Below are 144,179 nucleotides of genomic sequence, written 5' to 3' on the forward strand. Positions count from 1 at the left end.
TATTTTAGAAGCTCACATGCCATCTTTTTACATTTTCTTATGGATAAGTAATACTTAGTAATTGATTATATTTTTTACTAAAATAAGTCATGACTTAGTTTGGTTTTTAGATCTTTCTGAATTTTATAATTTTGAAGATGGAGAGTCTATCTTTTCATGCACTGTGAAACAGAGTCTCAGAGAGTCCCAAAAGTTATGTAGAAAACTTTCAGTTTGGAGAATGAGGGATACAGACAAGCATGGAAGTAATTGCATCTAATTTCTTGCATAGATGTTTTATGAATAGGATGCATGGTACTTTGGTTTGCCAAATTTGAATGCAGTGCTTTTAAGATGTGCGGCTCTATCCTCTCAGATTCTAAACACATTAGCAGGTATCAACACAAATTCTAATTTATGAATAAAAATTAGTTAAACAATACTTTAAAATAAAATTGAAAACTAGATTATAATAAAAATTCTGCATTTAAGTGCACATTTTAATGAAATTAAATTAAATTAAAGTATCTCTTAATACAAGCGGGATATTCCAGGTGACCATCAATACACCTTGTACGAAATGATTGATTTCACGTTGATGGAGAATATCTATATTTATACACAAATTCAACTGTGTCCCCTGATGAAGAATAAAGCTTTTGATGTTCTTTCCATCTTAAGGTTATGTGATATCTTTCCATGATTTCTTCTGATATTACACATGCATCTGAAAAAAATAAATGAGTATAATATATTAAGTTAGATATGAGTCTTTTACCAAGACTTTGGAGTTTTCAAGTAGAATGTTTTTAATATTTCAGAAAGTCTTCCTGAAAACTCTTCCTGAACAAATTCTGTGTGAATACCAGATAGATTAAAATAAAGTTAAAGTAGTAAATGATGTAAGAATTAGGTGGTTAATTTGTGATAATTATATTTTATTACCAATTCTTAAGATCATTTATCATATTAAGAGCTTGGTGTTTTAGAGTGTAAAACCATTATGGTATTATGGCTGATCTTGTTTTTCTTTTTTGGACTGGAGATTGAAACCAGGGACACTTTATCCCTGAACTACATCCACATTCCTTTCTTTTATTATTATTGTTAGAAAAGGTCTCATTAAATTATTGAGACTTGCCTTAAAATAGTGATCATCCTGCCTCAGGATCCCATGTTTCTGGGATTACAAGAGTGCACTATCATGACTGGCTGGTTTTTCTTTAATTAAAATATTGGTCAAAAGCCTAGGGATATAGCTCTGTTGGTAGAGTTCTTGCCTTACATGCGCAAGCCCTGTGTTCCATCTCCATCCTCACAAAAAAAAAAAAAAAGAAAGAAAAGAAATATTGGTTAAATGCTACAAATTTTCAGTTATATAATGTATAAGATAGAGAGGGTGTCACATACATAAGCAGTATAAAAGACTAATGAAACTGTTGGGAGTCGCCCTGACTCAAAAGACTAACTTCCCCATCCCCTGAGAAGAGCCGTACAATGGTGAGCCGTGCTGGCTCACATGATCCTTACCCACCAATCAGACTTAGCCCTGTTGGCTCACATGATCCTTACCCACCAATTAGACTAGCCCTGCTGGCTTACATGATCCTTACCCACCAATCAGACTAGCCCTGCTGGCTCACATGATCGTTACCCACCAATCAGACTAGCCTGCTGGCTCACATGATCCTTACCCACCAATCAGACTAGCCCTGCTGACCCACATGATCCTTACTCACCAATCAGAAAGCACCCCATGCCAACTGTCAAACCCTTCAACCTTTAAACTGTCATAATTGTCAAACCACCCCCGGCTCTATAAATATGCAGAGCTGTTCCTCAATAAACATGCATTTTCTCTGATGACAAGCCTTGTTCGTTCTTTCAGAAACAAAAAGTTGGTTATCATAAAAGGTAAGAGCAATGAACATACCTTTAATAAGACTAACCAAGAAAAAGAGATGACTCAAACAAAATAAGAGAGGGAAAAAAAAAGACATTACAACCAATACCTCAGAAATACAAAGAGTCATTAGGGATTATTATGAGAAAATGTATGCCAACAAATTAGAGAACCTAGAAGGAATTTATAAATTTTTAGACACATAGATTTTACCAAAATTAAACCATGAAAACATATAAACCAGAAGAGATCAATAATGAATAATGAGATTGAATCAGTAATAAAAAGTTGAGGAAAGCCCATGACTAGATGCCTTTACTGATTAATTCTTTGAAATCTTTAAAGAAGAACAAATTCAATTTCTTTTAAATTTGTTGTGAAGATTTGAAAGAGAGAGAATCATTCCCAGCCCATTCCTTGAGGCTAGCATTACCCTGGTACCATAGCAACAAGAACACAAGATAAAAGAAACTGTAGACTAATAACCTAATGGACATAGATGTAAAATTTCTCAATAAAATATGAGTAAATCTGAATGTGATTCAACAGAGAATCATAAAAATTATTTACCATAATCAAATTGGTTCCATCCCAGAGATGCAAGGATGGTTCAACATATTCAGATCAATAAACATAATACATCCCATTAACAGATGAAGGATAAAAATCATGTGATTAATAGATATAGAAAATGCATTTGAATAATTTTAATATCACTTCCTGATAAACGTCCTGAGTAAATAAGGTTTGGGAAGATCATACCTCAGCATCATAAAGACCATACAAGACATAGCCATAGGCAATATACTGGAAATGAGAAAAGTTAAAAACATTTTCTCTAATATCAGGAACAAGGGTATCTATTCTCCCTGCTCTTATTCAGTAAAGTAAAAGAAATTTTAGTCAGAATAGTGAAATAAGAGAAATAAAGGGCATACAAATTGAAAGGAGAGAAGTCAAATTATTTGTGTCTGCAGATGATATGTTTAAATATATATATATATATATATATATATATATATATATATAAACCCAAAGATTCCACTAAAAGACTATTAGAATGGATAAAGTCATTAAGGTAGCAAGATACAAATCAATATACAAAAATCAGTGAGATTTTTATACACCAATAATGAATGTGCTGAGAACCAAATAATAAAAACAATCTCATTCACTAATCTTTACAACAGCAAACAAAACAGCAAAGAACAAAAGACATCTACCACACACTGATTAAGGAAATTGAAGAAGATACAAAATAAATAAGAAACTTTCCATGCTCATGGATCAGAAGAATTAGTGCTGGTAATAATACCTTAAGCATATATTCTTTCAGCAATAATACCTTAAGCAATTTACAGATTAAAAGCCATTCCCATTAAAATATGAAAGATATTCTTCACAGAACTAGAGAAGAAAATTCTAAAATTCATATGGAAGCACAAAAGACCCTGAAGAGCTAATGAAATCTTGAGAAAAAAATAAATACACAAAGGCTGTAAGCATCACAATAACTTATTTCAAGATATACTACAGTACCATAGCAACCAAAACAGCATAGTATTTGCATAAGAATAGATACAATGACCAATGCTACAGAATAGAGACACACTCTCCTTCTCTCTCTCTCTCTGTATGTGTGTGTATACATATATATGTGTATTTATAGATAGATAGATATAGATATATCCATGCATCTATATCTGCTGATTCTTAACAAAGTTTCCAAAAAAGTTTCCAAAAAAGAAAACATTTGGTAAAGGACCACCTCTTCAATAAATGATGCTAAAAATGGATATCCACATACAGATGATTGAATTTTGATTCCTCTTTCCATGTACAAAATTAAATTCAAAATGCACACAGACTTAAATGTAAAACCTGAAAACTCTAAAACTACTAGGAGAAAATATGGAGAAATAAGAAACTGGTTCAAGCAACAATTTTCTGGATAGAACCACAAAAACACAAGAAACAAAAGCAAAAATTGACAAAGTTGATATATTAAATTGAAAAACCTTCTGCACAGCTAAAGAAACAGTCAAGAGAATGAGACGAGCCATGGAATGGGAAAAAGACTTGCCAGCTATGCGTCTCACAAAGGGTTAATACCTAGAATGTATAATGACCTCAAAAAAACTAAAAACAAGCAATCCAATTAAACATTGGACAAATGATTTGTGAATAGACATATCTCAAAGAAGTACAAACAGTCAAAAATACATGAAAAAAAACCCCACTCAATATCATTAGCCATCAGGGAAATCAAGATAAAAACTACAATGAGATACCATATCGCTCCAGTTAGAAGGTCTATTATTAACAATAAACCCTAAAATTAATAAATGTTTGTGACGATGTGAGAGAAAAAGAACACTTACACTCTCTTGGTGGGAATTTAAATTGGTAGGATCATTATAGAGAGCAGAAGTTTTCTCAAAAAACTTAAATTAGATATGCTCTATGACCCAGCTATCCTCCTTCTGAGTACATATCCACAGGAAAAGAAATCAGCATACCAAAGGGATATCTGCATGCCCATGCAGTGTTACTCACAGTAGCTAAGATACTGAATGAGAACATGTGGTTATCAATAGATTAGGAAATAAAAACAATGTAGTATATTTACACAATGGGAATATTATTCTGCTACAAAGAAGAATTGGCTCTTGACACTTACAGCAAAATGGATAGAACTGGAGGATATTATGTTAAGCAAAATAGGCCAGACACAGAAAGATAAGACCCATATATTCTCTCTCATATCTGGAATATTAAAAAGGGTGACCTGAATGTAGAATAGTGACCAATAGAGGTTGAGAAGGGATATAGGGTGGGTAAATAGAGGTTGGATATGATCATGCTGAGTGTATGCATATATAGAAATATCACACTGACTCCCATTAATAAGGGCAACTATTACATGCTAATAAAAATTTATATATATATATATATAATTGTATTTATTAATTATTTTAAAATAAAAGTGACTTATTAATCTTTATTTCCTCACACATGAATATTTGGTAGAGAAGCATTCCACAGAATATTCCTTTTTTAATATGTGAATTATTGCTATTTTACACAGAAAAGTATCATACTCAAGGTGCTGATTTTCCCAGGTCCCATGAGATTACTGAAGTACTTACGTAAACATTTTGGCGGGTTTGACCACTCTCCATTTCTACATGTTACTGTCTTGCTACCCTCAAGTTGATATAAGGATTGGCCCTGATATTCAACTGATGAACCCGTAGGATATACTGGTAATGGGAATGAAGTGAGGTCTCCATTGTCAATAGGTGGAGGAGGCCCACATTTTCCTATGGAATCTGGAAAAAATATCATTTTATTTATGAGAGAACAAATCAAAATACAGGATAAAATTAAAGCCAGCACAAACATCACTCTAGAGAGCATCAAGATTTCATGATTTCTGGTAACAAATGATTGCTCACAGAAATCTTAATCACAGAAAATGAGAGTTACATTTTAAGCTCTTCTTTTCATTTCACTGAAGGCGCATATAAACCATCAACAAATGTGTCTGCTTTATAGTGATTCAATACTAAAAAATGTGTCAATATATAAATGCTGAACAGGTAGATAGTGAGGACAAACTAAGAAAGTTTCTTATTATATAGGACATTACACAGTATTTATTGTGTCCCTTCTGACTTCTTTTTAATTTTCCTTTTTATTACAAAAGAAATGAAAACTCCTTGAAAAAAGTTCAAAGGAAGTAAATTTGTAGAAAATAATAGGGAAATATTGCCTTCCTAATCTGGACAAGATGAGTAAAAATCATTGTCACCTATTCCTTTTTTTCAGGTTTTGTATGTTGGAGTTTTTTAAAAATATTGATTTGTTATGTATGACAGCAGAATACATTACAATTCATATGACACATATAGAGAATAATTTTTCATATCTCTATATACAAAGTAGAGTCACACCATTCTTGTCCTCATACATGTACTTAGGGTAATGATGTCCATCTCTTTCCACAGTCTTTCCTATCCCCAAGACCCCTCCCTTCCCCTTTTGCTAAGCATTATTTATAATCTTGGACATAATAAATTTTAAATGCCAATATAAGAAGACTCTAGAAGGTACAGAGAATTCACTCTGGCTAGGAACTTCAGGACTCAAGGAATGGCAAATAGGTTGTTATATGAGTTCACTTTGGGGCTCTTGTGTGTTCTAGATGGAGCACTGGAGAAGGTTGGTAATCTCAGAAATGATATCAAGTAGAGATAAATAAGGAAAAGCTCATGCAGAGTCTCATCCCTTTAACCTAAGGACAAGGAAGGGAGCGGCCTTGCTAGTCTAAGAGATCTTTAAAACAATACATGACCTAATCTAGAGAAAATCATAAAAACATCATAAGGCACTGATGACCAGAGACCACCCACATATAGGGGTGGCAGAACAGATCCTGTATGCCTGTAGAGGCTGAATGAGAAACCTGGACTTAAATTCAGCATGGCTGTAATGGAGAACTACTGAACAGGAAATTTAAATAAAATGGGGGAGTCTCAAATGTAATACCTAAAATATTAAGTGTAAAATTAAAAATTACTCATCAATTTAAGGATCAGAAACATTAACAAACAAAAAAGATAATAAAAGAGAATACTGATGTGATAAAGATATCGATAGTCAATGTTTCTTAAAAGCTCAGTAGGGTTTAGAACAGATAAATATAACAAAAACAAAACAAAATGTCTCACTGTACAGACTGAACAGTTTGAGGATGACAGAAGGATAAATCCATGCACTTCAAGATATAACAACATAAATTACCCAGTGTGAAAATAGACTGAAAAAATCAATCAATGAATCAAACTTCAGAGACCTTTAGAGGAAAAGAAAATGTTGGAGAAAGAAGGAAGAAAGGATAATTGAGTTATCAAATAAATGGACAAACTAAGGAGGAAAAAGTCTATTTTATATTCTTCCTTTTAGCAATTAAGTATCATTTTCTCGCCCCTGTAATTGCTAAAAGTAAGAATATATAATATAATAGACTTTTCCTCCTCAGTTTGTTCATTTATGTTTATTTATGTTTGATGTTTAAAAGAAAATTATATCATTTGGTAACAATGTTCACTGTATAAACAGGAAATACTAAAGGGTAAATGGATTTAAATGGAAGCAAGCTTCTCATGTTTTGATTGAAAATGAAATGCCATTACTAGTAGAGTGGTAAGTTGCAAATATATTATGTATATATTGTAATTCCTAAAGCAACATATTTAAAAAGAAAGGTAGTGGGATAAGCTATCATAGAGATACACTCAAAACCAGGAAGATAAATCAAAATGAAATTCTTTTAAACTGTTCCCTGAAAATAATGGAAGAGATCAGAAACAAGAATGAGAAATAGAGAAAATAAACAAATAAAACAAGAAACAAAAAGCCCAATATTTATTTTAAATATAAATGATCTAAATATACTAGAGGAAAGAGCAAGTAGGGCAAGATAGATACGTAAAGGAGATCTAATTCTGTGGTTTACATAAAACTGACTTCACCATTAGCCAAAGGTAGAATCAAAGTAAAGTGAGAGAAAATAAATTAGGAAAAATTAATTTTTAAAAATAGAAATGGATGATATAATATCTCCATTATTCATTTCCTGAATTCTGAATATTAGAATGCTGATGACCTAATATCCAAACTTATTTTTATAAATATAGTGATTCCCTGGCTGGCCTCAGCCACATATTTTCAAATATACTCTATATACTGAAGATGCCCAAATGTATATTTATATTCTATGATCAGTCTTCAATGACCTATTTTCTGTTTCTCAAAGTAGATATCTCTTGGAGTTGTCAAAATGTACTGAGTGTCTTAACTTTTAAGATGAGGAATTTTCTCAGATTGTAACTGTTCTATTAATCTGGTTAAATGTGTCTTGAAAAAATACACCATATTTCTTAGTTCATTTTGCCAGAAAATAAATCTTTAGCAATATCATATTTTTTGCATTTGAAAAAATATAATCCCTAAGAATGACTTGACTTTATTTTTATCAACATATTTTACTCACGTTATGTCCTCAAGCAAAGAAAAATTAGAAAATATGATCTTCTACCTTTGCACTGAGGTGGCTCTGTACAAGTTCCATTTAGACACATCACTTCTACTTCCCCAAATATTTCAAAAGGTTTGATACATTCATAACGTACTCTCTCACCAGATGGATACTTAAGCATCTGGTTTGATATTATATTAGCATTTTCCACTTTGGGTGGATTCACACAGGAAATATCTGAATAGAAAGAAAAGAAAGTATCTCCACCTAGTGTTCATTTTGAGTAGCTAAACAATGAATAAGATTCTGAACACATTTTAAATAGGATTGAAGATTAATAAGATACTTTGTCATGAAGAACTTTTCTGATTTTAATAAATTCACATGTAATACAAGGAAAAGAAGATATAGCAATAATTTTTTGTCAGAGCTAACCTTTCATGCCTTTAAATCTCTTCGCTATCCTTCACTAGAACATTGATAGATATTTTATCCCCTTAAAAGCCACTGAGAATGAAATATTTCCCCTTGAGTTGAGTACAACAAATATTACAAAGTCCATAAGTGCAACATGAATTTTAAAATTCAACAAAAAATAAGAGTAACAAGATTATGTAGCATCATTCTTTGGTATACAATTATCTTGCTCTTTAATTAACATTTTAGCCTCTTAAAAACTGAAAGATGCATCTCTTTAGAGAATAAGAATTAAAAACATAGTTTGAAGAATAATTTGTTATTCTTAAAACACAGTTTAAAGATGTTATGTACAACTATAATGCACCAATAAAAGCAAAAAAATTGTTAAGTAAATCTTTAAGAAAGAGGCAGATTATCAATTAAAAAAACTAAAGATGTGGGAAAGTAACAGAAAAGTACAACTATATTTATAGAAACATAGCTTTTAAAATTTATTTATAAGTGCTTTTGGATACTATGATAAACTATGTGTAATTCCTCAGAGAGTTTTAGGTGCATGGTTAGTAATAACAGACTATAGCAATGGTTCCCAAATTGAGGAGTATGTAAAATCCTTTGGGGAACTTGATGAATAATTTCAAGTCATATCTCAAGATTATTTTTTCCAGTAGGCCTAAGGTGACCTCAGGAATTTTCATTTGAATTCATAAAAATCTGTTCAAAATTTGATGCTGCTGGTCTTGGGACCACACTCTGAGAACTCTTTGGTATACATTGAACTGTGAGATTAACCACTATATATTTAATTCCAACCTAAATAATTAGATTATTTCTAATCTTAAACTTACTTTGTCTTGGCCTGAAAATTAACTTATACACATTTTTAAGAATGGTATAGAAAATTTAATATTTTATAAGACACTATACATAAATTTATAATGCCATCAATGTACCTTTGCACATTGGCTTTCCTATCCATTTGCCATTAATACATGTTATAGTATTGGACCCTTCCACTTGGTAAAATTTTGGACATCTGTAAGTCACTTGATCTCCTGACTTATATGATTCTTTCCTTTCTCCTAAAAGCGTGGCATCATCAAAGTTGGGTAAATTAAAACAATCTGTTCCTGAAAGAAAAAAACATGTATTTGTTCACTAAATTAAAAAATGTAATATTTAATAGTAAAATATTCTAAAATAATACTTAGCTACCTATAGAACCAATGAATAATGAATAATATACTTCTTACACCTTGGCAAAATATGATGTTTTGACTTCAATTGAACTGTTCTAAATTTATCAAACATATAAGATAGGAATGATGCTTGAAGAAATATTAGTAGTTCTAATGCTTTAGATCAGATTTTTACATTCAAATTATTATTTTTTTGCCCACACTTGCCACAGGTAAATTTATGTATTTCTACTTTTGGCTTCTGCAAATGTGAATTATTTACAATAATTATTTCAAAGTTTTATGAAATATGTATTTTGTAGTGAGATTGGTGATGAACTGAGCATGAGATGGATGAGTAGGGGCCAGTTTCTCTAGGAACAGAGAGAGATAAGAATTCTGAGAATGTACATTAGAGGATGCTAAATGTTTACACAAAATGATGTGACAATGAAACAATTTGGCTCTTACTGTCAAACATTTTTTAATTACTAGGTTATAATTCTCTGCCAGACTCAAGAAACTTCAGGTACCTTGTAAAATTCTAGAATAACAGCTTACTTTTTTATTTGTACCACTTATACGTTGAATGAGGGAATCTATCACACAGATTATAAAATTAAATACACTGTACTTATGCATTCTGGTGGGGAAGACCATTTTCCTCCTAAACATTTTATAAATGCAGGTCCATCAATCCCAAAACCTTCAGAACAATTGTAAATAACTTCTTGTCCATATGGGTACCTGTCTAACTCATGAGACATAACACCATTAGGAATGGAAGGTGGATGTTCACAAGGAAGTCCTAAAAAATAAAATAATGAAAGGATGAATCCATGTTTTACAACTCAGAAATTCAATTTTATAGGTCAATTTTGATATTTAACAGTTTTTGAATAGAAATAATAATAAATAAGCTATTATAAAGTCACAGCGAATGTGCATAAAGGCTTCTTAAGTCCACCTTTCTCATGTATGTCCACCTCTCAAACAGTAAAAACATGAGCAAGAAATTGAAATAAAAAATGTTGATGCTTTTAAGAGATCACCAGAGCTTCTCTAATCAACCATGAGTGAAAAACAGAAACATACTCAGAATTAATAACATTGAATAAATTGATGAGATGGATTTACCAAGTATTGTAAGACATCAGAAAGAACACTTTAAGAAAAACAATTTTAAAATATTTAAAATCTTGTTTGCAAAGCAAACACTACAAGTTACATAAATTTAAATTCACTACATGTTATATTCTTTTAAAAAGAAATGCCAAATTAAAAAGTAACTCTATAAAGAACCAATAAAATTAATAAAATAGGATTGATTCAATAATGCAATAGTATTTTAATCATAAAGTATTAAAATGATTAAATACATATGATAATCTATATTATTCTAAACCCTGACTTTGACAAAAGCATATTATATTCAATTATTTGTACTCTCAATTATTTAAGTATTTGTATTCTCAAATCAGAATTCGAGTTTTCATGCAGTCCTCACCTACACACCGAGGTGGAGGACTCCATTTGCCCATGTAGCATGTTATCTCATCCTCCTCAGAGGCTGTGAAACCATCTTCACAAATATAATTCAGTTTAGTGCCATGTGCATACTGTCTGGATTCAATTGCTTCTTTCCTTTCTTCTGAAGATCTAGATGGACTAATTCTTCCATGGTCTATGTCAGGTGGTTGAGAACATGAAAGTTTTTCTGTATGAAAAACAGAAATCAAAGGGTCAGACATAAATAAAACGTTTAAATTAAAACTAAAAGCAAATACTATTTAAGCCTGTCATCAAAACATCTATGCTATCCTCTTGCCCAAATCTCCCTTGATTTGTGTCTCTTATATGAAAAAATTCATAAATAGGAGTTTATCTGCTAGTTACATAATATCCCAAAGTGTTTCCAATTTTGTTGACAGAAATGAAAGATGGTGACTGGTTTATGAACCTAGATCATAACTTACAGTTTCAGGATCAAGTGTAATAGATAGAGAAATAGAAAAGGTACTCATCTTTTTCATTTACATAAAGCAGAGGGGATTATTAACTTCAACTGAAAGCATGTTATAAAGCAAATTGCACAGTACTGACCAACACAGTGTGGTATTGACTGCCATCTTCCATTTTTGCACACAATTTCTTCTGCTTCCTTAATCAGATAATTTTCTTTGCAAAGAACAGATACTTTTTCTCCATCCTGATATTTCACTGTGGTTTTCATATCTTCAGCATTGGGAATCTGAGGCGGAGGTGGGCAGAAGTTTATCTCACTTCTAGAAAATATTAAAATTAGACTTCTTGAATAAAAAATACTAATTTACATATATTAAAATACTTTACAAAAAATAGAAAATGAATCAGCTATTCCACTCCTTGTTTCTTATCCAAAAGAACTAAAATAAGCATGCAATAGTGATACAGCCACACCCATGTTTATAGTAGTACAATGCACAATAGCCAAGTTATGGAACCAGTCCAGATGCACATTCCACAGATGAGTGGGTAAAGAAAATGAGGCATATATACACAATGGAATTTAAAACAACTATAAAGAAGATGATATGCATTGCTGATAAAAGGATGGAACTGGAGAACATCATGCTAAGCGAAATAAGCACACTCAGAAAGTCAAGGGTCAAATGTTGTCACGGTTTGAAGTGTCCCCCAAAAGCTCATGTGTGACACAATGCAGGAAGGTTTAGTGGAGAAATGGTTGGGTTATGAAAGTCTTGACTTAATCAGTTTATTAATACCCTGATGGGATTAAAGACTGATGGCTGAAGGCAGATAGGCTATGTCTGGAGGAGGTGGGTCATTGGGGGAGGCTTGTCTTTGGATTATATATTTTGTATCTGATGAATGGACTCTCTTTCTGCTTCCAGATCATTATGTGAATGACTTTTCTGTGCCACACTCTTCTGCCAGGATGTTTTGCCTCTCTTTGAGCCCCAAGGAATGGAGGCAGCCTTCTGTGGACTCAGACTGCTGAAACCATGGGCCCTCTGAATAAACTTTTCCTCCCAAACCATTGTTGTGATCTGGTCTTTCAGTTGCAGTAGCAAAAAAGCTAAAACAAATGTTTTCTCTCATAATGCAGAAGCTAGAAAAAAATAAGGAAAAAAGGTGAGGAGGGATGAAAATAGAAGAGAGATCAGTGAAGTAGAGGAAGAGTATTGAAATGGAAGAAGGAGCAACAGGAAATGGAAGGAATGGTGGAATGAAATTGACCAAACTCTCTTAGGTGCATATATGAATATAAAAAAGTACATTTCACCTTTGTGCATATGTATAAAGAAATAATTTTTAAAACTCTAGATAAATAGAAGGAAGACCAGGAGAGTAGGACAAAAGGAACCAGAGGAGGAAGGAGAAAAGGGAAAGGGAAAGTACTAGGGACTGAAAGGAGCAAATTATATTCTAGGCTTGTGTAATTACATCAAAATGAATCATCATATTGTGTATAACTATAAAGTACCAATAAAAAATTAATTGTGATATTTGCTATAAGGTTAATAGTCAAATTGTTTTTATGATAGTCAACTATCTACCTGTTAAAATATTGTTAAAGGAACATGGTTAAAAAATAAATGGCCATTGCTATTTTTATATTTTATGCTTCCCAAGTAATTCTTTTTGGTCAGAAAATTACTGGGGTCATGCAAATTATATGATCTGAAATTAGCCAGTCCTGTAAGCATGATGACAGTGTCTGTATCACACAGATCTGTTGCAGACCTGAAAGAGCATCACTGTCACTCTCTTGTTTGAAGTAATGGCTATACTTTAATCTTCTGATTTGTTAATTGTGAGGCTGACTAATTTTAATATTTTGGAGGGAGATAAAAATTTCTGTGGACAATATAGTTCAAAGCTGCCTGTCATTATAGAAAATTTGGGGGTCATTAGAGCACATTTCTCATTGAGTAACTGATAAAACGATCTTCAAAATTACACATATTCATCTTTGGTTTTATAATCATCTTCCTAATGCTTAGGGGAAATGGGAAAGGTGAGGATTTAGGTATTAAGGGGACAGATTTATGTTTTCAGGTAGACAGTGACAGGTGGCTGGGTGTGCTTGCTGCTTCCTTTAATCCCTTGCCCTGCATAGCCAAATTTTCTTTGATTTCATGTGAAAGCCATCCATTAACGGAAAAAAGAGAAACATAGCTAATACTTTAATGAAAAAATTGTAGCAGTTTGATAGAAATCTCTACTGTCTGCAAAAGAGATACAGGTTCTTCAATCTCCTGATGGAATGAAGTGGGGGAATGCTGCTATTTGTTGTTTTTAAATGGGGAAAATAATAAGAAAAAGGAGCATTATTTACAGAATATTTTTCTTTCAATTTAAATAATGATAGTGATGACATACAATAGATTGTGAGATAAAGACTTCTAGTCATAATTGCATAGATTACTGAAAGAAGAACTTAGTCAAAATGTTTCTCCTGTTATTTATATACAGTTTCAAAGTGGCAATTATAGCTTATCCTGTTTAAAGAAAAAAAAAAAAAAGAAAAGAAAAGGTCCCAAATGCCATATTTTCCTCCATCAAAATGGTTAAAGACAGGTTTGCATATTTTGCCAAATGAGCCAGTGGGGAAAATGGTATCTGGGTTTCTGCTCTTAAATGGTCCCACTTGACTCTAATTACATGGTGATACTGAATCCATCCAGGAGGATGCTATGTACAGTCATATTGTATTACATTGAGGGACTAAGAGCTTAAGAGACCCTCCCTCCAATTAAAGCAATATGAAGGGACCCAGAATCCTCATTCTCAGGTTAAGTAACCAACTTGAGTTTTCACTCTAACTTTTCCAACATTTCTGTTTTAAATGAAGTAAAGGAAAAAATATAAGGAGGAAATAAAAGAGGTTGGGCAATGCATAATTATATACAGGTTTCATTTTAAATACTCTTCCCTGATGACAATTCAAGTTCCACACATAAAGTGAGACAATTGATATCTTTTTTGACAGTATTTAAGAAAAAAATTCATGATTCAAAATAGCATAATATAAGACCTTTTCTAGTTAGTGCTTAGGTTTATGCTAGGTATCAAAAGTTCTTTCATCTTCATAGATGCAGGTAAAATACACAAGACTTCTTGGTCAGAGATAAATCATTCATGGCCCAGCAGGCAATATGGTCCTCCAGTTCCATGTAGCAGGTGATATTAAATGGACCCAGGTGGATGCCATTTACACAATATGTGTCACTGTAAAGAACATTGAGCTAAGAGACAACCTCTCCTGACCCTAAATGTTATAAGATGGCTACTGGGAAACTTACCCCAAAGGGAGGCTGTATTTTTATTTTGCTTTTAGAAAACAAATCTACCCTCTATTCCAGAGTGAAACACTATCTCTATTTTTTCAAAGTTCTTTGCTCTATAAACAACTTTGAACAAAAGCCATCACTTTTACAGGTATATAAAGCAGGACAGACTCTTGAAGAATCATCTCTTAACACTAGAACACACACACACACACACACACACACACACACGTAGACTCATACACATGATATATATGGTATACATATATGACGTGTGCATGGTAAATATAAGTATTCCATAGAGCAAGTTCATAATTCTTTACATATTTTTTAGATGTAAAGAAACACTATTAACTGAACATCTTGTCTAATTAAAGGGATAGTGACCTTTCATTTTACTCAATAACCCATTTCTGCTCAACCAGTAGATTAATTGCCACAATAAATAGGGAGAAATGTATGTATTTTGTGATGCTGGGGTCTAGAAACAAGGCCCTTTGACTTTTTATATTACTTCCACCAGAATTAAAGAAGCTCCTGTACTGTTGCTCTCCTCATAATTTGCCTTCTTACCAATTACATCATGTTGTTTAAACAAGTGGGCAAAATGGTGGCCAATGAAGCAGTATGATTTTTTCTCCCTTCAAACACACCACTTGCTAAATGTAATTATAACCTTGGGAAATACAGTTAAAAAGATGTTGAATTAAATTGAGCTCTGAAAATTGTTCACCTCATGATTCCTTCTGATTACATCTTGGCATAATTCCATCAGGTTTCAATATGCAATTTAGGGATAACGTATAATTGGTATTGGAACCATTGTGACTTCTCTACATTTAAATGGGAGGCCCTATCTTATCAGTAATAACTATAATAACTCTGCTAAATAGGTTGTATGATTTAGCTGCTCATTAGTAAATTATTTTTCAGCAGGAATATCTTACCTTTATATATTTGATTCAAATTTTAAGGAGGAAATTTATTAACAAGACAAGTGTTTACAAGGAGACTTTTAAAACAGATATTATAGTCAGGTCCTAATCAGACAATAATTTACCAAGGTATTCAATTCAAGAGCTTATTGTAATTAAGTATTATTTCCAGGAAAACTTTATCCATAAGAGGCATTTTAAAGATAAGCAATGAGGTTTAGGCCCATGGTATCAAAATACCAGAAAATGGACATGTCTACCTCTATTTCATTACACATTTTTTTGATGTGTTTCTTGGGAGAAAGCCTTTTGGTATTAAAAAAATTACTGCAAATCAGCCCAGTAGACATTGGTACCCACCAGCAGTGAAGAGTGCTAAGCACTGGTGTGTTGAGATTAATATACTCACTTGAATAAAAACTAAAAGGAGACTCTCTAGAGAAATAAATTTGGAGAAAAGCTGGTTTAAGTAAGTTTTCACAGGAGTCCTACTGAAAAATAAATTCAGGATCTGAGAGGTTCCACTATAAATAAATTTGCTTTCTCAATGTCTTTCAAACTGGATCACTGATTCCTCTTATTTGGTAATGGTCTTTACACTTGGGGATGTCCTGAACACTCCCAAATGACTTCTTCATTCCACCAGGATGCCCAGGATTGTAGTCCTAAGTGCCTTTGTGTCTTCAGATATTGACTAAAACCATCTATTCATTTGGACTATTCAGCACTCAGTATTCATACTAGTTCTCAGGCCTCAGGTGCATCTGAAGAAACATAGCTCGGTATGAAAGATGGAAGAGGTGACCTGAGGGACTAAGGGTTTCAGAGAAATGGTAGTGATGTCAGAGAATACATGGTAGCTATTTAGAGGTCATTGATTCTGAACCCTTATTTTCCACATCTTGACATCCTCATCTTTAAAATAATAGTAAGGCCCTCTTTGTGTGTCTATCATAAAGATTAACAACATAAATGTAGTTTGGAATCTCCACAAATAGCACTTGGCACAATTATTATTATTTCAATTTTCAAAAATTGTTTCTGGGTGTGGTATGATATTGGATCAGGTATTTTTTTCCCCTAAAATGTACTATGACTTTAGGATTTTGTGACACTTATATAATGCAGTGTGAATAAATGAGCCTGCACTGCATCTACCACCGGACAACATATTCACATACTTTAATTCCTATGGTAATTAGCACTGAATTTCATTATGTTTGTTTAGCTAATTTAATGGTGTTTTTGAGATACCATGTAGCAGATATTTCTCTGATAGAGGCATCAGCAGGTAAAAAAGAAAAAAAAAATCTCTGCATGCAGACAGCTTATATTTTAAATTATAAGCAAGCTCTTGTACTTTTAGTAAAAGCAAAGAGAAAATTACAGAAAATTGTAAAAGTCGCTTAACAATAGTATGTGAACAAGACAAATGTGATACACTAAAACTAAACAAGCCCTGATGTTTTTTCCCCCATTTTTTTTTTTTTTATTGGCGCCTTACAGTTGTGCTTATTGATGGGATTTGTTGTTAGCCCTGATGTTTCTTAAAAGAAGTTTGGCTCGATTTTTTGTCAGAGAGTTGGGAATGATAGATTATCTGTAAGAATGTGACTATAACTAAACTTCTAGTTTTAAGATGGAACTATATATATACATATATATACATATATATATATAAATTACTATATACTTATTTTTCTATTGTAGATACATTTCATTTGAGCTTTTAATCCATTCTTAGGAGAGAGATTATATATGATTCATTCCATTGTACATGTTTGAACCCAGGCTTGAGCAGAGCTGCGTGTGTCAACAGAGACCAGCAGCTTGAGTTAGCAGAGGGAAGAGAGAGACTGGATCTGATCCCTAGTCAAGGTTCCTTGCTACCTCTGACTGTGAAAGGACAGTGGTAATGTTTTCCTTAACAGGCAATTGAAGCAAATCATGACTATTGCTGATTTTCAGCATGCATAAAATCTAAACATTCTTCCAAGGATTGTTTTTTTTTTTCCTGAAAAGAGAAGATAATATTTAAAGTGAAATACTGAGAATGAGAAACAGGTTAAGGTTGTAAAGTCTTCTGTTTTATGTTGCAAATTATTGTTTTATTATTTTTTTATACTGGGGATATTTGAACCCAGGGACACTTTACAGATTTACCACTGAGCTACACCCCCAGTTCTTTCTAATTTTTATTTTGAGACAGAGTCTTGCTAATTATTTAGGGCTTCAATAAGTTGCTGAGGCTTGTACTTGTGTTCCTCCTGCCTCAGCCTCCTAAGTCTCTGGGATTGCAGGTATGTGCCACCATGCCTGGCTAAGGTCTCTTTTGATGGGCTAAAACCTGGGTCCAAATCACAGTTCTACTACTGAACTTCATTTATCTTCTTCAAGCATCCTTGTAAATCCACAATGGTGATAATGATATCTGTTTTATGGTTTAGTTTTGAGATTTAAGTGAGATCATGCAAAAATATGACAGTCTTATATTAACTATTGTTTTCCCCCTTTGAATGTAACTAAGCAAATCAAATGGTGTTCAACAAAATTCTCAATCTGATAGATACCTTATTTCATGCTGCTTTGCACGAAGTTTACTTCGAAGAAGTTTAATGTTCATAAAGAAATATCAAATATTGGTAATATTAACAAATCCTTAAACTTTGCATGGGTGAGATAAAGAGATAATACAAGGAAGTCTGTTTTAAACACAGCTTCTTCCATTTGTCTGCTAAGTTTGGTATTTACATATGTGCATAGAATAAATTCTCAAACCTTCTATCTTTCATAGATCCTCTTAAGAAGAATTCACCTAGTAGAAGGATAATAAAGCAGATCATTCCTTAATTGATTTACCTTAACATGTCAGCCCTAATTTAATTAATACCCAGGAAGAGAGGAGTAACAGAAAGAGAAAACAGGAGGGAGTCTGCAGAATGTAACAGGATTGGTTTTAGGCCTGAATATGAAGGAAAGGAACTTATCTTCCAGAGGATGCTCTGGTGGCAAAGGACAGGATCCTAATTTACAGAGTTTGCAAGGAAATCATCCTGATGATTTTGTCCAAGGATAATGACAAGGCATTCTATCCTGGGAGTGACCTTCAATTATCGCTGTAGTAATTATTACTAGGGTGGGGCTGGAAAGGGCAGGGATTGCAGGGAGTGTGGCTTCTCCAGGGAAACAATCTTAGAGGGCTCTCTGGGTTGTATGGGGTGGTTTTGGAATGCATGCCTTTTAAGGAGGGAGGGAGGGGTGGTCTTTAAGAAGTCGTGAGAGCAGAATTGCTCATTTCAAAAGATAGTATCTTGAGAGGATTTTTTTTTTTAAGTTTAGCTTTATGGAAAGTAATGTAGCAGCATTCAGCAGCACATAATGATCTCAGGATCCAGGCATCTTAGGGTCATAGCCTAGTTATGTCACTTCCTAACAGTGTGATTTTGAGTACATTCTTAAATGTGTTCCAAATAATAATGTTTACGTCATAAGGTTTCCTAATGATCTCATAAGACAATTTAGTATCGTGGAACACAATATATGTGTATGTGTACTGGTTATTCTTGTCTACCCCTACACTAGGTTAGAAGGCCTTAAAGTAACACAGCTTGTTATTTTTTGCACTGCCTTGTTTAATCTTCATGTCTCCTGAAGTAAAAAGTTCAGGTGGAATTTCTTCCCCGACAAATCAGCAAACTGGGATTCCAAAAGATTTAGTTGTTTGCTGTTTTGGTCCATTTAGACTATTATAACAAAATATTTAGCCTGGGTAAGTCAAACAACTTGTATTTCCAAAGACTGGGAAATTTAAGATCAAGATTTCCAGTTGGAAATCAGCATATATTCTAATGTTCAAGTTGCCTCATTACTCAATGTAATGAGGGCCTGTTTTGCACCTACATGCACCTTCTGGGTGTCCACACACACAGCCAGAGGTGGAAACACACCGATGTCCTTTTCTTTTTGAGGACATTAATGCCCTTCCCAAAGTCTTGCCTCTTAATACTATCACATTGGAGATGAAGTTTCTACCTATTCATTTTGGAGGGACACCAACATTCACACCACAGCACTTTCCCAGGTTGCCTGGTTGCTAATCAATGAAAGGTCTGGTCTTTCTACTTTAAAATTCTCTTTAGCAGGTCATGCATTTACCATTGTCATGAGTGATGATTTATCATAGGACACATATTTCACAAAATTAGCAGATGAATGATACAGCAAAGACTATGGAATCAAAGGAAGGTAGGCTACAATAACCAATGAAGGGACTGTGGGAAAAATTCAGGGAATAAGTACTACTGATAGATTTGGATCTTGATAGGCTCTTTTGGGGAATAATGAAGCCTTGCATCTTGGCTGGTTCATCAATGCAGACTTAAAATAGCTTTATCAGCTAAAATTATAAAATAATTTACATATAATTAAAATATATATAATAAAGGAGACTGTATATTACCTAATGTTTAGTTTCCACATATCTAGAAACATTCAATTACCTGTTTTGTTTTTAGCAAGTTTAAACGGAAGGAATCAGCATATATTCTAATGTTCAAGTTGCCTCATTACTCAATGTAAATTGCCTGCCCTCAACAATTATGGAAGATATTAGGCACAGAAAGACAGGAAGAAAATTAAGTCAGTACTGCAAAAAGAAATATTGCCGTTTCTATAGCTTTTACTAATGTCACTTTGAAAAATCTCAAATATCTATTTTCCTCTTCAATTATTAAAAACAATACGCTCATGAGACGTAGTACATTAGTTTTGAATTTTGTCTCATGCTGTTTGGTATTGGGAGATGCTGCTCTAATTATTCGAGGCAATAACTTGGCCCTTCAATATTTTTCTTTTCACTTTTTACACTCTGATGGTGATTTATAAATGCTCAGATATAATTACTAAAATCTTTTTTTATATATTTAAAAATAATTGAAAATAGTGAAGTGACTTCTAGAAAACTCTTTAATTTAAACATAAAAGCTTTATATTGAAATTAAAATTTCCACATCATTCTAAAGCTATAGACATATAAACTGTGGAAGAGGAAATGCAAATTTTTAACGAAGAACAAAATACTTGGCAACGTGGGCTATGTTATTTTAGAAGTAGACGTTAAAACAGATCCAATCAAATAAATGTACTAAATTTTGTCCCAGTTAAATTTTAATTAGTGATAAGATTGCTTTTTATTATTACAAAGGAAATACTGCATAAAATTTATGTTCTTATAACTGCTGTGCTCAAAAACATGTAAAAGTCAAAGCCTCTTTTTATTGTTTCCCAAATAAAATCTGTATCATCTGGAGAAGGATCATGCTACTTTCACTGCTTACTATATTTTGCCACTAGATATCAGCCACCAGAATGTCTGATGCAACATTCCAGGAAGATAAATACAATGCTAAAGACAATCATTCCTAACTATGTTTAGATTATGATTTCTTTTGAGGCGCTCATGGAAAATTTGCCTCTGTTTTCAGAAGAACGAGCATACGTATGTTCTACAGATCCTAAGTTAACTAGAGAAGTTATTTTTGCCAAAAGAAATTTGCCTTGTGACTTAATTGATTTAGTCAGCATCTATCTGAAGAGTGCTCTCTCTCTCTCTCTCTGGAAACTGGGAGGAATTAGTTTTACATTCTGTGTTGGCCAGTGTGGTAGGACGGAGGGCACAGCCCTTGACAGCCCTTGGCGGGAGGTGCTTATGAGGGGGGACTCATGAAGATATACAGGGGATGGGGTTGTTAAGTGGGCTAATAAAGGATGTGGAAGCACCGTTGACCAGAAGTAGCTGTATTCTGTCCCTCAGCCTGAGGTGGAGGAAAGAGCCTGGGGGAAGATGTGGGACTAGATGATGTCTATTGGTTTTTCAACGCCTTCCTCCTTTATGTGAATGCCAGGGCAGAGATCCCATCTATTAGAGGAGAACCTTCACCTTGAAAGACAAAGCCCAAATAATACAACAAAAACAGAGGACATAGATGACTTAGGGAACAGGGAAACTTACATAAACAGAGAGTCCTACAATTAGTCATGTTATCCAGGTGGTAATAGAAAATTTTGTATCCACTAAATAAGAACGGGGTGGGGGGGTATCCAAATGAATAATAAGCGTAAGAAAAAGTTCTCAAAACTAAAACTGACAGCTGACATTTAAACAAGAAAGCATGAAGAAGAAGAAGACTACCACTAAATAGGGAAGAGAGGTGGGAGGGAAAAAGAGGGAGAAGGGGAGTTGCATGGAAGATGGAAGGAGAACCTCATTATTATACAGAACACATATATGATGTTGTAATGAGAAAAAGGAAAAAAAAAGTGTGTCACATTAGATTGCATAGAGAAAAAGGATGGGAGAGGAGGGGAGGAGTAAGAAGGAGAGGAAGGGCAGCAGAATAGAATAGACAATATGATGGATGTATGTGCATTCCATGTATGTATTATATGTCAAAATTCATTCTGCTGTCATGTATGACTAAAAAAAATAAAGAATTAAAAAAAAAGCCAAAAAAAAAAAAAGGAAGCATGAAGAATGCTGAGTAAATCTCTTCAAAGTAGAGGAAAATAGAAAAAAAAAAGGAGAGAGAAAAAAGAAAATGTGGGAAATTTGGACACAGACACTCAGAGGAAGACCACCATATGAACTTCAAAGTAGAAATAGGAGAGAGATAGCTGTAAGCCAGGGAATGCCACAGAGTCCAGAAAAACCACCAGAGACCTGGAGGTGAAGGGTAGGGGGAGGGCATGATAGATAGCCTTCAAAAGCTATCCAAATCTTGACCTCAGATTTCTAGCCTCCAGTATCATGAGATGATAAATTTTTCTTGGTATTTTGTTATGGAGGCTGTGGAAAACCAATACAAGTGTGTGTGTGTGTGTGTGTGTGTGTGTGTGTGTGTGTATAATACATATCAATACACACATAATAATACATATCAATTTAATTAATGAATTTATTAATCTAAAGAGTTTCCAACTACTATTCTACTATTTCTATTCTTCTTTTATATTTTCCTGAGTTTTACTTCACTTTGATTATTTTCATTTTCTTTATTTACAATGGTCCTATCCATGAAATTGTTTCATCTTGCCAATTAAACATTCATTTTAATTTTTTCAATTGTAATTTTAAATTTTCTGCTCATTATTTCTATGAAGACTGTTTCTCCTGGATGCAATATTAAATATCTATATTTTTGCCATGAAAATTTAATTCATCCAACAATTTTAACCCTATGTAGTTTTATCCATGCTGATTATATTTTATGCTTATTTCTACCAATGATATTCACTTTTTTTAAATGAATAACTGTGGTTAGCTCTATTATGAGAAAATTGTAAGAAATTCTATGAAACAGAATTAGAAAGGGGGGAGGGGTACAGAGCAATGACAGAGAAAGCCAAAAGACAGTTAAGACAATCAGATGCACACAGAGAGACACATCCAAACACAGACAGTGACGGAAGCCAAGAGCTAAGTTTTCAAATGCCTATTCAAAACGCTCTTGGGATCAATCACTTGCTTCAAAAGTTTTTACACAGAGTAAAAACTTTGGCTCTACAAAAGGTAGAGCATATATAGCAATCATATTTAACAAGACGTGTCAATCTTTATATTTTAGATCTACTAAAGAGTACACTTTATATGCTTGGAAATCATGAGATGCAGGAAGCCAAGTTTAATTTTTCTTACACACACCATGAAAGTCCCATGGAGGACGTGGCATTGCCAAGAGAATTCTACCTATAGCAGTAGATCATGGGATTCTCAGAAAGAACAGGGATTTCCAGTGTTTGTTGTTTACAAGTGAGGAGACCAAACTCTCTGACAGGTTGAGGTGGCTTTCAATATACATGGAGAGAGAACCATTCAGTTGGGAACAAAACATCATAATCAGCTTTTTCTGGATTCTTGTTGGCTAGTTGTGTTTCCCTACACCTCATCCCTCCTCAGCTGTGTCTTACCCAAGACACAATTCGGTTATTGTTAATTCTAGTCTGAATCAGGAATGCTTTTATTTTCAAAATGTTAAAAATTGTTGTTACAGCTGTTTGGATCTCAGATTGATCCAGTTCGTGAAGTTCCTCTTAAACTTTAAAAGTTCTTTTTGCTAGTGTAAGCCCTTGAAGGAAAATTTATTGGGTTTTCAATATTGACACATACTCACTCTGAGGGGAAAGTTTTAACCATCTCTAAATTTTGAGATCAATGACAAAATAAACAGAATATGGGATGAAATATAGATAGGATTGATCCTGGAATGCTTTATTAAATGGATATTTTTCCTTCGTTTTAAATCTACAAAAGTTTACCTTTAAAGAGCAATGATTCCGAAATGACAAAAGAAAGGACTCCATTCCTCCTGGGTTCTAGAGTGACAGTTCATTTTGCCTCTTGAGTCTGAAATAGCCAATTTCATGCACAATTCATTCAAACTTAACTTCCACAGCAGACAGGCATTTTCATTGTTTCCTCTTCTCTATATAATAAGCTAAAAGAAAAAGCAAATAGGTTAATTATCTTCAGATCTACTGCAATAGTTTTGCAATGGGATATTGAACAATTTTTCAGATCAGGATATCAGCAACTTTTCTTCTCTATCATATGATTTGGATTGATAGATCCAAATTTCCACATTTGGCAGGTGCCACTTGTTTCATACACACACACAACCTGTCCAACTCCCAAACCTGAAGCATTTGTTTTCTTTTTTGGGAGGTAACTCATCTTTACCTCCTTTTTGGTGAGTCTAGAGAGATGTATCAAAAATATATTTCTGCATTTTTTTGCTCTTTAAAACAAAAAGAAGAAAACCCCCAGCAGTATAAAAGTTATACAGTTTCACTGCTAAAAAAATATTGTTATTATTTTCATGGGGAGTGTAATTTAGTTAAGAAACAAAATCAAAGATGGGTTATAGGGAGATGGTAAAGTGTAGTCTTTTATCTCTATCTCTGGCTTTGTGATGTAGCCTCAGGAAACGTCTCCTTAGTTTCAGCTCCCTTTTTCTATAAAGTGAAGGAATTGGAGATGATAATTTCTAAAGTCCAATTTAATCAACTTAATTAAATGGTACTAGTTATTCTGTTCTTTCCAGGCAAAGCGGTCACGAGCTTGACAGCTATTAGCTTGGCTGATTCATATTCACTGTGTCCTCTAAGAAAGGAGGAGACAGAAAGTGAAAACTAATACAACCATTTTCTTGCAATTCTCAGTGGTACAGCCACAGCAACCGGCTGCCACTGATCTCTGCTTTTCCTCCTGGTGCAGTACTGGTGTAAATCTGTGAGTGGCGGGGATATTCCTCATGGTCTTCCCAAGACTTAGTGACGTGCAATAGTCAATTGATTCTTAGTAGAGACATTTTTATCTTTCAAGTAGATTTAACCTGGCATTTTGTCATATTGATAATAGAAAGCAAAAAGAGAGAAGAATGAAAATGTATTATCTCAGGTGTGATGTGAATTGCTGACATTCTCACTGTGCTGAAAAGGGAGGCAGGGGGACACCTGGTAAGCAGCAGGGAACTTCTTCAACTATCTTGACAACTTGCTACTTTGACAGTTTCTAGGGAGTCCCAGCTGTGACCAGGGTAAGCAGGATGGTGTCACTTTGACACGGCAGCTGCCCTTTTGGCAAGCAGAGTTCTGTGCAAGACAAAATGTGTGCCATTTCAAAGAGGGACTGCTTTACGACAATACCAGAACCTCCAGGTCTTCAGTAAGTTGACTGACAAAAATGAAGTCTTAATTCACTGTTTGGGAGAACTAGAACTACCACGTGGCTATGAATTTCTCTTTGATTTGACCAGAAATCGAGGGAATCCAAAGCTGAAACAGATGTGTGGTCAGCCAGATGTTGGGCTGTTTTCTTCCTTTTTTTTAGATCATATATGAGTTCATAGTTTTATAAACCTATTCAAAATTAAAAGACAAAGAAGGTGATTCATCTTCACCTACAAAAGAGATTGCTAGACCAGAGTTGAGCATTGTCTTTCGGCAGCTTAGGAAAGGCATGACAATCCCAATTCTTTAAACCTATAAATATTGAGGAAGGACAGGAGGCATTTAATAGAGTAGAAGAGAGTACTACAATGAGAAATAAATGTTTAGAGCCTAGCGATTATATCAGGAATAATGACATGACATTAAAAGCTCTAAAATGGAATGTGCTCCTGAGGAAGGTTGTGCAAACCTTACTCTTGCCAAGTTTGCCATCCAATTCAGAAAATGGAACGTAATGGATCATGTAATACAAGAAAAGCAGATTTGTAGGCAATATCATAAAGAGCAGATTATTTGACTCTCGACTTTATGACTGGCGCCTACTCCTGACAAACATCGCCTTGAGTCCTTTCATCTCTAGTTTTAATCTCTGGTTCTTGCTTGGGGCCATCACAGTAGGTGACTTGCTCTTCTCAAACTGACCTCATGATTGCTACAGATCATGTCCATTTTCCCTCCAGGCTTTTGCGGACTTAAAAACTTAAACTTTTATCCCGTGTCTCTCTAAAATGTTACATAATAGATAGTGAAGTGGGAATGATTGATGGTGCATGATGTGTGATTTTAATGAGGACCTCCTGCATAGCAAGCTAATGCCAGGAGCCATGATTCTCTGAGAGGAAACTGTGGATACTGCTAGGTTAGTAGTAACTAAAGCCTCCCTGGCACTCTTCAATCCAGAAGACCTGCCGTAGGTAACCAGTCCTGCACATTGTTTCCTGTAAGGGCTTAATTTATTAGCTAGACTTTTCAACTCTCACCCTAGCTTATTGGGTATGTTAATAAAACAAAGCTTAGTAATAAGCATGGGATTCCCCTATTGAGAGAAAGAAATACTAGGGAAAACCATATCAGTGTGGGCTAGAGATGGATACTTTATATGTTTGTGATTTTCCTGCTTGGACACTTCCTTTGTTGATAGCCACTGGGGCACAAGTTCCTCGCTTTCCATTTGACTCTTCCTCTCTATTTATGCTGAATTTAATATAGTTAACATGAGAAGATATTTAGTTCCCAGAGGGAAATTTGTAAGGAATATCAATATAGCCAACTCTAGCTGAAATTATGGGTTTCTATGTTGTATGGCATGGAAAATAATCATATTATCTTCCTTTCAGGTAGGGCTTTTATCATAAAGCTTATGTAAACAAATTCATCATGAACTGTATTGACAAATGGATGAATTAATGATGACTCAACATAAAACCTCATTCTGACGTGAGGTATATAAAACTGTTCTTTCTTCACAGTTTTGCTGAGGATGGGACACTAAAAGCAACTAATATTCCCAGGGACCGACATTTCAATGTCATTGTTCCCTCAACAGATATGGGCTTGACAATTATGTGCTCATTTTTGGTAGAGAGTAGCTTGTAGCTACAGGAAAGAAAGTGACCCTGAGGAAGCTGATAACAGCACATTCGTTGGATGTTTTCTAAGAATAAGCTGCGCATTGAAGCAGTTGCTTAGTGACACTTTCTTTATATAGTTGAAGATTTATCAAAAAAGCTATGCACAAATTGTTATAGAGCAAGTAGTAATAGAAGAGTGAATCTTATACATGTTGATTTAAAACTTAAATAAGATAATAGCAACAGTGAAGAGAGATGGAATTGTGAAAATACAGAGGCTTTAAGGTCATCGGAACTCCATACAATTTTTAGAAATCTGTAAATGTAATAGATTTTATACAAAGCCAAGGTTCAACCATTCCCAGAGATATTGACTATCAAGATTCCAGAATTCAAGTTTAACCTTCAGCATCTAGTTTTGATAGTTAAATGTTATTTACCTGAAAACTGCCCGTTTTGAAACGCTCTCCTAAGATATTATTAGGGTAGCAGAGAAGCCACTGGAATAATTGCTTCCGAATCTGTCCCGATGGAGAAGGCTTCTGCTGTGAGTTTGGGTTTGGAGCTTAAAATGACCTAGGTAAGTTCCATCAAAGGGACGGAATGTGCCCTTCAACCATCTTTCCAGGAGAGGAAAGGGAACACTTTCACGAGAAGAAAAAGAACATTAGATTTTCAAGTAAGGCATCTCATGACTTCCCTGTGGTTTCCAGAGGAAGCAGATTCTTCTTTCAATGAGGAAATCCATCTCTCCCTTGAAATTGGTTGAGGAGGATTCAAAATGGGAAACTTCTTTTGTATTAATTGTTCATATTGAAGAGCCCTAAACTTTTAGAAAGATATTTCTACTCTTCTAAAGGAATACTTTCACTGTACTAGTTTGCTAGGGTTGCCATAGCAAAATACCTAGGAAAGGGCAACTTAAAGCAAGTGGTTTGTTTTCTCGTGGTTATGCAGGCTGCAAGCACAAAATCAAAGTGTCGCAAGGTGGGTTCTCCCGAGGCCCCTCTCCTCAGCTGGCAGATGGCTGCCTTCTTGCGGTGTCTTCAGACAGCCTTTTCCAAGGACATGGACCTCCCTAGGGCCTCTTTTGTGTCCCAATCCCTTATTCCTCTAGGAACAACAATCAGATGGGTTTAGGGCCCACCCCAATAAACAAGTTTCAACTTAATTACTTTATTAAAGGTCCTGTATTCAAATACACTCACATTGTGTGACACAGGGTGTTATATTTTTGCACTATATAACTTTTGAGGTAGCATAATCCAGGCTATACCAAGCCCTTTTTCTACTAATAAAGGGAAAAATAAAAAGTAATTTTATCCAGAGCTAATTAGAAATTAGAGCTCTTTGATATCTGCCACTTTCAGAAGTTAAGATTTTCAAACACGTATAAGGAAAAATTAGCTGCTTAGTCCCCCCGCCCCCACTTTTCTATATTCGACTAATTCTAATTCTACTAAATTCCCTTGAAAGATTTAAAACATTTCCCTTCAGGGAATATTTGAATACTAAACCCTTCCAGACCCAGAGACGCTTAGAACCTGGAAGGATTCTGATGCTCATTTTTAATGTAGCATTACAGTGAATTTTAAAAGGAAGATGAAATAATAGTTCTTGTTTGTTTGAGAAGTAAAGACAATATGAAGATAAGATCTAGGGAAAAAGAGTGAGGGAGGGAAATAAAACATTAGAAACTCAGGTGCTCATTCCAGGGGATTTGGGGAGAGAGAGGCGATCCTCCTCAAGACCAAGGTAATAATAGATCTAGAAAAAAATCACCTTAGGAAGCTGACAATATTTATTCTCACCAACACCTGATGATGAGCATCTTCAAAGGCAAGTTATTAGTTTAGGCCTTATTAATAGTGATAGGAAATGTCATATCCATCTATTCCTAGGTCAATATAACCACTCTCCATTAAAGACTGATTATTGGGATTTAGTACATGGGCCTGCTCATCTCCCTACGATGCTCAGTGCCCCTGTGTGTCACCAGGGAAGTGATTCTCTCGGATGGAGTCAGAGCAATGGAGAAAAACACTTGGCCCAACTCTGGGCTGTGATGTGAGATCAAAGCCGGAGAACTCACTTCCCAGTTGTGTGGTTAGGGTGTTCCCAGGGGACTTGAGATTTCATGAGGAACTAGAAGAAACTGGAACTTGCTAGGATATTGTACTACTTAGTACTGTGTCCTGGACAAAATCAGTATTACTGTCCGTTCTTAGAGTATTTCATGTTGGCTTTAGCTACGTGAGGAGTGAGAGGACCTAAGAGCTAATTCAGTGTGTGTAGGTGTGTGTTTGAGGCTACTTTCCATCTACTTATCCTCTCACACACTTACATGTGGAATTTAGAGTCTTAGGACTTTGAGACTCTCCAACTGCCGGCTAGTTGCCGTTAGTGGGAGTTTAGCAGCTATGAAACAAATCTAGTTGCTCCTGGTATTGCATTTTGGTATCATGTAACTGGGATTAATGTTCGTTATATAGAGCCAAACTGCAGTAGTGGCTAGATGAATTATTTTAGTATAGTATCTGAGCAATAACAAGGCTCCTTGATGATTTATCTTTCTTGCCTAGCCCAAATCAGAGACAGAAAAGCAGGTAAATTGAATGACATTAGTTCTGATGACATTGGGATAATACTAGCAAAACAGGAAGTGTGGGCTCCATTATATCTTTTGCTATGGGAAAACGTCTCCACATGTTTGACCTTTTGTATAAATATTTCTAGTTGGGGGCAAGCTTCAGAGAGGATAAAAAGAAGTTTTAGATTGCTCAACTCCAATTTTTGCTAAGGTACTTTGAAGAGCAAGCAGCCCTAGAATTCCCCCACCCTCACTGCCGTCTAGATAGATGCTGGCTGAATGTTTTACACTGGTAACTGGATAACCCAGAACATTCGCTCAGCTTTTCCTGTCAGTGCTTCTGATAAGAAAAACTATCCCAATCTTTTCCCAAAAGGTCAGGATCTGCCAAAATTGAGAACAAAAACAGTTTCTCTGAGCACAAGTTGAGAGCTATTAACTTATAGCACAAGGTTATGAGGAGGAACAAGTAGAAGAGGATAGGGAGAGGTAGAGGAAACAGGAAGAGAGTAGTCTAGAAGAAAGTTCTGGTTTGCACAATTCCAGGGGCAGCATTAACTACCTATGTACATGTGACTCTGGTGCACAACCTCGTGAAGTAAGAAATGTGAATGGCGCCCCTAGAAGTGCCCATGAGTTTGGGCTGGGAATCTAAGGTCATGGAAGGGAAGGTTTTTTTTCCCTTTTTCTCACAATAAAATATGCACATTCCATATTAATTGACAGTGTGGAGGAATCTCAAAAATACTGAAAGAAGCTTATGTAAAAGGGTTCCTAGATCTACATGAAGATCAAGAAGGTGGCACACAGTAATCCTAGCCAAGTGGGAGGTTGAAGCGGGAGGATTGCAAGTTTAAAGCCAGCCTCAGTAATTTAGCGAGGCCTTAAGCAACTTAGCCAGACCCTGTCTCAAAATAAAAAAGGGATGTGGCTTGGTGGTTAAGCACCCCTGGATTCAACCCCTGGTACCAAAAAAAAAAAAAAAAAAAAAAGAAAGAAAGAAAGAAGAAGGGGGAAAAATTAAAATAAAACACATAAGTATATCTGTTTGAAAAACAACCTCTAAGGAATTCTGTTCTTGAAACTATTAAACATTTTAGTAATAAGGAATGAACTCCAATAGTGAAATATGGCAGGATCAAGCACCACAACAATCCTTGTGTTGTAGTCCTCTGCTTCTAAAGCCCAGATATGGGGAAATAATTATTTATTGAAAGAGACTCATGTGTTAGAGCTTCAATCAATCAATAAACAAACATTACTGCATACTATTTATGAAACTAAGTACAATAAATTATTTTGTGGAAAATGCTTTGGAAATAAAGAATTTTTATTTGATGAATTAAAGAGCTTAGTTAACATATAGGGTCAAGGCAACAAGGATGGGTGCAGTACTAGAGGGATGGATAGGTAGCTCTTAAATATCCCAAGTTCTTTCATAGAACTTGGTGTTGAAAACATCAACAGTATAAATTATGTTAAAGTACATGTCATGGAGTTAAAGATCTATCTGTCCTCTGTTCCAAGATCATCAATCCATGGAGATCACTCATGAATAATCAATTGGCAGATGAGCTAGACTGGAGAGCACAATATGGCTCAATTTGCACATCTGATACCTTGGTGGGAGGCTGGAAAGCAGGGCTCCAGATGAATGGTTTTCCAGAACACCTTAATCTGGTGGCATCTTTAGCACAGCAATCTCAGAGTAGTCCAACTTTTTACATGGTGGCTTAGGGATTTCAAGGACAATGTTCCAAAACAACCATGAGGAAACTGAAAGAAATATATATATTTAGCTTCAAAAAATAAGATCTGTTAATTTCCACTGAATTTTATTGGTTAAACTTGTCACTAAATCCAAATCAAAGTAAAGAAGTGGAGATTTAGAATCCACTTTTCTATGAAAGAAGTTCCTAAGTATTTAGTCTGCTACAAAATGTTATCCATAAAAAGATGTAATTCAGTAGAAGTGAGAGATTGAATGAAGCTCAAGATACCTTTAATATTACTAACCACTCTTTACCTCCTAACTTAAAAAAAATCTTATTTGCATAGCACGTAGAAGAAAGTTTTGAACAACTTGATTATCTTCTTGTAAATGTTGTATTAGAAAATTTGGTTCCTATTTCAGTATTTATAGGATACTTGGATTTTAGGATTGAGTAAGACCTTAGAGGTGATGCTTGATTCCTGGATTCAGTTGCCATCTCAGTTAGCACTAACTGTAGGTATCAGTCTTAAGCACTAGTAAAGGAAAGCCAGCCAGCATCTGTGATGATTGCCCATTTTTTTCCTGCCCTCATTAAATGGCAATATGCATGGGTAGGACTCATAAACCACCACTGCCTTTGACAGGTTTGCTTTAGGAATAGACTTATTTTGTGACTTCAGCAATAGATCTTCAAATAGCTTAGGGACAGAGGCTGTGATCTGAAGTTTAAGAAGCCTACTTCTGGAAAGCTTAGTTGTGATATATTTGAGACTCAGTGGGGGTGCTAAAGTACCCTGCAGTCACTAAAAGAATAGTCACATTTTTGGAAACAGATGGCAGAATTGATGGTAAGACTATGTAGAAACTCATCTGTGATGAATAATGAGACAAAGTTTTTAATGAAGAGAATAAAAAGAACTGGTGGTTAGACAGAGTTATTGGTGTACTGAGAGGAGGCAGGAAAAAGAAAAAGATAAAGACAGAGATGCTGTAGAGGTGGAGGCACATGGGTTCTATGGAAATATAGGTTATATAGGATAATACATTTGCCTCAAGTTCTCTTTGGGATGAGATGAGGTATAAGGTTAATGACAACTAAAAATAAATCGTGTAACTCAGAAAGACACACTGACATGAAGAAATGTTGACAAAGGAATAGGGCTTTCCTATCAGTCATGCATATGATATAATACTTCCCCACCCCTGCCATTCATTGAAGACATCCTATGAACACAGAAGGACTCATCTACTTTAGGCACTTTCAGGAATAAGGAAGGCTATTAATTAATGGATGACCAAAGGTATTATATGGAGACTAGGATGAAAGAGATTCAGCAATCTGAGTAAAAATACATTAAGACACAGCTCACAGATAGACACACCTGCACCACTTTTTCTTCTTATGACATACCTACCCTGGAGTCTTTTAGGATTTTGCCACTAAAGCCATGTTAAACTGTATTTCATTTTAGTATCATATGAAAACTTTGCCTTCGGGTATTTGCTTCATAAATCATATTAAACTTATCATAAGGTAGATTTTAGCTCAAAGACTGCAGACTCCTTGCTTTTGGCTTACTTTTAGTAGTAACAGAACTGTCTGTTGCTATTAGCTAACAATTACTTGAAAGGCTTAATACACCTTAAAAAATAATTGCAAGAATAGCTGTTAATGTCCTGTTTCAACAGATTATTAATGATTACATAAGCAATAAGGCATTCACATAGTATAACTCCTTACTTAATTTTTCAGGCACAGCTAATATTTTTAATGGTAGATGGTAGAAATAAATGAATCATTCAACTTAAAATAATTTTTAAACTTCATTGAAACTCCATTATTGAAAGATATGTTCAGTTTTACTTTTTTATTGAAATCTAAAAATGAAATTCTGTAAACACTGAAATACTTTTTCATCAAGAATTTAGAAATTTTTACATAATTTTATTTTTGGCTATTTAAATTTTTTCCACATTTTTAATTGGCATATTATAATTATACACAATGGTGGGATTTGTTGTTCCTTGTGCCCATGATATAACAATATAATTTGACCAATATCATTCCCCAGTATTTCCCTTTCCCGCCTTTCCTCCCTCCCCTACGTCCCTATTCTCAACTCTGTTGATCTCCCTTTGGTTTTTACGAGAATCCCCCTCCCCCATCTTTTCCTTTTTCCTCTCTAGCTTCCACATACAAGAGAAAACATATGACCTTTGACTTTCTGAGTTTGGCTTATTTTGCTTAATATAATATTCTTAAGTTCCATGCATTTTCCTGCAAATGACATAATTTCATTCTTTATGACTGAATAAAACTGCATTGTGTGTGTGTATATATATATATACACGAGCCACCATGTCTGCTCCAAAATCATTCTTGACTTTTGTGCAGAGTGAGAGATAAGGATCTAGTCGTATTTTTCTACATGTGGATGGCCAATTTGTCCAGCACCATTTGTTGAAAAGACTGTCTTTTCTCCAATGTATGTTATTGACACCTTTGTCAAAGATCAGATGATTGTAACTGTATGGATTTGTCCCTGTGTCTTCTATTCTGTACCATTGATCTATATGTCTGTTTTTATGCCAGTGCCATGCAGTTTTTGTTACTATAGCTCTGTAGTATAAGTTATAATTAGGTATTGTGATGCCTCCAGCATTGCTTCCATGGCTTACAATTTGCTTTGGCCATTCTGGGCCTTTTGTTCTTCCAAATGAATGTTAGGACTGTTTTTTTCTAGTTCTGTGAGGAATGTCATTAGTATTTTGATGGTGACTGCATTACAATATTAATTGTCTATCCATGAACATGGGAGATTTTCCCGTCTTCTTGTGTCTTCTTAAATTTTTTTCCTTGGTATTCTATGGTTTTCATTGTACAAATTTTTCACCTCCTTGGTTAGATTTATTCCCAGGTATTTTATTTTTTTGAGCCTATTGTAAATGGGATCTTTTTCCTGATTTTCTGAGCAGATTCATTATTGGTGTATAGAAAAGCTACTGATTTTTGTATGTTAATTTTGTAACCTACTATATCGCTGAATTTGTTTACTAGCTCTAGCCGTCCTTTGGTGGAGTTTTTTTGAATCTGCTAAGTATGGGGTCATATCATCTACAAACATTGATAATTTGACTTTTTATTTTTCAATTTTTATCCTTTATATTCTCTTCTCTTGCCTAATTGCTCTGGGTAGAATTTCTAGTACTATATTGAATAGGAGCAGTGAGAATGTTATCCTTGTCTTTTTCCAGATTTTAAAACAAAATGACTTTAGTTTTTCCCTGTTCCTTTTAATGTTGGCTTAAGTTTTCTCATATATGCCCTTTGTGATGTTGAGGTAAGTCCCTTTTATCCCTAGTTTCTTCAGTGTTCTTATGAAAAGTTGCTGAATTTTGCTGAAGAAAGCTTTCTCTGCATCTATTGAGATAATGATGTGGGGTTTTTTTGGTCCTTAATTCTATTCATATGATGAATTACACTTATTGATTTGCATATGTTAAACCATCCTTATAATCATGGAATAAAACTGAACTTGGTCATGATGTACAATCTTCTTAATATGTTGTTGAATATGATTTGCTAACATTTTAAGAATTTTTACATCTAAGTTCATCAAGAATACTGATCTGTAGTTTTCTTTCCTGGATGTGTCCTTGTCTGATGTTGGTATAAACGTGCTACTGGATGATCATTGCCTATGCCTACCTATCCTTCTTTTTGTTTATTCTTAGACTGTGTGCCTGTCAGAGAGATCAAAGACTAGGGACTGTTAACTCTCTTTCTCTCATTGCTCACCAAACTACCAACTGGGGTGATGTACAACTGAAGCTGATTGAAATAGTTTTCAGCCTCCCTTCTCACCATTGTAAGGTAGGACAGGATAGAAAGTGCTGTGGATTGGAGTTTTGTTCATATATACCAGATGGATGCACTCCCAGGGTGAGACTGCTGCCAAATTCTCAGTGGGGAGTTCTGGTGGCTGGGGCTTTGCTCTAACCAGGCCTTTGAGACTTCACTGGGTGGTATCTGCTCTGGAGAGATTAGGTCCACATACCCTTAGGACTGTGCAGATGCTGATTTCTGCTTGGAGTCTGAATCTCAGAAACCTTAGGAGATTGCTACCCACAGGGCAGGAGAACCAGCCCTCTGTAGGCTTCTCACACTCCACTGCCCATGAACTCAGCCTTCCCAGGCTCAGTCCCCAAGTGTAATCACACATCCCTGTTACAGTCTTCCAACATTTTGCAGCTGGTCTTGTGGTACCAGACTCAAAGGGAAAGCAATCGCACTCCCTGCTGTCCTCTAACTTGAATCCGCTGGGTACCATCTTCTCTGTGTCTCTTTCACATTCTCTTAAGTACATACTAAGCCACACGCTTTCTGTGGTGGTATGGTAATATTTGCTAGGATCTCCTGGGCTTCCACAGCAGCAAACTGCCCGCCTGACCTCCTCAGGGTAGCTTCCTGCCTCAGGAATCATCTCCACTTGATGATTGAGACACACAGACCACTGTTTGGTGCAGCTGCTGGATCAGCTAGGTTCAGGTTGCTTTTCTGCTCTCCAGGCTTTTCCATGCCAAATTTGTTCATTGTGTTTCTTTCTGTTTGTGTTTCCCCTCCGCTCTGTGGTAAACCAGTGCCATTTTTGCTGCTGCAGCAACCAGCATGGCTCCAATCTATTCCTTCTTGTGCTTTGTTTAGTGCACCTGCATTTCAAGTCTCTATGAGTTTCTGATGATGAATTTCAATTTCACTTTCACTCACTTCTCTGAGAAGTAGTGCTTCTGCTGCTTGAATCCTGATCCACAGAGCAACTGGAAATGCCCCCTTCCTCAGATCTACCATCTTGAATCTCTACGGTCTCTGGTCTCTTTAACATTACAAAACAAAACAAAAAAACCCCACTGCTAATCTGCTAATACACATCTTGGTCCACTTGTTCATGATGATCATATATGAGAACTGATTTAGCTCTAGGATGTAGGTTGTGTACCAGTGCAGAGAGTATATGATTATAAATTGAGAAAAAATTACAGGTAGAACAGATTATATATCTTTGTAGAGAAGGCAAACCTCTTTTATTGCTTTTAAAACAGAAAAAAATAAAATTTCCCTACATAGAATTCTGAGATCAAACACAAAAAAGCATGCGTGTTAAAGATAAATGCCAAAATGTCAAATGAGATCAATTCACACTTTGTCAAAGTATCACCTATTATTGAAGCAGTTTTTAAAGCTCTATTTTCTCAACTTGATACTAAATGACACATTGTCAAATCAAAACAGGAAATGTCAGGTGGTAATAAGATACAAATTGTCCTGTTATTGGACACTTAACTAAATTATAAAGGACTGCCAAAGACCTAATATTTATGGTTTATTATGAGCTAAAGTTGAGAGATGAAGTGCCAGGTTACTCAAGGTAAGCAGCCTCCAAGATGACCCCAGGAGATTTTTGATTTTTGGTATTCGTGTACTTGTGTATTTCCCTCCTACAGAGAGGGAAAGTAAGTAATAAGATATTGCAAATAAGGAGGAGCGTGGCTTCTAAAGCTATTTTATAAAACAGACTGAACCTCTGATTTGGTTCTCTTAGACCATGAGCTCTGTGGACTAAGCCAGATGCCAAGTCATAAGAACATTTAAACAGTCCTCAAAAGGTGTTCTCATGGGAAGGAACCGAGACTTTCTGAGAGTAGCCTTGCCATAATCCATTTTGGAAGTAGATCCTCCAGCCTCAGTCAAGCCTTCAGAAGATTGCAACTTGATCCACATCTTATTGTAATCTAAGAATCTGTAGAGAAACAGAAATTACTAGCTATGGTAACTCTTGAATTCATGACTCAAAGAAACTATGTGAGACTATAAATGTGTGTGTGTGTGTGTGTGTGTGTGTGTTTTAGTGCCAAATTTTGGAAAATGTTCTATACTTCATTTGCTAACTACACTTTGATGTTATAGTGTAAACTATAAAATAAAAGTACACATTGATGTTATAGGACTAAATCTAACACTTATTGGTGAGACAGCATTGAGATTAATATTTGATTAGGTCTGAAAAAGTTATATACATATGCATTCATTTTAATAAATTAGAAATTATAATTAAGTAACCTCTAGAATCTTTTTTAGATACAATTGATATGAATCTTTCTGAATCTATGAGACTGTGAATATTGGGTTAATCAGGTTCAATTATCTGACATGACTATTGATGAAAGACTAGCTGTTTATTCATAGTAATTTATTCTTATTTGAAACTTAAGATTGCTCAAAAGATAATAGACTTTTAAAGAGTAGAATTAGCAAGAAAACTTATGCTGGAATCATTTTATAATTCACACATCTATTGTGGAAGATAAAATATAATAATTATAATATATATGACCTATTGATTAGAGGTAATGGAAAATGAGTTAAAATAAGAAACGATTCTTAATTCTGGACGCATCTTTGAACCATGTGGAGAATTGGTTAAAAATACTAATGCTAGAACTTCACCTAAGACCAATCAAATCAGAATGTATTGTAAGGGAATGAAGTAATAATACTTCATAGATAATTCCCATTTACAGCCAACATTGAGAACAGATCAAGCACTTCTGGGGAGTTGGAGAGATGTTGGAGAGAGATATATTGAAGAGTCAGTCCACTGTGGATAGAAAGTAAGGGAACTCAAAAACTCTGCAGGGGACCTTCCCATGAGAGGAGGGACCACTGGTCCTGGCCATTCAGTTCATCAACCTAGGACTATCCAATTGCCTTTTAAAGTCAAATAGCTAATTAAGTTCTCAGCCAGAGTAGGGAGGAAAGCCCGAGGGAGTAGTTCTCACCTGACCTACTATTTTTAAATTAAATGTTATAAATTAAACTGAGAAAGTGCCAGAAGTTCAATGTACAGAAGAACATATAGTGGTGTGGGTAGGTGATAGTGTACTGCCAGAGTATTGAGAAATTTATTCATATGAAACTGAAAAAAAAATTGATTAGCTCTTATGGAGTAATTTGGGAAACATTTTAGGAATTTATTTTTTAACCACAATATAAAAACATAAAAGGTACATATGTCAGCCTTAACACTTAGTATGTAGGTGTAAAAGCCTAGTAACTTTGCAAATACCTTAAGAGGTAAGCCCTTCATAAACTAAAAATAAAGCACAATGCCATTCAAAAATCAAGAAATAACTTACAAAAGATTTTCAACATAAAACATAAATAACCCATACATCATAAGAAGAATAGATTGTGCCCATAAAGTATGGGCAAAAGACACAAGTTGGCAATTTAGAAAAAAAATACAAATGACTAATAAATAAATGAGAAGATATTTACTCTCATAAATAAATTTTAAAATCTCATCTGTAGGATTAGTGAATTTTAAAATAACTATGTTAATAATATATGTTCCTTCCATTAACTTATAAGGAGTTAAGTCTTTCTACTGAAGAAAATTTTACCAATCTGTATCACATTTCATATGTGCAAACATACTTAAATGTAAAATTCTACTCATTTAAAAATTATAAGTGGATAAGCTATCTCCAAGGAAGTTCATTCCATCATTGCTAAAATGCAATTTAAAATGTTCCAAATGATATTAAAAGGGGCCTTCATACTATGTAATAAGACATCTATGAGACAGGCATGAGAGCAAAGCAGATTTATAGAATGAAATAACTTGGGGCATTCATAATATTGTTATAGTTAATATTAGTTGGACCTACTAACAAAGGGATGAAGATCCAAGCAATATCTAAATCATGGGTAGTGGGTATACTAATGGACAATGGCCAGGCTACTATACGTAGACTTCTCATTACAACCTATGAGCAAATGGTCTGAGAAGACACCCCACATCCTCTTCAGGTCTACACCATAGTTAGAGACAGTGAAATACATTTTGCTAACCAGTAGCATTATATCCCTGCGTTTAATTAGATCTCCTCCTATTTCTCCATGCCCACAGCCTCCAATCAGAGCATACCTAAAACTTCTTTCATTTCTACTACAAAGCTTTTTCACTCCTCCGCATGCCTTTGAGTTTTTGCCAAAAGCAAGTAATAGTGTCTGAATCACTTGCTAAAGTAAATTCTAAATAAATAGCCCTTGTTTGGTCTCACTTGGGCAGTCTTTCATTATTTCCATGTTATCAATAATAGAATATAAATTGTGTGAGTCTTTGTGTGAGAAAGATCTCTTTCTGAGAAAGATCTCTTTCTGAGTATATGCCTGGGGATGTATATGAAGGTAGACACTTGTTAAGCTTGATTATCTCTGGGAGATGAACTGTAGGGCTATTTTTATTTTATAGTAATTTTTATTTGATTTTTTTTCTATGAGCACATAACATTTGGGTAAATAGAAATAAATCCATTTTAAGTTCACAAATGGGTTTTCATGGTCAGTCAGTTTTCTGTTCATGTGGTAAAATAACTGAGATAAACAACTTATAAGGAAGAAAGGTTTATTTTGGTTCCCAGTGGCAGAGGCTCGAATCCATGGTTGCTTGGTCCTGTTATTTTGGGCCTGTGGCAGCACAGTGTATCATGGTAGAACATATAGTGAAGGAGGCACATTGAGCTTACAGTGGCTATAAATTAAAAAGAGAGACCAGAAGGGGCAGGGTTCCAGGATCTCCTCTAAGGGCATGCCCTGATGACCTAACTTCCATGTACTAGGCTCCACCTCTAAATGTTCCACCACTACCGGAAAGTGCAGAGACTGGGGACAAGCCTTTAACACATGAGCCTTTGGGGGACATTCAGATCCAAATCATAGCGATCATTATGTTTAATATGAAAGAAAAGCATGCATATTTCTATTCTTATATGATGTACGTGGTGATGTTTGGTTGATTGGACTTTCCCTTTTCTCAATCATTCTCTGAAAATGACTTTCCCATACTGCATACAAGAAAAGTTTTATTCTGATAGATATTCTTTAAATATGAAAGATAGGCTGAGTTGAGAAATATATTTTTAATTATAAAAATGATTAATGAGTATTAACCATAAGGGGACTCCCAGATTCAATAGTCTCCATTATTCAGCCATAACTCAAATAACTATTATCATTCCCGAGCTAGGGGAAAAAAAAATCCTCTTCGATTAATAAATATAAATCTTTGTGGTCATTAATTTCCCCCAATGTTTCCTTAACAAAGCCCAGAAAGATTAGATTTTTGAAGGGAGCATTGTTCATTTCTGTCAACATCCGATTATTTATCCTTCTCAGTTAAACAAAACCCTAGACATGACAAAGACCGAACTTTGAATAAACCTGTAATCTTAAATTACACAGCTGAGTGAGAAAAGGAAGTGTGAATTTGGGGCCAAGGGCTCTCAGCAGAGCACAGTGCTGTCTTCCTCACTGAAGATGATGGCTTGGCGCTGTCACCGGAGGGTGTGAATCACTGAATTCTAAGGCAACCTGATTCTGGGCAGGTGTCCCTCCTCCTTTGAATCCCAGGTTTTCCTCTTGACTTTTTTTCATCCAACAATCAGGGGCAGTGTCAGTCACCTGGGAAAGATAAGTAGTCATCACTTTCTCTTCTGTTCTCTATTTCTAGTACTGTTGTGAGGATTAAGGAAACACACATGTGCACACACACTTAGAAGGCAGACCCTTGTAGCCAACATCATATATGTGATCATTTCTGTCCTTATTTCATGTTCCAATTTGTTTGTGGTCAATTCTGATACACGTTAAAACATCACCAGAAGGTTCCCTTTGCCCAGCTCGAAGTACAGAACACCTTCTTATTTCCTTTATTATTAACATTATAATGCATTTTTCAATTACCATGAACTTTTAATACTAGAAGTCTTCCTACTCCGAATTTCCAAGATCTCAGCAAGTTTGCTTACTCTGGTGCAAGAACTGGCCTTCCTTGGGGCTTTATTTTTTTGTGGAAGCAGGACTCAGTTGTTCTAGCAAAACTGTTGCCTATAAAAGCTGAGCTCAGCATTGCCCTGGGTGCTGGGCCTGGTTCCTCATGTTAGGGATGAACTAACTGGTCTCACAGCCATATCCAGGTAAGGGGGTCAGGTAAGTGCAAGACTCTGCAAACTCCCAAATCTTCCAGGGAGCTAAGTTGATCATGCTGGCAATATTTCCTACGCATACTCTTAAGGGCTTACTAAAGGACAGAGCTTTGCTTTTTTGTCCCCAGAGATTCTAGGGACTTTTCTATAATAAAAGAATTCTGTTTCTAGAGTAAAATGAAAGGGCTGAAAGCAGGAAATAAATTGGAGGTTTTAAAGATTAAAATGTATAGAAAAAGAAATAAGCAAAAAAAAAAGTATAATCTGGGTCTCAAATTCCGACTGGAAAATTAGTTACATATCTTTGTTGACAATAAAAATGTTAAATAAGGCTCATTATCTTCCAAGATTCTGTTTTATAAAATATACTATAGATGTCCATAATTCTATTGAGAAACTTTATATAATGTTATGCTTTTTGGCAGGAAAAGATACTTTCAAGTTGAATCCTTCCTGAAAATTTCCCCCACACGCACGACTCTCTTGTTGTTTCCTATATTATTCCTTTTTCAGATATAACAATTGCCTTGAATATCCTCATTCTACCTCCTCAGTAGCATTGTAAAACTATATTCAATTTGCTCATTTTGGAATTCCCTGTCCATTTCCTCAAGAATTTCCATCTTCTGAAAGCAGTCATATTTCTTTGTGTCCTTCTCAATTCCTTGAATGACAATTGCCATGTAATGAGGTAAATTAATTTAAATTGCTTAATTTCCGATTTCATTGTGTATCTCCAAGTCACCGTTTTGCATCTACAAAGCATACTTAATAGTTATTTCCACTGGCAAACGATACCACAATATGTACTGGAGATATAGATTCCATTTCAAGTTTATATGTGCATCAAGAAAATCTCAGCAAGTTCATTCAATGTGAGCAATTTGATGTTTCTGAAGTTCACTTTACTAATTTGATCTGGTGCTACTAGTGCACTTTCAGAACGAGAACTCAGTGCCTGAACAAACATCCCAAGACCTGAACTCAGTGGTCAGGTTAGAGATGCTCTTGTCCTGTAGCCCCCTCCTGCAGGGATCCTGTCATCTTCAACATGGTGCGTTCCTTCTCAATGTGCAGTCAGTTCTAAGTGCCAGGGAAACAAACAACTAGACAAAGTCATGCCCTGTGGTTTCTTGTACACTTTCAAAGCCTCCTCTGTATGACGTTGGAGATGGGAGGGCACTTCCAGTCCATGTTAGCCTCCCAGGCTTGCTTGGAGTGATGGAGGACATATTATGGGAAGGAGACTTGAATACGGTCATGAGATTTTCTAAATGTTGTGTTAAACCAATTCTTTTTTCCTTTTATGAAATGGCTCAAGAAGGTCTTTGGAGAAATAGATTGGAAGGTTGTAGTCTTTCTGAAAAGGCAGACCCATTTTTGTGCTGGTCTCTGAGAATGTCAGCTACCTAATGAATGAGTTTACAATTAAAGCTTGCCTTTCTTCACTTTATTATCTATTCTGTAGATGAAGGCAATTCTTGACTAGTAATTTGAATGAGTGTTTAATAGCAGTGATTTTTTTTAAGGCTTTTGCTGAACATTTGTTCAGCTAAAATAGTTGCCATTAAAGAGCTCAGCAAAGCACGTAGAGACCTGACCTTTGGCAATTTCTTGTTTGGTTTCAATTAACAATGATAGGAAAAACAAACAAACAAATGAAAAACCCAGAATAATCATATGGGTGTATTGCCAATGGGAGGAAAAGTTAAGGATGCTCCAGACATGATTAGGGTGCAGATACCACTGCTGAAGTGGTGTCTTCACTAATGCACACTTTCCAGCAACCTACAGGAAGGTGATATTTGTGACTGGGTGATTTTGTCATCACTGTTACTTTGAGCATGAAGAAAAGACAGTTTGCATTGTTGAGAGTGTCTATGAATCACATTCCAGCTGCAGGTCTGACCAACCAGGCCACTCTGCGTGGGGGACTCCTGATGGGAACTCTCTAGACCCTGCAGGATGGGATGCAACAGGGATTTGCTGGTGTCTGCAGCAGAGCGAATGATGAAGTTGGTATGCTCTAGATGTCAAGGAAATTGCACACAAATGAGGCCAGAGTAGCTTTCTAAAAACCCAAAACAATACAGCCAGGAAAACTTCAAAGAAATCCAGAATCTTCTGTTCTGCCTATTGGATGATCAGGCACTTATTTCATATGAATGTCAAAAGTAAAGTAATATTTTTACAGATATAGATAGAGGTGGATGTTTTGGTTTATTTTTTAGCTGAGGTCATTCTCTTTTTTATGTTCTAATTTTTATTGCAATTTTTTCCACAATGTTTTAATGGTGCGTTATAGTTGTACATGTTGGTGGGATTTGTTGTTACATATTCTTACATGCCCACACTATAGCAATATAATTTGTCCAGCACTTTCCCCTTCCCACCCTGCCTCCCAATCCTTGGTCCCTTTCCTCTGATGATCCACCTTTGATTTTCATGAGATCTTAATAACCCAACCTTTGTTTTCCGTTTTTTCTCTAGCTTCTACATACGAGAAAACACATATGAGGTCATTCTCATTTTATAAATTGAGGAACACACTTTTAAGACTTTGGGTTATCAGAATGGATGGATATAAATTATAAAGCATATGAAAATGGTTTAAACATTGTTATGGTTTGCATGTGAGGTGTCTCCCAAAAGCTCCTGGGTGAGACAATGCAAGAAGGTTTAGAGGGGAAATGATTAGGTTGTGAGAGCCTTAAACTAATCAGTGAATCAATCCCTGATGGGATTAATTGAGAACTGGAGGCAAGTGGGGTGTGGCTGAAGGAGGTGGGACATTGGGGGCATGGCTATGGGATATATGTATCTGGCTAGTGGAGTCCCTCTCCCCCTCTCCTGCCTCCTCACCTCCCCACCTCCCCCTCTGCTCTCTGATTATTATGTGAGCTGCTTTCCTTCGCCACACTCTTCCGCCATGATGTCCTGCCTCATCTTGAGTCCTGAGGATTGGAGCCTTCTGTCGATGGACTGAGACCTCTAAAACCATGAGCCCCAAATAAACTTTTCCTCCTCTACAGTTGTGCTGGTTGGGCCTTTTAGTTGAAGTGGCAAAAAAGCCGACTAAAACAAACATTTTATTATTATTCAATGATGATATGATATCTTCATTGAGAAACCACATGATATAATGATATGATATCATGTTATTTTTTTCCTCAGGAGATAAAAAGAAAAAGGCCCCACGTTTTTTCTAGTAAACTATTTCAAAAGGATCCTATCCAATATTTCTGAAATGTTAAGATCTATTATATTGTCCTGGCAGAGAGATCCCTGAGACCCTTTTCAAACACTCTTAGTTCAGTTTGTTACTGTCAGAAGCGCTCTGGTATTGCTATTGACCTGTTTCTGTAGAAAACTCACTGCTGAAACATTTCACAGGCCCAATCTATTCATTCAGTTTACTGCCAGATAGATGCAGTCAACAGGTGTGGTCTATCAACATGACAATCTCTCCTGGGGGCTGTCCTTGCTGGTATAGACATTTTTTTTTAATCCATTTTAACAGCTAAATCAAGCTCTTCTCTGATAAGTACAAGACCTACATATATTTAACATACATTTGACTAAAAATCTGAATTGTCAGTGAAAGAATATTTTAAAATAAATTTTAAAAATCACTTAAGTTGTATGAAAAATTAGAGAAGACCCCAGTAACAAATTGAACTAAATATAATGGAAAGAGAATTTTTTTTTTAAAAAATCATACTGTTTAAAAATAAAGCAGAGAAGGGGAATTACAAATTGTTATCAGTTATTTATACTCACATGGGTATAGAGGGATTTGGGTAAGATAAAGTAACTTCCAAAAAACAGAATTTTCACAGCAAAGTAATAACAATTCCTCATAACTAGTTTCTCTCTCTAAATAAAAAAGAAGGCCTTCCCTTCTATATCTGATAATGGTAGATTCTAAAGGTACATATGTTCAGATGAAAATAGACAAGTGGTCTACATCACAATAAAGAACCTTTTGCACCAAAAACAAACAATGGAGTAGAAAAAAGCAATCTAAAAAGTGGGAGAAATATTTGCAAACCACATATTTGAAAGGAGATTGATTTCCAAGACATAAGGAGCTTCAACAGAAAAAAACACTTAATAACCCAATTAAAAGATGGATTAACAACTTGAATTTAGTCAACAGGTGTTGTAGTCTATCAGCATGACAATCTCTCTTGGGGGCATTTCTGCAAAGATAGACTGTGGCCAACAGCTATAGGAAGAGGAGTTCTATGCCACTCATCATCAGAGAGGTGCAATGAGACATCATCTCACACCCTTCAAGATGACTATTATCCCCAAACCAAGAGACAGCAAGCGTTGGTGGGGATGTGGAGAGAAGAGACCCTTGTGCACTGTTGGTGGGGATTCAACATGGTGTAGCCACTGTGGAAAACAAAAGAAAAGCTGTAAAAATCTGATCCAGCAATTGCAGGTGTTGGATTTTACCCCAAAGAATTGAAATCAGAATCTGAAAGTGATGTGGCCACTTCTGTGTTTATTGCAGCGTTTTTCATAATGGCCAAGGTGTAAACCCAACCTAAAGGTCTATTGACAGAAGAATAGATCAAGAAAGTAGTCTGGTATGTAAACACCAAGGCATGCTCTTCAGCCTTAAAAAAAGAATAAAATTCTGCAGTATGAGACCACATGGATGAATTTTAAGAACACAATGTAGGTTGAATAATCACAGAAGGACAAAGGCTGCATTACGCCACTTCTGTGAGGTATTCAGGATAGTTGAAATCCTAGAATCAAAGCGGGGATGGTGGTTGCCAAGGTCTGGGGAGGGACATAAACTGTCACCACTCAGGAGGACTGAAGATTTTGTTAAGCAGAATGAATAAATTCTAGAGACGTGCCTTCAGCATCGTGCCCATAGGCAAGGACACTCTATTGTACACTTAAAAGTTTAAGAGGATAGATCTTGTGTTAAGTGGTCTTAGGACAATAACTTTTTTTTTTAAAAAAAGCAAAAAGGTGTATTGCACTTACTCTAACATGCATTTAAACACAATTTTTGATTCAAGTATTAGAAACCCACACATCAGTTTTGCATTGTACATTTCCTTCCATGAGAAGTGACATTTAAAGGCAGGTTCGGAAAACAATGCTGCTGATGAGTCTGGCAAATCGATGCTCTAAAGAAGAGCAAAAATTACAAGCACTTGACTGTTCTGCCCTGGATTCAGACGTCTCCGCATAAAAGCACATTTCCCCTGTGACCTCTCTTCCTTACCACGGCAGAGGATAGGATTTCAGCAGATACACTTAGATGAACAAAAATGAATTATTTTTGCATACAAGAACTTAATTTCCAATTAGCACTTTCATTTCTCCAGGAGTAACAGATTCTTATTATCAATTCATCTAGTTCCCTAACATGTATATGCACTTTACTTCCTCAATTGTGTCTAATCTCTGGAGGTTTATGTGTTCTCCAAAGAAGCAGAAGCAATAAGATGAATAAGATGTTTATATATATAATGTACAGACACACTTAAATGGTGGGGGGGGGGATGATTTTTAGCAACTTGCTCATAAAATCATGAGGACTGATGAATACACAATCTGTAGAGAAAACTGACAGGTTGTCGACATAGGGAAATGTTGTTGGTTGAGTACAAAGTTAATCTGTTGGTAGAATTTCCTGTCTTCGGGGAATCTCAGTAAGGCCTTCAACTGACTACATATGGCTCACCAACATGATGGTTTAGAATTTGTTTGATTCAAAGTCCAGAGATTAAATTTTAATCTCATCTAGAATATACCATGATGGAAACATCAAAAATAATGTTTGACCAAATATCTGGATAGTTTGGACTAGCTAAGTTGAGACATAAAATTAACCATCATAGTTTTTGTTGTACTATGGTGGTGGGGAAGTGGGAAGCTGGGCTCTCTGGTTTTGTTTCACACTATGTTGACATTGAAAGAAAAGTGACCACAACACTCAGAGTGACCAAGAGATCTTTACTGCAGCAGTGCAACAGAGGAGAAAAGAAAGAGAGAGAGAGAGAGAGAGAGAGAGAGAGAGAGAGAGAGAGCACAAGCGAGCGAGAGAGAACAAGAGAGAGCAAGAGAGAGAGCAAGAGAGAGAGCAAGAGAGAGAGGGGCCCAGCAGGAGGGAGTTTTTATAGCCCAAATCTAATGAGGTCTCTGGGTCTGCAAGCTACCTTGTTGGGACAAGGGGGGTTAAGAGTTCGGCCTTGAGTGGCAGGCTTGGGCGTTTGGGCTTGAAGCAAATAGTTGATAAAGAAGCAGGGGGTTTGAGTGGCCAGGTCATCCTGCAGCTAACTTTGTTTGGCATGCCCTGCAAACAACTCCTATCCTGCACCTAACAGACATCCACTGAGATAGGTAAGGTCATTGTCTTCTCGGTATAGCTTCCCTGACCTTTGCAGATATCTGGGCTCATGAACTCCTATGAGTGCAGCTATTGTCTGCTCAAGCCTTAACTGCTATCCTTAAAGAATCCCTGAAAAGCTTTGTGACTTCATGAAAGATGCTTATGTGTGATTGAACTTAGAATCTGACTGTGGTGGAAGATGCAGAAAATTTACAGGTGTTAAAACTGTATAAAACTAACATAACACACACACACACACACACACACACACACACACACACACACATGAGTATAACTAAAATTTAGATTTCTGAATAAGATGGATGGGTTTTATCAACATCAATTTTCTGGTTATACCATCATTCTGCCATGAATTTCTCTGACAATGGAGAAAATATTTCTTATGACTACTTATTAACCTACAATTATCTCAATACAATTTTAATGACAAATACTAGATTTCACCTGCTCATCCCTGAAAATAGCCACTCGCTGAATTGCCTCTGGAAGGTGCAATTGTGTGGAGCGCCTCCTTCTGGGGACCTGATGAACTTGACTCCACCTTCCTTTGAAGTTCCCAAGAACTTTCCTGCCTGGAAAGTTCCTTTCCTCTTTAATTCAGATCACTTTTTCACATTTTTGTCTATCTTTCTTTTTATCACAATATTTAGATGGTTTGAACCTGAAAATTAGATATAGACGAAAGGAAAAGGAAGTACATGTTTTCATTTATTCCATAAATTAAACATTCTTTCTTAGAAATTAATGAGCAATCAAGGAAATGATATTTATGGATAAAATAGATTATTTTTAAATAGTCTATAAAATAATGATTTCCCTTGGTAGTTTCTAGCCGTTTTAGTAGCTTTTTAAAAGCCATATGCTGTGTAACAAGCCTGCCAGCTATTCTGGAGGCTGAGCCAGAGGATTCCAAGTTCAAGGCCAACCTGGGCAATTTAGCCAGAGCCGGTCTCAAAATAAAAAGTGCTGGGGTTATGTCTCAGTGGTACAGGGCCCTGGGGTTCAATCCCTATTGACAACATATAGATTAATAACAGTTCTCTCTGCCTTCTTGGATTGCTTCTCCTGCCAGTGCTGGAATTGAACCCAGGTTCTGGTGTTGCCAGGTGAGCACTTTACCACTGAGCTATGCCTCCAGCCCTGAGGCTTCTTTGATATCTTCTATCTGTTTTCCTGATATCTCACTTCATGCTAAGGACCAAATCTCTCTAGTTTACCCCACATTCCCTCCATGATGCTTCTGGAAACTTCCCATTTTTAGTTCCCGAACTTTCAATTCCAAGCAAATGCAGAAATTATTTAAGTGTCCACCAGATGTCACTGTTGACCAGAGAAACGCGTTTCCCTGGCTTGAGCTCTGAAACAGGTGTTACTAGTGACTTGATTCCTAAAATAGAAAGGGAAAAAAGCCAGAGAGAACAGGTAGATCAACAACACAACCTGTTCTTGGGCAGAGAGTAAGGACTGTCTCCATCCAGTGCTTTAGGTGCTTTTGCACTTCATCCCAGAGCCCTGCTAGGTAACAGGGCTTCTTCTTGTCCCTTCAGTGGCTGGAAGCTTCCACCTCAGGCCTCCAGTCAGAATGCAAATGCCATGGGCCAAGTTCTTTTACCAGTCAGTCTTGAATTTTCTTACTTATACATCAAGAATTTGAGTTTGGTAATTTACCCTCTCAATTTGGAAATACTATCATCCTGCTTCAAAAATTTCCTAGATGTGCTTCTTTGGTCACACTCCTAATTTCAGAGTCTGTTTTAGTAACTCGGATGTTTTTCCCCTGCTTAATGCAGGCTGGCTGAGTCCACCAGCACACCAAGCCTTTTCTGAACAGCTTCCTCTGCATAAATAAGCAAGAGACTCAATCCGGTAAATTACCTTCAGCTGCCATTTTCCTTTCTCTATGCTGAGCAATATTTACAATTCAAAAAAAAAATGGAACCATGCAGGATTTATTAAGATGATATTCTTTTTTTTTTGCTTTCAGATTTCATTATGTTTGGGAAAACTGTCTTGGCTTACTTTTAAATGAGTGTTTAATGAACGAAACTATACCAGATGCCACATACATCCATTCATAAATGTTTATACATACATGAATAAAAAAATAAAAAGAACTTGTGTATCTACCACTCAACTTTACAAAACAGAACATCTTTTCTACATTACTACACAAGGAATTTAGGCCTTTAGTTCATCAAACTCACACCAAACTTTCAATGTACTGCCCACATATGAAGATTTTCTTACTAACAAAAGTTATTTATTCCCAGATTTTAGTTACTGATAGCTTCATCCTCTTAGCTTGCCCACAAGTTTCATAATGCAGAAGTAGAAGTGTGTTCCTTTAGGGTTCCCATCCCATCATTACTCTTCTTTGGAGGGAAAATTCAAGTTAATACTTAAACTGATTATTTTTACTACCTGTAGGCTTTATTTATTTTAAATTATAGTGGATTTTAATTCCCATTAATGTTAAAATATGAATTATTTGTTTCATTTCTCAGGTAGCCTTGAGAAAGAAAGTAGAATGAAAAGAAAAAGGTCTTATTGTGGGTTAGAGAGGAGAAATAACTAATGAGAATTTTCTAAGGATGTAGATATTTTCAAGGAACTTTCTGAAATTAGAATGGAAACATTTAACATTTGAATTTATCTGCCATTATATTAGTCAGCTTTCTGTTACTGTGACAATATACCTTAGAAAATTAACTTCTATGGAGGAAAGGTTTATTTTAGCTTATGGTTTCTGAGATGTTTGGCTTGGTTACTTTGAACCTGTGTTAGCAAAGTATATCATGCCAGGATTGTGAGGGAGAGGAGGCTGCTCACCTCATGATGGATGGAAATTGGAAAAGAATGACAGGGGGAAAGAACTGTAGTTCCAATATCCTGTTTAAGGGCATATTTCCAATGACCTAACTTCCTCCCATTAGGCCCCACCTCCTAAAGGTTCCACCACCTCCCAATAGCACTGTGAACTGGAGACCAATCCTTTAGCATATGAATTTTTGGAGGGCAACTTGGATCCAAACTAAAGCAGCCAAGCAGTAGATAAATTTCATTATCTATTGCACATGAACTTCCCCTCGAGGCTCACAGGGTATGATGTGAAAAGACCAAAAGACTATTGGAGCAAGACAAACAGCAGATTATTCAGACAAATAAGGGAATTTGAGTAAGGAAGGATGGGAATAAATAATGTCAGCTCCCCATTGCTCAGTCTGTTTAGGGTGATTATGAGTCATTTGAATTTCAAAATTAGTAAAAAAGTTTTTATCATTATATTGAAAGATTTGAGACATCCAAAGAGCTGGTAGACAAGTTACATATATACAGAAAAATGACATGCATTAATTGAACATTTCAGAGTATTTTCAAGTTGACACACATGAACAATGAGGTTCCCTAATGAAAGCTTTGACTCTATTAATAATTAATATTCTTTGATCTTCTTTGTGAGTAACTTGAATTTCTTCCCAAAGAATACCTTGATAGTTCTGGGAGGCCTGGGGCATTTCTTTGATTGTTTTAAACCTGAAACAACTGAAACAGTGCACTTCTCAGTTGCTGGTCGCTTTGGTGGGCTCCAAAGCAGTTATCTCTGCCACCCTTCCAAAGGGTTAAAAGAAAGCCCATGCTATAAACTGAGCAGCAATTACGGACTGACTGGGAAAATTGCCAGTCATTCCTGGTCTCTGACCCTCTCTACAAGGTGCCCAGCTACTTTGCTTTTGAAATTTATACCTTAATCATGCTTCACATTTGACAGTGTTTTGCATATTTCAAAAGCACATTTAAATACATGCTTTCCCTTAGATATTATCCTCACTGAAGACCTAGATTGCTAGGACAGATAATATTCACTGTTTTGCACTTGGAAATCTAGGAGGAAGAAAAGGTAACATTTCATGCTCAAGGTCACACAAAACTCAGAGAAAACCCATATTTCTTGTCTCCAAGGCTGATGAGTGTTCAGATACAGGAAGCCATTTCTGTCTCTAACATAACCTTCACTTCATTGTTGATGATATTTAACTCACCAAAGCCAAAATACCTCTGACTTCCAAATTAGCGCAATTGCTGTTTCTGCTTCCGTATCTATTCTTGGTCTTTTATTTGTTTTCCCTTTATGCCTTGGGAAATTAATTCCAGGGAAGTTAGAATAAAATGATGAATTAGTTGTTTCTGCAAAAATGAATAGTGAGATTTGTGATGGGCTTTTGAGCCCCCACTTCCAAGTTTCTTCTTTAGATAGAAGCTTCAGGATCATTATTCACAGAGTTGCAAGAAGTAGCAGAAATCCAGATCTATGTGAAATGCTAATTTAGCATTTCCCCAAGTGTGATATTAATGAGTGTTTTATGGGGCGGGGGGAAGGGTTGCATGTTCAATTTAGCCAAAGTTCTTTGTCAAGGGACCTGTCCTAGCATCTCATGCATGTATAGTCCTTGCTGGTGCGCAGGATGATTTAAGAGTAAAACATTGCTCTAACTTATCTTCCAGAAATTCTTCTACAGGATTATTTTGGGCCAAATTATGCTGTGTGGAGACCTATGTTAGAGAGTGCAGAGATGTCTCCAGAACTTTTTCTTAGTATCATTCAAAGAAGTCATCACAGTTTTATGTATTTCCGAATAGTGTTATATCAAATGATAGTTGCCTAAAACCTTCATATAAATTTTCGTAAATGAAAATCTAAAAGGTCTTCTTTGGGGATTTATTAAAATAAAGTGAGGGAATTTAATTTGTATACCTTTGGGCAGGTCATAAGTGGTCTGAAGTATAAAAGCTGAACGTGGCAGGGTGCTAGTACTCTCTGAGGCAGAGGACTGGGATAAAAATGGAAAGGGGAAAATTCACAGAAAAATGCAATTTCTTCAATTGCCCTCGGTGGAGAGGCTGTATCCTGAACAATCAGAGATCCTGCTGGGCCTGTTTATTCCTCCAGCCTGTCTCTCTGGTTGAGATTGAATTTCCCTGGGTACTCACAAGGCCTACTGGGAGCCTCTGTTTCTTTCTTAAGCTTGCTTTGCACTGATTCTGGGAACAAATTGAAGATGTCTGTTCCCAGGTAAATCACATCAGGTTGGACTGCAGCTTCGGTTGTGTCTTTACAAGGCAATGCTTTAACTACCGCTTGGTCAATACTCTTAGACCTGGAACTCTATGAAGAGAAGCCCAAGTACCCTCCTTTTATAGATCACGCGTTTCTTGGCTCCAGTCTTAATAATTCCTGACGTTTTTCTAGCATTTGGGAATTTTCAGAACACTTTCACTTACTCTAAAATGCACGGTGCTGCGGTAACCATGTCCTTTGCACCAGAGACCCAGTGACTCCTGCAGGTGCATGTAGGTGGTTACTGCTTTAGGGGCTGGTTATGGTGTCTTTTTGTTACATATGCTAGCCTACTTCCAGGGATAAGGCACCATTTCTAAGGTGACATCATAATGCAATACTTTGGTTATTAGTTTTGGCAGCCAGTGTGTTAAGCTGTGACTTAAAGGCAAAATAAATTGTGTTTACATGTCTCTAAGACTATGTAAAGGACTTTGTATAAACTTTCTATGGCAATTTAAAGTTGTTGAAAAATGTACCATTTTTCTTTACATATATTGTATACTTATATTTAAATGGGGGTATCATGATATATAATAACTTTACACATTTTGTTTGAAGCGTTTTGACGATTGCATAAAACCCAGGTAATCATCATCTAAAATACATGTTACACAGAAAGTGTCCATTCTCTGGGGAAGTTGTCCTGTGACTGCAAGGACACTCCTTGGCAGTCTGTTCACAGCCCTGTTTTAAATTTCTATTACTGTAGGTGTTCTTGGATTTCATGTAATTTTAACCATGTATCCCAGGTTCTGAGGTGCCAAGCTTCTTTCACTCAATACCAAGTTTCTTCTTAATTTAACAATTTTGAGTAACATGTATTATTCATGCACATGCAGGGGGTTCATTGTAATATTTCAATACACATATACTGTATGCAGGGATCAAATCAATATAATATTTGTTGGCTTTTTTCCATGTTGTGTGTCAGCGGTTCATTCCTTTTAGTGAGTGAATGAGCAATATTCTATTAACGTACCATAATTTATTTTCCAGTCTGCTATGATGATCATTTGGATTGTTTCTACTTTTGATTATTCTGAATAAGACATTTTAAAATTTTCTTGTGCCAAGATTTTTTTGTGGCTATCTATTTTTACTTCTCCAATAAATGCTTAGGGTTAGACTCTCTGGATCATAGGTTTATTTACCCAGATAAGAAAAAGACATTTTTTTTTCATTTTCCATTTTCACCAGCAGCAACATGTGGGAATCCTGTTTGCTCCACATCCTCATCAAATTTGTTAGTCTATTTAATTGTAGCCCTTCTATTGGTCATGAAGTCGTCTCCCCTTGAAGTTTTGATTTTCATTTCCCTGCTGATTAATGTTGTTGAGCAAATTTTCAGGATCTAGTGATTGTTTACTTCATTTAAAAAGTAAATCAGCTTGTCAGTTTCTCCAAAGATTCATGTCCATATTTTGATTAGGATTGTGTTAAATCTATGGACAACTTTGGAAAAGAATGGTCCTCAGACATGAGCACTGACTGTCTTTTTTTAAAAATATTTTTTTTTAGTTGTCAATGGACCTTTATATTATTTATTTACTTGTGGTTGCTGAGAATTGAACCCAGTGCCTCACATGTGCTAGGCAGGTGCTCTACCACTGAGCCACCACCCCAGCCCTACTGATTGTCTTTTAATGTCTTAATTTATCTCAATATCTCAATTTTACTTTCTAATTTTCAGGGTAGCAGTTTTTAAAATGTTATTATAAATTATATATATTTACATATATATGTCTTACATTTTATTTTCTACTTGTCACTAATATACAGAAATATGTTATTTCTGAATATTGATCTCCTATTATGTGACCTTGCTAAATTCACATATTCATTCTTGGAGATTTATCTGATAAATTCTAATCCCACAGAGTTTTTAATCATGTTCTATTTGAATGAAGAGAGTTTTGTTTTTTTGCAATTCAATTGCCTTATATTTGTTTTTCTTTTTACTGCTAAGATCTCCAGTACAATACTAAATAGAAGTAGTAAGGGCAAATATCTTTGTCTTCTCCTCATCTTGGGAAAATTTTATTCTAATGTTCCACTAGTAATATTATTTATAAGTTCTATCCAGGTGCCTTTTACGGATTAAATCAGTACCCTTTTATTCTATTTTTTTTTCTTCTGGTAGATTAGAAACATTTTTTAAGTGGCCACTGTTATTGACCTTTAACGTGTGTCTTGTGATCTTCACGTGACCTATCTCCTTTTTCTGTTAATATCATGACCTGCTTTCCTGCTTTCCTGTGTTAAAATAACTTCTGCATTCCTGAGATGTGCTCCATGTGGAGTTCATGCTTTCCACATGTTCTTAGATTTAATTTGCTGATTTTCTTAAAGGGTTTATTTCTATGTTCATGAGGGCGATTCACCTATGGTTTTACTTATCCAGAGTATCATTGGCAGGTTTTACTGGCAGCGTTAAGCCCTGAACTCAAGGAAGTCCCCAGGCCACAACGGGAGATCTCTTTCACCCTCCTGCTGTCCTCTCAAGCCTCAGGCTCACTTTCACTTGCCAGTATCTTTGCTGAAGGCCTGGAGGGTAGATGGGGCGGGCAAGTAGACTTGCCCTGAGGCTGGGGTCCTTGGGACTATTTAAATGGAAGCCTGTTTGAATGGCGTTGTTAGAACCTAGACTGTCCATGGTGGTCTTGTTTTGCTACCCTTCCTGGTATGAAAGTGCCTCAGGTCCTTCTCTCTGAGAAAAGACTCATCACCTTCTGGACTTTAGTTCATTTCCATTTCTTTGCTCTGACAGCTCTTGAATGGTTTCTAAAACCCACGATGTTGTAGTGTAACCAGCTTGTTCTCACAGTTAGGGTAGGAGTGATAGTTTTGTTGATTTTTCTGCTTTCTCTTCAGAAAAGTAACTTGCAAAGGGCCATTATCACCCCCATATTATGCATGAAGAAACAGCTCCCAGTCTGAAGCCGGTAAAGGAAGATCTGGCATTTAATTCTCTTCTGACCCCTTTACTTATGTTCTTAACAGATTATGCAGAGTTTATACTCATTGCTTTACATTTACAGAAAAGAATAAAACATTGCATTTTGGCAGAGGAAACTTCACACTCTCCAATTTTACCCTTTCTGAAATCATAGCTGCGGTGCCAGGCAAATGGATTCTACTTTGACCCTCACTCTACCAAGAATCTGAAGGGGTATTCACTCACAGCAGAGTCACTGGTACTTTCTACCAGCTGCATCTGTAGGAAAAAATCAGCATAAACTCCATTTGTATTCCTTAGAATAAACTGAGCCTTTGTGCACAAGGAAAGGCCGACTTCTGAACTGTTAATTCTAGAGGGAAGAAAATCTTTTCCTACATACTCATTGCTAAGAAGTTACAATGTCCAGGACATCAGTTTGTATGCATTCATTTAGTTGGAAAGTGTTGTCCAAATGTAATCAGAGTAGAATGCAACGTTGTGCATTTTAAATGGAAAAAAATAACATGACAAAGAGGGTGTGTTTTGAATGGAGAGAATGTTTGTCTTCCTTGCTCTCCTCCACTGTCTCTGGAAAAGGGTAGGGAGGAGACTCTTGTTTTCTTCTTGTTATAAAGGACCCCAACTACTTCTGGGGGAGTCACTGAAGCCCCTTGTTTTCTTTCTACTAGCCACATCACCAACTTTTCTTTTTCAGTTCCAGGGAAACAGGCTTTCTGACACCAATTTCCTATGTGTAAATTCTAAAGTGATTGCTTTAGTTTTCTAAGTTTCAAGGAAGAGTTGATTCTTGAAAATGGGAGTTTTGGGGAGAAGTCTGAGTTGGAGGCTGGGTGACTTTAGAGAATTTAGGTAGGTGGGGGAATATAATATTAAGTTCAACAGGAAAGAGCTGGAGACTTTAGTTCAAAGAGAATAAATGGCATAAAAGTTTACCTTCTTTACAATTTGTCATATGAATTGTGACTAGAACAAATATTCTGTTTTTTTTAAAAAATTATTTATTTGCTTTGTTTTTATTAAATAAAATATGTAGTATCCTTTACACTTGAATAATAAATATTCTTTAAAATTTTATTCTTTTATTTATTCATGCAGCAACCATTCATTATATTTTTTTATTCCAGACCCTTTCAATATGGTCTTCAAAATGCATATGTTCCAGTGAATAAAAAGCACACTTAAAAATAATGAAAACATAAAATCAAATTTTATATACTACATGCTGTGTCTTTAAAGAGAAGGAGCCTTTTTACAGGATGGCCCAGTTTTGTAGGCATGGCCTCAGAGACCATACCCTAACTGAGACAGTCCAGCCTGTCATAAAATTTTGTCATAATGAAACTGTCATAATTTTGATTATTCATATTTGGGCCCCTTTCTCAATCTGATTTACACAAAAGTCTATAACTGCCAATGCTAATAGAGCAGGGGATTTGGACGCAGACTTTAGAGTCAATGAAGAAGGAGCACACAGGCTCTTCCTAGCTGCAGAAACACTTTAGAGGCTCAGAGGCAGTTAAGCTGTTAGAGTGATATTTTTTTTATTTGCTAACATGTAAAATAAATGAGGCCATTTCATTTATGATGAGTTTTAGGTGACATATAAAGAAAACAAAGGTTTTGAGATTATGTGCTAGCTGGAAATAATGAAATAACTTCATTTTTAGGCATTGAACGTTAGCTAGCAAAAGGAACAATTGCTACAGCTCATTTTTCTTGCTAAACAGAAACACACTTGAACTCTGGGAAATAAGGTCCTGTGTATGTATCTACTTCCTTCACAGCAACTCACAGATCATCTTAATCTATTACTATAGTCTAAAATATTCTTGAAGCAAACTTTTAAAAATATTCTTTAAATTTATTTTTTTTTTAATTTTAAATTGACCCATCAATTGTTCATATTTATGGGGTATGTGTGACAATTAAACACATGTATGTAATGTGTAATAATCAAATCAGGATTGTCAGTATTTCTATCTCCTTAGCATTTCTTTGTGTTTGGAGCTTTCAAAGTCCTCTATTGTAGTTCTTCATAAAATATTCACTAAGTTGCTGTAGATGCAGTCACCACACTGGGCTGTAGAACAATAGAAATTTTCTTTTTTGCTGCTTCTCTCTACCCTGTCTAACCTGTAGTCATCACTAATTCCACTATTTGAGATAAACCTTTTTAGCTTCCACATATGAATGAGAAATGCCGAGTTCTGTCTTTCTGTGTCTGTTTTCACACAGCATTATGTTAGTTTATTTTTCCATAAATGATAGGATTTCAATTTTTGTGGTTGAATAATATTTATCTATCTATCATACATATATGTAGATTGACAAAACATCACATTTTTTTTTTTTTTTTGCTCATCTGCAGGTGAACACCTTGCTTGATTCGGTATCTTGGATATTGTGAATAGTGTTGCAATAACCCAGGAAGTATAGGTATCTTTGTGGTATGCTGATTTCATTGCCTTTAGATATATACCCAGAAGTTGGATAGCTGGATCATACAGCAGATCTATTTTTAGTTTTTCACTTGTCTGCTATGATGTTCAGCCTCATCTTGGGTCCAGGGCAATGGAGTTGACTGACCATGGACTGAATCTCTGAAACTGAATGAAGATAAACTTTTCCCTCTCTAAGTCATTCTTGTTAGGTATTTTGATTACAGTGACCAAAGGCTGATTAACACAGAGATTATATCTCCTTGTGGCTTTGATTTGAATTTTTTCATATTCTTGTTTGCTATTTGTATTTCTTCTGAGAAATGACTCTTTAGATACTTTATCCCTTTTTAAATTGGATTGCTTCTCTTTTATTATTGAGGTTTTTTGAATTACTTATGTATTCTGAATACTAATCTCTTACTGAATAACTAATTTGCAAACATTTCTTCCATTCTGTAGGTTTTTGCTTCACTCTGTTTCCTTCGCTGTGCCAAAGATTCTTCATCTGAAATCATCCCGATTGCCTGTGCTTTTGGAGTTTTAGCCACAGACCATTGCCTATCCTGATGTCTTCAAGTATTTCCCCTCTGTTTTATTTTAGTAGTTTCATAGTTTAAGGTCTTATATTTAGATCTCTGATCCATTTTGATTGATTTTTTATATATGGTGAGAATAGAGACCTAGTTTTGTTCTTCTGATGATGGATATACAGTTTTCCAGAAGCATGTATTGAAGATTCCCTTTTCTGGAATGTTTGTGTATATGTGTGTGTGTGTGTGTGTGTGTGTGTGTGTGTGTGTTTATTTATGTCTTTGTCAACAATCAGCTAGCTATATAGATGCCTTAATTTTATATCTGGTTTCCTTCACATAAATTTTTTCTTTCATTTTTGGCAACTAATGGACTACATTCCCAGTTTTTAAAATATTAAAGCACTTTAGAAAAATTCAAGTCCTTATAAAAACATAAGCAAATTCCTACAAGGCTCTGAGTGTTGATTCTGCTACACAGGCAGCATGAACTGGACCAAGATTCCACATTCTCAGGTGGGCTGACTCAAGGTGTTTTCCTCTGGGCCTTGATTTATACATCTTCCTACTCTCTCATTTCTATTTTGGGGTAGAATTAATTCAGGTTCTGGACTCAGACCTACGTAGCACCCTTCCGGGCTCTTCCCAGATGGCACTCACAGGCACAGGGAGGTAGGCAAGGCATGCTAGTCCCTTTGGTGTTACAAAATCCTGAGGCTTTGGCAACAACTCAAGTCATCCAAATTGTGATAACAAGTGACATCCTGAAACCAGCTGATATTCTGAGGAAAATAAACTCAGAGAACTGAGCTGTTCTTTTAAAAAAATCCCCACTCTTTTATGTTCACATCTCCTTTTTTCCCTTCTTCTTTTCCTTTCCTTGCCCTCCAAGGAGCATTCAGCATGTAAGCAAAATATGCCAATTAGTGGGAACATTATTTGGTGTGCTTGAAAGAATATTTGACGAGACATCATGGCATATGCTGTTTCTTTTTTTTAATGTCAGATTCAATATATAAATTAGAAATAGCAATATATGGTAAGCAGTTCTTGCAAATTAATCAGTGTAATACTATTTAAAGTGGGTCATTACCTAATTGGTCTATTCTATTTTTTCATGAAGATTATTTCCTATTATTTAATGTTCTTTTCATTCAACGACATTTTAAAGGCATAGAATCATGGATAAAATTAGCGAATAGCACAGTCATTTTTAAAAGGTGGCAAAATAACAAAAAATTTTAAATAAAGTAAAAAAAAATAGAACATGGTCTTACAGGGACAAAGTCTACAGCCTGACATTAAAGAGAACATAAAATGAATCGTTTATCCCCAGAAGAATAGGAGAAAAGCCTACCAAAAAACTGACAATGGTCATTTATTGTAGTTTCATATAGTGAGTTTCTTAAATAGCGCTCTAAAGATGTTTTGTATGGGCCACTAAACTTAGTGCAGAGATTTCAGTATGAGAAAAGTGGGGATAAATTAGAAAGGACTGTTGAGCTGAAAGACAGGTCAAGGCCTGTGAAGTTCATCCGTTAGGAAACATAACTGAGTGAAAAGTATGGTTCAACTTACCACTAACTCAAGATATGGTCTCTAAGAATGTAACACATGTGAGGAGGCCCAGACCTGTGGAATGGAATGAGTTTGTGGTAGAAGCACTAGGGGCTGAACAGGCTGCCCACCTCAAGGGCAGAGAAGTCCTCACTGAACAGCTGGTTGTTCATTCTTAGCCTTCTGTGAAGGTGACCAAAGATTTTAAGGGTAGATTCTTAGCCTTGGAAGAGAAACAATCCAAGACTCTTGCAATGCCCAGAGCATAAGAGACTCTGCAGAAGCATTTTGACTCTGGATGGTAGGAGAACCAGAGGAATCTCTCCATGACCCTCATGTTCTCTCATGTGGGAAGAAACCAACCTCAGAGAGCTGCAGGAAAAGTTTTGTCATCATTTGTAATAGTGTCCTACAAGTCAGTGACCCAGCAACAAGGCCTTTTCTTCCAACAAAGCTTTAATTCTTCATGGGTTCCATGATGAGGTTAGGAGAGAATTTCAAACTCTCAAGAGAGCAAAAGAAGTGTGTCAGCAGCATCAGTGGGAGAAGTGCCAAACATGAGTTCCAACTGACATGGAAGAAGTTAACGCTCAGAAGCACAGCGGTGTGACACTGAGGGATACGTGTTGATGGTGAGACAGGGTCCCTCAGTCGCGTACCCTGTTCTAGGGGCAGGGGAATTTGGGAGCAGATTTCATCACTGAATGTGCAAATTACTCTTCCCCCAGCATGTGTTCAAGACAACCAGCTACAATCATGCAACTGGTGGTGCTGTACACTATTCTGGAATGGCAGGACTGCGATTTTGGATATTAGAAAAAGTAATACAAAAAAGTAACTTTCAGAAAACTAAGTCAGAGGGCAGAGATGAATGACATGGTCTGACTTCCTGGGAAAACACGTGCAAAAACTTGGCTTGGAGCCTCTCATGTCAAAATGTGCCTGAGCTAGGCTTTCGTCTCCAAGGAGGCAAAGACAAAAGGCTCTTTCACCGGCTTCATACACTTTGGTGAGCAGAAGGTGACTGCAGAAGTGTGAGTCAGTCTTCAATAGTGTGATTCCACATACCTTAGGAATATCCGTGTTTCATATCTGTTATATTGTGACTGTTTAATCCCTTTCATCTTCTCAAGCTCTTATTAAGGAATTGGTTATTTGAATGTCTTTCACCCATAATTCCTACTCTTGATGTATATGTATGCATGTTTGCATAATGTGATGTAAATAATAATGTTTTACATATAGGAGTAGTATTTACTACTACAAAATAGTTATCACAGATATTATTTATTTACACTCATAGCTTTAAATTATGGTGTTGCTTGCATATACAAATCTGCAATTATTGTGATATAAATAGTGAGGATGATTTATACACAGGCTGGAGAATGATGCCACTAATTAAGAGATAGTTTTACTATGAAATAGAAAACAAATACATGTGCACTGTTTTATAATATTATACTCATTGATATTTGCCCATGAACAAACCAGCTAGGCAAAGAATTTGGAAGCAGCTACTTTGACCCTAGTATGCTCCGGGAGCCAGCACCTCCACACACATTACCAAGGAGGAAGGGTACTGTTCTTGTAAGTGGAGAGTCATTAGACACTTACAGAAAGGAGAAAGTGTTTTGAAGCTAATTGAGGAAGAATAAGGTGAGATTAGGATACTTAGGACATTCTTTTGAAAGTAAAAATGGGGATGAGGGAAATAGCTCAAAGCTTATATATTTGAAGCACTTTTTCCAAAAAATAGAAAATAGCAGAGGGCAAAAAGAAGCAGCTCAGCTCCCACTGATGTGCCAATTCAGCTTATAAGACTAAAGGATTTTGATGACTGATATAAAGCTTAAAGGACACTTACTGGTTCTTGGACTTTTGTGGAAAATTTCTCTGGAAACTATCTTGAAGTCTAAAATATTTTTTGAGTAAAAGGAAAATTTCAAGGTCATCAACAATGTGACTTGAGAGATATTGGTGTATAGGTAATATGGCAGATGAAGTATTTGTTAGGTTGAAAATAGATTATTATTAAGTTATCTTCATGGGTAATGGGAAAAATTGAAACCATTATAAACCAAAGTTTAAAGACAATTCAGCTTTTCGAGCTGACCTTAGTAAGACAGTTGCAATAGTTTTAGGGACACCATGTCTTTTCCTAGATGTTACTTGGAGAGAGGGCTGAACTAAAAGGAGAGATTCATCTTTGGCTGGAAATGGATTCACTCTTGGCAGTAAACCAACATCTTAGATCAAAGAAAACTAGATCATGCCAAGGAAAAAGAATTGTGTTCTCTAAAGAACACTTCTACACTATCTTCATTGTTTTATTTATTTTGCCAAGAAAGAAAAGTGAAGAAAACATGTCAATGTGGGATGTTGAAAACATGGACATTTATTCTATTATTTTCTATATTTTTAAAATTTCATAAACATAAAACATATGGTTGATTGCACAAAATTGTTGAAGTAAGAATCTCCTAATGTTTATATCTGTACTCCTAAGGTGCATGGTTATGGGTAGAAAATGATGAAATGAACAGATGCTCTCAAGAACACCATAGATAAGGACCCGATATAACACTTTTAATCATGTTTGCTGCCACTCAAAATGACAGCTAAACATTTACAATTTCCGTTTTTGCTATCTGACCCCTATACTTAACACTTTATAATTAAATTGAATCAAGTCAATGAGAATCCATAGACTGTATCCTGTATGCTGGGCAGTGTGTGCCACCCCCAGGGCTATGGCAGGTGGGAGGCAGGGTGGTCTAATGGGGAGTGATGAGGAGCTGCAGCTGATTGGTTTGCAAGCCCAGATCCTTTCCTGACCAGCTGTGTTATTTTTGGAAATTATTCCATTTTTTAAATTGACTTTCTCATATGTACAATGTAGAAGTCAAAATAGTATCTGCCTTCTAAATTGTGTAGCTTAAATTGTTGTGGTGTGTGATTGTGTTAATACATATTTAGTATTAAGGGAAAGGCCTGGGGGTTAGGGTTATGGCTCATTGGGAGAGTGCTTGCCTGGCATGTGTGAGGCACTGGGTTCGATCCTCAGCACCACATAAAAATAAATAGAATAAAGCTATTATGTCCATCTATGACTAAAAATATTTTAAAAAAGGAAAGGCCTGGCTCATAAGAAGCATTCAATAAAGTCTCACATTATTATCATTATGGTACAGAGACTCCCATTCCCAAGGACAGGCATCTAACCAGCTCTTATGGTTCGAAATCCTTTTTACATAGAAATACTTTTACAATGAAAAAAATCGCATACTTTTAATAAGCTAAAAAAAAATCTCAGCAGGAATCTTTCCTAGATCAGCTTCTTTGAGAGACTCAGAGAATATAGTGGTTGAAAATAGAAGAGAAAAATTTAAAAAGCTTGAGACCATAAAGGAATTAAAAACCCTAGAGAACATAAGGAATGTACTAATGTGATACATGTCAGAAAGTGTTAGCATCGTGTATTAGCAAAAGGAGGAGCTAATGGAATGAATACTAATTAGCCATTTTAAAGAGTTTCATAGACTTTAGAAGAGATGTTGACAAGTAGGAACAGGCCATGCTTCTTTCTAGTGTTGTTTGGGAGATGGAAATAAAATATTGGAATTATTTTTAATTTAAGGGGAAAAATTCGAAAAAAAAATTTAAATGAAACTATCAATGATGTTCCATCCTCCATGACACACAACACACTCCCAATGCTGGAGATGTGGCTTTCCTTTTGGACATGATCCACCTGGTATAAATTATTGAATGAATGAGTACAAAATGTGCAGTGGCAATACACCATTGAAATACATTTTAATCCCTCTGTCCATCAGGTTTCTAATGCCTCACTGGGGACTGTAAACTCACATCTATGGGAAAGGTAATAATAGAGTAGGTAGGTGCACCTGCGAACTTAAGATGTGCTTGGTGGTGACTCTGGGAGATACATCTACTCTATTCCAGAAACGGGCATTTCTTTTATTTGAAATGTTATAATTTTATAATTTTAAGGGCTTACTTGTTTTAGAAATAAATTAAACATCAGTTGGCTTGAAACTGTTTTTTTTCACAACTGACCCATTGTAACTTGATTTCATGAATGTGATTTTCCAATTGTAACTTGTATGTCACAAAGGATGTTCATTTTTATCACTTTGTAGCTCAGCTGGATGGCTTGTGTCCTCATTGTGCCCAGTCCTATCCTCTTTCTCATCATTGTCTCATGCTATCTATGTCTTCCTAGGTTCATTCTCTGACACTCCAGCTTGTGTAATTGTGATCACCTGAACTTTATGCAATTACTGCCAATTGAAGGCAACTCTCCTTACTGTAAATCATCACAGGATTTTAGGTCTCTAATAATATCTATAAATTCCTTCCTATGCTCTTAAGTATTTGCATTAGTATCATAACCTAGTCATTTTGGTATATGCAAAATAATGTTTACACAGTGCATGCAACATAGCGATAACCACTGTTTTCATTTCAGTGCATTTTCTTCAGTTCCTCTCAATGAAGTTGTAGTAAAATAATCCATTAAGACCTAAAGAGGTTGTTCCAATTTAGCTGTGTATTATCAGTATGAGAAATGCCAGAAAATGTTAGCACCATATACTAGCAAAAGGACGAAGCTAATGGAATGAATACTAATGGAATGAATACCATTCATTTAACAGGGCTAAGTATTTTCAGTGTTGTTTAATCCTTGCTCATTTAATGGAAAAAAAAAAACACCTCATGATATCTTGACATTTTGAGTTTTTTAAAGTCTAAATGTACTATTTGTTCAGGATTGTGGTATATCTAGGCAGTAGCTAAGGGTGTTTTCATGATAGATCATGTGGTAGTAACAGTGTCATCAATTATGCAGGCACCAAGGTTTCTCAAAATACTTTCTACATTTATTTAATCCTTAAGAAATCCCTAGAATGTCTGCACTGTTACTATCCTTACATTGCAGAAGAAGAAACTGAGATACTAAAAGTTTAGTTAATTTGCCTGAAATGAGCCATGAGCCATGAGAAGTAGAAATAGGAGTAAGCCCTTCTTACTCTGGTGCTGAGCATCAGATCAGCACCATGCTTCCAAAATTTGTGTGATCTTGTGTATATAGGATCTTCAGAAGCTCAGGAGATCAGTTAGGATTCCTTTTCCAGTCTTCAAGAGAAGTTTGATTTATTTAAAATTTCTGTTGAAGCATTTTATCAGACACATACTTATTTATTACTAAGATTAATAAAATTGTTTTTGAAAATAATTTGGGCATTATCTTTTCAATAATAATGCCCAATTATCATGGAAAAATAATGCCTAAACAATTCAAATAATTTTTCAATAATAATTTTAAAAATAATAATTTCAAAAATAAGGATTTTTGAAAGTTTAAAGATACCTTGGAACCGAATTTAGTGTGGTATTTTACTTGACTTCCCCCCGCTCCATAGTAAATCTTAGCTCAGATCCCTTCTAAGAACTGAGTTAGAAAAGATGAATTTTACTTGAAGTGAACATTACATGCATAAAACGAATGACGAAGGAGACAGCTCAATGATATCTCAAACCCAAGATGGCAAGGGTTTCCGATTACCGCTTCTTGGAAAATTCCTTTGTTTGTGTATTCCCGAACTCGCTTGGAGACTTTCATATTTTTGCCTTTGTGTTTTGCCTTTTGGAATCAAAATTATACTGCTATTCTTAACAAATTCAGAAAACACATTTTGATGAATTATTAAATGCATTCAGTAGAAACAAGGGGAATACTGGTGAGATTGGAAGATCTCAGGAGGCTTCCTTATAATTTCTTTGCCCCACCCGCCCACATGAAAGGGGAAGAAAAAGAAGCAGGGCGAGTTGGCTCGGAAGAGCAATTCACAAGGCAACAGCTGTCTCTGTAATAGTAAAACGTTCCATATTTTACCTCCTAACTTCTCTGGGAAGCCATCTTTTTCCTCACAGCGTCTCAAGTGTGTCATCTTTTATGATGTGTGGGTCAGTCATTCCCCTTCCTTTGTATTCAAGTATCTCATCTTTTATCACCATATGCTCCAGGAGTGTGCTCTTCTCTCTACCCCACCAGGACATCTTTTCCTGTCTCTGTGTCTTGTATGTGACAGTCTTTCCCTTTAATGTGATTAGGGAGGGACATCTTTTTTTGGCGTGCATTCCGTTTGTGACATTTTTATGTCCTCAGGGCATCCACATTGCAACTTTTTTCCAGGACTGCATACCTTTATTTATGGATGTTGTTTTTAACTTCAGTTTGCCAATTATATGTCATTTTACTGCCATCAGTATCACCAGTGGCTTCTGTTTCACTTTGGCCTATGAATTTCGTGTTGATACAGCGGATACCATTTTTGCTTTCTGTGTTGGGATGGGATGCTGAAGGAGGTTGGTGAAGGAAATGGGGCTTCTTCTTTTCACATTTGGTACAGATTTTATGTTACAGAACACACAAAAGGATCTTTCCCTCTTTGTCTTTCTCTTAACCTCAATGTGGTTCTCTGGGAAGCTACTGTTAAGTAATCTCATGCCAGGAAGGAAAACAGAGCTTATGTGTGTATGTGTGTGTGGGGTGTGTGTGTGTGTGTGTGTGTGTGTGTGTGTGTGTGTGTGTTTGCTTATGCATACTGTGAAAGCAAGTTTTTTCAGTGGCAAAAACATGGAAGAGAGAAAGAAGATTTGTATCAAGCCTTTGATTTGCTAAATATGCCAATATGTGCTTTCAAATATTAATTTTTATTTAACTGATAGTATAACAGATAAAAGCATAAGATTTGAAACTTAGATGTTTAGGTAGTATCCCAGCTTCCTCATTTACCAGCTATATCACCTTGGTGACATCTCTTAATCCCACTGTGACCTGGTTTCCTTATCTCATTTGTGAGAATGTGGTTGTGGAGTTGACACAGTTAAGATGGAATTGTTTGGTTTGAATTTTGGTTCCCAGAGTATAATGCTTAACATTTGCTCAAGAACCTTTAATTTTTACTTCTCTTTAAGTAAACTGTGCAGAACAGCAATTGGACCCATTTCTAAAAATGAAATGAGAATTTCACTGAAGAAGAATTTAAGAATTTATCTATCATAAAATACTTCCATGATTATAGTGGTAGAATCAGGGTCAAAGTGTGTATTGTAAGATATAGGTCTGACTGCTGTGAAAAAGACTTAAAGCAAGAATTTTACATCTTCTGCAAAAGTCATCCCAATGAGGGACCAGTAAGATTTCCACTATTCTTAAAGTTTGCATGGTGAAAGATGTCAATAATAAAAACTGAGGACATCCCTTCCTTTAAGACAATAGTTCTGAAGTCGAGATGTACATTAGAATCTCTGGATTCTAATGTCACTCTGAAGCACCTACCTCTCAGAAATTCTGACACCGTTTATCTGATAGAAAGTTAAGAAGCTGGTTTTTGAATTTGTTTTTAGGCAGGTGTTTGCTTGCCATTTACTGCACTAGCAAGGAAGAGATTCCTGCCTCAGGTTATGGGGGTGGCCAAACACAAAACACCTGACCCTGCTCAGTGGTAGAGCATCTGCCTATCATGCATGGAGTTGTAGGTACAATACTCCAGCACTGTCAAACAACAACAACAACAAGAACAACAAAACAAAACAAAACCCCCCCAAACCCCCAAAACCCAAATCAAACAAACAAAAAATCTTACCCATTTTCCCAGAAAAGCAGTGCATCCCTTAAGCAAAAAAATGTTTCTTTCTTTCTCCTTAGTGGATATTCTAAAAGAGTGATATTTTCTATCTTCCTTTCAGGTGCCTAATGTATCCACTTTTCCTATCCATTATTTTTGGATGTCTCACATAATGTCTAAAGATCAAAGAATGTTTAGCTTTATGTCTGAGGCATTTGTTCTATAAACTGTGCACTTGGCCTTCTTTCCCACATTTTAACTAACACCCTGTGTTCTGCTTTTTGAGTCAGGCCAGAACTTCATCTCTACTCAGTTCCTTTGCTGGTAGTTCCTTTTATTGTAGGTGGTCAGTTCTTTCTTTCTGGCTGTCCTTCCTCTGCATCCCTAGAAGAAGTGCTCTTCCCTCCATGGAGCTGAGGAGCTATACCATCAGTGATATTGGTCTGTAGACCCCAAGCCAAATCCTTCATTATATCGTTTAAGAGGGGATTTTCTATTAAAGTTCAGAATTTATTTTATGTTCTTAGTGCATGAAATCATCTTTTTTCTTCATTGAATCCCAAGTTATATGGTCTCTTCCTCTTGCCCAACAGATGAATTGCCATTTATTTATTTATTTTTTTGCTAAATAGGATTTATCATCACTTGTATCTATATTCATCACTTCCATATTTCACATTTATGTCTGTGGTTTGGATTCCTCCTTATAACTTGAGGCTATTTTATGTACCCTTGTGTGGTAAACAGTTTCTAAGCTTTTCATGTTTTCTGCTACCCTGCAAACTACCCCCCCCCCTTTTTTTTTGTAATTTGGCATATCAGGCAGAATGCTTTATATTCTCTTATTCAAACAGTCACTAGCCACTTTGCTATTCTGTAATATCCTGGCATATATCACTGCTTCTTTTTAACACGGCGATATTATGTTTTACTGAAAGTAAATCTGCATAGGTATCATTTCCTCACAAACAGTCTTCATGATTTTTACACATAATTTTTACATTGTTTTGTCCACTGAAACATAAGTGAATCACAATTTTGACACAATCTGAATAATCTGGCTACTCATATTTAACTGCTAATTATTATATTTTACTATTTTTATCTCATCACACATTAATATCAATCATTTATTTTATTTTTTCACAGATACTTGTTTTCTATAGTATTTTTCTTCCTTTGTGTTTGTAATACATTTCTGTTTCTCCCAGATCATTTTTATCCAGTTAATCTGTGCCAGGAGTCCTAAAACAGCTGCCACAGTCCAGCTGCAGCAAAATAACCGGGGGGTGACGAGTAACTTGTGTACATTGATACAGCAGGAGTGGGAGCCGTTTATTGTAGGACAGGAGGGGTATATATACATTCCACACAGCTTATCTTAATTAACATAAACTAGATACAGCAGTCAACCAATAAGGAATCTCCACACTTAATTGCTTGCTGGCGTTACTTCACAAACCACTCCCCCTGGCAAAATGCCAGGCGCCATCTTGACTTGTTTACAGACCCTAACACACAGCATTTTACTAAATGTTGAAAAATAAGAGAAAAGAAATATTATTGGCTCTCAAGAAAAGCACAAACTAAAAAAGGAGAGATATGCTTAGGCCAATCATTGAATTGCAGTTTGATATGCACAGTAGTAAACGTAGATGAGTGCACAGAATAGAGAGTGGTTGATTATGAAGTTATGAGGGCATGACACAGAGGCAGGCAACCCTGAGCAGTACTGTTAAGACAAACAGTTGGTCTAGTTAGACAGGCTGGAAGGACCCCTGATAGAAGAAATGGCAGCTACAGAGTCCTGAGGCATGGGGCAATGGGTGTGGGAGGTTGAGAAATAACTCAAAGTTGCTGAAGCATCTATTGGAGAGGTAGATGTGAGTGAGTTGTGAGAATGGAGGGTGGAAAGGCAGATAGGAGGAGGCCATGAATGTCTTGCTTGTCAGAGTGGCTAGGAGTGTACACTGTACTCTAGGAGGGAGGAGGAACCATTAGAAGCAAATAGGAAGGGCCAATGACTGGATCAGAGATGTGCTCACTGCAGAGGGTGGTTTTTCAGGGTAGCAAGACCGAAGCCAGCAAGGCCAGTTCTGAGGTGGTTGTCTACGGGAGAAATGTGGTGTGTGTCGGGGGGAGGTTGTCGGGAGTGGGGGGACTGCACAATATTAGTGGGAGTGGTGATGGGAAAGAAGAGGCTTATCCCGGACCAGACATGGAGAAGGAGAAGACAGTCTAGGACAAGGGGCAGATTGCTGGCTCTGGAAATGAGCTACCACTGGAGGTAGAAAACCTCACAGGAAAAGCAGTACCCTCTCCTCTTGGCAGCCTCTTTTTTTTCTTTGTACTGGGAGTGCAGAGTTCTATTCTGTTAGAAAGCCTGACCTCTTAACATGGTGCTTGATCATGCCATTTACTTTCAGTTTTGTAGCTCAGCATGGTATTTTCTGTGTAAGAAAGATAGGCTCATATTCCACAGAGGCAGCCAGAAATAGGCCCAGGACTGCTGCAGGTGCTGGCTTCTGGCTTTGGAGCAAGCCAGTGGCTCCAGCTCCCGGCTTGCTCTAGCTCATCATGCAACTTCTGGCATGCACAGACTCCTTACCCAGGGACTGACCCACAGAATTCAAATTTCAGTGACATGGAATAGTCTGATTGTGTATATTTATGAACCCCAAGCTGAAGGAGTGCTCTTTTATATTAATCAATGTTATTAACATTCTAGGTAAGTGATGAGTCATATGTTCCAGATACACATATGTGTTCTATGAGATATGTGATATGTTCACTGAGAAATATTCCATAAACTTGTTACCTGGTGAAACTCATGCATAACTGCTTTGATATAAATTTTATAATTCTATCCAATTAATATCCTGAAGTTGAGTTTTTTTTTTAAAGTAGAATCTGGGTTACTCTGTCCTAAGAGTCAAAAATATTCATATTTAGTTGGAATGCACCATCTGTTTATTATCATAGCTCACATCTTTCACCCTCAGCAAATCCCAGAGGTAGTATCTTTTCTATCTAGGTACTGGAAGTACTTTTAGTATTAATGAAGTTCTTCAGATGTCTTGCTTACTCTTTTAATGAAATTCAAATTTGATTTTGGGGTTTTCTTATTTCCCCCTTGTTAGGCACTTCTTTTCTTTCTCTTCATTTCCTTTTTCTTTTTTATCATGTTCACCACGGTTACCTTGCCTTCTCTGTGCTCAGAACACTCGCCTGGGATAGAGTTCCTGCTATGCAGCTCTCACTGAGGCACAATCTACATCAGCTACTTTCCTCTGTGTAATTATTATTGGCACTCTTGACAGGTTGCTTAAGGATTCATTTGTGCCAATGCTTCCTGAATAAGTGTTTAAGTTTCTGTCAACAAGCCCAGAGAACCTTCCTTTCGCCTAATAAGACTCAAGAACGTTGACTATGCCTTCCGTGTTCCCAAGAGCACCACTCTTGCTCACTGACACCTATCAGTAGCATCAGCTCTTCCTCCTCCTCCGTCACCCCCTCTTCCTGTCCCGTCACATACATCTCTGTGGATTCCAGATGCACCTTTCCCCCATATGCTTCCTCTGTTCCCATTGTGAGCCAGATGTTTCAAATAACCTTCCAGGGAAATGCAGGATCTTTATCAGCCATCCCCCGTGAGTCATCATTCTGTCTTTTTGCCCAAGTCTGTTGTATTTTTCCCCAATGTGCCACAGGTGCATATGGCTGGTCTTCTTCCCAGCACAGATGTATAATGCTTCTACCTTCTGTTCACTTATCATTGTGGTTTTACGTGCCCCGGGTACACCTTTTCACCTCCCATGCAGCCCGGCTGTGTTATCTTTTCTCATCCCAAACATCTATCAATATCGCTTGCTTTTGGAGAGCAGTTTGTTCCTTTTGCTTCAGAATAAGAGAAATATCTACGTCTCTCCCAGTTCAAGTATATTCAATTTTATCCAATGCATTTCATTGGGTTGTATTTTTCGACACTGTGGTTTTTTTTTTACAATCCTGACATTCTAATAGGAATACGTAGAGTTGCACTTTTTTTTTTGAAATGCAATCGGGTCATTATTTTCTTTTCATTTACATTTACTATTGCATTAAGAAAAGAATTGTTTAGAGTTTGCTGGGAGCAAGACCTGGATCCAAGTCCTAAGCTTCTCAAAATGAAGAAGCCATGATTACTGTGCCAACTGTTGTACACAGTGTGGTCTCATCTCTAGGCTTTTGGAGAAATGGAAAAACATGTTATACAACATTTTGTGTCTATCAGAACACACAAAACAAACCTGTGTATGTACATAATTTATATACATTATGTAGTTATTCTTTATCATCAACTAGCTGTTGTGATTTTTTCTTGGGTCCCATAAGCAACAGAGCTGAATTGTCATTCCTCCTGAGCACCATGAGGCCCAGGTCCATCAGTGCTCTCTAATCCAATTTGTTCATTTATTTGTATAACACAGCAATGCTGAAGAGACACAAAGATTTTCCCCTATGCTGAGCATATTTGTGTAGTCTGCTCAGAATCTTGCTTACAGTTTTTCCTTAAATAACCCTGATGCTTGCTTTCTGTCTTCATCGATGTGCCTTATGGATATTTGTCTGCATAGGAATTATACCATATAAATGATATTTATTAACTTTTTTTTTTGTCTCCCAGTCAAGTCTTCCAGCAGTGACCAGTGCACTTCCATTCATAATAATCACACTTGGGAATACTGGAACTTTTCTCTTTTTTGTGCAGAAAATATCTCTGAATGGTCATCAGTATTCCCTTTAGTGCTGCAAAGGAAACTGCTTTTCTCCTTAAATATTAATTTTTTGTGAAAAATGGCTCCCACAGCAGCTTTTGTTCATTTGCGTGGGTTTGAGGTAACTAAAACAACTAAATAGTTAAATTATCCTCATTGTGTCCACTTGTTTAATTTTTTAATTCTTTAATTTTTCTTTGTTCTTCAGAGCATGCAAACTTTAGGATTTTTCTATTTTAGGATTAAACAATATATTGTTACTGTTTCAAATATTTGTGCTCCAAATAGTTATTGAGCACATATTTTCAACTGGAAGTGGACAAAACTTCCTGCCTTCATAAATCTTGCATCTTCTACAAGGAGACAGAAAATGAATAGAGTATTGAGAGGGGTAAGTATATGTGGGGGAAATTAGGAAGGAATAGTGATAAGAAACGTGTGGATGTACATATTTGTGTGACTGTGTTGGGTGGGGAAGAGACATTGCAATTTAGGTGTCTGGGAAAGTCATTGAGAGAGTGACAGTGAGGGGTGGGTCAGCCATGTTGACTGAAGAGCATCTCGGGAAAGGAATGGCAGTTTCAGTGCATTAAACTGGAAGTGTGAATCGGTGTTCTTGGGAAACTTGGAGGAAGACCCTGGGACTGGAGTGCAAATTAATCAGGAGAATCTCCATAAGACACGAGGTTAGTAAAACAATGGGGTTGCAATGAGGGAAAGCCTTGTTAAGGCATTTTAAGTTGCACAAAATCCATATTGTGAGGCCTGGGCCCAATTGTGGTCTTCATTCCTCCCTGGTCAGACAGGCATAATGGCTTCTTTGTTTTTCTCAGGACTGCTGACTTCTCAAGGGTCTATAAATTATTGCCCTTTCTTTTCTTCCCATTTTCTTTTCTCTCTCCCTCCTTCTCTTCCTTCCTATCTCTTTTTCCCCCCTGATATTCCTATTTCCTTTTCCATAGTTTGTCTGAACATGGCATCTTCTTATTTACAAATTTTTCCTTCCATCTTCTGTGAGAAACAGAAAGTCTAGAGGTCCATTTTCAGAATACAGATAGCCTTCAATGTAACACTGGGGCATAAGAAAGGCGGCCAGTGGGGAACAGAGCAGAATGGAAAGTAACAAGCAGTTAACTCACAAAATGGCACCATAGCTATGGAGGTGGCAGATCCTACGTCCATTCCATGTACCTGAACGGCCCTCTACAAATAGGAGGTAGGGGAAAGGGGGTGGGTGGGGATGGGCCTGATCAATAGAGATAAACTCTCTCTGTTAAGAAATAGTCACTTAGGTAAAGAAGTTAAGAGCTGCATAGGGGTCAGGATGCATTCACCCCAAGAAGACTTTCCTGTCACAGGAGAACAAAGGGAGGTGGGAACAACTGAGGTATATTTCTTTAAATATCCCACTAGGAGACAGTAAAACCCAGGTGACCTTTGGGAAGACTGTGCACCCCGTAGTATTCAGTCGATGAGGAACTGGGGGAGGGCCCTTGTGCTTTGGGGATAAAATATTGATTGTACCCGATCTACATGTGCTTGCTCCCCCAGACACCAGCTCTTGCAAGACCACCAGTAAAAATCCTCACTTTTGCTATACCTCATTGTCTCTTAGTCCACTCTCCAGGTTTGGCTGGTGAGTATGTTTCTCATACTGTCAAGATGGGTCTTCTAATCTATGATGGCCCCAGGATATCCATTTTTCTAAGGACATTGTGTTGGGGATGCAAATCAAGTCAAGATGGTGCCTGGCAGTTTGCCAGGAGGAGTGGTTTGTGAAGCAATGCCAGGGAGCCATTAAGATGGTGAGGATTCCTTATTGGCTGACTGCTGTATCTAGATGATGTTAATTGAGCCAAGCTGTGTGTAATCAGTTAGGTATATATACCCCTGCTGTCCCACAATAAAGCAGCTCCTGCTACCTGGGGTGCCTACTACTTTGCGTTCTGCTCAGTTCCCGCTGAGTTCACTCGCAGTAAAGTAGTTCTCGCTTTAACCTTCAAGTTGCTTGTCACCTCCCGGTTATTTTGCCCAGCCAGACTGAGGCACATTGTATTTCCTATTCATTTTTGGGGTGGATACAGATAGTGCATGTTTGACTTTAACACACCTGGATTGCTGGTTTCTGCCGGTGCTAGCAGAGCACAAGGTCAGCGTAGAATCCTACATTCACAGAGCTGGGAAGGAGTCTACAGAGTGCAATCTTCCTTGATAGACAAAGAAACAGTGCTTTCCTCCTTGCCCCACAGATAAAAAGGTGGACTCATGCTCTGCTGGAGCTTCTTCATGTGCATTTCCTTTTGGAGGTTTTTGTTTTTGTTTTCTTTCTTTTAAAGTTTGTTTTAATTAGTCATACACGACAGTGGAGTGCACTATGATACAGCATACATACATTTAGTATAATTTCTCATTTTTCTGGTTCTACATATGTAGAATCCCACTAGTAGTGTAGTTATATATATACCCAGAGTAATAATGTCAGATTCATTCCACTGTCCTTTCTATCCCATACCCGCTCCCCTCCCTTCACTCCCCTCTACCTAAAGTGACTCTATTCTTCCCTAGCCCTGCCCCCTTATTGTGAGTTAGCATCTGCATATCAGAGAAAACACGTGGCCTTTGGTTTTTTGGGATTGGCTTATTTTGCTTAGCATGATATTCTCCAGCTCCATCCATTTACCAGCAAATGCCATCATTTCACACTGTCAAGATGGGTCTTCTAATCTATGGTGGCCCCAGGATATCTGTCTCTTCTGGCAGTGTAAGTGCTGTTATTTTTGTCAGCAGATAATTTGTTCCCTATTTATCTCACTCTTTTCTCATCTTTAATTTTAATGTATCCCAAGGTTATCTCCAATGCTCTTTTTGTGTATCAGATTACTTTAAGGCTGAGTAATATTCCATTATGTGTGTGTGTGTGTGTGTGTGTGTGTGTATAATGCATTTTCTTTATCCATTCATCTGTTGAAGGGCATCTAGGTTGGTTCCATAGTTCAGCTATTCTGAGTTGAGCTGTTATAAACATTGATATGGCTGCATCAATGTAATGTGCTCATTTTAAGTCCTTTTTGGTATAAATGAAGGTTTTTTCCTCCATAGGAAAGGAAGAGTGACATAATCATGAACTCACCCTAGGTACATTATGTCATTGCCTTTTCCATTCCAACCATCCAAAAGATCTTCAGAATCCCACTTTCTCTGTGGAAATTTTCTGGATGACCCCGGGCCTTTGCTCTTTCACCCTGTGCTCATCAGCATTTTCCCTCTTAGTTGATGCTACTTGACATTAACCCAATATTTATACTTATATTTATATTTTCATTTTTTTTGAAATAGAATCTAGACACAGGACAGAATTCATCTCTCTCTCCCTCTTTCTTTCTTGCTCTCTTTCTCTCCTATCTACCACAATACTTAAAGCAACACTTTTCTAAAACTAGGTGCTCATAGTTATTCTTAAAATGTCCACACGACATGATGATTTTGCCCAACTTTAATATTCTTCTGTTTACTCCTCCCTTGCACAGGAACTCTTGTGATGTCATCTGGCATGGACCCCTTTCCCTTCCTCTTTTAGGGGAAAATTATCATCCCTATTGACCCCGGAACATCAGCTTTGATCTCTTGTTTCATTTTCTGTGTATTTTTCCTGGAAAGTACCCGAGGCGGTCATGCTCTACATCACCAAATTAAACCAACTAGTGTCTTCTCTTATTTTTCCTTCCTCTAGGTCACAGCAGTATGCACACACAAAGACAGCTTTTGCAGCTCCTGCTATTTAATAACTGTTCTACCTTAACGAGAAAGATAGTTCTTATTCCATGACACCTCACATCTGATGCAAAAGTAATATATATATTTCTTGTGAACAACTTGGAAAAATCACCCATTAAAATATTCTGAAATTCATACAATTTCCTGGAATTTAGAGCTGCCTATGGTGTGTGGTTGTGTGTATGTATGTGTGTGGGTATAATCTCTTTCTCTTAATAAATGTATAATATACTACTGTTTTTTACACATTTTTCCATGACATTACATTGTCTTCTATTAGCACATTTATTACATTGTTTCATATTACTAGAATAATATCCATTTATTTAATCACTTATAGCATGTGTAAATAAGATAAAATTACTTATAATCAACCACCCAATATGACCACAGTTTATATTTTCAGCCATGCAAAATATTGTGAATGGTATTTTATATCATTATGCATTTCTCATTACTTCATTTTAAATATCTGTACAATATTTTATCCAATGAATCTTGAATGATTGGTTTTATCAAGTTCAATTATTAATATCAGTTTCCAGTATTTTCCCCTTATAATTCAGCAATTAGCCTCACAGAACAAAAAATATTTGTTTCACTTGTCTTGCATTTTACTAAAAATAAAATCCAACCTTGAGTTGAGTTGCTGGGTGATGATGAGTTGTCAAGTTGAATTCCAGATAGATAGACATCAATTCCCGCATACTTAGAGGTATATGTGAGCATCCACTTATAGGCTCTCTTGATATTACAGGGTCCTATCCCTGCCACACACACTTTTTTTTTTAGGTTTTCTAAATTGATTGTCATAAGAGATTATCACTATTTTGAATTAATATTTCCTGAAATAACAGTGGAGTTGAATTCTTTTTATAGGATTCTAGGCTGTGGATTTTTTCCCCCGTTGATTACAATGTTTTGTTCTTAGTTATGTTTGAGAGATGTCTCTATAATAAAATTGGTAACCCTTCATCATAAAGGTCGCCGCTGGTTTTTCTCTTTTGGTATAAACTTACCTTGTATATAAATTTCCTCCTGATGAGTTTCAACATGCAAACATCTGTCAATTTCTGGATTTATTTTTACATATGGGCCCAGAAAAGGCATTCTATACCTGAGAACAGATAAACAATTACTTTAATTTCTTTTTATTGTAATTTCATTTTGGGGGCATGAATTGGGAAAGTTTCATCTCTCACAAAATGGTCATCCTTGCTGACTGCCCTCTTTGTTAATGGTTTGCCTATCTGATTTCTTTCTTCATTTGGTTTATTTTCCCCATGGAGGAGTCTGTGGCTTGTGTTTTGGACTCGTCTAGGACAAGTTCCCTTTTCTGTGTTCCTGTCCAGCCTTTGCCTTTCCATCCTTGTTAACCAAGGAGCACCGCTGCTGTCTGACTTTGGAGGCATCTTGATTTTCCACCATAACCTCTAGAGGACTTCTGTATGTTACCTATGACCTTGCTTGTGTCCACCACCTCTGCTGAAGCCCAAATGTCAAGACATGATTTTTCTTAAATTCATTTTGTCCCAGCTGTGTCCCTTTCTGGCTCCTCTTATAATTCTGAGACATTATTTTGCCTTTCCTCAAGTTCAGGATTTTGTCTTTTGATTTGGTTTGTTTACCTTGGTCCTATTTTTTTTTTTTCCCCTCTGCCTATGCTGTGTGTAGTCACCTTTGCTGTTTTGGAGCCCAGTGTTCCCACTGTGGGACTTGTACAGGTTCTGGTTCCCACCTTGTCTTGATGTCAATGATCTCTTTCTGATTTCATAGGCATATGATCTCTTTGACTTGTGCTTCACAGTAACTAAAGTCTCATTTTTGACAGTGTAAGTGCTGTGATTTTGTCAGCAGATAATTTGTTCTCTATGTGTGTCACTCGTTTCTCATCTTTAATTTTAATGTATCCAAGGTTATCTCCAGTGCCCTTTTTGTATATCAGATGCTTCTCGGTGCGTGTTAGGTCCTCCCTGTGTACATCGCTAGTACTCTTGTTTCTTTGTCCCAGGTAGGTCAGCAGATTTAAAGTCACCTTTTGTCCTTCTTCAGGTGCGTTTGCTTTTACACTTTACACTCTTGAGATAGGTTTTTTTTTCCCCCTTTTTATGCAGCTGTACTTATTTTCTCTCACTTCAACACCCGACACAATTTCACCTTTACTTGTTTTATTTTTTTCACTTTCATTTTCTTTGTGTTATGAACTCTTGCATTTAACCTCTCGCTTTTCTTATTATTCAGCGTCTCTTGTCATTGTGCACCTGAGGAGCATTATGTTGTTCTGTAATCCTCTTGTTGCTTCAGCAAAGTTACATAATCTTTGCTATTGAAAAATGACTCTTTCAGAACCACAGTAAATGCTTTTTTATATTCAGTCTTTAAAATGATGGTCTGTTTTTTTTTTTTTTTGGTACATTACATCCTCTTATTTTTCTCTAATTTTTGCTTCAAGGGTCTATTTTCTTTGCTTTCCTCTATTATTTATGAATTCTATATGTTTCTTTTCACATGCTTGAAACTTTTGTCTTCTAATGGATTATAATTGTATATAATTATGTATATTAAATTTTATTATAAATATATATAGTTATAATCTATTAGAAGACAAATATATACACACATACATATGTGTATATGTATATATTCTTAGATACTAGATCGCCTTGGTAAATTTTTAAAAATAATTTTTTTCAATGAAGGTTTACAGAAAAGTTATTTATTCATCAGTGTATAAAGCACTAAGAGGGATACACAGACAAAATTGGGGGAAGATCAGTCTGTACTAGATCAGTCAGAAAAGATTTGGGACAACTAGTATTTCATCAGTTTTAGTAAATTTTAAAGGATTCATGCATTTTGGATAAAGATGAGAAAACCCCAAACACCATATCTTTCACTTACTGTTTAGGTGGAACACAGCAGGTTTAGAGAAAAACCTTAATACCTCTGAAATGAGAAGAACCCTTATGAAGCAGTGCATCTCAAATGGTTAGAGAGCTACTCCCCCCTCCTGATTCTTCATTTGTAAATTGTTGTCACTGCGTCTCCACTTGGAATCTGTTTGGTTCAATTCATCACCGCCCAATTTGTAAATCAAAAACAAAACAAAAAAAAAACAAAAACCATAAATAGAGTTCATTAAGATGATATGTAGTATAGAGGAATCAAATGATGCTTTCAAGGAGTTCTTAGTTCTTTGCTATAGTATTTAAATGTGTAGACTAATAGTTCCTGCTTTGGAAACCTAATCCCCAAAGCCAACACTATTTGGAGGTGGGTTCTTTGGAAGGTGGAGTTAGGTGAGATTGTGAGAGTGGGGCCACAGGCTCTCATTGCTGACCTCATAAAAGAAGAAAAGAGACCTGACCTAGCACAGTTGCTCTGTCTTGCCACACAATGTCCACTGTCATGTGCGAGGTAGCAGGAAGTCCCTCATGCTAGTGCCATGCTCTAGGACTTCTCTACCTCCAGGATCATGAGTTGAATAAACCTTCATTCTGTGTAAATTACCCAATCTGTGGCATGCATTTATAGCAACAGCAGAAGCAAATAATTTGACTTCTAATTTTGAGTAGGTTAAGAATATAAAATGACATGATAAACTAGATGATGAAACTCTAAAGCTGTATGGATTCAGAACACATAAAAATAGGTGATAAATGGGGATGTGGCTCAAGCGGTAGCCTGCTCGCCTGGCATGTGTGCGGCCTGGGTTTGACCCTCAGCACCACATACAAACAAAGATGTTGGGTCCGCCGAAAAACTAAAAAATAAATATTAAAAAACTTTCTCTCTCTCTCTCTCTCTCTCTCTCTCTCTCTCTCTCTCTCAAAAAAAGGTGATAAAATTAGTAGAGAAAGTGATTATGTAAGTACAAAAATATATACTGGCCTGAGGGGGACAGATAACTAGAAGAGAGGAAAGCATTTTAGGACTATCTCTCTATAAATAATATAAAAACAACTATGTGTCTTAGCTCTTGAAAGGATGTACCTAGCTATTCACTTTTTAATTTAACCATCAAATATTGAGCATGTGCTGCGTTCCAGACTAAAGGCTTCTGAGGCTCTGACATAGTGGTAAACACTACAGTCAATATCTTTGCTTAAATGGAGATTAGGTGCTCTGTGCTCTGGGTCAACCACTTGTTTACGACATAAATAAAAGAGCTGATATTAAATAGTGGAAGTTCTATGAAGGAATTAAATATTGTGATGTGACAAAGAGATGAGGTGGTCTGCCGTTGCCTCTAAAAGATGAGATGGAGTCAGTTACATAAAGATGCAGGAGCAGCACATTCCAAACAAGGTGAGGAGTGCATGTAGACAGAGTTTAGGGCAGAAATGGGCTTGGGTTTACTTCTAAGAAAGAAGGCTCATGGGTGAGGTGAAGAGGATTAGGAAATGAGATCTGAACCACAGATGTAGGCAAACCATGCAGAGCCTTGCAGGCCACCATCAAGTACTTACTGACCGATGGGTAGACAGACATCTTTGTGAAATGTTGGTTCAAGCTTTTTGCCCATTTTTGGTAAGTGTGGTTTTCTTATAATCGTACTGTTTATGGTTCATATAACTTCTATTATCGGTTTTATAAAAATTTTCAGTTTCTTTGAATATTCCTTCTTTTCAGTTCTCTCCTCTCATGTGAATATTGGATTTATTCACCCTGACCCACATGTGTCTTAAAAAGTTCTTTTTTAGATTTCCTACCCATTTATCTCTTTGTGCTTTTGTCTCTTTCTCTCAATTTTTAAAGCTTAGTTTACAAGTCCTGTGCCCTTTCTGATACTTTACTATTTTTCCAGTTGCATAATTTTCCTTTGGTTATTTTTCTTCTACATTCTTGTATTCATAGTGAATGGCTCCAATATTTTCCAAATTTTTCTGTAATTTATTTTTTATTTTTTATTTTTATTTTTATTTTTTTTATTGGTTGCTCACAACATTACAAAGCTCTTGACATATCATATTTCATACATTAGATTGAAGTGGGTTTTAACTGTTGTTTTTAGTCTATTTCCCTAAATATATTACATATTTACATTGAAGTCCATTGAAGTCCATGTCTGATAACTTAATTGTCTGTGTGTATGCATATTATTTTTTTTCCAATTTGAGGTCAATTTAATCTACTTCTTGGTATGTTTGGTAGTTCTTGATTGACTGGTAGACATGATATTTTGACAATTTCAGAATCACCTTGTAACTCTTCCCTGGAGAGGATTTGACTTTTTTTTTTTTTTTAATTAAGCATGTAGAAGATAATCAGCTTACTTTTAGTCAAGCCATGTCCCTTTGGAGTTCACCTTTTAGGGTTCAGTCCTTAAAGCCTCTAGACAGCATGCCTAGGGTACCTTAGCTCCTCTTCATTAGTGGATCTTGAACTTTATATCCAATACTGGGAAGTGGCGGATATTTCTTTTGGCCTCTGAAAATTCCTTTCTGTTAGATTTCTTGGAAACTGTATTTGTATATGAGAAACTTAGGAAATAAATTCTTCTAAGGATGATTTTATATTATTGTTGATTTCACTTACTATGCTTTTCTTTTTCTCAGGCATCTTGAATTTTCATTCTATCTTCTTACACAGCCCCTAATTATTATTCCTCCCTCAGGCCGATGAGATGATTCCAAGTTGTAGGCAGCTGCTTTCTCGTATGTCCCTATGACCAACACTTAAAAGTAACAGATGCTTCTAAAGATAAAATCTGTAAAGAAAGTCTGGGTCTCTTTTCTCAGGAATTTTGGTTGTCTTTTGCTAATCTCTGATGTCTTCAAAGAGCTGTTTTTAGTTTAGCTTTGTTTTGGTGATGGGTTAGTAAGGTAGCATCTGCTCCATCATATATGGAAGCAGATTCTTCTTTATCTCTTAAAACTACTTAGCAGTTTTATATATTCAACATTGGACCCCTAAAGTACTTTGAGTCCAGACATATATCTGTGTGCCCAGGAGAGTTCATCACACCGAATGCATCCAGAATAGAAGAAGAGTCTGCCCTAATGACCAATTCCTGTTTATCCCCTTGGATTGATAGGGAACCGCTGAGGCAGCCATTTTGTTTATATACCATTGACCAGATACCAATAGCTATTTAAATTCATTACCAGAGCAGATAGTTGTACATTAAAATGGCTATTTAATGATATGGAATGAACTTATGCATCCATTTTAAACTTTTTATCTTATTTGATAGGATGTCATAGCACAGATTGTCCCACTAAATACTAGAGACCTGGCAATACTAGGAAGCAACTGCAGGAAAAATGACCTGGAGTGAGCCAAACTTGGGAATTATAGATCACAGGGAAATCTAGTATGACTGAGGAGTAGACTGTTGAGAGAAGAGGCAGAATCAATGAATATGGCTCCAGGATTTGAAAGCCAATTTGAAGAGACTGGACTTTGACATAAAGCCAATGGGAAGCCATTTAAAACTATTTTTTTAAAAAAGTTTTGAATTTTGAACGGATTACTATATTTCTGTGTGATAAATAGCAGAGCAAAGATTAAAAAGAGGCCATTTAGGAGACTATCACAGTAGCTTGATTTATGGTGACATTAGTATGGAGAGTGAGGATCGATTCTTTTCGAAACCTACTTGGGAGGCATAAAGGAGCTGGTGGCGGATGGTGGGATGGTGGAGAGGGCAACGAGGGCTAGGGAGGCAGCTACATCATTGAAACAGAAAACGCTGAAGCAGGAGCAAGTTTTTAAGATACAGTTTGGTTTTCAATAATGCTGGTTTGAGATACCTCTGAGATGTGAATATTAAACATGTTTAGCAACTGCTTACATATATATTTTGGTGGTTGGGAGAAAGGTTGGAATATGGATATCAATTTAGACTCATCATTGTAGAGATGTAAATATATGGGTGTCAAGAGTGAAGCAGAATGGAGGCTGAGGGTGGAGAGTTTCGGGAAGAAGATGCTATGTCAAGTTTCCCAAGACAAATGTGAAGTGTCGAGAATTATTTCCCAGGGAAGGTGACACTGTCTTTAGTATATTAAGCAACAAATAGGCTACTTTCTTTCTTGAAGGAGTCTCTATGTTCTTAAAAAAATACATCTGCAAAAATCCTTGAAAAGATATTCCAGGACAAAAGGTTATCCTTGCCTCTTCTCCTTATGTGCAAAAATGTGAGGAACCCACAGAGAACTGTCTCCCAGCAAGGAGATGAATAAAACTGGTTTTGATACAATTAACATTTATTCCACATGCATATTGTACAGCATGCTCTTCTAAGTATCATTTCTCTAATTAACCTGTCAAACCAACTCTCTTAGGTAACTTTCTTTATTATCTGCACTTTACAAATAAAATCAGGTGCTAGAAGATTAACAAATTGCCCAAACTCATACAGCTGGCAAGTGGTGAAGATGTAATCTGAACTCAGATACTATACTTTAATTCTGAAGCCCTACCGTGTCCTGACCCAGTTCAAGCAAAAGGAATATAATCACATGTTGTTAGCTGCAACAGAATGAGGGTCACCAGTGATCTCCTTGAAAGTCACTGCAGTGGAGTGAGAGGGGCAGAATCCAGAGTGGAATAAATGGCAAACTTGTTGGTTTGAGGAGTATACACAGAGGTAGGGAGCATAAAGAACTCATTTAAAATATGTGATTAAAAAGAGAATAGGAACAAAAAAAAAAAACTCAAGATTTTATAGAGCAATTTTTTCTTGCTTATGTGTAGGGATGTGCTAAAAAATAGTCAAGGGTGTGGGAACACATGGATGGAGGAGAGTAGTTATCAATATCATAAGAAGACCAGGGAAGGTAGAGTTGAGTGCATTCATATTGCTTTGCAGGGTAGCTCCTCTTTGATGGCTTCTCTTTAATCTCTGAGGTAGAAGGTTAAGATCACCTGCTGAGATTAAAGTGCAGGCAACTGAAGGTAGTGGTCTGAATTTTGAGAATCCAGTAGCTGTCTGTGAAGGACAAGAGAGAGTTGACAAGAAGTTTAATATGAGTTCCTTGAGCAAGGATCAGAGACTATTCTAAGATTTATCAGGAGAAGAAGAACAGAGGAAACAAGAATACTGGGGGGAAAAAAAGTGTGGTTGATGGATAGGCCATGTGCAAAGCTGGAGAGGCAGAAGAAACCTGGTAGGAGAAGGCAGAGTGTTGAGAGCCACAGCCGGAGGGGCCCCAGTAAACTTCCAGCTGCCAGCAAATATGTCTTGGATTGGAAGCCGTGAAGGCATATCTGGAGAATAAATTGGTGTAAAAGCAAATCTGTGTTTGCATAATTCACAGTATTCTTTTTGACTGTGTTTCAGCCACTGAACTAAGCATTCTTGATGGATAAACTTAATACTGCCAGTACATACACAAGGATGATAAAGAGGTTTTTCAGGTGTTCCTTCTGACCGACACACTCTACATATGTCTTCCTCCGCGGTGTCCATCTTGTCTGGAGGACTGTGGTGACGCAACTGCGAGGCTCTCGTGGCCGGGCGGAGAGCATGGTGCTGATAACGCCAAGGTTGGGGATTCATTCCCCGTACGGGCTACCAATTGCCGCAGTCTGGCTGGGCATAATTCAGGAGCCACTTGTCAAAAGAAATGAACTTTATTTTTAGAACACACACACCAAACCACACAGCTCTTCAGGAAAACCTTTAGAGCCCAACTGCTACCACCGGCTTCCCACAAGCCTCTCAACCTCCCCCACTCCTCCTGCTCTTGAGGCCGATTGGCTGGGTCGTGTGGGCGGAGCCAAAAAAGTCCCCCAATGAGCAGCTCCATGGTCTGAAAGGGCAGGGAAACAACCCAATGAGCATTACCGCAGAGGAGCCAATCAGTTGGCAGCGAGAAGTTTGCTGGGGCCGCTGTAAGCCAATCATCAGCTGGCAGCTGGAAGTTTGCTAGAGCCCCTTTGGCTGTGGCTCTCAACAGCAGAGGCTTAAAATCCTGATAAGATGAACAATGGTGTGGTGAGGTCATTGTGCAAGTAAGCCGGAAAAAATAGGTAGTCTAAAATAGGAGGAAATAGAGCAATTGGAGGTCCTGTTTTTATTTTTACAAGGAAATTATGTTTCATTTGCCCCCCAAAGCCATAGTTTCTGCCTCTTTATGTCTAAAATCTTAGGGTCATAGATCTGAGAACTTGAGAATTGAGTACTTGAACTTGACAGTGGACAGTGCCTGCCACAGGTACAGATAAAGAACTTTGTGAAGTTGTCAGGTAGAAAAAATTAGCCAGGACAGAGCACCTAAACGACAGGAGGCTCTCTGTTAAGGAAGTAAGGTTTCCAAGGCATAGAAAGTGTGGGTTCTCAAAGGGTGTCCAAGCATTAGGGATGGGGAAGTTGAGGATGGTGGTTAAGTTTCTAGGGAAGTGAAGTTTATTTTCATTTGCCTTTACCCTCCTTTTCTGTGCTGTTTTCTAAGTTTTGGTCACCCATTCCTCCTTAGATATCTACTCCAACTCCATGGTTTTATTACTCTGAAACTAGATCTTAAAATGAGAATTTTCAGCTTTGTCTGTGGCATTTGATTATAAGGCATTTGATTAAATTTATCCTTGCAATTTCTCTTACCATTGTTGTTCTTCTACATTTTAAGTGGTTATTTTTCGGTCTTAATGACCTCTGTCTCTACTCACCTCTTAAGCCTTGGTGTGTCCAAGTCTCATTCACCAGCCATAGAAGAAGGCATTGTGGTTGCTTGCTCATATCTATGGCACACCCATTGCCCTTTCCTCCTGAGTCATTTTTCATCAGCTAAAATGCTATCTCTACTAGCTTCTCTCACAGCTACATGTGACGACAGTGACCAAGCATCCCAACTTTCCTGAAACCCAGGGATTTTCTGGGGTGTGAAAACTGGGAAGATCCTGGGAAATCTTGGATGAATTGGTCACCTGACATCTAACTTTTGATCCAGGGTAAGTGAAGGAAGGGTGCATGTGTTATAGACGTGAGAGAGAGAGAGAGAGAGAGAGAGAGAGAGAGGTGGAGGTGGGGGAGAGAGGGAGAGATGGAGGGAAGGGGGGGATTGACATATTTTCTCTTCATTTTTTCTGCCTGATAAGATACTGAAGCTCCAACAACCATCTTGGAATTTGAATCACCATTGAGCATAGAGTAGAAAATTAGGTGCCACACTCCTGATGATCATTTCAGTCTTATTTTCCTTCCATTGTTTTGGATTTTTTGCAACTGAACCTAATCTCAGAGATTATGACTGTCTACGTTTTTATCATTCTGTGTACTTCAAATGTAGGAGGATAGCTTGTTCCACTTTAATGGCATGAAATATCCCTCTTTCTTTCTTTCTTTCTTTTTTTTTTTAATGGCGCTCTGGATTCATGCATGTAGTTCTCTTACACCATTCTACTTAATTATTCCATAAAGGTATATTCCTCCATCTGGATTGCTTATTTTGGTGTATCTACTGATCTTCAAATTGTGCAAGACAAAAGTCTGGTAGTTGTCCATAAATCTCTTCTCTTTAGATCTCACATTCAATTAATGGCTGATCTCTAGAATATATATGTCTCTTTCTCTCTCTCTTTCTGTGTGTGTGTGTGTGTGTGTGTGTGTGTGTGTGTGTGTGTGTGTGTATGTTTATATGATCTGACCATTTGACTCTAACTAGGCTTAAATTGTTTCAGCTTCTCATTGTCTTTCATGGGTTATTAGCTTGCCTCAGATATTTATAAAGTACTATATTATTATTGAGAGTGACTTCCATAATGATCCTTCTTTTAGAATACAACTTTTGAGTGTGCTTTTCAGTATTAACATTCTTAACAGTTACCTTCAGGTGAGAATATTAAGTCAATTGTTTGGTCTACAATGTGCTTCCAAGATGACTTGCTCTGCTTCTGCCACATCATCTTGTGCCAGTCCATCACAAGGTACTGGTACTGGTCAGTGCTAGTCTGTGAGTAGTGCTGGTGGCCTAGTACCCTTGTCTTGTACTAGACACACACACTGGCTTCTAAATATGCCAGACACTCCTTCCCTGAAGGGATGTTGCATGAGAAGTTTCTTTTCCTGGGAACATCCTTCTCGTAACAGTGTGATCAAATGCTGAAGAAGAGGTTTCCAAATTTCTTAGTTCACAGCACCTTCAGTGACTCATAATTATTCACATTGCTCATAAGGGGTTATTAAATATTTATGCACTACAACCCAGTAGCTTCTTTAAAAAGTAAGGTACTTACATTGAGAGAAAATGATATTTTACATTTCTTTCTTAAATAGCTACAATTAATTATTAATAGGCTGTGTGCATCTGTTGGACATGATACAACTCCTCAAACTTCAGCACTGGATTAGACTTTGCCATCTTTATTTTTATTCCACATTGATTTTTTTCTTGGCAATATTTTTTAATTTTTAATTTTTTTTAAAATTTAGAAATGACAGAAAATTCTGCCCTATAAAGATCATCATCAAAGGAATATACTATGATCTAATATTAAAACTGTGAACTATCTTGAGCTTGCAGTTTGCACATTATCTGACACAGCCATGTTTTCCTAGAAATTTAAAAATACCCCATAATTTGCCAGTTTGTTTTCAACACAGGACTGGAGTGCCTTGGTACATATATTGGGAAAAATGTTGCTGAAGAAGGGCATAGTGCCATAAGAATTTGTTCTTTCATTAGAATTTAATGAAATGTATGTTTTCATTAAAAATATATCTTGATTGTTGTGTTCAAGACATAATAATCAGCAAGTCACTGTAAGCTAAGAGTCAGTGCATCTAATATTTTTCTTAGACTTCACAGTAAATATAAAAGTTTCTGCATTAAATATTTGAACTTAAAGAATGTACTACATATACCAAATTAGTAGAGAAGGTTGAAATCAAGAGTAATATGTAAACAAAGGGAAATTTTCCCCTATACAGTAAATTTACTAAATTTGTGCAACTCAGTTTTCTATTAAGTTGAATAAGTATAGATTCAGGATTTTTTTTTTTTTTTTGTATAGTGACTTTTTTCCCCCCCCAGTACTGGGAATCAAATCATTGAACCCAAGGTACCCAACCACTGAGCTATATCCTCAGTCCTTTTTAATTTTCATTTTGAGACAGGGCCTCGCTTATTTGTTGGGGCTGGCCTTGAATTTGTGATCCTCCTGCCTCAAGCTTTAGAGTAGCTAGCATTATTATAGGTGTGGGTCACCACGCCTGGCTGTATATTGAGTTTTAAAATATAAAACAGTCAGGAATATGGTAGCATCATTGGCCTCCAAAGTATCAGTCACATAGAAGAAGGGTCTGACATAAACTTAACAGGGGCCTTCACCAGGGAGAAAGACAGAGGCTTGTATCCAACCTCAAAACTGAGTGATTCTGGACCAAAGCATGGGTAATCAGTGTGGTATCATCTGGCAACTCTGGAGGGATCCTGAGTCCATTTGTCATAAGGACGGAGCACAAATGACTCTCAAGGAGTTTGTGCTCCTCCTGAGTCCGGAGTTTTTCAACAGATGTATATGATAAGCAGAGGTAAGATGGCTATGGATTCCTAAAAGCATATTATTAAACCATATCTCTGCTGTTTTAGAGCTCTTGTGAAAACAATAAATGGTGTTTTTTTTTTTGCACATTTTTTAAGGGCGAAGTTAAAATTGGCAATATAACTAATTCAGTGTTATCTGCATTTGAGTCAATTTTAGGATAAGTAATACAGAGTAAGAGGTGAAAGATAAGCATCATGAAAAAAAATTAAATTCATGATTCGTCTTTGCCAAAAGATGGTGCTCATGTATCTGTTAAGATTATGTAGGCAGCTACGAAGAAGGAGCAACATCCTTTCAATGAATGAGGAGATGTGAAATCTAAGGCTGGAGAATAATGGGCACACACTCTCATTGTTACCATGTTGCATTTGAAATGCAAACAACTTAATTTAAAAGATACATTTTCCTGGAAATATGTATTATTAAACAGCAGCCTCTGAGAAGAGAGTTAACATACAAATTAAAACACTTGAAAAGAAAGGCAGGATTTTGCAACCATTTCATTATCTTCCATTCCAACAACAAAATGGGAGTGAAAGTATAAGGTTGTCCAAAGAGGAAACTGCAAAATAATACATCAAAGGCTGTTTTACATGCTCACTCCGAACTTAGAATTTCATTGTTTTGCTATGAGGAAGACTGGACTGTCTATATGTGCGTCAAATGCATAATTTAGCATCTTCATTTGTAAGTATTGAGCATCGACTGTATGCCTATATTGTGATAAGTATTTTACATTCAGGATTTTACTTCATATCACAGTGTTAGGAGGCACATACTACACTTATCAAATCCATCATAAAGAGAGGGAAAGTGAAGCTACTTCAGTGATTGGCTACATTTTAACAGCCAATATTTGAGTTCAAGCAATCTAATTTCAGACTTCACAAGCTTGGCCACTGTGCTCTATCATCTCTGCAAACACTTTCTTTTAAAAATTCGAATCCCAGGTGTATAGATTACATAATTTCTTTGTGTGTGTGTGTGTGTGTCGGGGGTGCTAGGGATTAAACTCAAGGCACTCAACCGCTGAGCCAAATCTCCAACCCTATTTTGTGTTTTATTGAGAGACAGGGTCTCACTGAGTTACTTATCGCCTCACTGTTGCAGAGGCTGACTTTAAACCCATGAGCCTCCTGTCTCAGCCTCCCGATCCACCGGGATTGCAGGCATGTACCACCGTGCCTGGCTAGACCGCATAATTTTAAACATTCTCTATTACTGTTACTCTTGTATGGAGTCAATTACTTCTCATAAACACATTTGAAAATGGTAGACACAAGCCCTAGAGCCCTGTGTCGTTGAATAGAGTGACAACCAAGCTTCCCTCTAGTAGTAGTAAGTTGTTTCATCTAGAAGATAGTGCTTATAAAATAAGCAGTAGTGCTAACTTCAAGGACGGGTGTGAGGCATAGAAATAGTCTACATATAGTGTTTCTATACAGTACACGTTCAGCATATGGAAGTAATTATGTTCAGACCAGATCTAACAAAATGTGCCTTAATTCTCTAAATTATCAGTAAGCAAAGAAAGTCTTATATAGAAAATCACCAAGGCAAACATTCATCCTCGGGGTAAAATTAGAAAGTATAGTTCTGTATAGATATGTTCAGCTCTCTAATATCCATTAAGTATATAGCCTCAGAATTATCCATACAAAGATGATTTTTAAGTTACAAAATAATTCTTTGCTAAGAGACTCATAAAATCTGTTCTGAAGTTGCAATTTATTTTAATGCATTTATAATGTGATGCAACTGATATGTTTTGTAAAGTAAATTACATAAAGTGAGATGGAATTTAAACTATTTTTCCAAATCATCAAGTCCTAGTAGTTTCATTACCAAATCCAGATTATGTCAAACTCTGTGGTATTAATTACTTTGCCCATTTCTTTTGCCCATAAAGTTCTAGATTGGTCTATCTCCTGGGAAAGTATTGTAATGAATCCTATCTGAATTAAATCTTACTAAATTTAAACAATTACCTTGGAAAGAATAAATGCACAACAAACTTGTTAAGTAAGAGCTATCTGTACAATTAAGGTTTGCAGGTTTCTTTGTATATTTTGTATTTTCACTAATATTGTATTTAATTTAAACTCATATGTGTTTCCAGATATCTAATTATGGCTATTTCCATTGTGTTTTTTCAAGCCTAATTCTCTAGTATAATTTAAATTTGAAGGTTCCCCAAAGTCATAATACAAATGTATGTTTAAAAAATCCTTAGTCCCTTGGTGAATTTATTTTAACACATCACCTCTTGCATTTCATTACATGGATTAGTCTTTAAAAATGGAGAACAGCTGGCCTTCGCTTGCTGTATGACTTCCTCCCATACTCTTCTCCAGGCTAAATAACCCCAATTCCCTTAGCCTCTCATCCTAAATCCTATTTTCTAACATTTAAATCACTCTGCTGATCAACCTGGCCCTCTTCAAATTTACTCACCTCTCTGTTATGCTAAGCAGTCATAATTCATTAACCAGTTTTCAATCAGTAATAAAGCAGCTGCCACTCACTGTACTCCCTGCTGTATAGGAAATGGCTCACCCGGCACAGCCGCTAACACACACACAAACTGAGCTTTTTCCCAACTACTTTTTGGACCCACATTTTTAAAAAATTAATCTTTTTATATCAATTTGCAGATTTATGTGGTAGGCAGTACGTGCCAAATCTACCTCATTCTTTCATGCCACTCTGTTTGATATCCATAGTGTTTGTGACGGGTGCTGGCATTTGGGGCTCAAGCATACAGACCTGTCCACTCGCTGCTTGTAGCTTTGTAAGGGCATCATAGAATAGACCAATGGAAAGAAACTGCAATTATTATGGAAAATAAAATATTAGAACTGCCAAGAAGAAAAATAAAGTGCTTCAAAAACAGAACAAAATTTGGGCACAGGGTATTCGATGATGCCTAAGAAATGAGGATTGGTTATATATGTTCTTTGGCTGAGTAATAAACATCAGAATTGTTAATAATGTAATAATAATGACGCTGATAAAAACTCATTTTGATTGGGTACTTATTCAGTAACTATGTACTATGCCAACCACCATATATATGCTATCTCATTTAGCTATCACAAAAATTTACAAAGCACTTGTGATCACTAGTCCCATTTTCTAACACTAGGACTGAGGTTTATAGAATTTGAGTGTCTTTCTTTCAATGGCTAAGTAGCAAGGCCTGAAGCAAAATCAGATCATTTGTGACTCAGAGCTTAAATTCTTAACCCTGATGTAGTCAATTAGAATAGTATACACACACACACACACACACACACACACACGTATTCTCAATTACAAGAGTGTGTCTACATATACACACACAACACTCTCAGTCTGGCCTTGTTCTTTAGTATATTATACAGATGTATTCAGAAACGAGGCCAGACAGAAAAATTTAATTGTCCCAGTTAAACAGATATTCTGGTGTTCTAAGATTGATTAATTATTTGATATTCTGTCAAATTGATATTCTAAAAATATTATCTTGACATTTATTTGGGAGACAGGTTAAGCACAACTAGGGTAAGAGTAGGAGAAGAAATCCTGAGCTTCTTCAGTGATTCTGAGAAATAGTACTCTGTAGAAACAAATGCTTTGTCATCCTAGGACAAGTCCCAGGGGGTCTTTCATGACTATCTTCTATTACTTGAGTGTTTCTTTGGTGTTCTCCCCCGTGACCTCGCTTCAAGTCATTCCACAAAGTATTTCTTCCAACTCTGCTAGTACTCTCTCTGAGAATATTAAACAAGATGTGCTGGATAAAGAATGGTATCATCTTGATATTTTTGGTTTTTAATAGCTTCAGTTGATATTGACAAGAGTATTCTCTAGCTTAATTCAGCTACTTCAGGAACCACTGTTGAACTGCAGTGTCAGGAAGAAAGGATTTCACATCTTGAATCTGATGTGGCTGCTATTTACTCAGGGAAGATGAATCTCATGAAAATAGACTCTACCGTTCAGGAGGATTGAGAAAAAATATGGAGAAAATCCATGCTTTTGTGTTTAGGTTGTCCAAGTTCCTACTTAGAAGATACTTGTGTTAATAATGATATTCTTGCTCACTGTAAGATCTAGTTAATTTCTTCATAATCTCAGTATGTTTGGCATAAGGCTTGTGTGAAGAAATGTGTTCTAGAGAACTCTCGAAGGTCATTTCTCCCATTGGCCATGGATGACTATATTTAATCATGAAAAATGGCGGATGCATGCCAAAGCCAGGGCTGATCATAGTCCCTGCTTCCTGGTTTATCCCCAAAGGTTGCCAACTTTATTCACCTTTCACATCTCTCTTGTCTATTTATCCTCTTTCAATATCACTGCTTCTGACATCTCCCTCTCCCATGTGCTCCCCTTTCTTTCCCACTCCCCATTCACACAATCTCCCCCACACTGTAACAGATAAGCTCCACGAGCGATAAATGGTGATGCTTTTCTCATTTCTGCTCCTTCTCCTATTTCTATTCCCAACAGGGAAGCCTCTCTTTGGGCACTTTGCATTCTTAGACTGGCCTTGGCTTGCTTAGGATTAGTGATCCTCTTCTAGCTAAATGTATGATATTCTGCACTCTTTCTGTAGGAGACAGAGTCAGGCTCATTATGTTGAAATAATGTTTGCAGCTTAAAAGTTCTCAAATAGAACCTTGAGCTCTTCAGGGAAAAGATACTGTAATAATCCAATAAAGAATGAATACATAAATAATAATAGGATGGTCAATGCTCAGTATAGTGAGACAATTGTATTATTATTTTTTTGCTGCTGTGTAAGAGACACTATCAAATTATAATTTTTCAAAAGTATGACAGTCTTATTAAAAGAAAGAAGATTATCAGATATTTCCCTTCTCTCTCCTGAGGATGCAATGAAGAAACGGGTTAACATTGTTGTTGAAGGAATCCTGGTTAAATACAGTTTGTTTCAACATGGCTATTATATTTAAGTAAATCTAATCAGTATGCCAGGGTCGTTAAAAATGAATTGATGAACAAACAGACCTGCAAATAATATTCATCCCAGTTTCCACAAGCTGATTCCCATGCCATGGGAACATTCCTTATGTGCTGGATGACCTTGTGTGTGGGAGGACAACTCTGTTGAGTTGAAGGTTTGTTCCTGAGTTGTGTGATGAGCTGCATTGTGCCACACATAGGATTGTGAATAAAACCCCCATATATTCTAAATTCAGTTTAATTTTATGATCTTGGGCAACTTGTTTGTTCTCTTAGAACTTTGGTTTTCTCAACGTGAATTTGAGGACAATGAGTCCTTGCCTAAGAGGATTGGTAAGCAATTCAAGGAGAACATATGGCAAGGGTGTGGCATGTGACTGATACACATGAAGCCCTAATAACTGTGGGTTAAGTCAATCCTATAGTCTCAACGTTCAGATGTTCCTAGATCTTGGATAGTTTTCTAAGAATAGCAACTGCCTTTTTTATCCTCAATCTCTTTACCTATTAAAAATTAATTGGCCAACTTCCAGGTAGCATATTATATTGGGTTCTCTAAACAAAACTGAAGAATCTATAATCTGGTGTGTGTTTGGGGCAAATATGTTAAAGGCTATCTTTGATAAAGGATTCATAAAGTAGTGTGCTAATTGGAAAACTGGAAGAACGAGTAGCCCAAAGCACAGTAGAGTGAGTTCATTTGCTAATAATATTGGACATAAGTACCTTAAAATGTTTCTCTGTGACTGAAATGAGGCTGAGCTCTCAACAACCTATCATGGTTTTGATATGTGGTGTCCCTCAAAATCCCTCATGTGCAACAATGCAGGAAAGTCTAGAGATGAAATGATTGGGTCATGAGAGGGTTAACCTAATCAGTGTGTGCTGGAGCAGGTGGGTACCTGGGGATGTGCCTTTGGGGTCTATATTTTGTCCTTGTTGAGCAGAGCTCTCTCTCTTTGCTTCTTGGTGGCCATGTCCCTAGCTGCTTTCCTCTGATGCCCTTCCACCATGATGTTCTGTCTTACCGCAAGCCCCAAGAAGTGAAGCTGGCTATTTATGGATTGAGACCTCTGAAACTGTGAGCCCCTAAATAAACTTGGTTTCCTCTGATTGTTCTTGTCAAGTCTTTTGGTTACAGCTGCAAAAGAGCTGACTAAAAACAAACTCAAGAATATATCCAGGGTACTATCTTCTTCCATATGATAACATTATTTCGGGGCTTCTAGTTTCCCACCTTTTGTTTTTAAATCAATGACCTTTGGTTGAATTTAGAATCAATGAGAGTAAGATTTATGATTAGGCATTTTTTTCTAGATTTCCTCTTATAAATATTCAAAATAAATAAAAAGGCACACATGCCGTTGAAACAAAAGAATGATTGAGAAATTTAGCTAACAAAAGAAGTCAATTTTCTAGAAACTCAAAGGCAGACCATGCATGTTGATTAATTCATCCGACAAGAGAATCTAACTAACTTATGCTCCAGGGGGTAGGGGGAGCCTAGCAAAAAATATCCTCTGTGAAAGTATAAAATTACTTGAGGACTGAAATTTGGGTGACTGGTCATTTGAGCAAACAAGGGATGGAGCTGAAACCAGGACTCAGTATGTTTTTAAACTTTCCAGGTCACTTCTCTAACTTCCCAATGACAGATGACTTGAGTTTTACTTTCTGGACAGGTAAAATTAGCAGGTTGACCAGATGTAATGGAGGGTGGTGGTCAGGACTTGCAATTAAAAGTGGGGGATTTAATATGAACTCACATAAAGAAGACCCATCCCACCCCAACCTGTCCCTTCCCTTTCCCCCTCCTTGGGTGCACAGAGCTTATGTTTATGGCATCCTTATGGTCTGCCTCACCTCACTCCCTATCCAAGAAGATTTTAAAGATTCCACCATTGAATAAAATAACTAGCCCAAGATAATACCAAGGGTCCCTCTAAGATTACCTTAGAGAGCAATTATTTTCAAACTTGTCTGCATTTGAGTCTCTCCGAGGAGATTTTAAGTAGCCTGAAGCTTGTATCTCAACTCAAATCAATTGAGTCAACATATCTGGGAGTAGCACCAAGAAGCTGGTAATTTTTTAAAAAGCACTCAGCTGCCCTGCAGTGAGGTCCATCAGTCAACAAACATCCTTTAACACAGAGCTGTCACGTTGCTCTTAATGCTTCTTTCATTGTCTCTAAGCACTTGAAGAAAATCTGAATGTGAAAGAGAAAAACAAAAACTAACAGAAAAAAAAAATGAAGCCATGAAACTCACAGAAAAAATGCAGGATGGAGATGGGCAACTTGAAAACCTGTAACGAATTTTTAACATGTTCCATGTATGAGAAAAGAATACATCGCCATACAAAAGATAGAATCAAAGAAATTCAGTTCGATTCTATTCAGAAATGCTGGAAGTTCACATGAGTTAACCTTCTCTATGGTGGATCCTAACCCGTGTCCATCCACATCCCTCTCCACCCAACTGCTGCTGTCAGCTCTAGCACCCTTGGGCGCTTCAGCCCCTCTCTCCCCAGCCCCAGGCCCCGGTTCCTTCTGGCCTTGGAGGTTTATGCTTCATTTCTCAGTCTTTTCCTAGCCTCAGCAGGCTCTCTCCTGATCTACACAGATTTCACCTCTTCTAGCCCACTCTTTCTCTTTTCTTAAGAAGGAATTACATAAACCCTCTACATAATAGCTTCCTAATAATAATGTGTACCTTTGTCTTATGATTTACCAGAGAGGTTAAAAATCACAGTTATGGAGTCAGACAGACCCTCAGACTTGCCACTTATGGTATTGAATTCTGTGTACTCATGAGCAAGTGACTTCATTTCTCTGAACATCAGTTTCTTCATTTCTAAATGAAACTAAAAATAAGAATAAGTACCAAATGCAATTACTGGGTACGTTGCCTGGTGCATGGTCGGTACACACATTGTTCAATCACAAGTAAGAAGCAGGTTCGGGCTTTTCCTGGCCTCTTCCTTAGTCCACCTCTTTGTGACTGTTTATTGATCATTGCTTGCTTTGTGATGTTATAGTGGTATATGGGCCTTTAGAAAGGAAGATATCAATTTTATAATCTAGATGTTAAATTTTATAACCTAGAGCCTTCTTCTTCAAAGTATGGGCCAAGCTAAGGGTCAGTTCATAGATGTGGACAGAGGGGCCTCTCCCAATGACTAGTAGGAAATCAGCTCCTTCTCTGTTTTGCAGACCTCTTCTAGTTTCCACCCCACTTCTAGGTGCAGAATATGAATGTCATGCTGCGATTCTCATACTGACTGCCCTCCTTTAATTGCTGTACCCCTCCATCGGAATCTCTTATCTCTGTGTTCCTGGAATTGCAAACCACCCCTGTCTCCTCACTCTTTCTCATCTAGAGGTTGACACACAGTGGAAGGCACTCCATCCCATCTATTCATTTTTTCTGTCTATTATAGTGGGAAAATTAATTTTTTCCATTCACCATCTTTGATTTTTTCCCCCTGCAGTCTAGACAGAAGATAAAGCAACAAGCAACAATTACAATATCAATAGGTACTCTCTCTTTGTTTCTCTCTCTTTGTAATCTTGATGTAACAATCCAAATCCCTCCCCCTAGCACACTATAGATAGAAATGTTGGAGAAATGACTACTGTTTCAGAATAATTTTGTCTCTATGCACACTTTAACTGATAGTGATTGCACATTTTATTTTAAATACTTGCTATTGTCCTCCACCAGAATATCATCCTACCCGAAGGCTGTGGCTATGCTTTGGACATATATGTTTTACTAGACACAGACAAAAGTTATTGGCACTTTTTTAAATGCCCACACTTCCTAATACTATAAAAGTCACTTGGAACAAGATGATGCCTTATTATCATTAAAATAATTTTGTTCACTTATGTATTATTTCTTATAAAAAGAAATTTAAGGAATGTAAGCTTGGCAACACCAATACCACAACGTGTTTATGTGAACACAATAACTTTGATATTATGTTTTCCTTTCAACTTAAAAATTCAGTTGCAGAGATAAAGACTGAATATCCGACATTCACATTCCAAAATCCAATCATCTGCAAATGTAGAGATGTGCTAGAGCTAAGAAGAGTTGTGTGCTGGGATAGCACTTGTCCAATGTGCACACAAGTTACTCAGGGATCTTGCTAAAGTGTAGGTTCTGATCCAGTGGGCCTGGGAGCCTGCATCACTAGGCAACTTCTAGATTATGCTTATCTTTCTAGTTTATGGCTCATACTTTGAAGAAGAAGGCTCTAGATTACAAAATTTAAAAAGCCTGTGGATTATAGATACAAAGCAAATGGATTAAAATTTCTATAACATGCTGTCAGAATTGGGGGAATAAAACAGTTGAAATGGGAGTCATAATGGTGAGTAAACAACATTGTAAAGATTTCAATAGTTTTTACTGACATTATATAATCACAACATAAGGAACATTTCTCCCTCTTAGTGACAAGATAACTTTATTCATTGGTGATGGTTGAAATGTCTGATGATTGCTTTTTAATTTCTTCAGGTGTTGCAGTAAAATTTAGGCAACTTTCTTGTTTGCTTTATATAATTGTGGGTAATATGTACATTGAACTGTCATGAAAATTCTACTTTATTACAAGTGACAATTATAAAATTATAGTGATGAAATATCAAGTCCTGAAGAATCTGTTTTTTTTTCTTATGAATCATTTACAGTTAAATTGCCACATGTAGGTTTATTTTTAGTTGTAGTAATGAGAAATTGCAACATCTGGAGTTTACAAAAACGATTAAATTTTTATTTCTAGAGAAAAATCTCATCATAGATTCGTTCCTATTAAGAAAAATAAATATATCCAAAATCAGGCACAAAAAATTATTATTTAATCATTTTAAAGTACTTTGTAAGCAGCACTTTCTCCCCATGCTGTGTCATGATTTTTATTTGCAATATACAGTGGTAAAAATTAGCATATGTTTGCTAGACAATAAAGTGGCATTGCGCTTTGTAATGAAAAACAGCTACATCAAAAGTATCTGAGTGTGTTGCTGCTTAAAATTTGAATTAATTTCATAGGAATTAAGAAAACTTTATAAGCTTAAATGTCTCATAGAAATTGTTCAACAGATCATGAAGCAAATGTCTCCTCTGATGTAAAAAGATAATTTCTAATAATGTTTAATGAATTGAAAAAAAAAAAATGATGCTGTTTTCTCCAGCAAGGATGCTGCTGCATTCCTAGACTCCCATGCTTCTTGCTAGCCCTGAGCACTTCCTACATCTGTTTTCCTTTCAATGACTCTGAGCTCAGGAAAGCAGCAGACGGTTTGCTGGATTTGGAACACATGGATTTGTCACTTAGAAGCAGCTACACACACACACACACACACACACACACACACACACATACACACACACAGTCACTCTCCATGACTATTATGATTATTCAAAATTAAGTTTGGGATAGAGAATACAAGGTTTAAAAGAGTTATATTTGCTGCCTCAAGTTCCAAGAATTCACATTTTTTCTAAGTAGTATTAGATTAATATTGTTGATATTTATTTACGTATTTATATTATGTTAACCTCCACAATATCCACATGTAGACTTCATTCATCTGAAGAGCCATTCTCTTTCAAAACAGACTTGGAGAACTGAGGTTGAAGGACATTTAAAATTTTTTAAAAAAATTTGTCAATTCTTAGAACAGCAAAAATTGCAAGTCAAATGTTATATAATATACTTCTCAAAGTCCCCTTTGCTCTCATTCTAAAGTCTCCGTGTTTAGGTGTACTTCTTTTTTTTTAATTTATTTTTTATTTTTTATTATTGGTTGTTCACAACATTACAAAGCTCTTGGCTAATAACCTTCTAGATTTTGAAGCTGAAGTAGAATAGAAGCAGCATCTTCAAAGATTTCTTGGGGTGGGAGATGTCCTAAAAACAGGCACACTGACTACAAGAAGAGAAATTATAACTCAAGACAAATAGTAATAAAAAATAATAAAATAATAAAAAATTCTAGAAAGCATGATCCCACCCTTTAATAGATTGCAGATAAATTTCTGGGACAAAAGTTCAAAATAATGAACAAGTCAAGAAGGCAGTAAAATATAGTTCCATATGCTCTAATTAAAAAGATCTGATGATAATAATTTACAAATAAAAGGTACTTCAAATTATTTCAAGTATCAAGAATATGTTTTCTTCTGGAACAAAATCTCTCCTAGTAATATCAGGGTACTGAATGGTCTGAATGACTAAAACTTGGAGAGATCTAGAGCTGTATAAGCCATAGTCATTGAGGGTGAACATGTGATAAATAATAGTGTGATAAGAGCAACTGCAAGTAAGTACAAACATGGTTTTAACAGAGTGAAGAGAATGATCAAGTTAGTTGAGGGTACAGAAGATTTTACACAGGAGTGACTATTAAACTGCGTCTTGAAGGAATCATAGTTATAGGCAAAAAGGGAACACAAAGCATGAAGTTTTAGTAAAATTATATATAAATTATTCTAGATGACTTCCTTGTTGCACTGAGTCAATTATCTATAATCCCAAGGAGAATTCGGACTATTGTAGCAGGTGAAAATGCAGCAGAATATTGCATAAATGGTAGACTCGGCAAGCATGCCTCCATCCATCCAGTCATCTGTCCATCTCTCCATATGTCCATTCATTCATTTATCCATCCACTCATTTATTATTGTGTGCCTAACTTGGAAGAAAAACTATCACACTCAGGTAGATTCATACCTACCTGTTGTTGCTCACGGGGAAAGACTACTAAAGGTACATTGGCTGAAAAAGTCTGGAACATGTCCAAGATGATAGGCTAATATCTGAAGGCACCAGGTGAGGAGGTGTGCATGTAGTACAAAGAGACGGCCAGCTTGCATCTCAACTCATACCACTTTCCTCCATATGGCAGTCAAATTGGTACTCGCTGATTGTCACTTATAGAGTAGAGAAACTTAAATGGTTTTTTTTTTTTTGCTGTGACAAAAAATCTTCCTGTGATATCCATTGCTCGTTCTTCAGAAGTTACTCCCCCCCTTCCATGTTATTCTAGGTTTTGCCAAAGTCCAAGTGACACTTCCTATTTTAAGGGGTATAGACAACTCACCAACCTCACTAAACTAGAAAATCAACCTAGAAGTGTAGGTGACAGGTAAAAGTAAAGGAACATGTCATCTATATTAATTCAAGATTTCTTCTCAGTTGAGAGCATAAAAAATAGAGCCCCATTTCATAAATAAATACTAGTTATTCTTTAAAACATGTAGATATTAGGAAATCTTTGGTGTCCATCACCATCTCCCTTAGTTGATGTGATCTATGCTCTCCCATGGAAATTTGTATATGCCCTTATTAAAAATTCATCATATTTGAAATAACTGTTTATTTGTGTATTTGAATTTCTCCTGAGTTTTGAATTCTTTCCAGAAAAGATCATATTTGACTTGACTTTGATCCTCAGCACCTAGCCCCCTACTGAACATAAAGTTAGCTTTAAATACATAATTGCTGAGTAACTGAGGCAGATAAGAAGGATAACATTTATGAAGGAAAGATGGAGTAAAACAGCCCAGCCCAGCCACAGAACTGCCTTGGTGGGCATTTGCTGGGAAGAAAATTATGAGTAGAACAACAAAGAAAAATTATGTCAGACGAGGATAAAAATCGAGGCCAGGACATGAAAGGCCTTTGGAGCCATAGTTAGGAGGTCAAAATTTTTTTCTGTTTTTTTTTTTTTTCAGCAAAGAGTCAAAAATGTTTTAAACTGGATGTGACATGAATATGTTGGCCTTTTAGAAAGATAACTGGATGCACTGCAGATGCCAGGTTCAAGTGGGATGGGGCTGAAGGATAAGAGATGCTTAGGGGCTATCTGAAAGCAGTGGCAGAAGAAATAGATAAGAGGCGATAATGTCACAGCTCTTCAAAAGCAGAATTAACAGAATGAGCTGAGTGAACGATGGACACATCTGTGCAGTTGAAACCTGGTAGACTCGACGATGCAGTAAGACAGTAAAAAAAAGAAGTGTGTAATTGGGATTCAGCACACAATCGGGAATATGGTAAAACCTCTAGCACTGTTGTGATCCTTCACTAGCTAAATACAATGAAATACAGGTGACCCTCAAATCTGGGCTTCGCCAACTGTTAGAGTTTTTTTCCATGTTGCCTACATTCACCATGACTCTTCTGGAACAAGTCTGGGAGTAATTAAGGAAGCTGTCCTGCAGTTGAATCTACTTATCTGAGTCCTTAAACTTGTGTATAACATTTGTACTTTTTATTGCTTGTTAATAGATGAGATGATATTAAAGTGGATTCAATTTGGTCTTAACGGACAATCTTCCCAGTTTTTGTGGACTTACTGGCTGCATTCACTGGTAAATAATTACACAAAAGTTGAAGAAGGTGGAAGAATTGGTAATAACTCCCACGTTCCTGATATAAATGACTTGTAGTTCCATTAATTAGGAAGAAATGGAAATATAGTAGTAGGGACAGATTATTAAGGGAATAATGAGTTCTGTTTTCCATATATCAATCTTGATGAACTTTCAGATATCAAGAATAAAACTTCCAATTTAATACTCTGACTCCTGGAGTGATACTAAAAGTTCTGCTCTGGACAGTTTTTCTTTGGAGTGGGAAGAGCTCAAATGAGTATAAATGTTATTTATATTCCTTCATCTTTCCCCCAAAATGCTTTAAATCTTGCTATGTATCTGACCCATTTTCAATTGGAAACTCAAAGTTAGCTGGGTAACATACTATCATTACAGTTATGACTGGATCCTACATTTGCTGACTTAGATATTCTCCAAGGAAACTTGATGGACAGCAATTATTGCAATCCAGAACACAGCCTTGAAGATGCAACTGAAAGAAAAGTTAAGGTAATAATTGTGGTATAGCTACTAGTGTATTAGTTTTGAAGGCTGTTTGTACCAGTTGTCTCTAATGATGTGTGGGATGAAGAATTTCTAACAGAAGTTCGTGTAAGCATCTTTCTCTCTAGATCTGAAGATGAACTGTCATTCCCACTGTAAACCTGCTATTATAGGTTTGTTGCCAAGGAAGATATTTTTCAGGTCTTTAAATGCTGGGATAAAGAAAGACGTGATCAGCTTTCTTTTTTTTTTAGACCTTGAATCTCCTGCTTCACCAAAAGACATTGGGAAACTGATGCAGCTAAAGAAAGATGATTTTTATCCAAGGTCACTCAGAGCCCATGATACTACTTGTGCTTCTTAAATCATCTGCAGCAGAAACTAAAGCAACCCACCTACAGGCAGAGACCCAGAGTTTCTGTGGCTTGGCTGGGCCTGTGGTGTGTGAGTTGATTTCCATAGTGCTGGACTGTGGTTATTTATTTGTTTTTTAAAAAACTCTTTAGTGCTTATAATAAAACTTTTTCTCTTGAAAGGAAAGGTAGGGATGGATCTCATGAAAATCAAAGGGAGAGCATTAGAGTAGAGGAAAGGGACCAGGGAGAGGAAGGAGGGGAAGGAATAAGGAAAGGTTGGAGAATGATATTGGCCAGATTATACTGTTACATTGTGCAAATGTATAAATGTGTAACAACAAATCCCATTATTATGTATAGTTATAATGCACCCATAAAAATGTAAAAAAAAAGTTCTTTCTTTCTAAAACAAATGACTGCAGCCAATTAGAGGTCTGCCATTGCATCTAAAGTTAGAGAAATGAGATTTTTTTGATATACTAAGAAAAAAACAATGATGTGGGGCTAGCAATTTGGGTTTCCCGTATAAGAATGTGGGTCGTTCAAGACATCTGTGGTAAAAGTCTGGTGGGGAAAGTCATCTGAGATGTGGGTGCTTCTATGAGAGAAAAAAAAGACATGAGTACTGGCATGAGATAAATACAGAATAAATGCAAACATCTGGAACTCATCAATAAATATCACGGTAATAATAGAAACCAATAACTTCTCAACAGAAGGTGCAAGAGCTAAGATGTTGTTCCCATGACAAGGCTGGTGAGGACATGGCCTCTATTTAGGAATGTAAATCTTTAAGAATCAAGGTTCCCTTAATCAGAGAGGGGCTTGAGACTAGAGCAAAAGGGCAGTCAGTCTAGATGATGAATGATTGATTGGGTCCAGAAGATGGGGGACTAGTTCAAAAGGAAATGGAATGCTAACACCTCCAGAACACTTCGCCCTCCTCCTCACCTGTTGCCAAGGTCACCTTCCTCCAGGGAATTGTTCCTCCCAACAAGTAGTTGTTAAGAAGTACCCACTGGGCGGCTCCCTTCTGCCTTTATGGGCAAATGTGAAAAACAGGGAAAGACATCCTCTGGATAGCCCCCTTGGTCACATAGGCAAGATAGGAGAGAAGGAAGGAAACCTAAAATCTATAAAGGGGCAAGACACCCTTACTCCCTGGGACACCAGCTTTGGGCCCCTTTCTCTCTGGTGGAGTCTCTCTCCTCTCTCTCTCTCTCTCTCTCTCTCTATATATATATATATATATATATATATATATATATGTATATATATTCTATCTTTAAATAAAACTTTTTGCTCTTGAGAAACAAACATATAATGACTGATTTCAGGTAGCTCCCTAAAGAATAAGAGTTATATATTTAATAGCCAAAGCATTTTCCCCCATGATATTCTATCTGTTCTTGATGGGCAGATGAACCGGAAAAGGACCCAGACAAAATTTAAAAAGGAGATAAGAAGTCATCTAGACCATTAAGCTCTGCTTAAATTTTAAAATATGTATGTGTTTCTAACACCCAAAATCATGTTAGAAAAATAATATATGCTCAGTAAATACAGGCTTAGTTTTAAATTAAATTTGCCATATCTTTCAGCAGGCTATATACCCAATTAATCTCTAAATTATTTCATCTGGCATCAAATCACTGGCTCTAGAATATTTACTAAGAGTAGATATTGTATGTGAATACTCACTGAACTCAAAATTAATTTCCTATTCACAAATTTAAGAAAAGAAAGAGATTTCTCAGATGTGTATAGAAGAGGTTATTTATTTAATACATATTTTATGGAAAAGTTCCTAGCACTTACAGTAGTGTCCACTACATAGCAGTCATGATGACCAACCAATCTTTTGCAGATGCTCTTGGTTTTAGAACTAAAGGTCCCGCATCTTCAGAATGTTTTCTGTTCTGGATAAACTGGAATGATGGGTCACTGCCTGTGAGAATATTTGTGGGACAAAGAATACACAAAAGAAGAATTCTCTCACTCTATTTATTTATTAGTTAAGGAGTCAAAAGTGGACAGCGTACTGATGATATAAACTCTGAATGCAATTGTGCTCCAAGATAGTGATTTTTCATAATCGGATTCATTATTTGTGGGAGCAACATCATTTTTCTTTATTTCCCAGTGGGGTTCACAACAATATAGTCTCCAAGAACGTAGAGAAATAGCTGTTTCAAGTTTGGTTTCTAGAAGAAAAAACTTTCATATGTTTGAAAATTTTTTTTTAATTTGTAAATGGACATAATACCTTTATTTCATTTTTTAAAATTTTTTTTTGTGGTGCCAGGGATCTAACCCAGTGCCTCACACATGCTAGACAAGCATTCTACCATTGAGCCACAGCCCTGGCCCCTTTTCATCAGTTTTTGACTTCACATAACAGGCAACTTTGTGGACTACTCACTTCAATCTATATTGTGCCTGCAAAATGAGACATACAGTTTTTGTAAGCCTAGTTAGCAGAATAGTTTATTTTTCTAAGTTCAGCAGTCAATCATTTTACGTTGCTTTTTAAAAATTTTATGTCTCCAAACATATCATCAGAATTGTCTTTGTGATTTATTGATTTTATGAAGCTATTCTTTAAAAAAAGTTTGTTGAGACAGCCCAAAAGACACAGAAAACCAATGAACAAACAAATTCCCTCTAAAATCTATGTTAGAATGTATTCAGAGCTTAGAAAAATTTCTCATTACCTATAAGTTTGACAATGTAATTATCTCTAACAAGAATTTAGATGTGTAGTTTTATTTCCCTCTCATTATTATCTGTACAAAGTATTATACTGAATAAATGTCATGACACATGGCACACCGAAGAGGTATAGCAATCAGAAACATAACTGATCAACCAATATACTATAGAGCTTTTTATAATGAAAATATCCCAGCCTGATGATTGTAGGAAAGCTTATTTAGATTTCTTTTAACTCTTGAAAGACTATTCACATCATTTCTATGTAAGATTGCTGACCTTGGTGAAGCCCTCGAGGGAATTTGTTCTAAAAAATGAAAAATAATCTCTATTTGACTTCTTATAAATCAAAGTCATTGCCTGTAATGGAAGATAAACATAAATTCAACCTCTTCAGAAAGTGAGGTAGAATGATGTATTTTTAAAGGTGTGAAAGCGTGTATTACAGTCTGGGAGAAACTGAACCATAAACAGATTCCATCTTCTTTAAAATAGTGGCCTAATATTTCTTAGGATGGAATTTTGAGTAGCAATAAAATAAAAGATGAAAGATCTATAAACTACGAAGCAGAGGGCACAGGATTGTGACACCGCCCCCCCGATTCACATAACTTAGGCAAGGAAACTTTCTCACAATTTGTACAACATGAATTCCTTAATTTTCCCTACTTAGCATGTTTTACTGTTACAAGTATCCGAAAGTTATCAATTTAATTTATGGTCTTTTCAGCAGACCGCTCTGATACTCAGTGAGATTATTTGTGACATGGTCCTATTGTGGCTCTTGAGACCAGATGGCACCTTTATTTGCTTGTTTGTTTTGTTTTCAGCATATTTAAACTGAATTCAGTCTGGGTCCCAAATTTAACAAGGAAACAGTCTATTTTAGTTATTAATGATCTGTATCTGTTGATGCCAACACAACAGACGGAAAAATATAATCAATTGTTATTTCAGATTGTTTCACTTGGTATGCCTTATTGTTTTACCACCAAGTAGATCTCTTAAATACCTTTTTTTTTTTCTTTTGGCATTCAGTGATAGAATCTGTCTTCTCTTTAGCTTCTAGAACTTGTCTTAAACTTTTATGTGTCTCAGGCCACTTTAGCAATCCCATGAAGTCTATGGATTCTCAGAGTAATGTTTTTATGTATTGGATAAAATGAAGAAGACTACAAGGGAAATGATACAGAGTCAGTTCTATCCACGGAGCTTTTGGGAGCGCCCCTTGAAATCACCTGCTATAGCACAATACACAGAAGGAATTTAGATATTGCCATTAAATTTAAGGGGGAAGAGATCAATAGAGAAAAAGACTTTATTTAAGCCTCTAGGTTTATTTCCAAGCTCAGAATAACCAATCTTGATATTAGTTTTGTGTTAAGTTCACAGGGAGATTTGAGTGTTTCTGCAAGTACTTAGGTATGGGAAATGGTGGGGAATATCAATGGGAACATACTTTTACCTTGTGAAATGATCTTTTGTTTGAACTCTTGAAGACAAAATGTGCCACTTCCTGAATGTGTTAAGTTTATATTTGCCTCTTGATAACTTTATTCATAGTCCATAGACTGGGAGAAAGTAATAGATGTACTCAGTAATGGTTTACTATACAGATTGTATCAAGGAAATTTTTGTCTCTATTATGAAGTTACTAAGTCAGTTTAATCATTAATGCCTAAAACAGCATTGTTTTAGAATTTTATAAGGCTTAAACTGATTCAATTGATGACAAATTATCTCGATGGGAATGCTCATGTCAGGTTATAGCATCAATATTTAAATAAATACATTTCGGAAAAATTTGTCAGGGTTACTTCAAGCTTGTCATCCGCCTTTTCTGAAATATGACATATTTCTTTTCCCTTTGGTCCCTAATTTGATTCTATCCCTGGAGTTCCATGTTTTGACTCTCTCCACCAGCTTCTCACCTGAGCATGGATCTTTTATCATCTTTATAAGAACTCCCAGCCAGTGATAACAGCTTTTTAGACTCCACTACTCCTGTTATTAAATTGGATATCCCTAAGAGTATCTATATAAGTCCTACCCTAAATTGAGACCCTATTCCTGGTCTCAATTTCTAATGAATAAAACGTTATGAAAATTCTTGTATACTACAATGTAGAAATTAAAAACAGAAGTTGTCAATCTGGTTATGTGATATAAGCCTCACCAAAGAAAATATCCAGTAAAATTTTAGTCCCTGCAAATTTTGCTCTTGAAAGACACATGTCAAGACAATCTTTTACAAAACCTAAGAATTCTCACTGATTTGTTCTCTGTACAAATCATTTTACAAGGAAAAAGAAAGTTTCATTGTATGTCCTGAAGGCTAGACCCTTCATTCAGACCTCTGCTGGCTTTTGTCTCTAGTTCATCTTGGCATATCACAATGCAGATGGGCAAAATAATCGAGACAGATGGGCATGAGAACAATCATGCCAAGACTCCAGTCTGCACATTACATTTGTATAGCTAATAAGAATTTTATTTTATTTCTTTTTTTGCTCATGTGACAATATTGGATCGTAGCCTGTATGGTGGAGTAACCTAGCCCAGTGGTTAAAAAGATACTAAATTTGCAAAATATGGATATAAAAATATCAAAATATGGATATGAAAACATGTAAATCAAGTTTGTTCAACAAATAACTGCTTTAGGATAATATTAAATAATGGAAAGAGAGACATTAAATGATGCCATGAATGCAGACATTTATCAACTTCTATTTGATGTAGATTTTCAAGTCATGCCTAAATGATTCTGGGGTCTAGATTTATATTTTGTCAAGTAGATCAAAGAGAAGCAGAAAAAAGGCTGAATCCCACTGTGAGAAACAATGGAGAAGATCCTATTATTTTTTTTTCCTTCTGGCTTATCTATCAAAAGTCAAAAGAAATCTTCATAATACACATACGCATGGATCATAGCTGGGGGTTTGCATATCATTAATATAGAATATGTAATTATGAAAGTTGCATTTCTCGTTTTTTAAGTGAACTTGCTCTTCCAGTATAATTAGTTTAATAGACATGATCTCAATAATCAGAAAACAGAACATAAATGAAGAGAGCTGAAAAAACATTGCTTTGGTTAAAAAAAATCAATCAAAAGAATCATAAAAAAATTAACTTGCAGAAAATGTATGTCATGACAATGGATAACTTAGCTGTAGGTAAAATGATTATTGTTTTGCTGAAGATCGAGAATTGTAACATTTGCTATTCTTTAAACATAAATGAATTTTTCTGCCTGCCTGATTTTGTAATCAGAATCTGCCAGAATGCTATTTACATGTACCATCATTTGCAAAAGCAGAAACACATTCAGGGCATCAAAGTTGATAATACACAGAAGTAAAGGCCCTTGCTGCTTTACTGAAACTTTGTTATTTAAGTGCAACACTGACTAAGATGAATTGTGCTACTCGAAAGTTAGGTTAGTCCATGCACAATTGGGCAACTTTCAATTATAGAATTCGTGAAGCTTCCCTTGAATAGGACTAGTTATTAACATTGGCCTCACACTGAGATAAAACTACATTTTTAATCTTAAAGTACTCACGGTGTATAAAGCACCACTGCTGTTAGAGCTTTTCCAGTTTCCTACTGCTTCGGCTCACTCTGTCAGACCCATGAGAAATCTAGTCTTTGTGAATGCTCAGTTTATGGCATTAGGAGAATATAGAGAGATGCTGGCTATTTACATGGGTAGTGAATATTTAATTTAGTCCCTGTCATTATCATACCCATGCCTCCAAAATGCAAATGTCTTTTATTAGGATAAAGCATGCTATTTGCGCAAAAGGACTCATTTCTTCCTAAGAGATGAGCGAAAAAGAAAGCCTAAATGATCATAATGGAGATTTAGGGAAGCAATTGTAAGTAAAAGAACTATTTTTGAACTGCTTCTCTGACTCCCAAAATTGATCATCTATCAATTCAATAACAAGAATTCATTAGGGTTTTTGTGAGATAAAATGTGATGTAAAATTGCTATTCCTCAAATGCGTGATCTCTATTCTTTGTTTTCATTCGGTCGAAAATATAGGGAAGCAGATAATTAGTCTGTCGTGTAGAATAAAGCTCTACAAAAATTAAACAAGATTAAAAGTGCTTTTAGGTTTTGCTTTTTTTTTGGTTATATTACAAGAAAACATTCCCTTAAAGATGTAAAAATATTTTTAATTCTGTAGACTTGAAGAATAGTTCACCTTGGTCTTTAAGGTGAACATTGGATTGAACTTCAGAAAGATAATGGGATCTTGCATTATCCTAAAGAGATGTGGAGAGGAGGTGGAATTCAGGAAACACGAATGCTACAGGGGCTGCCCTGCTACGTTAACTCGGGCTTTTTGTACTGGGCAATTACTGAAAAAAGGAAATTGTTAGAAGTCAGGTGCAATTTGGAAACCAGATACTGCTGACCATTACTAGATTGAGAAGATGAGGAGTTAGGAATTCATCACTTGGGATTTCCATGCCCTGTGTGGGAGAGCATGAGTGGATTCGAAAGTGTTGATCCCAGTCCTTTGACATTCAATTTGTCATTCTTTTGAGTTTCCATATTCAATTCCCTCAGAGTACAAAGAAAGTTGGAAGGCTTCTGATTATCTTTTGGATCAACAACCCAATGTAAATATTAGAATAACTGGATAGATTGTCATGGTAAAGAGGCAAAAGCTGGTAAATGACAATGTTATCTTAAAATACAATTTTATCATATTCTTTTGAAGAAAGGACCCCATATTAGGCTGCTCTTGCTTCATGAAAGTCTTACACAATACTTTTATCTTGATTCTGATGTGCATAACACTTCTGATTTTCATTTATTTTCTTAATAGGAAAACAGCAAGAGAGAACGTTTGATTCCTCTAAGTGTAGCATTATCAGTTTTATAAATTTTAAAGGCTATCATTTTTGCTTTATAAATAAGTCTTTGAGGAATCTGAAGAAAAGCATGGTTTTCCTAACACAGTACTGGAAACCACACTATTGGAGAGACTATTCAATATAATATCATTTTATCAAAAAATGATCTAAGACTAGCAAATTTGTAGTATTGCAAGTATTGACTAAATGATTTCTATGCTAGATTGTATCTATGACTCTGTTTTGAAACTCACCGATTCTTTTCCTTTTCTGCTCCTCTTTGCTGTTAAACGCAATCAGTAAAATTCTTATTTCAGAGATTGCAGTTTTCAGTTCCAGTATTTCCATCTGGCTCCTTCTTTATATTTTTTATTTATCTGCTCAGATTTCCCATATTTTTATCACCAGGACTACAATTTTCTTTGTCACATTGGGTTTAGTGATAAAAACCTTGCTTGCAGTTCTTATTTGCTAATTGCAACATCTGGCTCATCTCAGTGTTGGTCTACATTCATTGTGTCTTCTCTTGAAAATGTGTAATACATTCCTGGGTTATATCTAGAATGCAGTTACTATGAGGTGGAGGCCTGGAATTTCGTTAGATTCCTCTGAAGAATCTTGATTTTTTTTTTGTTTTGTTTTAGTGATCAATGAATATGATTAGATTTAAACTGCAAAATCTGTCTCTCAAGAGGCAGTTAAAAAATCAAAGTTTGGGTCTTTTGTCCCTAACTGGATTAATCTGAATTTAGACAATACATGCAAGTTCCATGGTCTATCCAGGATTTTGAAAAATTTAATAAACACGACCTGCAGCTCCCCTTCTTGCCTCCTTTTTTCTGGGGTTTCCCTCAGACTTTTAAGTGACTGTGATTATCATACATTCTATCCACAGGATTTGCCGTCTTGGATAAGATTTGGGTGTTTGTCATTTTCAAGAATATTTAAATGTAATTGTCAAGCGATGTTTTAACTTTAAGAGGTATTTAAGTCCTAAGGGCTCTACAGCAGCCAACATCCTGGGGTGGGCTCACCCTTCTTGTGTTCTCTCTCTCTTTCTCCTCTTGTCTTTCCACCATGGTGTGACACAACAAGATTGCCCTTGACAGCAGATGGCCCCTTGCTTTTTTTAGTCTTCCTGGCTCCTAGAAGTGGGAGTTGATACAGTTTGTGCATTATAATTTACCCCAACTGTGGCATACTGTTATAGCAGCACAAATGAACTAGGAGTTTTAGATGCCCTGAACTGCAACCATCCCTCAGGTTATAATTCTAACTTTCATAAACTAAAATCTTTATTGACAAGCCTGGATACAACATACAAACCACAGCTAATAAATTACTTTTTAATACTCAAGTTGTAAGAACCATACTACTTTTGAGGGACAATACACTACCTAAAAATGCAACATAGATTCAAGGCTCGTTATCTAAACTCATGAGAATTCTAATATAGGTTGGCTTAGTTTTGTGGCCAATTAAAAAAAAAATAACCCATGGGACTAATTGCTAATGTTAAGTCTTGGCCAAAGATCTATCCTGAAAAGTTGTATTTATAAATGATGAGGGAAGCAGAAGAGAGTGATAGATAACTACAAGAATAAATTTTCTTCTCATTTCTAAAAACATGTTTTTAAAACTTAAGTTAGACAAAATAGTTCCTTTGATTTATACTCATGTGGCCACCATTGTACCTGAAAAAGCTTAGCAATAACACTGATCTTGGTTTGAATTTTTAGGAGCTGAGCAAGTTAGGGATCCGTGCTGACTTTTGGTTTTCTCAAAAGCAATGTGGATTCCCAATCCTTACTTGGCAGAAATGTTAAATGAGTGCACCTAATGTACATTGACTATTATAGTCCTGGATGAACACTAATGTTCTATTTCATTATGTATACACTTATTGCTGCCTCTATTATAATTATATATAATTATATATAATTAAAGATATGCATTAATTACAAAGAATAGTTTAGGTGCTCTGTAATCATTTTTTTGAATAAGTGAAGGAAAGTGATTCATAATTTGATGTTGTGATTAGTAGCCTATGTCTTCAGAAGTGATAAAACATTTCCTAAAGTTTTCTTGGTCATAAATGTTAATTTGAGACTTATATTCCTATTTTTTTCCTCAGTATTCTTTTCTTATTATCATGTTGTAGCTCCAGTTATTTTTCTTCTCCTTTTAAATCCTATTATCATTGTGACTTTCAAATCTAGCCATTCATACTAACAAATTAATATTTAATTTTGCTTTAGTTATTGTAACTCTAAGGGAAAATAAAAAAGAATGACTTAAATATAGCAACAGATTTTCTTAATCTGGCAAAGTTCCTTGGAGTTGATAGTACTTCTTGAAGTAATATTTGTCTTTTTCTGTCCAACCGTTTTTTATTTAAAATACCTTTATTGAATTATATTTATTATACCAAAGCTGCAGATATTTAACATATACAATTGTAAGAGATTGGATACCTACATACAAATCTGTGAAACCATCATCGTAATTAAAGAAATATCCATCATTTCTAAAACTTTCTGTGTGTTTTTTTAAATGAAACCCCTTAACATGAATCTACTTTTTCAACAAACATTAAAGTGTACAATGTCATAGGATAAATACTACCGTAGTTAACTCAAATGCGTGTTTCACGTTCATATAATGGAAACTATGCCCACTGAATAACCTCTTCCCATTTCCTTCTGCTCATAGTCCCTGGAAACCCCCAATATATACTCTGTGAATAAAGACATAAGCATAGGACCTAAAATGTTAAACTTTTAGAATAAAGCATCAGGAAAAAACAAGCTTCTGCATATATGCCTTGGCAGTTATTTCCTGATGTGACTCAGAAGCATAAGTAATAGGAGCAGAAATTCACAAGTAGAACTACTTCAAAACTAAAAGCTTCTGCTCAGCAATGGAAACATTCAACACAATGAAAGACCACCTACGGGACAGGAGGAAATATTTGCAAACATCTACATGGTAAGAGGATAATATCCAAAATATTTAAGAAACTTGTACAATTGGATAGCCAAAAATAAATATCCTGATTTTAAAAATGGGCAAATTATTTAAGTGGACATTTTCACAGAGTATACACAGAAATGCCCAACAGGTATATAAAAAATGGTCAGCCATTAGTCATCAGAGAAATGTCAGTCAGAATCACTTTGCACTAGTAAGATGGCTGTTATCCAAATATTGGCAGGGATGTGGAAAAATTTATATTGTTGGTGGGAACACAAAATAAATAATGTAACAGCTATGGAAAATAGTGTGAATATTTGTCAAACGAATTGAAAATAGAAATGCTATGTGATTCAACTAGCCCACTTCTGGGTAGATATCCAAAAAAATTTATGTTAGGTGCTCAAAAAAAATCTGTGCACTCACATTTCCTGCAAAATTATTCATAAAAGACAAGATATGAAAAAAACTCAAATGCTAACCAGAAGATTATATTATATATATCAGTGGACAAAGAACAAAATGTGGTATATTCACCTTATGAAATATAATTCAGCCATAAAAAAGAAGGAAATCCTTTTGCAATGACATGGATGAACCAGGAGAATGTTTTGCTAAGGAACATATGTGAGACACAAATTGCACATAAAAACATACTACAAAGATAGTGCTACATGATCAGGTAGGGTTCGTTGCATGAATGCAAGGTTGGTTCAACATGAGGACATCAATAAATATAATTCATCACATTAGTGCACTTAAAGACTAGAATCACATGATTATCTCAATAGATTTAGAAATAGCATTTGATAATACTCAACAATCATTCATGTTTAAAACCCTAGAAAAACTAGGAATAGTAGGCACATACCTCAAAATTGTAAAAGCTATTTATGCTAAACCTAAGGCCAACATCATTCTAAATGGAGAAAAATTGAAAGCATTCCCTCTAAAAACTGGAACAAGACAGAGATTCCACTTATTCACCACTTATTCAACATAGCTCTAGAAACTCTAGCCAGAAAAATTAGAAGATAGAAAGGGATATGAATAGAAAAAGAAGAACTCAAACTGTTCTTATTTGCTGATGACATGATTCTGTATTTGGAGGACCCAAAAAACTGCATCAAAAAATTTCTAGAACTCATAAATGAATTCAGCAAAATAGGAGAATAAAATTAATACCCATAAATCAATTGTGCTCCTATACATCAGTGATGAATCAACTAAAAGGGAAATTAGAAACACTATCCTGTTCACAACAGTCTCAAAAAATTGGAAGAATTAGTCTAACAAAAGAGGTTAAAAAAAACCCCTCTATGATGAAAACTAGAGAACACTAAAGAAATTGAAGAAAGAAACACCTCCCACGTTCTTGGATGGGCAGAATTAATATTGTCAAAATGGCCGTACTACTGTAAGCACTATTCAAATTTAATACAAGTCTATTAAAATTGCAATTATGTTCTTCATAGAAATAGAAAAATGAATCATGAAATTCATTTGGAGAAATAAGAGGTCCAGAATAGCCAAAGCAATCCTCATCAAGAAAAGTGAAGTAGGAGGCATCACAATATTAAACCTTAAATTATACTACAGAACTAACAAAAATGGCATGGTATTGGCACCTAAAGAGACAAGAAGACCAATGGTACAGAACAGAAGACACAGCGACAAAACCACATAAATACTTGTACTAGACAAAGGTGCCAAAAACACACATTGAAGAAAAGATAGACTCTCAACAAATGGTGATGGAAAAACTGGAAATCTATATGTAATAGAATGAAAGTTAATCCCTGTCTCTCACCCCACACAGAACTCTAAGTAGGTCAAGGATCTAGGCAGTAGACCAGAGACCCTGTGCCTACTAGAATCAAATGTCAGCCCAAACCTCCACCATGTTGGCTGAGGAACAAGATTCCTCAACAAGACTTTTAAAGTGTGAGAAATAAAATCAAGAATCAATAAAGGGGATGGTATCAAACTACAGAGTTTCTTCACAGCAAGGTGCATTTCTATAGATTCTTGTCCCAAACATCCAAGAACGTTGACAGAAAGCCTACATAATGGGAGAAAAATCTTTTCCACCTACATCTCAGATACGGAATTAATCTGCAGGATATAGAAAGAACTCAAAAAACATAACACTCCTGCCAACTGCCCCCGCTCCCCAAGAAAAAAACAACCAATCAATAAATGGGCAAAGGAATTGAATAAGCACTTAACAGAAGGAGAAATATGAAGGGTCAACAAATGATGAAAAAATGTTCAACATCTCTAGCAATTAGAGAAATGTAAATTAAAACTACACTGAGATTCCATTTCACTCCATCAGAATGGCACAAGAACACAACTAACAATAAATGTTGGCAAGGATGTGGGGGAAAAGGTACACTGATACATTGCTGGTGGGACTATGAATTGGTGCAATCGCTCTATAAAGCAGTATGGAGATTCCTCAGAAAACTTGGAATGAAACCACCATTTCACCCAGTTATCCCAGTCTTCAGCATATACCCAAAGGACTTAAATTTAGCATACTATAGTGATGTGGCCACATCAATGTTTAGAGCAGCTCAATTCACAATAGCTAAGCTATGGAACCAACCTAGGTGCCCTTCAACAGATGAATGGATAAAGAAATTGTATATATACACAATGGAATATTACTTAGCCATAAAGAAGAATAAAACTATAGCATTTGCCAGCAAATGGATGAAACTGGAGACTATCATGCTAAGTGAAATAAACCAATCCCAAAAAACCAAAGGCCAAATATTCTCTCTGATATGTGGATGCTAACACACAATAAGGAAGAGTAACAGAAGTTCATTGGATTAGACAAAGGGGAATGAAGGGAAGGGAGCGGGGAGGGGAATAGGAAAGAGAGTAGAATGGATCAGACATAACTTTCCTATGTTCATATAACTCCATGTGTCTATGAGATTTCAAAATATATCTTACTGTAATATATAACTAAAAAGAATGAATAAAAAATTAAAAAAAGAAACAATGGGAGAAATCAGTAGAACAAAGAGCTGGTTGTTAAAATGATTAATAAAATTTATAAATTTGTAATAACATGGATGTGGGAAAGAATAGACAAATTTTCAATATCAAGTATTAAATGGAATATTAATTATAACAGACCTTGAAGACATCAACAGTGTGATAAGGAAATAGTGTCACTGGGGTTGGGTACAATGTGTCTCCACCCCAAAGGGTTCATGTATCCCAGCTTGTTGCTCAGCGAGGTGATGCTGGCCAGTGGAATCTTTAGGAGGTGGACCAAGTGAAAGGTGATTGGCCCTAGGACATCAGGAGTTTGCAAGGCCACACTGACAGAGGACATGCACTTCATTGATAAGCCCAGGAACCTGTGAGTGTACAGATGGATATAGAAATGCCACGTGACAAACTTTGACACCTATGGATAAAAACTCGTAGAAAAATAGAGATAGGGGAGTTTAGGGGTTAAATTATGTCTCTCAGAGCATTTCTATAGATTCTTGTCCCACTCCTAGGAATAAGGGCTTGTTTTCAGAAATGGTAATACTATGATGATTTACCTAAGACAGAGGTCATACGGGAGGAGGGCAAGATTATGTTTCAGTGTGACCAGCGTCCTTATAAGGAGGTAGGTCAGGGTGGGCTGCTGGTTCAGTGGCACTCATGTCCTTATAAGGAGAGCAGGGTGGGCTTCTCATTCTCGCAGGCTTGTGTCCTTATAAGGAGAGCAGGGCAAGCCCCTGATTCACTGTGCCTTGTGTTCATTTATGATTATCTTATTTATTTAATTGATTTTTTACATAAAATATTTGAATTTCTATCCCCTTCATTTTAGGTATGTCCTACAGGTATTTCTGTGCAGTTCCCCTGGGCATTTCCTTTAACAGGAGATGGAGAAAGAACTCTGGTGTGAACCTGCAGAAGCACAGCCTCCCTAACAGAAAATGCTCTCCTGTACCTCTCTACCTCCGTCCCCCTCAGTCAAGGTGCCACAATGTAGCACGTCTACATTGTGTGTAGGACCATGTGGGGAAATCGTGATGAACCTTTCCTCCCTCTCACCCCCAGGTGTTAATACCATGCTCCACGGTGACTCAGGGAACAGAGCATTTTGTGGTGGCATCACCTTGTGAGTGAGGTACTACTGTCCTTTTGACGCCAGTTATTTGAAGTTGGAAGAAAAAGGAATTGAATACCTTGAGTGGAGATCTGGTGTGCTCTTGCAAAGCACAACTTTTTAGACTGAAAATGAAAAGTACGTTGAAATTCCATACAAATTCTAATTTCTAAACAAGTAGATATCAGTCTCCATAACCCACTAAAGCAAAAAAAGTCTGGAATCCTTCCTTATTCCCATTCTGAAAATGGAAAAAGCTCTGGAGGCCCCCAAAACAGATGACCACTGGGGGTACGGCCAGGCATGACTGGGCAATGACTGGCTCTGATGTCACAAGGAGCCATTGTGAGAAAGTCTCAAACAGCGGGTACATAAGAAAGTGGCTGCAGCTGGACTTTTGTCCATAAGTACAGGAAGCTCTTGGTGGTGACCTGTCGGACTCCCAGATAGTTAGCGCGTTTGGTGGTTGGTGGTTGGTGTTGGCGGTGGTCTTTGGATATTGGTTCTTTGATTTGGGTTTGTTGTTTTGTCTTGTTTTTGTTTCTGATTTGCATTTCTTGTTTTGGTCTGTTATTTTTTTTTTTTTAGCTAGCCTCCTTCGTTGGTGTTCCGGCTTAGGATGGTCAGCCAGAGTAGAGAGACGAGTGTAGGGCTGCAGGGGCCCGGCTCCTGCAAAGAAGCAGTCTTCCAGGACCAGTATGAGGTCCTGAGGGACATTGGGTATGGCGGGTATGGCCAGGTAAAACTAGCCCGCCATCGCCTCACTGGGGCAGAGGTGGCAGTGAAAGTCGTGGAGAAGATAGAGCAGAACCTCCAGGTCCTCTGTGAGCCGGATATGATGAGAACCCTGGAGCATCCCAACGTGATCCAGTTGTTCCAGGTTATTGAGACCTGCAGCCATATCTACATGGTGATGGAGCCCGCAGGTGGGGGACAGCTAGTTAGCTACGTCCCAGAGGATGGCCTGCAGGAGGAAGAGGCCCGGCGGCTTTTCCGGCAGATGGTGTGTGCAGTGGGCTACTGCCATGCCCAGGGCATCGTGCACCGAGACCTGAAGCCAGACAACATCCTGCTGGATGCCGGAGGCAACATTAAGCTTATTGACTTTGGCCTCAGCACCAGGGTCACCTCTGGGCAGAGTTGGAAGGACTTCTGGGGCAGTCTCTATCATCTTGCTACCAGATGTGCCCTGAGGCAAGCGTTTGAGGGCCCCCCGGTGGACATCTGGAGACTGGGCGTCATCCTGTACTTTATGTTGACAGGGAGGTGTCCATTTGTGGGGCCCACCACTCCGGCGATGCGGAGGCAGCTTGTGCTGGAAACCTACTTTGGCACCCGCCATCTGTCTGTCGAAGCCCAGAGGCTCATCCACCAAATACTGACCCTGGATCCCAGGAAGCAGCCTACAGCCCAGCAAATCCTTCAGCACCCATGGCTGGCACAGGGTGAGCACTATTTACCCCCTCGTTGTAGTGAGGCGCTCCCCAAACACCCCGACCCTGAAATAATGACCATCTTGATTGATATGGGCTATGATCCTTACGAGATCTGGGTGTCTCTGGCCAAGAGAAATTTCGATACAGCCATGGCTACCTACTTAATCCTGAAGCACCAGAAAAGTCAGGGGGCAGGCTGCATGTTCCAGGGGAAGCCTGGGCCTCCACGGGTTAAGCCTCGCCCACACCCTGTCCTCCCAAAGAGGAGTCACAGTGAACCTGCCCTTCACACCTTCCCCTGTGAGCCACAGCTGAGTATAGAGGACGGACAGACAGGACGGAAGGGCCTCAGAAGGGCCAGCCTGCACGCCATTCATCTCCCCTTCCTGCCTGCAAGCACCCCCACACCTGATACAGCCTCCCAGCCTGACACTGGGCCACCCCATAACAACAGAAATCGTTGGAAGAGGGTAACTAGGAGGATTGCGGCCTGTGTCCGGCACCTGTGCTGTTGCCTGCCTCGAGTCAGTAAGAAGGTGGCGCCAGTGTAAGAGGCAGAAATGGGCCAGCTTCCTAAACAGAGTGGCTCCAAGGAAGGGAAGAGGTGAAAGAGACAAGTCCAGTGGACAGCCAGAGCACCCTGTGCCCTGAGGGTCCTGACACCTGGGCGTGACGTCAGTCATGTGACTCTGAACAGCTGCAGGAGCCAGATGTACCAGTACCTCAGGTCTCTCTGCACGGGCTCCAGCCAAGAGCACTTCTGCACCCGCTGGCATCAGGAGTCTCCTCTGCCCCCACCTGCCCAAGACATCAGAGACTGTTCTCCCTGGGACACTCCCCTGCCCTGCTCCTCTGACTTTCTCCCTTCTTCTGAGATGTTAATTTTTTTTTGTTTGAAAGAAATTTATTATTGAATTAATAAATTATTAAATTTATTATCTGTCATTTACATGAGTATTATGTTCAGCATAGCTGTATCATGAAAGTTACTAATGGCTACTTTTCTTCATCAACTCAGTTTATTGGCTGTTATGGTTTGGATATGAAAATTCTGCCCAAAGCTCCCATAGTAATGCGGTAGGTGACATGATTAGACTGGAAGAGCTGTAACCTCATCAGAGGAATAATCCAGGTGATGCATTGGAATGCATTATTGGGTGGTATCTGTAGGCAGGTGGAGTATGGCTGGAGGAAGTGGTTCACTGCTATCTTGCCTTGGGGATTACATATTGTGGCCCTGGTGCTCTCTCTGTTACTCTGCCCCCCCTCCCTCCCTGTGCTTCATCTGTCATAAGCTGAGCAGCTTCCTGCCACACCCCCCACTATGATGTTCTGCCTTATCTGGGGCCCAGAGTAATGGAGTCAACCAGCCATGGACTGAGGCCTCTGAAACTGTAAGCCCAGAATAAGCTTTTCTTCCTGTTATTCTTGTAGGGTATTTTGATTACAGTGATGAAAAGCTGACACTTTAACTTACATAGAATTCCAGGGAAATAAGTTTTAAAAAATGTTCTTAGTTGGTAAGGAAAACTAAACCTAAGGAAATAAAGGGTACTAGCATATATATATATATATATATATATTTTTTTTTTAGTAAATTTGTTAGCTTTTTGTCCCTATGACCGAAATACCTGACAAGAATAGATTAGGGGAAGAAAAGTTGATTTGGGATCACAGTTTCAGAAGTTTAGTCCATGATGGGCCAAGGCCCTTTCTCTGGGTTCCAGGTGAGGCAGAACATCATGGCAGACGGTGGCTGGCACAGGGTGAGCAGTATTTACCCCCTCATAGTGAGGCACTCCCCAAACACCCCGACCCTGAAATAATGACCATCTTGATATGGGCAGAGGAGTGCTGTTCATCTCATGGTGGCCAGAAAGCAGAGATAGGGGAAGGGGCTATAAGGAACATGAGTCCTTGAGGGTATGCCTCCTGTGATCTGTCTTCTTCAATCTTACCCCACCTGCCTACAGTTACCCTCCAGTTAGTTCATTCAAACTAGGATGAACTGTTTTGGTTGGAGTTCTCATAATTCAATCATTTTACCTTTGAATATTTCCACCTTAACAAAGAAGCTTCTGGGGGACACCCTATATCCAAACCATAATAGCAAATTTCCTGGCCTGGGGATGAGGCTCAAGTGGTAGTGCGCTCGCCTGGCATGCACGCGGCTCTGGGTTCAATGATCCTCAGCACCACATACAAATAAAATAAAGATGTTTTGTCCACTGAAAACTAAAACATTAAAAAATTCTCTCTCTCTCTCTCTCTCAAAAAAAATAGTAAACTTCCTGGTTATCTAATTTAACCACACCCAAACCCTGTGGAGTAGCCATTAACTGCTCAAAATGGCAGTTAATAAAACTTATGGGGAAAGCATTTTTTTTTTTTACCAAATTATAGATTCTGATGGACATTTCGGTGCTCAATTTAAACTGCAGACTTTCTATACACAATACTTTTAAATTAAGTAATGATTATAATTATAATGTATTATTGTCTTACTCTGGGTTAGATTCAGTATGAATATTATCTCCTTTAGTCCAAACAATTCCAGGAAATTGATCTGTTAATATTATAATCTCATATTCAAGAATGAAATAAAGATTGAAAACAGAAAGTAATTAAACCAGGTAATCAATGTTGTGTTTTAAGCACACAGACAGAAGTATGGAAACTTAAGAGTAAGAGACAGAGGAAGGGGAGCAGAGAGTAAGACTTTGCACAAAAATCAACCTGTACATTTTGAGTATCTGTAGAGATCTGAAATGATAGTTGCCAAATAGAAAGTCTGAAATTATATAGTAAGTTATCACAAATACAGCAATTCATGTAATCTTATATAATATCTGATAAAGCATGGGATTTGATTATGCTGCTTGTTCTTGAAGATTAAAATATATAATGAAAACCCTCTAATGATTTCAAATATTCAAAGGACACACCTTAATGATGGGGATTTCACAAAATAAGAAGGAAAAGAAAAAAATACCAATTGTTTAAAATAGTGTCATTGTAATTTGATGTTTAGAGACATCATGAGTGTATAAGTACTCACCTACCAAGTCCCGCACTCTCCAAAATCTAAAGCATGAATGAAGGATGTCCAGATAGAACAGATTAGCGTGAGACAGCACTTGGCTACTTCAAATAAGACCCAGTCTCCAAGCAGAAACTAAGTAAATTCTGATACTCTTGAGGGACTGAAGGTGCCAGTTATTGTTTGCCATGTATTAAATGAAGTGATCAGTGTTTCATAGCATCTTGGAGCTTGATGTCTAGTGTGAAAAATTTAGAAAAAATTAGAGGCAAGTCGTAGATGTTCTTTGTTTTCAAAGAACTTCCTATGAAGTTTTTCATGAATGGGTTTTCCTTATATTACAATGATTTTGCTCTTAAAACCATCATCACAGATGACATATATATATATATATATATATATATATATATATATATAAAACTCCAGGGTTATATGCAGAATATTAATTTATTCCTATGTACTTTTGTAGATTACAGGCCCTGAAGTTTGTAAGTCTTTGTCAAAAAACATGTAACAGTGGCTGAAATAGATTGAAAATTTATTCTGATTTACTTAAAAGTCACAGCTGGTAGGCAGGCCAGGGAATATAGGAGCTCTTCTCCATGAGTTGTCTAGGAAACATGATTCCATCATAATTTTAAGTGTGGTCTTTCTACCCGTGGTCAGAGCTGGTGCACTTTCATAATATCCACAGTGCAGCCAGTGATAAGAGGAAACAGCAAGTTGAGCTGTTTCTTCAATGATAGCTTTTGAAACAAACCCTGCCACGCCCAACTTCTACTAAGCCAAAGTTAGTTCCATGGGTGTAACCAGATGCATGGTAAATTAGCATGGGTACTTTCTAGCTAAGCATCCCTTGTCTGGTAAAATCAAGAAAATTAGGAAATCTATTCCATACACAATAGCCTCCAAAATTAAAATATTTGCAAATCAATTAGGAAAAAAAAAAGAGAAATGCACCAGGCATAGGACAAACAGTTCTTAATTCGACTGGATGAAGTACTGAAAGGCACTACCAGATAGATGCCTTAGAGTACTTGAGTCTTTTCAATATTCCAGCATCAAAAAATGATTTGATTATACTACCCTATCTTTATGCTTGATTTAAAATACAGATATAAAAGAAGACCCCTTTCTAGATAATTCTGAATAACTGACACACTCTTTGCCACATTCAAAGCACATTCTTAATATACTTGTTATTTTCCCTTTTGTCAAGGGAGACATTGTAAAAAAACTCATGTGATGCCTTCCCACTACCAAACCTGAACAGTGCTATGCCATTTGCTCAAAGGTAGACACTTCTTAAATACCTTTAATTGAGACATTTCTACTTGAATCATTTATTTTATATTCTGTTGTAAGTACTAGAACATAGGTTTATAAAATAGGAGTCTGGAAGGATGGCAAAAAGTTTGACATCTTGACTTCTTGTACCGAGGTTACAAGAAATTGGCCTATTTGATTTTCAAATACAGAGTCATGAAATTTAAAATGTCTCTGGACACTGGACTCTTTTTTCTGTAAAAAGGTGTCGGATGTGTGGGAAGACGTGCCCCGTCTCACCAGTCAACATGATTTTAGACAGAGTGCTTGCCTCTCCCTGGGTGACACATGTGCCAATTATCCAGAGAAATTCAATTCTGTTCCAGTTGCTTCCAGTTCTTATTTATGGGCTTGACTACCTGACAGACCGTTCCTAAATATGTAGCTAGTAGTCTAGAAATGTCATCCTCTCCTCTATGAGAGAAGCAATTGTGATAAACACTGCACCTGAATCTTCAGAAGTAGTCCAAGTGTAGGAAACACAAATGGGCTCAATATTTTTCTTTAAAAAAATTATACTTTGTGATCAAGATACTTTTGAAACATAAATGCTTACATGAGGATAGTAGCGATTGAAACTAGATTATGGTCCTAAAATTGTACTTTGTTTTCCTCTCTGAAAACACTCACATCCCATAGTAATAACTATTGCACTCAGAATAGATATTTCATCTTAGATGGTCCAACTGTAATCATCGGTCTGAACGGTGAGTTAGTAAGTATTATATTCACTTCTTAAGTGTTTATACTAAAGCCACTGAAAACTGCCAAGACAACCAATTGAAAAGATGAGCGGAATCCATCAAAATAGATGCCCGCTGGCCACACAGCAAATTTAGATTATTATACTTTCTTGATCTATTCTTATAGGTTTGACTAAATTGACTCCAAAATTGAGGTTCAGGTTTTAGTCTGTGACAATCTATATGAACAGTGTGGTTCTGAGAACTTCCTTGTCCTTTCTGAATCTCAAAAGCCCTGTAATAACTTTCTAATGATGGGCAAACTGGTCACTCTGGCCATTCTGCCATGTGTCAGTAAAGCACAGGTAATTTATCTATCCCTTAAATTCTGTATTGTGTTAGTATAACACAGTTTTGATATTTAAATGGTTAGAGAATATTACAGCACATCATTTCAATGGGCTAAAACTGAAGTAGTGCATTTGTGTTTTATTTTGCCAACACTTACATAATGCTTATGTAAGGTAAGTCAGCACCTTGCACAATTTGAAACACTTTGCAAAAATTAACTTTATTTAATAGTAACATAACCTAAATAGGTGGATGTTATTATTTTCTCTATTTTAAAGATGAGAAAAATTAGGCACAGAGGAATTAAGAAATTTACCCAAAGGTACATTTCTATTGACTGCTAAAACCACGATTCTAATCTAGAAAACATGACTCCAGTTTTTCTAAGAGGAGTTTAATAATGAATCATCAATAAAGGTGCTCTTAATTTGTTCTTAAATTCTAGTCTATGAATAGAAAGAATATTAAATACAATATTACCTATAAATTTTATGAAAGTTAAAAGCAATCCATTTGGGTACACACAAATATTTTTATTTTACTTATTTAGAAATTTTTCTACTTCTAAAAGTTAGACTCCCAAAGGTCAGATAAAATTCAAAGAATAAAATCATGCAGATTAGAAGTTGTAAATTCTCTAAAAATAGACATCTACCTTAGCTGTAAGAATTAAAACAGTTAAGAAGAAGAAGAAAAAAAGGAAGAAATGAATGAAAGGAAGAGTCAAGGACAAAGGCAAGGAGGTAACAGAATTTATATTCATTAAGTTCTTTGTACGTACTTTCTGATTTAATCTTCAAAAAAACCTCACAGGAAGGTATATCATTCCTGATTCACAAAATAGCAACAATAGCCTCAGAGAAATTGTGTCATCCAGATTCACAGGATTAGGAAATGGCAAAGCCAGAGTCTGAGTTTTTGTGGCAAAGTCCAGAATTTTTCTATCCTCCTCCAATGTATACCACAGACACAAAACTTTATTTCCAGAGGTAAACTTCTCTGGAATTAGATTTGCCATGGAGTTTACCTCATAAATCTTTGTAAAAGCTGTGAGGGATATCAAGGTGGACAATGCCTTCGGCTAGGCTTTTATAAAGACTACTGTGTCGATTGAAATGGATGATTCTGGTATTTAACCCCTATAAATGCAGTTACATTAAACTATTGACTCGGGATACACCTGCTAGAGGGTCAGTTGTAGGAAAATGGAACATCAGGGAAATATAAAGAACACAGTTCATGCGAAATGACCAAAGAAGCATTGAGGATAAGGTGGCATGGGTCTAATTGTGAAAGGATGAGTAGCTACAGAAAAAAACAAAGAGGTAAAGGAATAATAGATTTGAAAAGCTTAAGAAAATGCCAGTCTGTTCTAAAAGTGCCAACAATTATTGCCTTCTCGGAACAAAGGCAATCAGTTACTTAGTATAAATGATCTGTAATTTTTACAATTTTCCCGAATGATGGGGGTCATAGTTTAAAGAAGAGAAAACAAACTCAGAATTATTGTAAGGAAACATTAAGAGGGAAGTAAATAATTATTAGAACATGAAAATACATTAGCAACTGATAGAGATCATCAGATTATATGAAGGAGGAGCTAACAAGGGAAGATGATTCTGATAACTAACGCTTATGCTTGTTCTTGTATTCTTCTTATTGTAGGTAAGATTTCTTATTTAAACCTTCATGGACCTTTGAGGGAACTGTTGTCATCATCACCAATGGCACATGTTTTAAAGTAACTGCGTTTCACAGAAATTAAGTAAAGTTGCTCAATGTCAGAAAGATATTAGCATGAATCTCTTAACATTGTATGAATTTTAATGCTGATTTGTTTATATGTATTTTCTGGTGAAATAATATATAGATTTAATCATTGTCCCAAATTAGTTCATGATGTTAAAAAAAATCATGTGTTGGTTCAGGGAGGACATTGGTATAGAAGACATGATAGACAGGCCGAGGTGGGGTCCTTGGAGGGAAGCTGTGGAGCAAGTTAGCTACCCATAGCAGGAGTAGATTGTCATGTCAGGAGTACTGAGCAAGCATGTAATGCATGAAAGATGCAGAAAGGGGTGTCTTCTCACTATTGGATTAAAAAGTTACAAATAGGAAAGAATGACTCCTGTGGTGTTGGAATAGAATTGGCGGCATATGATTTTCATTGTGTAGATATATGAAATTGTGTGTGTGTGTGTGTGTGTGTGTGTGTGTGTGTGTGTGTGTGTGAGAGAGAGAGAGAGAGAGAGAGAGAGAGAGAGAGAGAGAGAGAGAGAGACAGTAATCACTGCTTATTCCAGTAGAAATGAACATCCCCCTGGCAAAAAAAGGCTAAGAAAAGTTGTCTAAAATCCCTCAGCCATTGTATAGTAAAACTGAGATTGAACCCAGGCAGTTGAACTCCATGTATTCTACTTCTTAATCACAGTTATGGTTTAGATATTGGGTGCTCCCCCAAAGCTCATGTGTGGGACAAAGCAAGAAGGCTTAGAAATGAGATGATTGGGTTATGACAGCCTTAACCTAATCAGTGCATTAATCCCCTTAACTTGATGGTAACTGTGGGTGGGTTGAAGCTGGAGGAAGTGGATCCCTGGGAGCATGCCTTTGGGGTTTCTATTTCATCTTTCTTGAGTGGAGCGCTCTCTCTCTCTCTCTCTCTCTCTCTCTCTCTCTCTCTCTCCTTTCTGATCATCATATCCTGAGCCACTTTCCTCTGCACACTCTTCTACCGTGATGTTCTGCCTCCCCTTGAACCCAGGGGTAATGCAGTCAGCCATCTATGAACTGAGACCTCTGAAACTGTGGGTCATGAATAAACTTTTCTTCCTCTAGTTGTTCTTCTCAGATTTTTTTTAGTTATTATTAAAGTAGTGAAAAAGCTGACTAAAATAATCCCAGTGCCATGGAATTTAAAACCTGTCATCAGCGACTAGAATGTCAGATATAACGTTTATCTAAATTTTAAACAAATCCTTTATTCTGAAGCCTCCAAAAGAACTATTGCATTATATTGTTAAACTTTTTAATTCTTTGAAGTATTGCCCGAAAACGATCACAAAAATTTTCTATAAGAATCCCTCTCCCCGATATTTTTCAAAAATGTAAAAATTATTTTTTGATTATTTAAACTAATTGGAATAAGTTTTTGCCCACCTAAGTCTAGTGTTAAAAATTAAGAAATTGCTACATTTACAGAAAACATAAAAATCTAGGCAGTGTGATTACTGCTTTATGTAAAGCAATCTCAATTAATTGCTACAACAACATTCTGAATGCAGGTGTGTTACGATCCTTTTATTTATGAAAGATCTCAGGGAGCCATTACATAAGTGGCTCCAACAATTTAAATGTAGGGGACTTTTTTATTTTGCTACTGAATACAGTGGACTCATCAGCATTGATCACAGAATTACAGATACGTAATATGGTGACTCGATTTTCCTGGATATCCATGAAGAAGAGATTAAGCTGATATAGATCTCTGTTTTTCAAAAACAAAGCCTTTTGTAGGAAGTGACTGCATGACCCTCTATGTAGTCAACTTCACCCTGTTCAGTGGGAATTTTGTGATGTTATAGAGAACTGCTTTAGGGAACTTAAGGATAGTTAGACATGAAAGTACTCATCACCTTTTGCTATCAGGCTTACCTTTTCTTTCTAGACATTGTGTGGCACTGTCTAAAAAAAGAGGTATTTTTATCATACAGAGATTGGCCCAGAGTTAATGTGCTTCATACATCTGTCACTGACATAGGGACTAGTCAATTGGCAGAAACCTTAGTGAGCTAAAAAACAAGGCTTAGAAAGGCTTTCAAGAGATCCAGTAGCACTGCACTTGCTGAGAAAGGTGTGGAAGAATAAGCCCCAAATGACTCAACTCAAATCCCTATAGAGATTTGAACCAACTGCAGTTAGAAATACAAAGTACGAGCAGTGGAAAACAGCACAGATGAAAGGCAAATGGTAACATAAAGCAAACAGAGTCGAAATTGACATAAAAATATTTCACTCAATTGCCTGTGAAGGGAATAATAGAGAGGCTAGAATTTGATCAAATAGGGCATTTAATAGGATACATTACCCTGAATAGACATGCGTATAGGGCAACCAGTTGAGACTAGTTCTATACATATTTATCTTATTTATATGAGTAGATATTTTCCATTTTATGGGAGTTTTGATGAGATTGTGTAACTACAACAGTTGAAAGCATGTCTGTGGGTATAAAGTGAGAAAATGTTGTAAAACCTGTTATCAAAACAAGGTATAATCGATATTAAAAGGGTAATAGTTTGAAATGGATTAGCATTTGGAAAAATGTTATTAAAACACCTTGCAATCCTCATGGATGATTATAAAGGGTTTTTTTTTAATGAAAGACTTCATTTTTAAATTAAGTTTGCATTTTAATTGACACACAACTTTTGTACATTTTTACAAGGAACAATGTGATGTTTCATTTTTGATGTTTGTATACATTGGGTAATGATCAGATTAAGGGTAATTGACATATCCTTTACCTCAAGTATTTATTATTTCTCTATGGTGAGAACACTGGACCTTATTCTTCCCATCTAGCTGCAAAGTGGCACCCATTATCTCACTCGCACGTGCAATCTAAAAAAATTGATTGGTAGAAGTTGAGAATAGAATGGTGGTTACCAGAGACTGGAGGGAGGAGGAGAGAGGGTGGTGAGAGGACGAGAGGTTGATTCATAGCAAACTTGTGAGGAAAGTAGAGATTTCCCATGTTCACCCCACTCTCCATTTTTAACATCCCCCATCAGAAAGGGCCACTTATTATAATTTATGATTTTCAATTTTTCACTAGTATCTGTTCTAATTTTTATTATTTCTTCTACTTACTTTGAATTTAATCTACTATTATATTATAATATATGGTTAGATTCTGGATTTATAGTTTCTTCTGAGGGTAGGCCTTTTTAAGAAGGAAAGCATGCTCTCACAAAGGGATTTTTCTAAGATATTGATGCTGAGAATACAACTGAAGTAAACCTCAAAATACACCCCTACATAACAGCACCCCCTCCCTGGAGTTTCCAACCCTTATACTTGTCTGTAGTGAGCCTCTAGAAGTTTGTCTATTACAATAGAATCTTACCTGTCCCAGCACTGGTTCCTGGGATGGCATGTGCTTTTCAGGCTCTGTCTGGAAGGCACAACTCCCTGTACTTACCTGTCCATCTCTCCAATTGTGAGGGCAGGGGCTTTTCCCGTGTCCCTATCTCTATTATGGAACTAAGAGGACTTATTGGTTTATCACTCTGTTCAGCTTTCTTGCTTATTGTTAAGAGGGAGTGGCGATATGCAAGCTCTTTACATATGGAATCAGAAACTGGAAGTCTGATTGTATGATTTTTCTACCTTCTTTTCTTCTTAAGGACTTTTTAAACCAATTTTTACTAGGCACAGGACTGTGACATGACTTTTTGTCCTGACCATACTATGCCAAAAATTATTTCTTCTTCCTTCTTTTACTTCCTCTGGAAAGAGCTTAGGCTTTAAAATCAACCAGATCTGACTAGAAACCCATGTTCTTAAAGTCAGCATACTATAATGATACATGTAATGTTTATAGCAGTATAATTCACAATAGCCTAGTTATGGAACTGGCCTGGATGCCCATCAGCAGGTGAATGGATAAAGAAAATTCGGCATATATACACACTGGTGTTTTATTCAGACATAAAGAAGAATGAAATTATTTCATTTGCTGGTAAATGGATGGAATTGGAGAACATCATGATAGGTAAATTAAGCTAGATTTAGAAAGTCAAGGGTCAAATGTTTTCTTTCATATGTAGAAACTAGATAGAGAGATAAAAAAGGAATTTAGAAGAGGGGGGATTTCATGAGAACAGAAGGTAGGCCAGTAGAGTGGAGGAAGAATACTCATGCGGGCAGCGTGGGGAAGTACTAGGGGACAAATTTACCAATTATGTTATGTCCTTATAAAATTATACCACAGTGAATCCCATATATATATAGGATTATATATAATAGTTATATTATATATAATATTTTTATATATAATGTACAAATTAAAATATAATAACAATGGAAGGAAGATCAGAAGATTAGAGCAAGCAGATCAGGAGAAGGAGGTGGGAAGGTAAAGGGAAGTTATCGGGGAGTGAGTTTGATCAAATTATGTCATGCACATGTGCAAATATAGCACAGTGAATCCCACCACTATGCATAATTATAATGTACCAATAAAACAGAAAAAAAAGAGAAACCCACATTCTGTTTATTCTTATGATTTGAACAGGTACGATAGTGTCTCTGAACTTTTTTCTCTGAAAGATAAAATAAAAATGTCTACCTTTTCAATTTTATTTTGTAGTTAATTGGAACACAGATCAAAAGCTTGGCATAATATCTAGCATATATCAGTGTCAATGAGCACTAGATAACAATAATTAAAAATTAACTCATCATTTTACTGATCTTATGTTAGAAGTGACATAAACAATTTGTTCAAATCTACACAGAACTATTCAAGATAATTTCAATAGGCGTTTGGACTTAAAAATGAAAATGTTAATCCAATGAAGTCATTGATATAATTCTAGGAATATTAGTAGAAAGGTTTTAATGTTCTGGAAAAAACTTAAGTCACATTGCATAGACTTCAAATACTTTTACTATAGATAAATTATATAAAACACATGAACTTTAGATTTCTGGTAGATACAGTGGTAAGTCTGATTCTAACTGGGGTTCTCTTTCTTTCTCCCTCAGAAATGAGTGTCAAAGAATCCATCAAATATATTTTAATATTAGGTGTGTAGTATTTTAAATTCTTGCCTGTGGAAACTCTAGTTAAGTAAACTTTCTTCATCTATTCATATCTTTGAAAACATAAACCTGTAAAGCAGAACTATATAGCATGTTCTCCACTGAAGTGTTAAAGATGCTTTTACCCTGAATCAGCCACATTAATATACATTTCAATAACAGAGCTAAAACATAACAGGGTAAAATTTCCAGGAGAATGAAAAAATGTTAGATTAATAGAATATTAGGATTTATCGAAGAAAAGAAACTAGAGAGTCATCAAGAGCCTATGTGTAAGTAACCCATTGTGAATGGATATATGTTAATTAAAGGGAAATGTACAACAATCTTCTTGCTCCTGTTTCCTTCTTTCCTCTTCTTCCCTCTTTCCTTCTTTACTGATGTCATTGATGATGTCTATTTTTTAAAGGTATCACACTGTTTATAGGCAGTGTAATTTAGCAGTGGTAACAGAAGCTATTGTTCACCTAACATCCAACCTATGCAGGATGACCTGGATCACAGCCTGGACCTCATATTCATATTTCTTTCCTTTTAAAATTTGTGCTGTTTTTAACTATGTACCACATAATTTTGAAAAATGCATAAAAATACAAAATAATAGAATTTTGAAAAGTACGTAACAGTAATAAATCCAGTTGCAATGGGGAATAACTATGTTGTGATTCTTAAAAGAAGGGTCCAGGAGTAGATAAGATGAATAGACCTTTGGATTACAATCTGACTTCATCTCTTTTAGGATACACCATAGTGAATCTCACCATTGTGTACATCTGTAAGTGTGGGTTCCTAATTATAATAAGATATATTCCATGCTTGTATAATTATATCAAAATGAATTCTACTATCACGTATAACTAAAGAGAACCAATTAAATTAAAAAAGAATAAACAAAAAGATTATCTTCTTAAAACAATAAAAAAAAAGAGAATTCCTTTTGGGGAAGTCAGGAGGTGCATAAAAAGAACCTGAGAAACGCAAGGAGTAGAATAATTGGGACTTCGGACAGCCTAGAATATAGACTAGATGCCCGAATTCTTTAAGAACTATGGTGTCTATCTAAGCTCCAGCAGCCTGGTCTGAAGTCTATTCAAATCAGATTTATGTGAGGCAGCAATGAGAGTCATCAGCTGATCCACCAACAGGATACAAAGAAAAAAGGAGTAATTTTGTTAAGGTAAGCCAGGCGAAGATATGGGTTTGAGCCCAGTGTGCCAAGACAGTTGTTTCAAGCTTAACATAAAGTACATATGATGGCAATAAAGACTCATCAGATCATCTCTCGAGTCACAGAATCTGTCTCTGTATCACAGTGTCTGTCTGCCAGTGCAGGGCTCTCCCTTCTCCCTCCCCCTAGAAATTCCACTGGGGTATCCTCCTTTGGACTCTCTTTACTCCATCTCTTCTTGCTTGGCCTGTGTTCTAGTTCTGGTGGAATAAGTCCTCAGTGAATTTTAAAGAAGAGGTGCACTGGAGATAAAATTTTTAATACTGTACACACCTGAAAGTATCATCTGACTACTGCCTATTTGGGGGGTGTGAAATTTTGTTCATGATTCTAAGCTTTGTTATCCTTTTGATTTTGATGCTGCAAGAGGAGTCATTCTGACTCTTGACATTTTATAGAAGTTCTGTGTGGTATTATTTTTTTCTTTTTCTTCAACTTGTAGACTCTCCCTACAACGTTTCAGAAAACTTACAATATATAGATCTATTTTCATTCATCTGGAGACTCAAATTATTTCTCTGATGAACTTCTCCCCTGATTTTTCTTCTTCTGTCTTTCTCCAATTCCCTGGACTATTTTAATTCTCTTTATTCCCACCTCTTTGTCTTTTTTTGCTTTTCTTTAGGAGAGAATTCCTGAACCTTATCTTCTTACCTATCAGAATTTTAAATTCTATAATAATCTTAAAATACGAAAGCTTTTCTCCTACTATTTTTTACTATAATGTTTCTTTATATCACCCTATCCTGTACCATGGATAAAGGGCCATTTCTTATCTCACTGGTAATATTAACAGTAATGCTCCTTCTCTAGAAGAAAATATCTTTTTCCTCTAAGATCAATTATGTCTTTTTGTTTACTTGTTTTATTTTAGGCTCCTGTAAAATTTACATAATATATGCTTTCTTAAGATGTTTGATCATATTTTGTTGTCTTCTCATGTTTGAGTGAAGAGAGTTGATGGGAAGTCATGGATATGTATGTTGTGGGATGTTTCTAATATAACCTTCCTATACAGTATTCTGATTAGGCTTGTGGAGTGGGGCAGAACAATCAATATTTATATATGTTTGTATTTATATTTATATATTTAGGTATTTAATCTTAATCTGGCTCTATTTCCCAAGACAGAGTTTTTTTTTCTTTTTTTTTATTGGTTGTTCACAACATTACAAAGCTCTTGACATTTGGGGTAAAATTAGGAGTTCATAACCCACTTCAATCTAGTGTATGAAACATGATATGTCAAGAGCCAAGACAGAGTTTTTAATTCCTGCCCAGATGACTTTACATCCCCAATTCTGACAATCTAATGGTCCCATTAGGTTTATTTATTTGTTGTCCAATAAAACTCAATGGTTCAGCATTAAATATTCAATACACATATGGTCACCTATGTATCTCGTGTGTTTCTCTCCAGTACTGATGTCGGCATTCCTAAGAGCCCCTTGCCTAGAGCATTCTTTATGCCTTCTATATCAACCTTAGACCCCTTTAACTTGTATCCTGTTCTCTCTCTTGGAAGGGCCAAGCTCTTGCTAGTTGCATTTCTTGCTGCCTCTCCTTGGCTCTTACTGGTTCTGTAAACCTGAGGTTTGGCTGTGATCTTGGTCAGGAGCTCCTTCTTTCTCACAGTTGTGACTCTCCTGGAGCTAGCTGCTCAGCCAGTACCTCCCTTCATTTCCGTGCCTCCTCCTTCCAGTGTGTATGAACATCCCAGCAGGTGCTCTCCATGCCTGGGACCAAGAATATCTCCACAGATGAAGCTGAACACAGTCCCTTCCTCTGACAACGAGGTAGTTCTGTTAATACTACTCTGAAGCATCAGCCTGCAGATTCAAGGTGGTGTGGGAATAGCCTCTGAAGTGATTCCCCAGTGGTAAGTGGGAAGCGACTTATTGAACATCCCTCCCTTTTCCAGGGATTTCAAGCAAGAGGGATAAAAAGACAGCAGGCATGTCAGCAGGAAATGGAAAGATATAGATATAAATGAATTTTACAAACACTACCAGAATTTACCATGTATTTATCATGATTTTAAGTGCTATACTTTGAATTGCTTTACCATTTACTTTTGATAACCATTTTATGATAGAAAAATTAGGTGTTGTTATTGTTAATATCATTGGATAATAATGGAGATATTAAAGAGGAAAATATTCTCAGAATATATTGGCGGAGGCTCTGAGTCTAATAAGTAATGGGGCTGGGATTAGATCCCTGTTCAAAGGCCTATGCTGTGCTGCCTCCAGTTTTAACTGTGCTTGATCTTATTTCTTTCTATAATTCACCTTCTTCCTCTTTTTGCTGGGACTTACCTACTTCACATTAGGTCTTGTCATCCAAGCTGAGTACTTGATGTCTTAATTAAGAATGAATATAGCAAGAAATCCCTTTTGGTCTTTTGACAACGTCAGATTTTTACAACTACTGTCTTGCTAAAGATATCCAGAAAATTACCTATGAAACCAATAGCCAATAATCTTTTTTTTTTTTTAATTAAGGCTTGTCTTTCCTCAGACCAAACCTTGGGAAAGGAGGACTTTTAGGGAAATGCAATGCAACAGTTACATATATGCAATTTTTTGATCTTATTATGTTAGAGAGTGAAATTTACTGAGAATGGTGTAGCATCAGATGTACCAGAAGGGGACAGGTATTTGAGATATGGAGTGTGATTAAGTTTTAAAGATATGCCAAGGCGAGGGTGGATTGATATAATTCTTTTACAGCTTTAAGAGGTAACCTTTGAGGAGACCTGGATGTCTGAGAAATGGAGCAGGAAGTTTCTAGTGGGGACGAGAGGGTGGGAGAAAGAGACAGCAGGCACGTCTGTCTGGCACATTCATGATGTTTAACAATGAAAGGGAAGATAAACTCACACTTTAAAAAGCAGGTGCTGAACATTGGCTGTATAAATTAAAATGTGTTCTCACAAAGATTTTTTTTTTTTTTTTTAAATTTGAGAAACACAATTACGGAGAAAAATAAATCTGGTTGTAAATGTTCAGCAGCTGCAAACCTGATTGTTCTACTTGGGTAGTTCTCTAATTATTTCTTTCAAGTTTTCTTTGCATCCTCTTCCCTTCATACACTTGTGTATTTAAAAAGGGCACGTTGATAGAACTAGCCACGTTGGAACTAGAAGGAGGGAAAGGTCAAAAATTGCTATTGGCTTTGTGTTGGAATGTTTGCCTAGATTTCCCATGCCACTTAATGAAGCACCAATTTAGAAGGCTAATGAGAACATTTATGATTTGTGCTTGACATTACTGTGCTAAACTTGACTGTTTAATTGTCAAATTAATTTTACGGTTATAACCATAGTATTGCACCATGTTTATGTTGTAAACACTTGGGGACTTTTAAATATAAAAATGCTTAATATCTCTAAACTGTTCCAGTGTGTAAGTAGCTATCAAATTTAAAAGGTCTAAAAAACATGCCAATAGCTATAAAATAAATATATACCCTTGATGTAGTGCTACAGTTTGTATAGCACATTTGCTTTTCTGATATCATTTGTCCTTGGATCTTAGAAGTGCTTTACATATTTGATGCACCTGAAAACTCACTATTGTTTCAATAACAGCTGGCTTGAACATGAGGTGATAACAGTTGCATTTCATGATAATTATGGTGAGGACAGCCTTCATAAAAGGTTGTTATCTCCAGTTTGAAAACCCCCGAAGATTTATTAATGGTCAGAATTTATTGTCCTATTATTAAGAAAAACACACTCGTACACACAGAATCCAGCCAAATAGTAAAATCCTACTTCACGGATCATTCAGTGGACAAGTGTATAGAAATATGTCAAGAAAATAATGAAGTCCAATAACTTTTTTTTATAAAAAAAATTCTTGATAAAGAAGAAGAAGTCATTTTTTTAAAGATCTAAATTTTATCTATCACCTTTCTGTTACTTGGTGTTAGAAAGCCAGTGCTTCCAAGTGCTGTTCAGGTGTCCCAGGCAGGGATATAAACAAGCATGGAAGCAAGTGTAGTCCTCTCAGTGTACCTATGTCCTTGAAAGCCATATGTGTTTTGTGGTGGGGACGCCAAGACCAAAAAGAGACCCAGGAGCTGGCAATGACATAGGCTGACTTGCTGCCTGAGATGGGGACCAACAACATTTCTCCGGAAACCCTGTCTGAACCCAGCCCTGTTCTTCTTTGGTCAGGAAATCTCTTTCCCAGGGTCAAACAACAAGTTTGTGATAGAGATGAGCTTTTCGGGCTGCTGTTATTGACATTTGAAGTTTAGTTCTTTTCCGTTCTATACTTATGCCATCCAATATGACAGCCCCAGGCCACCTGCAGCAATTTGAATTTGAATGAAATTAAATTTTAAATGAAATTTTTAGTTCCATGGTGATACTATTTATGCTATAAGAACTGGATAACCACAGTTTAATTGATGACTGCTCTATTAAACAGTGCTGTTATAGAACACTTCCATCATTTCAGAAGTTACCTTTGAGCAGGACTTCTCCACACACTAACATAACACACATTTCTAATTTAATTCTATAGCCCTATTTTCAGAAACCTTTGAAAAATGAAGTTCTAGTATCATATAGGGTCTATTATGGATCCATATAAATCTCATAAAAACTAAAAAAAAATGCTAAGGAAAGAAGGATTTGAAACAGTAGGCAAAATTAGCATTGCTAGAATAAAACTTGGAGTTGTGCTGAAAGGATTCTCTCTGGAACTGAATTTTCAGAAATCTGAAGCCACAAAGGAAAAAACAAATTTATTTTTATTGCTTAAATGTACTTGTTTATCCATGTGGTTAAACTTGAGTTATGCAAGATGAGAAAGTCCTAGAGATCTGCTTAAACATGGTGCCTACAGTTAACAATACAATATTGCTCAAGTTAAAATGTGTTAAGCAGCTAGGTTTCAAATTAAATATTAACAGACAAACACACACATGCACACACACACACACACAAACTACAAAGGAATATAAGCAAGTTTTTGGAGGTGAGGGATATATTTAGTACCTTACTTATGGTGATGGTATCATGGTGTATGTACATGTCCAAACACATCAAAATGTGCAAACTAAATATGTGCAATATTTGTATAGATCAATTATATCACAGTGAAGCATACATATTTTTCATTCATTAAAAAAATCCCTTTCTAAAAGTTTCTAAGCTGGCACAATGTTGCATTACATTGGACAATTTTTAACAAGTCAAAATTAAATAATTTTTTTTTCAAAAGTCTGAAGATTTCAAAATCTAAGTATTTATAATGTTTAGCTTCTGTATTTGTCTGAGGTGACAGTAAGGACTCAAAAGTAAAATTGCTTTTCTAAAAGAGAAGTAGAAAAGAAAGCCTTATTTGTTTATTTATTTAACCTATTTAAGGACCAGAGGATAATAAAAACAGTAAATAGTACCTTTGGGGCTTAAATAAGTTAGTGATCCTTCCTAAGACCTAAACTATCAATAAATGTTTAGTTTAAAACTAGCAAAACCTAGCTCACAAAATGCAATTTATAGTAATTATCTCAGTCCTTCCGTGTAGGCTTTTCCAGATGATTTGTAATAAAGTACAACTAAATACGGTTTAAACACATACTGTCTGTAATAAGTCTTTTACATTATAATGCATTATAATCATAAACATGTTTCTTTCTTTTAAATATTATAGAGTTTTAAATAGCATAAATAGTATCTGAGATATTGTTAAATGTAGTTTTAGTCAATGAATAAATGGAAATGAAATGTATTTTATAATAAAAGGCCTAATTTTACAGGAGGAACAAAAGTGAGAAAAGTGCTTTTTTTTTTAAAGTGGGTAAATTCTAGAGAGGGAAGGATAATATTATTATAAATATTAATGGGCATTTTTCCTCTGATTATCCAACAAATTAGTTATCATCATCACACAGCATCCTATGAGAGACTGAGGATGTCCTTTGGGAAGTAATTATAAAATGAGTTATTAGCCAAAATATCAACTGGACATTTATAGTATCAGGAATCAATTATCATTGTCAATAGTCAGAGTGAGAGATTGTACAAGGATCTTTAACGATGGTCTTTGATCCTTGGCCCAGTGATAATCACCTCCAACACCAGGGCACCAACAATCAGCAGATTTAGCCTGCACATCTGTATGAATCTTCAACATCTATGCCTTAGGCAAGCATGAACAACACAGCTAATGCCTAGAGCTTGAGATGAATAGGTGGTGATTCAGAAAACAATAGTAGACTTATAGTAGCTAAGGGTTTAGACTATGGAATACCCTTAGAACTCTTGGATTATTTGTGATGGGTTTAAAAAATTAAATCATGGATTATTTCAATAAACACAAACAGAAAATGAACTCATATTTGTTTTCCATGATTAAATGTTGGTGTCCCTCCAAAATTCTCGGGTTGAAATCTTAATCCTCAATGTAATTGTGTTTGGAGGTGGTGTCTTTGGGAAGTAATTAGAATGAAATTAGGTCAAGAGAATGGAGCACCCATGATAGAGTATGTGATTTCATTGGGATACAAAGGGACCAGAGCCTTTTTTCCCCCTCTGTTATTGAATACACACACACACACACACACACACACACACACTTGTATACAATGCTGTAGGCAAATCCAAAGAATGCCCTCACCAGATCCCATATCTGCAAGTGCCTTGATCTTGTACTTCCTGCTCCTAGAACTGTGAAGAATAAGTTTTAAGCCCCCAGTTTGTTGAAGCATGATATAGCAGCCCAATCTAATAGAGTAGCCATCATTCATCTAATTATCAATAATTATCAATTCACGACTAAGCTTGTTTCATTTTTCTCATCTGCACTCTTCCATCCACCCATTAATTATTTCTAAACAAATTGTACAACATTTCAAGGAAATAAGTTTTTCTCTATGGTGAATTGAGACAGATGAAGATGGTCATATTGTCATGACCATTGTTATAGCTTAAGGACATTAGGAGTTGTGCAGGAAAACAATAAAATGTGTTAAGTGGTTTAACAGAGGTAAGGACAGGAAATGTGGGAACAGATAATATATATATAGCTGGCAGGAGGGTAAGGAAGAGCCCAAGGACATGCCATGGAAACTGAATTGTAGAGGATAAATAGGAATTAGCCAACAGGAAAATGGAAGAAATGGTACTCCAGGAAACACTGTTATTAAGCATTCAAAATTTTACAGAATTCTTATTTTTTTTGCACATTTAAACTTATATATTGGGTCGGCTTTTCATTACTATAACTAAATACCTGACAAGAATAACTTAGAGGATGAAAGATTTATTTTAACTCGTGGTTTCAGTTCATGATCAGCTGGCTCCATTGCATTGAGCCTGAGGTGAGGCAGGTTCATGGCGGAAGCAGATGGCAGAGGAAATCTGTTTGGCACATGGTAGTCAAGAAGCAGAAAGAGAGGCAAGTGAAGAGAAAGGAACCAGGGATAAGATATACTCACCAAGGACCCACCACCAGGAACCTACTTCCTTCAACCATGACCAGTCCACCTACAGTTTCCATCTCTTTCCCGTAGTCCAAGTAATTCATTCATCAAATATATTAATCCACTGATGAGGTGAGAGCCCCCATGATCCAATCAATGTCCATCTCTGGACATTACTGCACTGGGGACAAAGTCTTCAACACAGGAGCATATGGGAGGACATTCCAGAGCCAAACCATAACATATATTAAAGTTGCAAATATGGGACCTGATCCTGCAAGGAACAGTACTGCCCATGTGTAGAGCACATGTGGATCTGGATTCAAAAGAATACAGTGCATGCAAGATAATGCTAGCTTTTCAGTATTCTTAGTAAGGTACCTATGGTGGAGATGGCAGTGTTTGTAGCTATAGCAGTAGTCCAGGAGGACAGTAGTTAATTTGATTTTTGAGCCACCTATGACCAAAAAATGTAGCGTAATATTCTGTATGCCTCTGGATTTAAAACACAATATGTATTACATTCGTCAGATATCACTAGCCTATATTTTGGGTATTCCATAAAACTGTTGGATTTCATACATCTTACAGCAAAAAAAAAAAAAAATGAGATGGCATGAGTCCAGCCTGCAATATAAGCCACTATGACACGTGGGCCTTATGATCCAGCAATTCCAAATGTCTGAGGTAGATGCTTTCTACCTCAGTGCTTTAAGTTCAGTATTAGAATAATAACTGGGACTCCTAGGGAATTTTCAGGAGGGCCTTGGATTCTTCTGATAATAAATTTTGTCCATGGAAAATCAGCTCTTGGTTTGCTAGTGGACCACAAAGTGGCTACGCACCCCCAATTGCCCATTATGAACTGAGTATTATCTGGTCCACCCAACCATAAAATTGAATGTGCACTGCAGCATCTGCTATAAAATGGAAAAGGTATGTAAAAGACTGGGGGTAAGCATGACCAGAATGGACGAGTAAACATCATTGGTTGGTGATTCAGACTCCCATCATGTTTGTTCACTGCTTCCTGGGTTCTTCCTCAACCCATACCTTTGATTATATGGGGGAGTTACTTGTGACTAATTAAAGAGGAAGAGAAACTTGGACCTGATTTATGGGTGAATCTTCATCATGTTTTGGCACTAGCTGGAAAGAAATAGCTGTTTTTTTTCCCTATCATCTCAGAAAACTTAAAATTAGTAGTGATTGAAAATCCCAGTGGGCAGAGCTGCTTTGGGTATATTCAGTACCATTCAAAATAGTCGCACTGCCCTAAATATCTCCTGTACTTCAATTACTCATCCATACTCCCCTCTACCCGATCTCCTACCAATCATCAATCTTTTCACCATCTTTTCTAGAACCTCATACTGTTGGAATCATAGATTATAGAACTGTCTTCTTTTACCTAGTAATATGTATTTAAAATTCATGTTTTTGTTAGCTTTATAATTCACTTCTCTTGTATTTAATTATGCCAAAATGCATATAATATAAAATTTACCATCTTGAACATTTTTAAGTGTACAAATTATTAGCATTAAGTGCATTCCCATTTCTGTGCCACCAACAGAAACATCCATCTCCAAAACACTTCATCTTGAAAACCTTAAATTCTGTACCCATTAAACAATAACTCTCCTCTTAATCTTACCCTCCAAAAGACCAATGAAACAAAGAGCTGATTTTCTGGAAAGATAAACAAAATCGACAAACTGTAGCTAGCTGATTAAGAAAAACAGAGAGAAGATTCAAATAAATATACAGGATTTTTTGGGGGGGGATAGGTTTAATCTTAATTTTGATATTCATGGAGTCTCCAAGCTAATAACAAAATTCCACAAACTATATATTTTGACTGCAATTGTCTTGCATAATTCATTAGCCTTATTTGTTCTGATTCTGTGTCTTACCTAGAAATTTCATGTGAGCAAGTTTTTTTTTTTCCTTCAATTTTGCTTTTGTTATTTTTCTATTGTATTGCATAGAATTTTTTAGGGAAATTTTCCCATCTCTCCCATTGAGCATCCCTATATTTTTAGGGTTTTTATACTGTTATCAAAGGGTTGATGGATTAAATTTTAAAAACTGCCATGATTTTAAGCACATGTTTATCATGTTCTGGCACTTAGAACATGAATCTCTCCAAACATGAATTTCAGCATATTTACTGAAATTTTTGCTTGAGGTTTTGCTTTTTTTTTGATTAATTGAGGAGGAAATTTTCTTTCTGTTTTTCAATTTTTATATTATTTTAAAAAGGAACAGAAACACAAAAAAATTGTCTGACATCATTGATTTAAATGTTCAGTAATTGAGATCACTGATTTAAATGTTCTTTTAAAGTATTTTATTAAAAATTTTCTTATTAATTCTCATGTTCTCTTCCAGCAAGTAGCTAAGAGAAAGATTGTTTTAAAAATTAAATAAATACGGTTCTATTGCTAAGATTGATGTCATCAAATATGGAGTTATATCTTGGATCCTATTTTTTTCTGTTATATGATTTTTCATTCAATGTGTTATTAAAATCATTTAATATGTAGAATAGATATGATAAAAAATGTTCAAAAGATCTTTGAGAATTTTTAGCGCAGTTGGTCTCTTGCTTTAGGTATTATTTGTGCATCAATGCCTCTGATAAGGAAGCTCCCTCATGAGGAAGCTAAAGGTCACTTGTCCCTTAGGGCCTTGGCAGAGCTGAGGATCTGAAATCTTTCCAGATGACAGGAGTTCCTTAGGGCCCCAGAACTCAGGTTTCCTTGTGACCATTAGTTTGAACAGAGGACTGCCTGTGGGTATCACATAAGCTTTAAATCGTTACTCCTAATGTCTTGTAAATTTTTATGCATATCAGATCCCAACCACTTAACTGTGGCAATGGACAGAATACCTTCCTTCCAGAAGGGCAGCTGGATTATGCTTAACTCTTACCCTCTGTGTTTCTCCCTCACTTTTGAAATCTCTCATTAATTGATTGTCCTTGGAGTAGTCTAGCACTATGGTTTTTCAGCACATAGTATTTCTAGAAAAGTTACATATTATTTTATTAAGGCTAAGGAAGTTAATTATATTAGTATATGTTGCATTAAAGGCAGCATGTATACAAGGATATGCAATAAAGTAAAAGGGAATATGGTTTCCATACTCTATACTTGTGGGAAAACCATACCATCAACATCAAACACTGGCATTTATTACATTTTATGCAAGGTGCATTATCTTATTTTAGCTACAGAAAAATAGCATGTGAAATGCTAATAGTATTACCATCCTTTGATGGACAATGATATTAAAACTTAAAGTGGCCACACAACTTGCCTAACATCACACGGCTTGCTAATGTCAAAGTCAAACTTGTGGCAGTCAGTTCATTGGGCTACGCTATCCAACACCTAGCAGCCCATCCTTATATTCAGTGAAAGAGCCAAAGTCTGTGCTCTGGGAGTAACCAGTGAGGTTAGTGTGTGACATGGCAGATGAGTGTCAATGACCTTTTCAGCTCTATGGAGCCCTTAAATAAGCAAGTGTGGTTCATGGCAGGAAAGGACTTTTATTAAATTAATGCACCACTGCATGTTTCCAAAATTTGTAGCCCTACACTAATACAACCTACATTGTTAGTAGCTAATTTTAAGTCAATTAAATAATTATCAAGTTGACAAATACTTGGGTATACCTAAAGAAGATTCTGGGTCAAAATGAGAGCTGTGCTTTTCATTCTTTTAGCATTTAATGATAACTTACTTGTGCTTGTCTCTTCTGATGCCTTCACTAGTTATTTTAAGAAAGATAGAA

At 36.4% G+C, this 144,179-nt stretch overlaps 2 protein-coding genes across 2 annotated transcripts; one reads left to right on the forward strand and one right to left on the reverse strand.

Annotated features, from left to right (window-relative positions):
• Nucleotides 1-452: 452 nt before the first annotated feature.
• LOC101961962 (complement factor H-like) lies at nt 453-85,149 on the reverse strand. Its single transcript, XM_013356131.2, has 8 exons — nt 84,755-85,149; nt 11,627-11,808; nt 11,031-11,240; nt 10,158-10,331; nt 9,299-9,475; nt 7,986-8,162; nt 5,032-5,214; nt 453-706 (listed from the first exon to the last, which is right to left on the reverse strand). The coding sequence occupies exons 1-8, from the start codon at nt 85,147-85,149 to the stop codon at nt 570-572; spliced, it is 1,635 nt and encodes a 544-aa protein (XP_013211585.2). The 3' UTR covers nt 453-569.
• A 33,516-nt stretch (nt 85,150-118,665) lies between these two features.
• LOC144367543 (sperm motility kinase 2B-like) lies at nt 118,666-120,033 on the forward strand. The gene has a single exon (XM_078024297.1). The coding sequence runs from the start codon at nt 118,666-118,668 to the stop codon at nt 120,031-120,033; it is 1,368 nt and encodes a 455-aa protein (XP_077880423.1).
• Nucleotides 120,034-144,179: the final 24,146 nt, after the last annotated feature.

This window comes from Ictidomys tridecemlineatus, chromosome 10 (genome assembly GCF_052094955.1).
Source record: "Ictidomys tridecemlineatus isolate mIctTri1 chromosome 10, mIctTri1.hap1, whole genome shotgun sequence".
In the NCBI taxonomy this organism is placed as follows: domain Eukaryota; kingdom Metazoa; phylum Chordata; class Mammalia; order Rodentia; family Sciuridae; genus Ictidomys; species Ictidomys tridecemlineatus.

Bases quoted from the DNA above. Each gene is read 5' to 3' on its own strand.
- LOC101961962 (XM_013356131.2), bottom strand. From the start codon at position 85,149: ATGAATCCCCAACCTTGGCGTTATCAGCACCATGCTCTCCGCCCGGCC. The intron at 10,332-11,030 runs GTGAGGACTGCA...TTTATTTTTTAG, and splicing joins TCCTCCACCTCGGTGTGTAG to GACTTCCTTGTGAACATCCA. The intron at 9,476-10,157 runs GTACAGTGTATT...TTTTTCTTTCAG, and splicing joins TTCCCCACCAGAATGCATAA to GAACAGATTGTTTTAATTTA.
- LOC144367543 (XM_078024297.1), top strand. From the start codon at position 118,666: ATGGTCAGCCAGAGTAGAGAGACGAGTGTAGGGCTGCAGGGGCCCGGC.